A 123,223-nucleotide genomic window follows, 5' to 3' on the forward strand; every position below is an offset into this window, starting at 1 on the left:
GATGGCAAGCCAGTCTCCACCACTGTGTGTGTGTGTGTGTGTGTGTGTGTGCGTGTGCAAGAGAGACAGAGAGACAGAGAGGGAGAGGGAGAGAGGACTTATATGTCTCTGTGAGTTACTGTGTTTACATTATAAGCATTCAGTCAGCTGTGTAGGTATATGTAACAGTTATTTTAGTATGAAAATGCAAATACATTTTAGTATGCATTTTAAAATGCATTTTAGTATAAAAATGCAAATGGGAGGAGGGGTACAGGTTCTGGTTTCTGATTCAAGCCTAAAAAGAGACTGCCTTCATTATCACAGATCAGTCCTATGGATCAAACACTTGAACCGACATGTAAAACTCCTTACACATATGCTGGCGAGCCCTAGCAACTGACACTTTAAAATATTTCTAGAACCACATTCCTCCTTTGTCACCACTCTTCAGTCCCTTGTCACCTCTGTGACTGGACCCTCCTCATTGATCTAAAGATCTCAGTTCCACCGCACCTATTCATCCTCTCCTTGCAAGCCATAATAATCTTTCTAAAATAGAAATATGATCATCATTCCTGCCAAGTTGATAAAGACTTTAGTATAAAAGAAATCCTCATTGGCATCACATGCAAGATCTAGCGATTTCAGGCCCTTGACTTCCTCTGCAGTGACACCTCTTGCCACTCACCCCTCAAACACTCTAAATTCCATACTAATATATTTGGAGTCCCAAACACACATTAAATTTTTGCAAGCATCATCCCTTTACATACGGTATTCCTTCTTTCCAAAAAACCCTTCCTATTTTGGGGTGTCTGGGAGGCTCAGTCAGTTAAGCATCTGACTTCAGCTCAAGTCGTGATCTCGTGGTTCGTGGATCTCGCCCTGCCTTGGGTTCTGTGCTAACAGCTCAGAGCCTGGAGCCTGCCTCAGATTCTGTGTCTCCCTCTCTCTCTGCCCCTTTCCTGCTTGTGTTCTGTCTCTTTCTCTCTCGGAAATTAATAAACATCAAAAAATAAAAAAATAGAATACCCTTCCTATTCTTTTCTGGCTGACTCAGCCTAAAATTTAGCATCACCCATTTGGAAAATCACCCCTCACCCCATCATGCCCCCCTGACTTTATGCCTGCCTTAGCCCTAATCACACTATGTTACAATGATATGTTTAACATTTTGTTTCTGCTTCTAGAAGGCAAGTTTCTAGATGACAAGGATCTTACTCCTGATGTTTGCCATCAGATTTCTCTGGTTGTTCACAAAGTAAGCATTAACTATGTTCTCAATTATTAGTAGTTAAAGCAATATTATAGCATCTATTTTTATGACACTTATTTTATAGCATTTTATACATTGAAGTCACTATTCTAATACCAATTAGAAACTAATTTTACATTGCTCAATGCATCTGGAAAAGGTCTGAAATGTATACCTGTATTTTTACAAATATCCCCACTCCCTAATTACCCACCTCTTCACAAACTCTTCATGGTCGCTGTCTTCCTAAAGTCATAGCATAATATAGAGAAGAAAAGAGATAGGACTAATTGCTGAATCTTAAGAAACAATTAATTTACAGTGATATAAAAAACTCAGATTAAAGTAGAATATTTTCAGAACTGTACATTACAGGAAAACCTCTCTTTTATTGTAACAGTTCTATAGTCTTCTTTCAGTTCAAACCCCTACCTTTCTTTTTCAGAAAACTTTACATCCTATGACAAGTATGATTAGTAGGGAGGAAATAAAGAATTGTGGCATCTAATTGCTGTCCTCGATTTACTTTTGTTCTTGAGGAAGCGCTTGCCATGTTTTCTATGAATGCTTCATTTATTCATATAGCATATTTTGGGAAACAGTTGTTATTCTGAGTAGAATCAATGGTGCCAGACACAGTATGAGTATCATGATTTATATGTGGAGCCTAGGACATTTGAATGTTGATAGCCTGGTGTACATAGGGGCCCCCAAGGTCAGATGACAAAGCATCACGAAGACAAAGAATTCAGGTTATAAATATAAACAAGAATGGTGGTTTCATAATATGTTCATAGAGGCGCCTGGGTGGCTCAGTTGTTTAAGTGATTAAGTGTCTGAATCTTGATCTCCGCTCAGGTCATGATCTCATGGTTTATAAGTTGTAGCCCCACATCGGGCTCTGCACTGACAGCATGGAGCCTACTTGGGATTCTCTATCTCCCTCTCTCTCTCTCTCTTTCAAAATAAATAACTAAACTTAAAAAAAAGTATGTTCACAAATTTTATGATACTCCTCTCTTCAAGGGATAGAGTTTAATTCCCCTCTAGTTGTATATGGGTTGGACTTAGTGATTCATCTCTAACAAATAGCATATGGTGGATGTGTGCCTTCTGAGAGTAGGCTGTGGAAGACATTGAAAGTTCTTTTTTTGCTATCTCTCCTGAATTGCCCACTCTGGGAGAAGCCAGCCTTTGAGACAGGACACTCAAACCACCTGCCTGAGGAGGAGCTGAACCATTTTTGGGGTTTTGTTTTTGTTTTTGTTTTTGCTAACAAACAGCGCTACCTAGTGATCATCTTGGAAATAGCTCCTAGGCTTCAGCCAAGCCTTCCTATGTCTGCAACCCCAGCAACATCCGGACTGCAACCAGTAAGAGACCCAAGACAGAACCTTCTAGGCGGGCCGCTCCTGAGTTCTTGACATACAGAGACTGTGATAAAGTTTATTGTTAACTTGTGAAGTAACTTCTTACACAGTATAGATAACTGATATGAAAAGGAACATAGGTTATCCTGTATAGTCCTACCTATGGATAAGGAATTAAAGGTCAGGACATTGTAACTGCTGTTATTAGCCACTGGGCTACTTAACGACAATCCACTGTAATTCTATTTAAATCACTCCCTTTGAAACTTACCTCAACAAGAGAAGTCACCAGTATGTGTGAGATACAGTAAGCACCAGGCGTGATATCTGTAAAAGGATTGCAAGATCACTTTCTTCACACAACAAACATTTATGACGGTAAGAATAATATGTCAAGCTCAGGAAACCAGGCATTATGCTACACCCTGGATATTCAGAAATAAATATCAGTATTTCACTTGAGGACATGATCTACTAAGCTCAACAGGCTTGTAAAAATGAAATTTCAATACAGAATGTGACTCATAGGAAACCCAAAGATGTGCATGGAAACTGCATGGAGGAATAATACCACAGTCCAGGGATAAGAAAAGATCTTGAGGGGCAAGTGAACTTAATATGAGTCTTGAGGATGGAAAAAAGTAAAGGAAGACAGAAAAAAAAGACACTTCAGGCCAAGAGATCAGCATGTGCAAAAGATTAGAGGTGTAAGGGGATACGATGTGCTCTGGGACATGGGTGTCACTTAGCAGACCCGGGGACATTCTGGGTCATGTGTGTTACTTATCAGACTCAGGTACATTTACTAAAGTGCTGAGAAATGAAACTAGCCTGAGGGGCAGGCAACCAATCAAGCAGGCAGTGTATCAATACAGATATACTGAGCCCCTGCTAGGAGTAAGGCACTCTGCTAGCCACCAGAAGATATAATACCTCTCCTCATGGAGCTTTCAGTTCATGGAGGAAGAATATGTTCTTCATATAATCAACAGAGTATATGTGTAAAAATAATAACTACCTTTGATAACTGTTATGAAAATCTGTAGAATGTTATGCAAGTCAATTGACAGAGGTATCTGGTCAGACCTGGGGAAGATGAGAAAAGATTCTGTAAGAAAAGTATTTTTAAAAGGATGTCAATTTTAACTAAAAGCTAATAAAATAGGTAATATGTACTGGGTTCTTGTTTTATGTCAAATACAGGGCCAAATCCTTTAGAAACATTATCAGATTTAGTCCTTCCTCCCTCCCAGTGAGGTAGATCTCTTTATTGTTTCCATATTACAGACATGAACAATGATACACAGGAAGTTCTTCCAGTTGCTCAGCTGCTTAACAGAGAATTTCCTATCTTAGATAGTCTGGCTCCTGAACCCTACTTCAGCTTCACATTACACTACATTGTCTCCAGTAGGCCCAAGGAAAAGGGGACAACATTCCAAACACAGAGAAAAGTATATGCAAAGACCCTTAGGCAAGAAGGAGGAAGATGTGAATACAAGCTCCTTGAAGCAAGTATTTTGTTTTCAGTTGGGCTCATATACTTAAACAAAATTGAATAGGAGTATAACAAGTTATGGGCAACAGAAGCCATTTTTAGTAAGTGAATAGCCTGTTCACGGAACCATCTTGAAAGATGACATTCAGCTTAGTGGGCGCATTCCCTGCCCCAGCTTCCCATTCTCGTGTATGCATTCACGCAACCACCGTCTGTTGGTGAAGTCTATGGGACAGCATGGAGGGGGCAGTGAGGAGAAAGGCTTGAGGCCAAGCACTGACTGCTGGCTGCAATGTACAATTCCAGCAGGCCCATTGGATTAATTAAATATCCAGGCTCCAGTCTCTTTGTGTGTGTGTGGAGATCTCCCCAGCTGACAACGTTTGAAAAGCGATTTGTGATGCTGTATGTAAGGCACTTTGCACATTGTTTGGGACATTACAGGACAATCGCTTTTAAATTGTTTTATTTTATTCTAGTAACTGTGTAACAGAGGCTGTGGATGCAGATATGGCCAAGGCATTTTTTTTTTTTTTTTTTACTGTACTCAGGGAGATCACAGATTCCTGGGGAAGCAGGCAATTCCAGGACAGAGTGATGAGATAATATGACCTTAAAAGGCACTGGGAGCTGTGAGGACACAGAGGAGGGTGCTGATATAATTAAAGGAGAGAGCAAGATGGTGAAGAATTTTACGTTCGAGCTGTGTTTTCAAGGAAAACCAGGCAAATCATGGGATGAAAACCGCGCTAGTCAGAGTGAACATTGTTTCAAATGTGCAGCAGCAGGTGAGAACATGGTGAGAGTGGAGAAACAGCTGGAAGTGGGCGAGGCTTAGAGGGATCTGGGAGATCACAAGAGCTTGGAGAGGGCAGCAAGAAACTGCCCCTTATGTTCCGGAGCTTGGATCTTATTCTCAAGGCTACGGGATGAAGGGGTTCGTGGAGGGTTTTGCTTGGGAGATGACAGAATAAAATTGATACAGGAAAGTCCATGGACTTACTGGTGGACTGGAGCAAGATGCACTTGGAATGAAGCTTTAAAGGAGCAAACTTAGTCTGAGGATTTTCACTGGAGTCTAGGCAGAAATGAGGAGGAGCTAGGCGGGCTGAGAGGACACAAGAATGAATTAAATAATGCCGCCTCCAGAGCCGGGGCTCAATTGAGGCTAGGGAGGTGCCGAGGATGCAAATGTTAAGGCTGAATTCACTCTCAAGGTCTTAGGTGTTCTCTTAAATTTTCTGCCCCAGGCACTTCGATGGGGCTCAAGCTCTTCTTGCCAGTTCAGCAGGAAAGGAGTGAAGTATTTTCTTGACTCATTTGTCCCTGTCTGCAGTTTAAGGGGAGGCAGGAGCAGGAACCAAGTCCCAGCGGTCACTCCTTCGGCCTTTTCCATGAGCAATACATGATCCTAGGCTCATTCTGCCTTTTATGCAGTAGGAGTCTCCCTTCTGTTGAGGAAATGGATGGAAGTTGACCGAGCTAGGTGGCGCAGCTAACAGGTGGGCCGTTGCCGGTGAACTTGGACACAGACACGTAGCAGTTACTGTAATCACTTGCATTGCAAGAAGCCATTCCTGTGTCTGTGGACAGGCCACATGAACCAGAGGTAAAGGAAGTAAGTATTCAGAGTGTACTTTTTTGACTACCTTTCCTCAGGATCTTCATTCTCTGGATCTGCATTTCCCCTCTGCTCTCCTTGTAGCAATTTCTCCCTACCTCTAGGCTCAGCCTCCTCTTGCTCTTTCCAAGAGTAATAATTACACCTGTACCTTGCTCTCTGAGCCTCCCACAGTGATATTTTAGATGGTCTCATTCTAGTTTGTTACTCACAGGAGAGAGCACGATGAGGACACCAGCTGTCCACCCCGGAAGGAGACGGTCTCTTAACAGGATCTATTTGGAGAGACTGTTCTGATCTTTTAAGCCCTAGGTGGGACTCCAGATCTGAGCTGTGCCTGAGTAGGTGGTCTGGGGAAAGGGAGCTCTTGATAGATCAGGGAAGTAATGGATTCTATGGTTGCTCCTCAAATCTTATCCTCTGTGGGTGGCTAAACCCTGACTTTGACTTATTGGTTGCCTGTCTATGAAATCTGGGCTCACGCCCACAGCTTCTTCCATTTTAAAAGCATGAAACACCACATGGGACATGTTATTTTGTTCAGCAAGTCAATCTTTGTAAGTAAGGAAAATGGTCTGATTTTTAACATTGAATAATATTAGGAAGATATCTTTATATGAAGTAAAGAACAAGTGTATTATGTATTGCTCTATACACACCTCTTTTCTTCGGTAAATGTAATTCGCTATTCTTTTCCATGCCAATTTATGGTGCCAATGAATATTTCAAGTGATGGTAATCAAAACCAGACTTACCAGCTTATTTTAAACAGTGCAAGGGCAACTATAGATGGGTCATTGGCCTGAAGCTATCCCAACAGAATGTTAGATTACTGTGGATTAGAAGGGATTTTGGGAAAATCCTCTAAAGATGGAAGATATAGGGGTGCCTGGGTGACTCAGTCAGTTAAGCTTCCTACTTTGGCTCAGGTGATCTCACGGTAGGTGAGATCACACTCGCATCACACCCTGCACTGACAGCTCTGAGCCTGGAGCCTGCTTCGGACTCTGTCTCCCTCTCTCTCTGCCCCTACCTCTCTCTCTCTCTCTCTCTCTCTCTCTCTCAAAAATAAATAAACGTTTAAAAAATTTTAAAGGTGGAAGACGTAAATCAAATAACTTAAAAAAATTTTTTTTATGTTTATTTATTTTTGAAAGACAGTGCGAGTGGGGGAGGGGTAGACACACACACACACACACACACACACACACACACACACACAGAATCCAAAGCAGGCTCCAGGCCCCAAGCTGTTAGCACAGAGCCTGACGCGGGGCTCAAACCCATGGATCACAAGATCATGACCGGAGCCGAAGTCAGACACTTAACCGACTGAGCCACCCAGGCGCCCCCAAATCAAATAACTTTTAATGAAAGCTTGCACTTTTAGTGCTGTCTTTAATAACAACAAAACGACTTCATCAAATTATTGTCATATATTTTACAATAGTAAAACAATATACTTTTCCATATAATAGAAAATAGAAACTATCAAGACAAAACAAAAATAAAATAAAATCACCTATTAGTTTACTATGTGGATATAACAATAATTATTTCCATGTTTTATCCCTCAGAAATCCTATCTATGAAAATATGTATTTTTATGTACCATTGATATTGTTCAACAATGACATTAAGCATAAGCATTTTGTGAACTTTTTAAAATTTAATATCAAGTGGCAAATATTAAGTGTGATTCATTTTTTAAATAAAACTAATTCAGCTATCTTTGTGTATAAGCTGATCTTTCCTGATGCAGAATGAGAAGGTTTTTTTTGTTAACAAGAAAATTAATTTTTTTTTTTAATGAAAATTAACTTTCTTTTTAGTGAAGATTTTAGGCTATTCAAAATGAGGGCAGGATTGGACATTTTATTTTGACTTTCTTTAAGGAGTATAGTATATTCCATTATCTCTTACCATTTCAGTGATCAAACCCATTTAGTACGAGGTGGAGGGTTACTGAAAAATCTCTGGGAAGAGAGATTTGAGGAAAGTCAACTGCATTACAATCCCTGAAGGATAGAACTTTCTTGTTTACTAGTTTTATTCAAATTCAGTGCTTGCACCATATGAAATAAAACGTGAAGGAATTAAAAACCAACGAAGAAAGGAATGATCAAATCTATTTTTTTCTAAATTTTTTTTTAATGTTTCTTCACTTCTTGAGAGACAGAGACAGAGTGTGAGCAGGGCAGGGGAAGAGAGAGAGGGAGACACAGAATCCGAAGCAGGCTCCAGGCTCTGAGCTGTCAGCACAGAGCCTGATGCAGGGCTTGAACTCATGAACCTGAGCCGAGTTGGATGCTTAACCGACTGAGCCACCCAGGTGCCCCCCCCTTTCTTTTTATCAAATCTATTTTTAAAGGAGTTTAAATAAGAAGCGGTTGGTAGCAGCATCCAGTTACTTCTATGATTTCTGTTTTTAATTTCCTCAAGCTACTTATTTCTGATCACATTTCTTTAAAGTAATGAAGGTAGGATGTATTAACAAAGAAAACTGAGATAGAAACAATGTTTTGAATAATCTGGGTGAAAGCCTCATCCTGAGTTTCAGAAAAGTATTGTGCTGTAAAACAACTCCATCTATTCTCAAGTAGCAGCATCCCCACCTGTAATGATGGTGGTTCGTAATTTAATAAAATCGTTCACTATTGAAACTTCACACCAAAGGATATCTGTAATCAATGGTTAGTAATTTATTTAACAAACACAAAACCCCTTTACTGGCACCGTGCTTGTATAAACTATACCCTGATACACAGGATTTCTATTTTACAGGCTTTGAACTCCTTTTCCCTATTATGAACATGGAGCTATCTCTATACATATTGTAGATTATTAACAGATGTTTAGTTGATCAATAGATCAATAGGTGATTAGGTAAATATATGTGCCAGATAACAGGATTGTTGTTTAACTAGTTCAATCAGAAAAAAAAAAAACTCTTGTTTTTATTTGGTTTTTAATATTCTTTACAAAAATTTATAATTTTCTTCCATTTCTTAAAATGTTTAGTCAGAGACTACAAATTATTATTACAAGTTTTAAAATTTTGCATGACCATCATTTTTCATTTATGACCATTGTGTGAGAAAACAGTACCAGGCTCAGGATTTTCCTCGGAAGCATCTTTATGAAATTCTTTGATCCTACTTTGAATTTTTAGAACCTTTCTCCACAATGTAGAATACTACACACAATTAGGTCTGCGTCAGAGAAAACTTACTAATGGAAATTTTACATGGCAGATGTCTGAGTCCATTAACTAATAAATATATGCTAGTTGATTGTGAAGGGCTAGCTCTCAAACTTTCTTTCTCCTTATAGACAAGTGATGAAGGTCCCATACCATAATTCAGGCATGGTTGATCCCAATGACTCCACTGTCAATTATGATATGTTTGTCCTCAATGGCATCCCTGGCCTGAAGGAGCTGCACATGTGGATCTCCATCGCCTTCTGCCTGATGTACCTGGTGGCTGTGTCAGGAAATGTTATCCTGATCTGTGTGGTGGCAGTGGAGCAAAGTCTTCATGAACCTATGTACCTCTTTCTCTTTGTGTTGGCTTTTTGGGATCTGATTCTATCCACATCCACAGTACCCAAAGCCCTGAGCATCTTCTGATTTGATGATGTGGACATCTCTTTTGGTGGCTGTATAACCCAGCTCTTCTTTATGCATTTTGCCTTTGTGGTGGAATCAGGCATTCTCTTGGCCATGGCTTTTGATCACTATGTGGCCATCTGCTACCCACGGAGGTACACCATCATTCCTAGCCATGGTGTCATCGGCAAAATAGGGCGTGTTGTAGTGCTCAGGAGTTTTGCAACTGTTTGCCCCGTTATCTTTCTAATGAGGCACCTGCCCTTCTGCCAGACAAACATCATTGCCCACACGTTCTGTGAACACATGGGGCTGGCTAAGTTGGCTTATGCTGATATCACCGTCAACATTTGGTATGGAATCTCTGTGCCATTACTCAGTGTAATGCTAGATATGGTGACAATAGTCGTCTCCTATAGGCTCATTCTCCAGGCGGTCTTCAGGCTGCCATCCCATGATGTGCAGATGAAAACACTCAGCACCTGTGGTTCCCATGTCTGTGTCATCCTCATGTTCTACCTTCCTGGGATTTTCACTGTCATTGCTCAGCACTTTGGCCGAAAAATCCCTAAGCATGTCCACATCCTGTTGGCCGATCTCTATGTTCTTGTTCCCCCCGTGATGAACCCAATTATCTATGGAGTAAAGACCAAACAGATTCGTGAAAGGGTGGCCCTTGTGTTTTCTTCAAAAAGGAAGTGTTGCTAAGGATGATTGGCTCTCATTGTGATTTTTTAGAGGTGAGGAGGAAGGATCCTATTTCAAAAAGCGGACAGATAAGTTGTCATTTAGGATAGACTCTACCTGCTATGGAATTAGGTTTTTTTTTTTTCATTCAATAGAAATGACCCAAATTGTATGACTCCCTTATTTCAAAGGTAAACAGGTTCTTGAAAACCTGTGTATTCATAGGCATAAAACTACTATTTTAAATGTCTATAGGGTTCTTCACTATTTACTAGTAACATTTCTATTTCTATCAAACAAAAATAAGATTCATAGAATACATCTCTATGTGTCCTTCCCAACTGCTATATTAAATACAAATGAGAGTGAACAGGGGCGCCTGGGTCCCTCAGTTGGTTAAGCCTCTGACTTTGGCTCAGGTCATGATCTCACCGTGATTCCTAAGTTCAAGCCCTACATTGGTCTCTCTTCTGTCGATGCAGAGCCTGCTTTGGATCCTCTGTCTCCCTCTCTCTCTGCCCCTCCCTCACTCTCAATCTCCCACTGTCTCAAAATGAATAAACAGTAAAGAAAACAAACTAGAGTGCACACCTTAAATAAGGGAAATGTTGAGGTTCCCTCTTCTATCTCATTTTATTAACAAAAGAACACCTTCGCAATCTCATTACACAAATGGGAATATTTGATGATGCAATCCGCACAAAGGAAATCTTTACTGCTGTGAGTATGTGATTTAGGAAGGGAAAAAAAGGACAAGGCAATTAAGTGTTTGGAAACACGAACTGCCTTGGATGCTGGGTGTCCTGTGCAACCCTTCTAATCTGCACTGGAGTAACCCTCTTTTCAGACTCCTTAGCATCTATCTCACAGGGTTGTGGTATGAAGAGCCAAAGAGAAACTGAACACTAGAGCACTTTAGAAATTATAAAATGCTATACAAATGTGTTGTGTCACTGCCGTTAATGGCATTAAGTTCCCTGGTTTGAGCTTTCACTCTGCTTATGGCCAAAGGTTAAGAACAAAACAAAGCAAAAAACCCCCGTCCTTTGTCTGCAGCAAAGTCCTTCTATCTCCTGCCTCCCTTCTTTTCCCAGCAGGGTGAATCTAGCCACAGGGAGGTGTCCTCTCAAGGCTTGTCCCTATCAGAGGTGCGCCACCCACTTCTGATGGGGGACGACGACAGACACTATTCAGCTACTCAGGCTGCACTGTCCCTATTCCAGGCAGTGTGGGCTGGCTTCCTACTTCCTTCAGAAGCCCGTCTAGGAATTTTCAAGAAAATTCTACCTTGCTCCAGAACCACAGAACTTCCTTCTCAGCTGTCTGCTCAGATCCCTGGAGTATTGTGGGTATAGAGAAAGTATTTTTGTTTTTCCTGAGCTGGGTTTTCTGAAGAACTTTGCCAAAATCTTGGCATCCTGGGCTAAGAGCAAGTCTTAGGAAGTTAATTTACAATAGTGCGATAACTACAGATAGTGAGAAAACTCCAGAGAGATTTAGCTAATTGCAGAAGTACAAAGACGTGGCTGGGTTTAGAGCTGAAGATGAGTGTCTCATCTTTTCCCTGGAGAGATTTATTCCTCATCAGTCTCTCAGGAAACTTTCCCCCAAAAGAGGGGGGAGACAAAGAGAGGAAAAATAGTCTCTCCGGCTTCTACAAGCAGAAAAAATACATTTTTCTTTAATCTTAGATTTTGCACATATAGGACATTTGTATGTATAGGACATGTGACCTAGCCTTCATTGTAAAGCCCTACTGGTAAGAATCAAATATGGGGAACCACAGAGTTATTTGCTCTTTAAGTAAATAATGATCATCTGTCCCTGATCGAGAACACTTTGCCTGTGCATTCAGAACAAGGTTGATAACATGAGTATTTAAAAGGCAACACATGATTGGGGCACCTGGTGACTCAGTCAGTTAAGTGTCAGACTTTGGCTCAGGTCATGATCTCACAGTTCATGGGTTCAAGCCCTGTGTCAGGCTCTGTGATGACAGCTCAGAGCCGAGAGCCTGCTTCAGATTCTGTGTCTCCCTCTCTCTCTGCCCCTCCCCTGCTCATGCTCTGTCTCTCTCTCTCTCTCTCTCTCAAAAATAAATAAACATGAAAAAAAAAATCACACATGCTCAGTCCAAACTTCCAGTATAAATGGTCTTCTACTTCCACAATACTCAACCATGTAATCAACCATGTAAGTCTTGGCTGGCTGCTCTCCCTGTGCCTGTCCCTGTCCCTGTCTCTCCTCCCCATTCTATTCCTGTAGCCTGGGTGGCTCAGTTGGTTGAGCATCTGACTTTGGCTCAGGTCATGATCTTGCGGTTCCTGAGTTCAACCCCACATCAGGCTCTGTGCTGACATCTTGGAGCCTGGAGCCAGCTTCAGATTCTGTGTCTCCCTCACTCTCTGACCCTTCCCCTCTTGAGCTCTGTCTCTGTCTTTCTCTCTCTCTGTCTCTCAAAAATAAATAAACATTTAAAAAAATTAAGAAATCAGACAGATTTATTAGCTTTATACTCATTTATTATTTATATGATGCTGAGCATATTATTTAACTTTTTTATTAAGGTAAGATTCACATCACATAAAATTCTCCATCTCAACCATTTACAGTGTGTCATTTAGTGACTTTTAGTGCATTTACAATGTTTGCAAGCATCACCACCATCTAATTCCAGAACATTTTTATCACCCTGAACAGAAATCACGTTCTCACTAAGAAGTTGCTCTTTATTTCACCTTCCCTCAGTCACCTCGCCACTACTAACTGACTTTCTGTCTCTATGGATTTGGCTATTCTGGACTTTTGACATAAATGGAATCATATGATACAGAAGTAGTCTTCTGTGTCTGGCTACTTTCACTTTGCATAGTGTTTTCAAGGTTCATCTGTGTTATATTATGTATCACAACTTCATTCCCTTTTATGACTGACAAAGGCCCCATTGTTCAGATTGAATGTATTTGTTTTATCCATTCATCAGTTGATATGCATTTGATATGAGTTGTTTCCATTTTGGGGGCTAATGTAAATAATGCCACTATAACATTTATTTACAAGTTTTGGGTTGAACATCTGTTTTCAATTCTTTTTGGTTTATGCTGAAGAGTAGGAATGGTTCATTTGATAATTCTACATTTATCTTTTTGAGGAACTGCCAATCTCTATTCTACAGAGGCTACACCATTTTACATTCTCACTAGCAATGCATTAGGGTTCCAATTTCTCCGCATCCTCACCAACATGTTATTTCTCATTTTTAAGAAATTACAGTTATCCTGGTGGGTGTGAAATAGAACAATAAGAAGGAATTGAAAACTTATTTCCTTTCACTCCCTTTCCTACCCAAGTTCAAGCTCAGCTTCAGATTCCAGAGGAAATAGTATGTGTGGAAGTCCAGAAGGAAGAATAGAGTTTGAAAAAGCATAAGACACACAGGGTGATTATAGCATGAGGTGGATGTAAGGAGGAAAGGGGAGAGGAAAGGGGAGAGGAAAGGGGAGAGGTGGTCAGCGAACACCATGCAAAAACTGGTTAGCACCAACAATGCTGTAAAAGGCTTTGAAGATATATTAAGGCATCTGAGTTTTCTTCCAAGAAAAATGGGCAACCTGAATGATTTTTTTTTTGAGAGAGAGAGAGAGAAAGCGTGCGCATGCACACTAGAGCTTGGGTGGAGGGGGGCGTGAGGGGAGAAAGAGAGAGAGAAGGAGAGAGAGAGAGTCCCAAGCAGGCTCTGTGCTGACATGGGCCTTGATCTGTGAGATCATGACCTGAGCCAAAACCAAGAGTTGGTTGCTTAACCCAATGAGTTACCCAGGTGTCCCGTGAATAATTTTTAAGTAGAGGATTGACATAATCTAATTGGGGTTTAGTAAGATCATTCTAGTTTCTGAGTAAAAAATAGATGGGAAAGAGAATAATTTGTAGTTAGCAAATTCCAAATGGGGCTGTTGAAAAGATTCAGGACACACACAGAGAAAGAGGTAATCGTATTTTAATGTGAAACATGTGAGTGAATTTAAAGGATATTCAGAAGACATAATCAATAATAAGTGAATTTTGGTTCATGTTTATTGTGAAGTTTCAGTTGGATAACGAGGAGGAGCTACCAAATACAGAGTTGGCTATGTGGGATAGAGAATTGGGAGTAGAGCTTTAGATGTGGGAATTTTCAGAATGCAGATGGTTATTGAATTTATGAGCTTACTGAGTGGTAAACAACCTGTGAACAAAGTACTATTTTTTCTTTTCTTTCTTTTTCAAAATGTATTTAAAGAGGACATTGAAACAGGATAAAAGGACCAAAGGAAGTGTAAACCTATCTTGCATTTATACTTTTGATCATAGAAAATTAGGATACTTCCATCTGATGTCTGCCATTTTCTAGGGACTTGAAAAATCCTTACCTTTCTTACTGTAATTCTACCAATGATTTTCTCCAACAGAATTAAGGTCTTGAAATTCATGGGAATTGAATCCGTATTGGAGGGCTTCCTGCTACTGATTTACATAAGAAATTCTATTAAATCAATACGATTACTTGACTTTTCATAATTTTTTCTCTCCATGTTCTCAGCCCAGAGTCACTTCATCCCTTTAGGAAAGAGTAGGAGGATGACCTTGTCCCTAATCTGCTTGGTTTTTACACCATAAATGATGGGATTGAGTGCAGGAGGGATTGCCACATAGAGGTTGGCAAACATGATGTGAAAGGTGCGAGAGATATTGTGTCCAAAGCGATGAGTGAGGACAGAGAACATGGCTGGTGTGTAGAATATGAGAATGACACAGACATGGGAACCGCAGGTGCTGAGGGCTTTCTGGCGGGCATCTCTGGATGGAAGATGGAAAACAGCATGAAGGATGAGAGCATAGGAAATACCAATGAGGACCAGGTCTGAGATAATAGTCATCACAGGCACAGCAAAACCATACCAGATGTTGATGGAGATGTCAGCACAGGCGAGTCGGGCAACCCCTATATGTTCACAGTATGTGTGAGGGATGATATGTGACTTGCAGAAGGGCAAACGCTTCACCAGGAAAACAACAGGCAAAATGACACCAAAGCTCCGACCCACAATGCCCACCATGATCTTGACAATTGTCCTTGGTGTCAAAACACTTGTGTATCTCAAAGGGCAGCAAATGGCCATGTAACGGTCAAATGCCATGCCCAACAAAATGGCGGAGTCCAGAAAAAAGCTGAAGTGAAGAAAGAACAACTGGGTAAGGCAACCAGGAAAAGTGATTTTCTGAGCTTTCAACCAGAATATGCCAAGTGTTTTGGGGACACACGTGGTGCACAATACGAGGTCTGCAGAGGCCAACATGGAGAGAAAGAAGAACATGGGTTCGTGGAGGCTGTGGTCCACAGTGATGAGGTAAAGAAGGATGCCATTACCAGCAAGGGCCACCAGATAGATAGTGAAGAAAGGAATCCCAATCCAGATGTGGAATTGCTCCAGCCCTGGGATCCCCACCAAAATGAAAGAACCTGGATTGAAACTTGTCAGATTCAATGTGGCCATCGTGGTAACTGTAATTCCTTGAAGACAAAATGTAATTTTTTTTCCTAGAACTGAGTGGCCATAAATTCCCTTTAAGTCTTTTCCAGAACTAAAATCCTTTCATTCCCAACACATAACAAACACTAAGGCAAACACAACCTACTTCTTGTCACAATCTCTGTAGCATTTACCAAAGGCTGCCAAGAGACATCAACTACATCAATAATTCCCTATCGATAGACATTACCATAACGGTATTGTTACTATATTGGGACTATGTCCCACCAGATCCATGACCTGGGATCATTACTGGCCCCTTGTTGTGAACTAAAGTTCCAAGTTCAGTCTGAAATTTCTCAAAGCTGTAAGTATTGAATATCCTACCTGGCATAAGTCTCAGTAACATCTTACTGAGGTATCCATTCAAAGAAATAACAGGGGTCAGGTGCGAATTAGCAAATCTGCATTCCTTATTGCCAGTGCATCATTAGGACTCTGGCAAACCAGCCTACTACTGCCTATTTGCCCCACTTCTTCAATATCTGGAGGAAAATTTTCACCTAAATATTCTTCGGTCAATTCAACAATTCTCCACAACTCATTATTTTTTCACCTGCCAACTTCCTGACCAGCTACCTTATTCTTTCATCACATCATTCTCCCACCACTGGAGCATGGTGATCTGAGGGTTGACTGGGGCTCTTCTTTCTCTTTCAGTCCCTGTGTCTCATCTGCCAGCTCTTCTGATCCTCTTTAAAATCCCTGTTTGATCTGCCTACTCCACTTCTTCTCCACTTCCTCACCTAATCGCTTCAAATCATTAATCATTAATCGCTTATTGGAGCCATGCAATAAGACATCCATTCCATTCTTTCAGTATCTTGCAAGCCTTTTTCTTTATCTCATGCTGCCAGATTTCTCTCTTAAAATATGAAATTATTAAGACACTCACAACCTTATTTAAAAATTTGTAACTGCCATTACACCTACAGAATATATTTTATCTCCTGCTTGGGAGGCAATAGTTTCCTTTCATATTTTAGTTCTACCTATGTGAATGTGTCTCTCATTCTTCCCTACAAGGCATCCATATAGGCTTCCATAGATTTCTCCATCATTCCTACATCTCATTGCTTGGATTGCTGCCTTTTCTATCAGTGCAATATTGTCTTCTCTCAACATGTGTAAATTCTATTCCTTGCTCCTGATCCTTACAAGCACTAATGTCTCCAGGAAACCTTCTCCAGTAATCCTAAACCATGCAGTCCATTCCCCTGCTTAAAATCACAGCTCTTAATCATTTTACCAAAAAAAAAATCAGATGGCTGTATTGAATTTTACATGATTTTCCTGGATTCTCTTTCCTAGATATATGAGCATCTTCTGTTAATGATTGGGAATCCCTCTCGAAGACAAATTTTCTGTTCTCATGTTTCTCTTCCAGAGTAAAAGAAGGCAAGATTTCACATAGAATAACCATTCATACAATCTAAGGAATAAAACTGTTATTCCATTATTTATTTATTTTTTCACTGTGTCCTCTTTGGGCCAGAAAGTATTGAATATATATATCTGTGTACACACACACACACACACACACACACACACACAAATATCCTTGGCTTATTTTTGCTTCCACCATCTTCAAAGACAATAAAAGTGAATTGAGTGTTTTTTTTCAAATCTCATTCTAACCTCTGTAGTCACATCTCTGTCTCTCTCTACAAACTTTTCTGTCTCCCTCTTCTACTTATAAGACCACTGCAATTACATCAGACTCACTCAGATAATCCAGTATAATATCCCTATTTTAAAGTCAAGTGATTAGCAACCATAAATCTCCTTTGACATATAAATAACTTACGAGGAGGTTCTAGGGGTTAGGGTATGCATATCTTTGCAGGGCCATTCATTAATCTAGCTACCATAACCTTTTTCTGGATCTTCCCCATCTGTCTCCCCAAGACCCCTATCACAATTACCACATTCAGATAATACTCACAGACACCTTATTCTGATGTTAGAAAACCAATAAAGGGCTTGAAGAGGATAAGTTCAAGATGAGAACAGAAAGGTGCAGGAGGTAACACCATTGGGGAGGACATGTAAAAAGAAAGAAGCATACCTAGATGAGAGGTGAGGGATGGGAACAAAGAAATTTAATTCCACCCAGGAAAGACAGACACACCTGCACAGCATAACTTTTTATTTCTCATTGTTTTTCTCAGGGGATGGAAAGACTTCAAAGTGAGGGCTCTGAAATATAGGGAGACTCCAGGGACTCCAGTCAACAGTGAATACTATTAGGATTAGTGCGTAAATGTTTACATTAATATTTTCCTGATCTAGAAATGACATCATATATAAACATGCTTTGATTCAGAGTTTTAGATAGAGAGGAGAAACCAGGAAGTGCTAGAATTCCTGTGTAGACTAGTCATTCACAGATCATCAAAAAATAATTTTTGAAAGAAAAAACAAATTAAAGTAACTAGGCTCCTGGTTCTGACTGGGGAGAATGGTGTGATAATAACCCTTTAAATTCTGGATCCCAAATGTTTATGTGAATGTTTGGAGAAAAGACAGTAGACTGGTTAGGGATGTGGGTAAGTTCTGATCATATGCTTGTAGATATAAACATCACCTTTTAGCCCATTGGATAGGGCTTTCCGGTTTCTAGTTGTAACTGCATCGAGGTACTTCTTAGACTGAAGAAATTCTGACTTCTGAGCAAGAAGAGTTAAACTTTTGCATAAACCACTTCCTCAGGTCATTGCAGACTATTCAATGTTTACCATAGGGCTGGAGATGTATCATTAATGTTCAGAGGCTTATGGCAGAAACCTTAAAGTTCTTCTTGAAACAGCTTTCTCTCACTTCCCTTGTTTTCTTTCATTTTATTGATTCTATTAAATGCATCGCTAAAAAGAACTACTTCTAGTCTTAGTGTCTTACACCTTTCACATTTGAACTGTCTTGTGTAACAGTATAATAAACATATAGGGAAGAGCAAGCTTTGCATACTACAGAAAGAGCTGAAGTTACATTGTAATTTTGTGGTGCTAACTAAGCTCTCCATTTCACTGAATCAGATAAAAATAACAAGTTCAGAATACCTTCAGGGAAAATAGACCAGCTATTAAAGGTTGTAAAGCTGGGTGTATCAACTGTGGCACAGAAAAATGGGTAAAGTAACTTCCTGCTTCCCTAAAGATATACTCTTTTGTCTCTGCTATGTCCCCGAGTTCTTGCAGATCTCTCAGCAACTTACATGAAATTGACTTTCTCTCATCTCAACCAGTCAGAGTGGAAATTCTGTAGCAAAAAATCAAATTGAGCACACAGGGACACCAATCTGGTTCATTCCAACAATATAGAAAAAGAAATTTAACATTTTCAATTAAAAACACATGGTATACATAAAAACTCCATTTAAAAAATCAAAGTAAAATAGTAACACATTGAAACATTTTAAAACTATACTGCTGTATCCAAGAAGAGCCTAAGGGAGACATGACAACTCAATATAATGAGGTTTCCTGGACAGGACTCTGGGTCAGAAAAAGGACATCAATTAAATCTAGAGAAATCTACTATGGCTGTTTGTACTAAATTCTCCTTTGTCTCTGACCTAGGATTCCTGTGTCTTCCACCAGCCACCATGAAATGAATAACTTGTTAGTTTGCAAGTAGAAGAAAATTTCATACTCCTCACAGTTCTTGACACAGACAATTTGGGATATAAAATAAATATACTCTGAGTGGAAAAACAGGTAAACAAAATATCCCTAAGAAACAGTGACTCACAGACATAAAAACTATCTTTACTATTGTCTGTCCTCTTTATTAAGCCATCAATATTATAATTCTTTGGAACAAACAAATGTAATTATAAAATGACTTGTTGAAAATGGAGCAGATATATACCATTCTAGAATGCTATATCATGATAAGTAGTGTTGAGTTACAGCTCTTACTTTTTTTTTTAATTTTTAAAAATGTTTATTTATTTATTTTGAGAGAGAGAGAGAAAGAGCAGGGGAGGGGCAGAGAGAGAGGGAGAGAGAGAATCCCAAGCAGGCTCCACACAGTTGGCACAAGCCTGATGCGGGACTCAAACTCATGAACACTGAGATCATGACCTGAGCCAAAACCAAGAGTCTGATGCTCAACTGACTGGGCCACCCAGGTGCCCCTTGAGTTACAACTCTTTCTAATAAACATGAGTTACTTCCTGAACTTACAAAACATGTAGTAAATGCTCAAAAAATGTTTATTATTATTGGCTCTTGTATATAATAAAGAATATATATGTATGTATATACAGGATACATATACATATATGTACATACACATACGTGTACACATATGTACATACATGTGTGTACATATACATATATGTATATACAGGCTTTTGCCACTTTTATTCAACAGTGTACTGGAGGTCTTAGCCAAGGAAATTAGGCAAAAATAAAAAATAAAAGGCATCTAGATTGGAAGAGAATAAGTAAAACTATCTCAATTTATAGAGGACCTGACCTTGATATAGAAATTCCTAAGGAATCCACTAAAAATAATTATTAGAACTAGCAAATGGGTTTATCAAGGTTGCAGGTCAATATACAATATTTAAGATCAATATACAAAATTGTTTATATTTCTATTCATTTGTAATGAACAATCTAATAACAAATTAGAAAAATGATTCAATTTATAAGAACATCATAAAGAATAAAATACTTAGGAAGAAGTTTAAGAAGTATAAATTTTATACTCTGAGAGATAGAAAATATTGTTGAAAAAAATTAAAGGAGATCTAAATAAATGGGAAAATTTCCCATGTTCAGGGATGGAAAACTCAACATTGTGAAGATGACAATACTTCCTAAACTGATCTGCAGATTCAACTCAATCCCTACCAGAATCACAGCAGAATTCTTCACAGAAATTAGCAAACTAGGGGCACCTGGGTGGTTCATCAATTGGACGTCGGACTTCAGCTCAGGTCATGATCTCACGGATTGTGCATTTAAGCCCCGCATCGGGCTCCTTGCTGGCGGTGCATAGCCTGCTTGGGATTCTCTCTCCCTATCTTTCTGCCCCTCCCCAGCTTGCACTTTTTCTCTCTCTCAAAATAAATAAATAAACAAACAAACAAAAAAAGAAAATTAACAAACTGATTCTAAAATCCATATGGAGTCACAAGGGATGCAGAAGAGTCAAATCAACTCTAAAAGAGTAAAATAGGACTTGTACTTCCTGACTTTAATTTTTTTTTAATGTTTCATTTATTTTTGAGACAGAGAGAGACAGAGCATGAGCAGGGGAGGAGCAGAGAGAGAAGGAGACACAGAATGCGAAGCAGGCTCCAGGCTCTGAGCTGTCAGCACAGAGCCCCACGCTGGGCTCGAACTCTCAAACTGTGAGATCATGACCTGAGCCGGAGTCTGATGCTTAACAGACTGAGCCACCCAGGCGCCCCTCATACTTCCTGGCTTTAAAACTTGTTATAAAGCCATAGTGATCAAGAACATGTGGTGCTAGCACAAGAATAGGCAATTCAATCAATGGAAACTTCTAAAGTTCTTTCACATTCATTGTCTCAGTTGGCACTTTAAAAAGTCATAAACACACATGGACACACACATGTGTGCACACCACATCCATTTCAGTCCCAGCTGCAATCTGACACTTTGTGAAGCCTCCCCTAACTTTACCAGGCAGAATTATTCTTCTGGCCTCTGGATTCCATAGCACTTTGTATCACTACTTTATGGTAATTACTAGTACCCGCTCATGGTAAGAGGACATGATTCCCTTACCTATTTACCTGAAATGCTTACCAAAAAAGGGATCAATCTTGTCAAATTGTTGAATGAGCAAGACTAGGGACAATGATTCCTATATATCCTTTCCTTCCTGATGCCATATGAGTGCAATAGATTTTTAGGGGCAGTGAAGGAGTGAAAAGAGAGTGAAGGTTAAAAAGACACAGAGATTTGAAGACAGACACTAGGCAGATAATGAATGAAAGAAGCCCAAGAGGAAAATGCCTTAGGGAAGACAAAATGATGAGAGGAAGAGAGAAGAGAGAGGGGGGTTGAAGGCATGGAGGAGAATGAGTATTGAAGCAGGAAATGCAAAAACAGGTTCAAAGGAAACTCTCATGCTAAGAGCCTCTGAGTTGGTGCTGACCACCACTGCCCACTCCCTAAGATGCTCAGTGTCTATCAATAGATTTCTTCTCTCTGGCTCTATGCCAGAGCATATCCTTGCCTGCCTTAGATCCTTGTGTTGAACAGAAGCATATTGGCCCAGATGGCAGGGAAGGGATTTGAAACTAAGGGAGGAAAGGGGACACCAAGGGAGGAGAATCCCCATTCCCAAAGGAGAAGAGGAAATAAACACCATATGGAGCAAGGCCCAAGATTCAACTCTATATATGGAGGAAGTTGAGCTGTGTATGAAACGTTGACTTGAGAAACTGTGATTCTGAGAAGGAGGCCTCAGGGAGGTAAGTGTGGGTCACACATTTTCAGGATGGAGAAGAGGTGACTAATATGGAGGAATGGATGGGAAATGGGTACAAGATAAGTAGACAGCTTTGTAGCAACGTTCAAGGAGAAGTGATGGGTGAAGAGGAAGAATGGGCTAGGTCACTTTGTTCTCCTGTGGAGTGAGATGGGGGAAGAGCAGTTTGAAGGGTCACTTTACAGGTGAGGATGTGAGACTAATGAGCAAATAGTCCTTGGCTGGTAAGGAGGATGCAAGAATCATAAATGACACACAGCTCTATCCTCAGACATTGAGAAACAATGGGGGAAATGTTATTTTATTGCAGTTGTAGGGGGAGGGGGAGCATTTATAAAGGATAACATTCCGGGGCGCCTGGGTGGTTCAGTTGGTTGGGCATCAGATTTCAGCCCAGGTCACGATCTCGTGGTTCATGAGTTCAAGCCCCGCATCAGGCTCTGTGCTGACAGCTCACACAGCACAGATTCTGTGTCTCCCCCTCTCTCTGCCCCTCCCCTGCTCATTCTCTGTCTCTCCCTCTCTCTCAAAAATAAATAAACATTAAAAAAAATTTTTAAAAAAAGGATAACATTCCTGAATGGAGCAGTCAGGTAAAGGATTCAAAAACAAGTGGGAGTACAAATTCATTGGAATAGAAGGAACACGTTTTTTGGTGATTTCCCCAAAGCACAGAGAAGCAAGAATGAGAGGGCAAGAGAACTGGGCATACAAGCAGCGGAGGGTCTGAAAACAGGAGCTGCCGGAGAAAAAACCTAAAGTGGGGCTTTTGGGGATGCTACCCAGTTTGGGGGTGCAGGAACATCAAGGGTGCCTGAACTGGAGTGAAAACACAAGTCCTATGGATTAGCGATAGGGAGGTGCTGTCAACAAAGGCTGCCTTGGAGGCTGACTATCTAGGAGGAGAACCGGAGCTGGAGAAGCAAAGTTTGCATAGGGGCCAATGTGACCCACAGAGGTGGGAGCAGGTGGCAGAGGATGCACGTGGTGAGTGATGTGGGAAGCATGAGTGCAAAAGGCACAGGACAAGAAGAGGGTGTGAGAACAGAGGATCTGTGATTACAAACCCATGATTTTTATGGCATGAGTGTGTGTCCCTGACAGTGTGAACTTATACGGCTGTGTGGGTAGAAACCTACCTATTCTCTCATTTTTGTTAGCATTCACTACATGTCAACTCTATCCCAGACACCAGTGGATAAGACGCAGCCCCGACCCTGAAGGAGCTTCACAATATATTAGGGCTGAAAATACTTCAATGTGATAAGTGGAGAGAGAGGTAATTGCAGGGGAACATAGGTGCACAGAGGAAGCACATAGCCCAGCCTTGAGGGATGAAGAAAGTCTTCCTGAATGAGAAATATAAACTGGGTAAATAAAAGTGAGGAAGGAGATAGAGGAAGCAAATTGTAAACTCAGAGGCATGCATTTGATCCAGTATTAGAAGAGCAAGTGGGCAAGTTATTTGTGAGAATCATTCAGGCAGAAGGAAATTAGTATCTGTAATCAAGTAAGTACCATGCTCAAAATTATCTGTAGGAAACATAACTTATGCATGGAATCTGGCTTAGATACTGGAAGGACTGCAGACTAGTTGGGGCGAGGATGGGGGTAAGTGGATCTGAAGCCTGGAAAACAATATGGATGGCAGATATAGATTTGGGAAGTACTAGCATAGGTGGGCTAAATGAAGCTAAGGCAGTGGACCAGATTAGCCAGGGGAAATGGGCAGTAAGGAGAGGTTAGAGACACCTGATAGCAAATACCTGATAGCAAATCCTGCTGGGACAGAATCACCCTTAATATGGACTGGAAAGGAAGATCAGGAGACTGGAAAAGCACCAGGGGAGGGTAGAGACGTCAAAGCCCAAAGAGATGTGTATGGAAGGACTGACTTTGAATATTTATTTTTGAGAGACAGAGAGAGACAGAGCATGAGTATGGGAGGGACAGAGAGAAAGGGAAACACAGAATCCAAAGCAGGCTCCAGATTCTGAGCTGTCAGCACAGAGCCCAACGTGGGGCTCGAACTCATGAACTGCTGCGTCTTATTCACTGGTGTCTGGGATAGAGTTGATATGTAGTGAATACTAACAAAAATGAGAGAATAGGAAGGTTTCCACTCACACTCACACCTGAGCCAAAGTCAGACGCTTAACCGATTGAGCCACCCAGGCGTCGCTGGAAGGACTGACTTTGGAAAAAAGGAAGAAAGACGCAACAGCAAGTAGTGGGACAGATTAGTAGAATAAGATATTTTTATGACAGCTGTTGTTATTTTTTGTTTGTTTTCAAGGTTATAAAGATTTGAATGTTTATAAATGCAAAAGATCTAAGAAGGAAGATCCAAGAATTTAGGAGAAACTGAAGATATAGAAGAGAGGGGATACATTGGCAGAACAAAGTCCCTGAGGAGGTAGGAAAGAGGGGATTCAGAGGATAGATGGGGAAATTATCCTTTTAGACATACATACACACTTACACGCATATGCACATATGTATATATGCACATGTACAAGTATACAGGTGTGTGTATTTATCCATCTGGTTTTAAAAATAATTTAAGACCACACACACAAAAAGTAACTATGGGAGGTGCTGGATAATAAGTTAATTAACTTGATTGTGGCAATAATTTGACAATGTACACTTTGAATATATACAATTTTTACTTGCCTATTATTCAAATAAGTTAAAATTTAAAACGCAAACTATAGATTTATTTTGAGAAAGCTGATGTCTTAACAATCACTTGGGTCCTCTGACTTGTATACATGGTGTACATCTCCATCTTTTTATGTTCTAAAAAATCTCAGCAGTAGTTTGCAGCTCTCAGTGTAGGGGCTTTGCAAACTTCAGTTACATTTATTTTTAAGTATGTGGTTTGTTAACATACATTTTGTATGCTTTTATGTTTATATTGTAATGGAACTTTTAAAATTTAATTTTCCAGTTGTTTGCTGCCAGCATAGAAAGTCACAATTGATTTATATTGTCTCTAAATAAATCAGTAAAATAACTTGAAGGGGCTTTTTTATACCTAAGTGAAGTAAAATGTATTCCAGCTCTAACAAAGGAATCGTTGAAGCACAGGAAAAACAGTCACACGGCTTTCTCTAAAACTGGAGGAAATGAGAGGAGAATGGGTGCAGAGATAAGTCTGTAAGAGTGGAATAATTATATGAGGAGTTGGCTCCCGACAAAGTTGAGGTCTGGGTTATACAGGAGGAAAGTTCAGTTGATAGAAGAATAGGAATTTGGGCAGTGGTAAAAGTTGTACGTTCGTTGTGAGAACGTTGGAGAGGGCTGAGGGGTCAAGTGGCTTAATTCGTAGTACCGACTGTATGGTCCTGTCATTTTCTCCACATCCTGACCATGTGAGCTGAGGATCACACTGGTTAGATGCAGCAGAAGTCTAGGCATTTCCAGGGAGAATGCTGCAAAACCAGTCGGAACTGAGAAGCTATTGATCCCGGAAGATGGGATGGGCATCTGGACCAGACACGGAGGAAAGGGAAAAAGTCTTGTATCAGTGGCTCAGAAACTTTAGCATGAGTCAGAGTCACCTGGTGGCCTCGCTAAAAAGTAGATTGCTGCCTCGAAGCCCAGGTTCTGACTCATGAGATTTGTGGTAGGGTTCAAGAATCTGCAAGTTCCCTAATGATGCTGGTGATGCTGATCAGAGGACCTCACCTTCTGAAGCATCACACCACACCTTCCTTCTTGTTCCTGGTGAATGCATCACACTTCAGAGCCAGATGGGTGATTAAGGAGGCACCACACAGTTTAATAAGGCTTCCAAAGACAAAATCTCATGTGATATGCCAATAGGACAACAATCATGCTCATTTAAAAGATCAGAAAATTGTTTCTTAGAAACCACAGTGAAGTGTCCAAAATTACACAGTGTAATTGACAGAGCAGATCTCTGACCCAGGATTTTTTTTTGTTTGTTTTTTTGCACATAATGTCTAGTGTTCTTTCTAAATGCCACAGCTGCCTTCACCGCCTCCATACTTGTCAGAGCATCAGTGATGGGGGAAAGAGATATAGTGTCTGCAGTGCCCACAGCCCCCAATCCTACTCTTCCACATGGTCTGATAAGAAGAGGTAACTGTTGCTTGGTGGCAGACTGTGGCCCTTCTGTGCAGAGCCTGAGCTTTTGCAGAGTTCATTACAGTTCACATACCTGGAGAGATTATAGAGATTGTTTTGGTGTTCTAGCTATTCCTGTTCTTTTCAGAACCTGTGACACTGTACTGAGTCTGGCAAGGTTTTCGAGCCCCACAAAGCTCTTAAAACTATGTCGAGGGGCGCCTGGGTGGCTTGGTCGGTTGAGTGTCTGACTTCGGCTCAGGTCGAACTCACAGTCCGTGAGTTCGAGCCCCGCGTCGGGCTCTGTGCTGACAGCTCAGAGCCTGGAGCCTGTTTCAGATTCTGTGTGTCCCTCTCTCTGACCCTCCCCCGTTCATGCTCTGTCTCTCTCTGTCTCAAAAATAAATAAACGTTAAAAAAAAAAAAACTATGTTGAAAACCTCTGAATAAGAACACAGAGCCTTTCTGTGGGCAGGGTCTATAACCGTGCACATCGTGCAGAGCCCGTGTGTAATTGTCTACAGAGAATATGCCTGTGCCGACCCCATAGTGGTTGTAGGACCTGTGTGTACAGACCTTGTGGTTGTTTGCAAGAGTTTGCAACTGTTCACTCTGCTAGTGTGTACAAAGTCTGAAGTTATGTTTCCCCTCTGGCACAGGCGAGGGCTCTGAAGAAAATCATGGCCCTTTCATCTGCCAGGAGCACGGCTGCCGTGAACGACTCTGACACTCGTACGACAGGCTGCCTCCTCACTGGCATCCCTGGGCTGGAGCACCTGCACATCTGGCTCTCCATCCCCTTCTGCGCCATGTATGTAGCCGCCCTGGCAGGCAACGGCATTTTAATTGGTATCGTCCTCTCGCAGCCAAGCCTGCGCGAGCCCATGTACATATTCCTGTCCATGCTGGCCAGTGCAGATATCTTGCTCTCCACTTCCACGATGCCCAAAACACTGGCCAACTTCTGGCTAGGTTCCAGCCACATTTCCTTTGATGGCTGCCTCACCCAAATGTTCTTCATCCACTTCCTCTTTGTGGCCGACTCTGCAGTCCTGCTGGCCATGGCTTTTGACCGCTTTGTGGCCATCTGCTCCCCTCTGCGATATACCACAGCCCTCACGAGCACCGTCATTGGGAAGATCGTCGCTGCCACCCTGACCCGCAGCCTCATCATCATGTTTCCATCCATCTTTCTTCTCAAGCGCCTGCGCTATTGCCGGATCAACATCATTGCACACACTTTTTGTGAGCACATGGGCATCGCCCGTCTGTCTTGTTCTGATATCTCCATCAATGTCTGGTACGGGTTGGCAGCTGCCCTACTCTCCACAGGCCTGGACATCATCCTTATCGCTGTTTCCTACATTCACATCCTCCGAGCTGTCTTCCGCCTCCCTTCTCGAAATGCCCGGTCCAAGGCCCTGAGCACATGTGGCTCCCACGTCTGTGTCATCCTACTCTTCTACATCCCTGCCCTTTTCTCTGTCTTTGCCTACAGGTTCGGTGGGAGACGCATCCCACGCTATGTCCATATCCTCCTGGCCAACCTCTATGTGGTCATCCCGCCTATGCTCAATCCTATTATTTATGGAGCAAGGACCAAGCAGATTTGGGAAGGGGCTAAACAGATGTTTTCACATTTTGCCAAGGAATCTAAATAAGTGTTCTCAACTTGACCTTAACTTAATCCCTTTCTGTATCTATTAATTGATCCTATGTTCACCCTAACCTCGTCTCTACGTCTTCCAGTTATCGCCATGCTATTATCATCTATGTCCCAATTAATTCACATACATGCTCTACTCAAACGCACCTTTGATTTCTTTTCTTAGAAATCTACAGTAACAGCCACCCCACCTTCTTCTACCTATTATTCAATATCTTCTGGTCCTCCACCGTCTCAGGAGAAATTGATTAGGGTAAGGGTGATAAGTTATTTGGAGTTTCCCATCCAAACAGGACTTTTCTCAGTATCCACTTGCATTTTCTCCTTAATGTGTGTATGAGAGATATGTATTATATATTCTATAATATATATTTTATAATACATACAATATGTATAAATATATATTATATATATATATATATATATATATATATAGTATGAAAGTGCTTGGTATATAATAAATGCTTGACAAATGATAGCTTTATTTGTATTCTTGCTTTAATTGTTATTAATTAATAGCTCATTCAACTCAATTAATAGCTCATTATCTCATAATTAATAAAAAGTTGTCCCGAGACCCAAGCAGACTGCATAATCATACATGAATTTTATTTCTACATAGAGGAATAGGAAAGGGAAAACAAGATTTAAAAAAAAATCTAATTTTTATAATAACTGAATTCAACCAAATATAATGTTTAAATATCAAAAATAAATGCCTTTAGAAATTGTTGTAGATGTTGCTTTAATTACACCTGCTCCAGAGGCACCTGGGTGGCTCAGTCAGTTAAACACACAACTCTTGATTTTGGCTCAGGTCATGATCTCAGGATTGTGGGATTGAGTCCTGCACAAGGCTCCACATGGAGACTGCTTGAATTCTCTCTCCACCCATCCTCTCCCCCACTTGTGTGCATGCTCCCACGCTCTCTCTCTCTCTCTAAAATAAAAACAAAAATAAACAAGTACACCTACTACAAAACACATATACTTAATCACTGTTTTGCAGATACACTAAATTCATCTCCTCCTCAGATCCTGGTACCTGTTAATCTGTTGCCTGAAACATCCTCTTCCTATATCCTTTTTATTTTTTGAAAGAGAGAGAGAGACAGAGAGACAGAGAGACAGAGAGACAGAGACAGAGAGAGAGAGAGCACCCGTGCATGTACAAGTAGGGGAAGGGCATAGGGAGAGGGAGGGAGAGAATCTTCAGCAGGCTCCATGCTCATGACCTAAGGCCAAAATCAGGAGTCAAAGGCTTAACCAACTGAGCACTCTGATGATCCACTCTCTTCTTAATCTTTACATTACTCTCCTTTCCTTCAGTTTTCTGTTTATATGTCTCTTCCACAGAGACATCACTATGATCTTCCAATAAAAAATGCCTTCCCCCCCTTTTTTTTTCATGGCAAAAAAACAAAACCAAAACCAAAAAAATCACCATAAGGAAAGTCAAAAGCCAATGTCAAACTGGGAAGAAGTATTTTCAAATTATATTACAGATGAATGGTTAATTTTTCCTAATACACAAGGAGCCCATAAAGTGTAGGGGGAAAAAATGATCAAGAGTCTGATGAAAGATGACAAAGTCAGTTGGAATATGCTTAACTATTAATAAGTGAAATGAAATTAAGGCTATAGCATAGTTACCATTCCTCACCTATCAGAATGGCAATAATGAAAAGGATCAACATCATGTTGGCAAACAATTAAGAAAACAAGCTCTTTCATACATTACTCATGAATATAAAATACAACAGAATTTTTGTGGAATTTGGAAATACCTCAACCAAATTCTCATGCATTTCTCCTTTGATCCAGCAACCACAAAGGAAATTGCTTTCCAGACTTACCTTCACAGATACAAAACAACATGTGCACAAGTTTAGTAATTATGGCAAGTACAATTGCCATAGTATTATACAAACTAATGTATTTGAAAAACTTGAATGAAGTCTGAATCCCTGAGCCCCAATGCCATACCCATATGCTTACTAGGAGTGGAAACTTCCCCAAGTTCCACAAAGGCTTTAAAGCCACTCAGACTTGAGTTAGAGAAAGTCACTATGGTACATACCAGCCGTTTGTCACTAGGCAATATGGAACCTCTTTAAATTTCTTTTCCTTCTCTGTAAAAAAAGTAGCAACACCTACTGCAGAGTTGTTTTGATTATTTAAGAGATTAGCCTGACAAAACAAAATAAATAGTGTTTTAATGGATATTTTGTTGCTACCAAATTTGTCACTATTATAAATTTTTTGATGTTTATTCTTTGAGTGGGGGGGGAAGGTAGAGAGAGGACAGAAGTTCCAAAGTGGGCTCTGTGCTGACAGAGCACCTGGGTGACTCAGTTTGTTAAGCGTCCAACTTCAGCTTAGGTCTTGAATTAAAAACTCTATATTTTTTAACATTTATTCATTTTTTGAGAGACAGAGAGAAACAGTGTGAGTGAGGGAAGGACAGAGAGAGAGAGACAGACAGACAGACAGACAGACAGAATCCAAAGCAGGCTCCAGGCTCTGAGCTGTCAGCACAGAGCCCGATGTGGGGCTCGAACTCAGGAATCGTGAGATCATGACCTTAGCCAAAGTCGGATGCCTAACCAACTGAGCCACCTAGAGACCCCTAGGTCTTGAAATATCAAGAATCATGATAAGAGAATTATGGAGGGGCAGAGACAGAGACAGAAACAAAGAGTCAGGAGCAAGACCAAGAAAGGAAAGAAAATATTCCAAGAAGTTGAGTTTTTCTGACAGCTGACTATAAGTCCCAGAATGTCCAGTGAAGAATTTCAAAATTTGGAGAGGGGTGGTATGTGGAATCAAAACTAGGGATATCCAGGGCCTTATGGAGATGAGAGTCTGAGCAATGACTTCGAATCATGAGCTTCTTGTATGTGACAAAACAGAGATAAAATGCATAGTGACATTGTTTGTGAAGGTCTCAAAGCAGTGAGTGGTGGTGAGCATCCTGAGGAGGGAGGTATGATGGAAAACTCATTGTTGTCTTTTCGGTGGGGGAAGGGCTGGCCTTCTCTGAAGCAGAGGGTCGCTCACTTGATTCTGGGGCATCACTCCAACATTCTACGCCCCTTTTGGACAAAATGGACTTCAGCTATTCTCCACAAGCCAGTCGAGTTCTCCCAGGCTCCTTTCTGTCTTAAATGCATAATGATGGACTCCGGGACTTCCTAGGTGCTTACAAAAATATTTGGATCCTGGGTCGCCTGGGTGGCTCAGTCGGTTAAGCGTCCAACTTCCGCTCAGGTCATGATGTCGCAGTGCGTGAGTTCAAGCCCCGCATCGGGCTCTGTGCTGACAGCTCAGAGCCTGGAGCCTGTTTGCGATTCTGTGTCTCCCTCTCTTTCTCTGACCCTCCCCTGTTCATGCTCTGTCTCTCTCTGTCTCAAAAATAAATAAACGTTTAAAAAAAATATTTGGATCCTAAAAACAATTGGATGTATTGACTCTGTGATATGGGGGAAGGCTAAGCTGTAAAACCAAACTTAATCAATACTTGACTATTAACCATGCTGTTATGCTTCAATTCGACTCTCCTAGTTAATTATTTTGAACATATGGGATGTGGGCATGTTTTTCTTTATTTTTTTTTTTATTTTTTTATTTTAATATGAAATTTATTGTCAAATTGGTTTCCATACAACACCCAGTGCTCATCCCAACAGGTGTCCTCCTCAGTACCCATCACCCACCCTCCACTCCCTCCCACCCCCCATCAACCCTCAGATTGATCTAAGTTTTTAAGATGTTTTTCTTTGTGTTAAATCAGGAAGGAAGAATAAACATCCCTGAGGCCGAGGCCTCAATATCACCATCTACTGGCCTCTAGCAATATCCAAGCCCTTTGTATTTTCTGTTCAAGGTCCTATCACAGCTCTTCCTTGCTTGGGATACACATTCCTTCCTCTTTCAATTTTCTGATTGGTATTGCAACATTCCTGACAAAACCACAGACTGAGAACGACTGGATGTACTTTGAATTCCTCCCTATAGCAGGCTTTTCCTGCTCCTCCCATCGCTTTAAGACACTGCCCCATTCCATTCTTTTCTCTTTTACCCCTCCCCTACCCCCAGAACTTTCCCTAGCTTCTGGTCCTGATCTGTATATGCAAATATAGGTGGGTGAAGCCAGGTGTCCTTCAACCTTCCTACAGAGAGTTTCGCCTCTCTGTCAGACTTCAGCAGTGGACTGTGTCGAGTGGAGAATTGTAGAAATTTTGCAAGTTTACGATGTGATCCAAGCTTGGTGACAGAGCGCAGAAAAGCTGACCTTGGGCCATGAAGTAGCTGTGTAAAGGCTGTTGTCCAGCACACCCTGATACAGAAAACTAAATGGAATGGAAGAGGCAGGCTTGAAGCCCTGAATAAAGGCATGGAGCCACCAGATAAGAAATATTGAAAGGCCCGTGGCCCACACTTCTCTTTCTTTTTCTGCTCCAAGAAATAAGTCCAGTTTCTTCCTTCCTTCCTTCTTTCCTTCCTTCCTTCCTCCCTTCCCTCCTCACTCCCTCCCTCCTTCTTACTTTCCTTCCTCTCTTGCTTCCTTCCTTCTTTTCTTTCTTCCAATATAAGTAAGAGCTTTACTGAAATATAATTCGCATACCACACAATTCATTTATTTGGAGTGTATAATTCAGTATCTCCTATTGTATTCATAAAACTGTGCCACTGTCACCACAACCGATTTTAGAACATCCCCATTTCCCCTCCTCCCCCAACAAAACCAGTGTCCCTTTTTCTTCCATCCCACCTCCTGGCCCTAGGCAACCACTAAACTACTTTCTTTTTTTATAGATTTATCAATTCTGGACTTTTCACATACGGAATCATACAATATGTGATCCTTTCTATGGTTTCTTTCCCTTAGCAGACTGTTTCCAAAGTTCCTCCATGTTGTTGCATGTATCAGTACTTCATGCCTTTTGATAGCTGAATACCATGCCATTGTATGAATATACTACATTTGTTTACCAATTTATAAATTAATGGGTGTTTGGGTTGTCTCAACTTTTTGGTTGTTATGAATAATGCTGCTATGAACATTCAGATACACGTGTTTGTGTGGAATTATGTTTTCATTATCTTAGGTATATACCTAAAAGAATTGCAGAGTCATACGGTAGCTATATTTATCCTTTTGAGGAACTGTCAGCCTGCTTTCCAAGTGACTATGCCATATTACATTTCCTCTTGCAGTGTATGATGGTCCCAATTTCTTCACAGAATCGACAAAACTTGTTATTTGTCTTTTCAACTCTAGCCCTCTAAGTGGTGTGAAATGGTATCTTATTGTGGCTCTGAATTGTATGTCCCTAATAGCTAATGGTGGTAAGCCCTGTTTCTTATAAGTCCCCAGCTAGTTTTCATCTATACTTTTGGGAATGGGACTACAATGTTAGAAAGATTAATGAATAAAATATGTTAAAGTGAATCCAATTCATTTAGGATAGTAGATGCCTTATACTTAGACTTATGTTCTAGTTTTCCGGGAGCCATGCTTCCGTCCTCATCTCTTAAACAAGATTATAATCTCTTGCCCATTTTATTTCCCCAAGTTGTCATGAATGTTGAATAATGGCTTAGAAGTATTTGGTAAAATTAAATGTATGATACAAACATGGAGGAAGAAAAATGATGAGATTTTGCTCACAAAAGTGGCCTTTCCAGCTAGATAAGACCAGATATTTGTACAGCAAAAGCAGTATTCTAGGCATACTCAGTGTGGTGTAGAACTGTGGTATAGAAATCACCATATTCCTGTGCTTGTTCAAGTAAATTTCTAGGTCCCTGTGTAGGATGCTAAGGGACTACAGGAGAGGTCATGGTTGATTGCCCAAGAAAGAAGACAGCTCTGGCTCCCAGCCTCTTCCCTACCTAAAAGGAGATACCTCTTTCTCCACTCTCTCCCTATGTCAGACACAGAGATAACTGATAGACTCTACTAGAAGACCATTATATAAGTCTGTCCTCATTTTGCTTCTTAAAGTCTCTGGATACAAGTGTAGAACATCTTGCTGACATGGAATGCAGCAGTGTGTTCTACAGTTCAAGTTGCCCTGGGTCTTTCCCATAGTCCAGAGGAACATAGAATCTTTGGCTCCTGAACTAAAGCCAAAGCTTCATAGAGGACAAATTGCCTGGCAATTCAAGTGAGTATGGAAAGAGCTAAAAGCAGTCAGAGAAGGATCTTTTAACTCAAGTGACCTCAACCCCACAGGAGAGGCTTTTACAGTAAGCATGGAAACTAAACATGGAAAAACGCTAGAAATTCCAGCATCTAGGGTATGGGTATTGTATGGTCTGAGGGCCAGACGGGTTCTTCCCTCCACAATGATGGAAAGCACAAGTTACAATGCTACAAGTCCCAGAAGCGATTCAGAATTTGAAGAGGCAAATGAGCACCCAATGATGAGATCAACAGGTAAAGTATGGCTCAGACCAATAACCAAGTCTGCAGTAATAAAAATAATGTAAGGACACAGGAATCTGGGAGAATTACTAATCCTGAGACTCCTTTTACTCTACATTCCCCCACTGACTTTGAGATCTTGACAAATTCTCCTACCACAGACATCTGTCCATTCCTGCTGATCGTGACTCCTTGGTAGCCAGATCAGTGACCTGTATCTGCTAACTGCTCAATATCCCATCTTCCTTGCCCTGTGATTCTCACAAGGGCTCATACCAGACTTCACAAGTCAAAGTGACTAACAGTCTCTACCCCAACCCTGTCTGTGTATTCCTTTCTAGGACACTTTGCACTTCCTCCTGTGAGAGCAAAGAAAGACCGGTTAAGTCCAGAAATCACAGAACACACCCTCTTTTAGAAAGGGTTAAAATTGAGGTCAGAAAAGCAAGACCCAGGCAGACTATTCTGGAAACCCACCAGGGTACATGAAAAATGCAAAATGTGATCTCTAGTGTCTAGAGCCTGAGATACTTGTGGGAAGCAAAAAGGAGTCATGCCTTTCTTTTCTTCTCTCCTTCTTCCTTTCTACCTTCCTTCCACAAGCCAACTCTGAATAATTAATATGTTCTGTACATTGTTCGACACCCTAGATATACACATAAGAATGCAGAAATTTCCCCTTATCTTAGAGTTCAGTGTATTTTTCTTCAGCCCTTGTTTCCTATCATTCTTACATATGCCTCAGAGATCTCAGTGAATCCTCTGACTTTAACGCCCACATATTATGTTGGCTCACAAATCTATACTGAGTCTAGTGGCTAGACACTTGGAAATGAGAACGTATTAATCTCATCTGAATGATATCCACATAATGCACACTTGATTTAAAGCAAAAACAAACATGCATTTTCCCCCAGCAAATTGCTTAATCTCCATCATTCCCCACCTTGGTGTAGAGTCTCACCATCCTCCCAATTGCTTAATGTAAAAATCTACCTCAGATTCCTCCTTCTCCTCCTTCAAATATGTTGCTGTCACAGAGCCTAATCTTTCCAGCTCAGCAGCTTGTATTATCAGTTCTTTCCTATCTCAGTATATTGCCTTAATTTAGTTTTATCTGGACCAGTTCAATCATCTGGGAGTTGATCTCCCTGATTTCAGCATTGTGTACCTCCTAGCTGCCACCTACCCAGACACCCAAAAGATCTACCCAAAATACAAATAATTGCACTTTCCACTGTCTATAAGATGATAAAAATCAAACCCCATAGAAGATACTTATTGAATGGAAAGTAAACTAGCAGACACATTACAGGACAACACCTATTCAGTACCTAATATGCCAGTTAACTTTACGCAAGCATACGTAAGTTGAGTTTCTCAGAGTTTCTTTGTAAAGCGGATTTCCATCTTTCACTGTCTTTTCTGTGATAAGCTGAATTTCAGAAGCAAAAACTGAGTTTTTAAAGGCCTGTAAAGAGCGAGGGTGGTGGATTGGGCTTGCATGAAGTAGGGTTTCAACATTGCAGGGAAATAAGAGTCAATGAAATAAGAGAGATCAAGAAAACCTGGGTAAGAGAACTTGAATTGATTTGAAAGATAAAAAGACATTTTAAAAACAGCACAACAGTGTGCCACTTGGCTTGGAATTTCAGAGTGGCTAATCTCAGGAAAAACAAAAGTCAGAGAAGAAATGCAAGTTGTATTGAATGGGATCAATTATCTACTATTTGATTTACTGATTTATCCTCCTGTTTTAAAAAGCCTTTGATGAAATGAGTTTTGAGCTAATTCCTGTGCTAGATACCATCCTTCCTTTGCATCTTTTCCAGACTTAGAGCTCAGACTTTTCCTTTAAAAAATTGTTTTATTCCCGGGTGGCTCAGATGGTTAAGCGTCTGTTTTCTGCTCAAGTCATGATCTCGCAGTTTATGGGTTTGGGTCCCACACTGGGGTCTGTGCTGATGGTGTAGAGCCTGCTTGCACCTCTCTTTCCCTCTCTCTCTGTCCCTCCCCCACTTGCATGTGCACTCTTGCTCTCTCTCAAAATAAATAAATAAACCTAAGAAAATTTTTTTGATTATTGAAGTATAGTTGACATGCAGTGTCATATTAGTTTGAGATGTACAGCGTAGTTGACAATTCTATCCATTACTCGGTGCTCACCACAGTAAGCGTAGTCACCATCTGTCATCATACCAAGTTATTACATATTATTGACAATATTCGCTATACTGTACTTTCTCATCCCTGTGACATTTATTTTATAATTGGAAGTATGTATACCTCTTAATTCCCTTTATCTATTTTGTCCTACCCCAGGCCTTCTTTAACATCAGGGCTCCCTTGAGCTTTTTCCTTGGCCCTTTGCTCTGTTTCTTCAGGGTGCTTTCCCTGGAAAGATGTTCTTTCAGTGTGCTCCCTTGAATATCACTTCACATTTCTCTTCTTCTTACTTGCATTCTTCTCTTAGCTCACCTCTTCTTCTTCATGTCCTTCATTAGGATGTGAGAGTAAGAAATCTGGATATGCACCTAGAGTTACTTATCCTTAATCCCCACCTACACATTATCATCAGCTCACATGGAGAGACAACCAATTATTTCCCAGATCCATTCTCTTTCATCCAAACTCAACAGCATCTAGTTAAGCATGTTTTCCTCTGTACTAAAGGAACAGAGGAATTTGTCACCTCCAGACATCTTTACCCTGCTCACTGCAGCCAGGTGATCTTTTCTTACATGACATTTACAAGTTCAGAACATGTCATTCCCTACCTGCCCCATACCATCACTCACACACACACACACACACACACACACACACACACACCTTATTAAAACTCTTTAGTGGCTTGCCAACAATGTTAAGATAATTCAGTGGGGAAAGAATATGGTCCTGGGACAACTGGATATCGACATGCAAAAGAATAAAATTGGACCTCTATCTCACACAATAAAAATTAACTCAAAATAGATTGTAAACCTAAATATAAGAGCTAAATTACAAAAATTTTTAAATTTTTAAATTTTTTTTATTCTATATTTGAGAGAGACAGAGTGCAAGCAGGGGAGGGGCAGAGAGATGGAAATAGAATATGAAGCAGGCTTCAGGCTCTGAACTGTCTGCACAGAATCCAACGCAGGGCTCCAACTCACAAGACCTGAGCTGAAGTTGGATGCTTAACCAACTGAGCCACTCAGGCACCCCTAAATTATAAAAGTTTTTAAAAAATATATAGGAATAATTCTTCATGACCTTGGATTAGGTAATGCCTTCACAGGAATGACAATAAAAGTATAAGTGACAAAAAAGGAGTTTCATCAAAATTCAAAACTTGTTTTTCTAAAGAATGCAATCAAGAAAATGAAAAGACAATCCTTAGCATGGGAAATAATACTTACGAATCAGAATTCATAAAGGACTTGAATCTAGAATATATAAAGAACTCTTAATAATAAAATGACAACCCATTAAAAAAAATAGGCCAAGGATCTGAATAGACACTTCTCCAAAGAAGATATGCCAATGATAGTAAAGTGTATGAAAAAATGCTTACCACCATTAATCCTTAGGGAAATGCAAACTAAAATACCAATGAGATACCACTGCACACCCACTAAGATGACTATAAAAGACTAAGATGAGTATAAGAAATACTGGCAAGGATATGGAGAAATTAGAATCCTCTTACACTGCTGGTGGGAATGTAAAATGGTGCTGACAAACAATCTGGAAGGTTCTCAAAACAGTAAATGCATGATCTGGCAATTCTATTCTTAGGTATATACCCAAGAAAAACAAAAGGCCTAAGTTAAAAAAAAAATTGTACAAGAAAATTCATAGTCACATTATTCATGAAAGCCAAATAATAGAAACAGTCTAAAATGTCTAAGAACTGGGGCGCCTGGGTGGCTCAGTTGGTTCAGCATCTGACTCTAGATTTCAGCTGAGGTCATGATCTCACTGCTCCTTAATTTGAGCCTGGGTTGGGCTCTGTGCTGACAGCTCAGAGTCTGAAGCCTGCTTGGATTCTGTCTCCCTCTCTCTCTCTGCCCTTCCCCCACTCACCCTCTGTGTCTGTCTCTCTGTCTCTCTCTCAAAAAATAAATGGACATTTAAGAAAAAAATTAAACACTGATGAATGGATAAACAAAATGTGGAAAATCCATGCCATGGAATACTATTCAGCCCTCAAAGGAATAAGGTACTCATACATGGCACAACATGAATGAACATTAGAAGTAGTATGCCAAGTGAAAAAAAGCCATGTTGCCCAATCCCCTGTCCTGACTTCGATCTGGACACCCTCCTCCTTGCAGGCTCCCATCCCCCAACCCTCTTTCCCAGACCGAGTCAGGTTCCTCTCCTCAGTTCTCTTGGGGCAAAAAGTTTGCCCTTCCTTTTCTTCTTAAGAGTTGCTGTGCCATTGAAACCTTACAGCTACAGCTCTCAGTCTTCGTAAGCTTTGCATGTATTCACAAGGACCTAAATACACGTATCCATCGTCTCTCATAGTGTACATGGGTCACATAGGTTAAAATTGCAGATACAGTTTTTAAGTTAATACCTTTTAATGATGTCTTTGCAAAGCATACCATTATGGTGCGAGGCGGTTATCTTTACCTACACGTATACGTTTGGATTCTTTTATTCAGACAATTTAATTAATAGAGCGTACGGGTGTATTATCAGTGTTACTCAACACTGACGTGAGATCGGAAGACTCCGGTAAAGTGAAGACGATGCACAAATGCCCTCTCTGGCGCTCAGGTGTTCTCCCAGGCCCCAGACTCGCGGCTCCCAGGTGAGCGGAACAGCGCCCCCTCTGGCAGCTGGGGCCCCGGCCACCACACCCCTGGATTGCGGGCCCCGCGCCGCGGGACGCGCCGGCCCTATCAGCAACCTCTGGCCCTCGCCTCGCCCCGCCTCTGGGCTCGGAGTCTCTGGGCAGGGGTGGGTGGAGGCTGCCGCTCCTGCGAGTCCTCGGCTCCGATCCAGACCCAGAGTCCAGGTTAGTGAGCAAGTCCTCTTTCTGGCCAGCCACCGCTGTCCCCGCTGGCGCTGGGAGCCCCGCCCGCCCTGCAGGCTGGGGTGCGGGGGGGACTTCGCGGGTGGACCAGAGCGACGGAGACCTCTGCGGTTTCGAGTTGACTCGAGTTTGGCAAGGGAGCGCGGAAGGCCCGGCGACCCCTGGCTTGGGAGCCGGGAGTAGTCTGTGTAAAGGGTGGTGTTAGGGGGCGGTAAGGATGCGGGGGAAGGGGGGTGCAGCCCTGGAAGTTTTGGGTTCGGGAATGGGCGCAAACCGTGGGACGGCGTGGATTCTGAGGTCAGCACCCCCTCCCCCGTCTCGGCCGCTCTGCCCCAGGAAGTGACACCGCTCATCCTCCACCCGGGAGGCCTTGACCTCTCGCCAGGGGGTTGGGGGGGGGGGGGTGAGCCTTCCGCCCTCGCCAGACCTGCGGGTCCGTTCGGAGGCGGGGCTGGCCCTGGAGCCCTGCCTGTCGAGGAACCGAGCAGGCCCCGCACCCTCTGGCCCTCACAATCTCCTTAAAACTACTTGGAGAGTCTTGACCACCCGGGGCTGCTCACAGCCAGATCCTCTCCGGCTTCTCATTCTCTCGACGTGCCGGCCACCGGGAGATGTCTGCCTTTCTGTGACGCGCCACTTACTGTCACTTCTGGCCGAGGTGACAGGGCAGTCAGTATAAGACATGAAGTCCCTTCCTTTTCCGAGCTCATGATATAGATGACTTGATCGTTATTTCTTTTCATCCTCACCCCAACTCAGTGAATTCAAATTAGTGACAACGTTGATTAGTTAATCGAGGCAGAAATGTGTGCTTGAGAACCCCCTGTGTCCAAATTCTGCCTCCGACCCTGACGTTTTTGAGTTTAGGTTTCATCCATCTATAAAATGGACAGAGAAATATTTGTACCCTACAGTTTGGGTGACTATTAAGGGTTTAAACACATAGGCGACTACAAATAGTAAATTATCAAGTCATTATTCTTGACAAACTCAATGCTGAGATTTTAAAATCCACAATTAAAACGATTTTTGCAAGAATAAATAGAGTGGGGAACACAATATGTTAAAATGCACAATAATAAAGAAGAATATGGCTAACATCTAAAGTTAAAAATTTAAGAGTTTTTAAAAGTTGGGATTTCAAGTGGGATTCACAAATGCAAGGGGAAAATAAGGATTTTATGAACTATTCTTTAGAAAAAAAACCCTCAGTTAATGGATTATCTAAAACTCAGGGAGAAGAAGAAAACCTGTGCAGGACAATATTTTAAGAATTTGCAAAGTTATTACAAGTTTCTGAAACGCATGGGATAGAGATTCTTTCGATGTAAATTAAAAAAAAAAGTGAAGCAGATAATATTCCAATTCAAATATTTATCAAGTGCCACCTGTTAGATAATCCATTCCAGATAACAGGTTAAAGTAGAATAACCCTACACAAAGGTTAAAAAAAAATACCGTTATTCCCTAAGCATGAGAAACTAAACTCACTTATGAAAGCAGTTTCCACCCGATTGGGTTTTTGCTGCTTTTTCAGTAGACCTACCAGCTGGAGTGGGGGGGTGGGCAGCCCTGGCCATCTTATTTCTAATTTATTGTGAGCCCCCAGCCTGCGCTAACCTTTACTATTCCCTGCCCAGTCACTGGCTTTTTTTTTCTGCAGCCATTTTGATACTGAATTGTGAGCTTCCATTCTTTCCGATGTTTCAGATCTAAATATCAGCCCTTCTCTGATTCTTCCTCTCCCCACCCTTTTCTAGCCACTTTGCCCCCTGTGTTGCATCTGCCTGTGGAGGAAGCGCCCTTATCTAAAACAGTGCTTCTGAAGCCTTCCTGTCTGTGTATAGGCATCACCTGGGGATCTTTATTGAATTGCAGAAACTGAATTGGCCAGGGTGAGGCTGAGATTCTGCATAAAGAGTTCCATTGGATGCCAATGCTGATAGTTAGCCGACCACCTGACCTTCTTTTTCAGGCATCTGCTTCTGATTTAATAGTTCTGCCTGGTCATGAATTTGGCCTCTTTCATTTGCAAATTTGACCCACTGAACTCAGGCACCTCAGGCTCTGGGATCTGCACTCACACGGCCGGGCTGTCATCTCAGCCTGGCCACACTGCTCTTGAGACCGGCCTCCAAGGGAGGCTGAATTGACCTGTTATGTCCTCTCTGGGCTGCGCTCCGCTGCTGCGGGTGGTCAAAGGCCTGCAGGGATGTGGGCAAGGGTTACTCAAACATGCTAGCTCTGTGCTCCCCTCCTTCACAATTTCTTCTTTTCTGCAGCCTCAACTTTATACACGTTGAGAAGCGACATCAACTCTTACATCATCTTTTCTGCTCAAAAATCTTTGTCTTGAATATCTATAGTACTGCATTAGGTGAACAATAACTATAGAAATATGGGACCACATGTATAATTTTAAATTTTCTGGTGGCCTCATTAAAAAGAAACAGGTGAAACGGATTTTTTAATATATTTTATTTAACTCAATGTGTCAATTTTTAGGATGAGTAATCAATATAAAAACAGTTAATGTTGCATTTTAGATTATTTTTTCTAACAAAATCTTTGAAATCTGGTGTGTATTTTAAATTTAAAAGATCTCATTTTTGACTAGCCACACTTCAAGTGGCTACCATATTTGACAGCTCAGTTCTAATTTATGCTTAAAGATAGAAAGCCACGCCTTCAATTTTTCTCAATACATTTCTTCTTTCTGTTTTTGTCAGCTCTAATGAGTTCTAATTTACATCTATCAAGTTAACTTTAAGCACACAATTCTATGAGCTTTGATATGTAGACAATTGGTAATCACCAACATAATCCTATATAAAGGGCATTTCCATCACCCCCAAAAGTTTTTGTGTCCCGTTGCAAGTAATCCCCTTCTTACACCCCTGGACATTGGCATCCACTAGTCAGTTTTCAACTTGTATACTGTAGTTTTGTTTTTTCTAAGATTTCATATAAATGGAATCATATAGAAACTTATCTTTGGTATCTGGCTTCTTTCCCTTTATATAATGCTTTTGAAGTATATCTTGCGGTTAAGTATCCATTCCATTTTATTGTTTGGTAATATGCCATTGTATGGATATACCAAAATGTGTTCATTTACCAGTTAATGGTTTTATGGATTATTTCCAGGACTTGGCTATTATTGCATTACATTGCTTTCAGGAGGCAGAAATGCCCCGTGGCCTATCCTGTACATGAAGGTCACATTTGGGAGCCCAGGGCTAGTGTGCTTTCAGCGAGGCAGTGCATTTGTGAACTGGCTCTTTCATGTCCCAGACAAGGCTCCAGCTAGGCAAGCAGACAAATGGCTTCCAAGGAAAGTGATTAAATGCCAGAACACACACACTCACTCTATACATACATACATACATACATACATACATGCACAAGAAAGATGTCTTTAAAAAATTCTCTTTGTGATTTAAGACTAGTAATATAACAACTGAAAACTTCTAATAATGAGAATAAAATAGTGTTTTTCAATGAGAAGGACATCTGTCTTAATTCAGCACAGGCAAGAAATAAAATTAGAGTAAATTCTAGCATTTCTAGCTGTCTAGTTAGAGAAGCTTCTAGCTTTTTTAACTGACCCTTACCCCAGGCACACAGAGGCAACTGGCTCAGGCTGAGCTTTCTCATGTTGTCCTTAAATGCCATCTCATTAAATCTTGTTATGAATGGAAATAGTGGATTTTCATCGTAGGTCCAAAAGAAGTAAGAAGATATGACAAGTGGTAAGAAAGTGCCTCATGAATTCTTGTAACAGATACTTATTTAGGGCTATCTATCTACCAGACTTTGCTCTGTCCCCAGTAAAAATATCCAGAGGCCCTTTTCCTTGTGGTGAGAGGTAAGAGCACCAGAAGATCAGAGAGCAATGCCAGCTTAGGTGTAACCATAACTAGTTTTTGCATTGGCTCAGACAATTATCACAACTGTACTCCTAAGGGAGGAATGGTTTCAGCAGTGCACGAAAGATGAAGCCACATCTCAGATCAGGAATTATTCCAGTGTTCCAAAACTAGACACTGATAAATTCAGGATTTAGACCTGGGTCCATGTTACTCTAGTACCAATGCCTTCTTTTCTGCCCTATACTGCCAGGGAAAAGGAGGCAGCCTGAGTCTGCAAGATGTAATGCCAGGAATGAAGCAGAGTTGGGCTGGGGAAGGAGCCTGTAGATAATTTAGAAAGAGCTGTTGGATGCTTTTTTTTTTAATTTATTTTTTAACATTTGTTGATTTTTGAGACAGAGACAGAGCATGAGTGGGGGAGGGGCAGGAGGGAGGGAGACACAGAATCGGAAGCAGGTTCCAAGCTCTGAGCTGTCAGCCCAAAGCCCAGTGCAGGGCTCAAACCCATGCACCGTGAGATCATGACCTGAGCTGAAGTCAGACGCGTAACTGACTGAGCCACCCAGGCGCCCCTGTTGGATGCTTTTAAATGCTAGGAAGAACTGGGATTCCATCCTGAAGCAGTGTGGCCAAAAAGTGAGACCAGCGCTGGTCAGGATATGGACAGAAGCAAGCTGAGCCACTTCATGACCGGAGTGCCCTTGCAGGTGATGTGGGTAGCATGAAGAAAACATTCTCTCCCTTGAAGGACCAGGCGGGTCTCTGATTAATAACCTGAGATTTGAAGCTGCATAAAACTGGATTGTTATCTTTACTTTGTCACTTATTCACTCTGAGACTTTTGGTAGTTAAACACCTTTTTAAGAAATTCACTTTTCACATTCAGAAAATAGATGTTATTAATTGGCTCTATAGAGTCAATTAATTGGCTGATAGGATTATTGTGGGGATTGCTTATATAATATCTGTAAAGAGTTCAGCCATTGCCTAGCACATAGAAGTGATCAGAAAATGGTATTGATGATTATTTCCTTCATACACATTTCATATACACTTGTCTGCATTAATCACGGTTATCTATCTTTGTGTCTTCGAGAGTAGATTTGTTTCCTGCTGGGAGTCTAAATAGTATGTGCCCTTGGGGAGTATTTGTTTCATTCATCATTATCTCCCCACAGCAGCTATAGAACCATGCTTGACTTTCCAGTATTCTCCCATCACATGCCTTTTATACAAGCTGAGAGGCGGGGAGAACTCTGCACTGGAGGTCATGGGTAAGCCCCCTCCTCTTCTTTCTTCCTCTCATGCACTTTGTTTATTAAGATATAATTCTCATATCATGAATTTCACCCTTTTAAGGTATATTTTTTGGTATAGTCACAAATGTATTCAATAAGCACCACTATCTAATTCCAGAATTTTCATCACCTCATAAAGAAACCCTAAACCTCTGAGCAGTAACTCCCCATTCTTTCTCCCTCAGCAACTAATCTATTTTCCCTGCCTAAGATTCACCTACTCTGGACCTTTTGTGTAAATGGGATTCTATAATATGTGATCTTTTGTGTGTGGCTTCGTTCACCTGGCCTGATGTCATCAAGGGCATTCACGCTGCAGCATGTATCAGGACTTCATTCCTGCCTTCCTCCCACTTTTACACACTTCTATCCCATTAGTGATTCAGTGCTTGCCTGAAATGCTATAAGACCTCTTTGTCCCTTCATACATCTTCCTTAGGTCTTTCTCTGGGGACTAGTCCTACACTAGAAGGGCACGTGGTCTCAACAGCCCCACCTTTCCCCTCTCCTCTCTCAACACATGCATCCCTTAGTCTCCTGTCAAAATTTATGACAGGCCCTGGTGAAATTTCTTCATCAAGCAGGACATTTCTCATTTCCACATCCCTAAAGCCCCGGGTCTGTGTCTGATTTTTACCACCTTCACCACCGAACATCTGTTTAAAGTTCTGACTTTGAGGACAGAGCCTTGGACTAGGATTATGGACATGTTAAGTTCTGCCAACTCTATGACTTATAAGCTGTTTGATTTTATTATGTCACTTAATGTCTGTCTCTATTGTTTTATCAAAGAGCCAAAAATACTTATTTATTCAGGGTTTTTTCTATGAGGGTTAAAGAAATCAGGGGAATGCGATTTCTAAATCACAGCTAGGTATAAAAGTTTTATAAAAATATTACCTCATGTTATTGTGGTCATTGCTGGTGTTTTTGTTTTTTCTGGGAAGGTGACCATGAGGGATGAAAGGGCTCTGTATGGAACAGAGCTGTAAGAAGGTGGAAGTGTCTTCGCAATAAATGAATCTCACAAGAAAGCTCATGAAAAAAGGAGGTTCTGGATTTTTATTCATCAAAAGTTGAGGACCTTACACTTGAAACCAATATATCACTGTATGTTAACTATACTGGAATTAAAATGTAAAAATAAAGTTGAGGATCTATGTGTAGGCACTGCTATTTCTGAGCTACAGTAATGAACAAAAACAGTCTCCGATCTCTAGCACTTATATTCTAGTGGGAGGATTCAGGCAATTAAAGATGTACATTTAAGTGGTGATAAAAAGAACAATGAAGCAGGTTAGTATGTGAAGAGTGATTTTTATAAGAGTGGCCGTGCTTCAGTTGGTTAGACAGAGCCAACTTTTCTGATAAGAGAGCATGAAAGCAGAGTGTGGAATGAAGTCCCTGAGTCAGGCGGATATCAGGGTGAACGGTCTTCTGTGAAGCAGTAACAGCAAGTGCACACATCCCGAGGCAGCCGCGTGTTTGGTGCTTTTAACCAACTGAGCCACTCAGGAGCCCCTGTTTGGTGCTTTTAGTACCGAGGGTGTGTTTTGGTGGATGAGAACAAACAGATGGTGGCTCACACAAGGCCACTTCTCATGGGCCACAGTTGGTCCCTCCATCCAGTAGGAGTAAAGGGAAATTATAATTCTTGCTCTACTGAGAGCACAAATTGACGTCTGGTATGAGTTGGGGTAAATAACATGTCTGAAGCCAGGATAAGAAGCCCTTGTTGCCCCAGGTATCTGATCTCTTTGTTCAGAATCCTTTTAATCACCCTTCTTTCTTTCTTTCTTTCTTTCTTTCTTTTTCTTTCTTTCTTTCTTTCTTTCTTTCTTTCTTTCTTTCTTTCTTTCTTTCTTTCTTTCTTTCTTTTTTGTAAGTTTATTTCTACTTGAGAGCGAGACAGAGCATGAGTGGGTAAGGAGCAGAGAGAGAAGGAGATACAGAATCCGAAGCAGACTCCAGGCTCTGAGCTGTCAGCACAGAGCCCAACTTGGGGCTCGAATTCATGAACTGTGAGATCGCGACCTGAGCCCAAGTTGGACACTTGGCTGACTGGGCCACCCAGTATTCACCCTCATTTCTTACTCTGACCCTTTTTTGTTTGCCCATCTACCCAGGATCTGTGAGCAGGAGGTGTCTTAGAAATCTCAGCTAGGCGGGCGGGAGCCAGGAGAATAGCTACAATGACCTCAGCAGTCCTGGTGGACATACAAGAGGAGGTGACCTGCCCCATCTGCCTGGAGCTCCTGACAGAACCCCTGAGCATAGACTGTGGCCACAGCTTCTGTCAGGCCTGCATCACGGGGAACAGCACAGAATGGGTGATAGGCCAAGAAGGGGAAAGCAGCTGTCCTGTGTGCCAGACCGGCTACCGGCCCGGGGACCTGCGGCCGAATCGGCACCTGGCCAACATCGCAGAGAGACTCAGAGAGGTGGTGTTGGGCCCCGGGATGCAGCTGAAGGCGAGTCTCTGTGCACACCATGGAGAGAAACTCCAGCTCTTCTGCAAGGAAGATGGGAAGCTCATCTGCTGGCTTTGTGAGCGGTCTCAGGAGCACCGTGGTCACCACACAGTCCTCATGGAGGAGGTTGCCCATGAGTACCAGGTGGGAGCCCACATGGCAGGAAGGCAGGAGGAGCAGGGGGCCTTGGCAGGAGATTGTAACTTTTCTTCATGCTGCAACCTAATTTCTTTATAGTTTTCCTGTTTACCTAGAGGATGAACCTAGAAAAGGCCCTCACTGCCCAAGGGTAACTTTATCTCTTTCTTGCTCAAGACCTGCTCTGCATGAACAGAGGATGATGTGGGGGGAGGGGGGACGCAGCTAGGGGCCTTGGTGGATCAAGTGTGAGGAATATGGCAGCAATGAGAGGAAAGTCCTTTGGGCAGGTTTTTTCCCTGGGAGGAGAGACAATCAGCCTGCATCCACTCTACATAAAAGATCCTCAGGCCTTCTCAGTTCTTCAGCCCCAGCAGGATAGGCTTCTGAGGTCAGCATAATCACTTCCCCATTTACTCTGTTCTGGGCACGGAGACAAGCTAGCGCTTGACCCTGCTTGACCTGATGTTTCTTTAAGGAGAAGTTCCAGGAGTCTCTGAGGAAGCTGAGGCAAGAGCAGCAGGAAGCCGAGAGACTAAAAGCTGTTATCATAGGGAAGAGGACATCCTGGAAGGTAAGAGAGATTTCTTCCTGAAGGTGTCCTGAGACAGGAATCAGGGCAGGGCATAGGAACCGAGGGCAAAGGAGCCCTGGTCCTGTCTGTTCCCTCATTTGACTGGAAGAACTTCCCTTTGCCCCATCCTCACTGCGACCCTTACAAACAAGGGTATTGTTCTTGCTGTGGAGTTGGGGAAGGAGGAGTCAGAGAATGAATACATCAGAAAGGAATTCAGGTTTTTGAAGATAGTTACATAGGAGAGGAAAGGCCACTGGTGGCCCCCAATTCCTGATTCCAGACCTTGTTCTATGGTTTTAAGCTCTGAAAGCTGCTGGAAAGACAGGTCTCACACAGGCCGATCATTCCCACCTTGGTACTCCGAATTGGAAGGAGAGGCCAATGCAGATGCATGGGAGGCCATGGAGGCAGCTTGGAATCTAGACCTCACCCAGGAGCCATAGTCTATATCTAGGAGGCCTAGATAAGGTAGCCTGGGGCTCATGGTCTGGGAAGAGCTGAAAAGAGAACAGAAGGGAAGAACAGGTTCTGCAGGACTTCCTCCCCCATTTACCCTCTCCTGGTGAGACCTGGCCCCAAGAGCAGTCCTGAGCCTGACACCCCCCGCCCCGCCCCGCATCCCCGCTCCAGAGAGGAGACCCTCAGCTCAACAGACTAGCAGCCTCTTCCTCTTGCATGTTCCTAAAGAATCAGATGGAACCTGAGAGACACAGGATCCAGACACAGTTTAATAAGTTGAGAAGCATCCTGGACAAAGAAGAGCAGCGACAGTTGAAAAAGCTGGAGGAGGAAGAGAGGAAGGGGCTGAGTGTTTTAGAAGAGGCTGAGGATGAGCTGGACCAGCAGAGCCAGTCACTGAGGGAGCTCATCTCAGACCTGGAACTTCGGTGTCAGGGGTCGGCAATGGAGCTGCTGCAGGTGAGACTTGTGAAGGAGCCCCTGATCTGACGGTCCAGGCAAAGGGAGACTAACTCTCCTTCCCTTCTTACACGGGACTGATGACCTGGTGGGGGCAAGAAAACAATTCGTTTGGCCCACTTGGGCCTTTTACCTGTTAAACTGTGTAGAGGTCATGGGTAAAGAATGGAATAATTAAAGTACAAATGCTAGGGGAATGTCTCATTTTTACTTATTATGTATAAACTGAGGTCCAAAACTTTATTTGATACAGTGGAGAAGATCTGTTATATCCATTGATGTTCTACAGCAGCACTTCTGAATCTCGGCACTATTGATATTTTGAGCTGGGAATTCTTTGCTGGGAGGGGCTGCTCTGTGCATTGTAACATGTTTAGCAGGATCCCTGGCCTCCACCCACTAGATGCCAGTAGCTCCACCCCCCACCCCCCACCCCTGTCCGCTCTGACAACCAGAAATCCTCCAGATATTGCCAAATATCCCTTGTGGGGCACATAATGCCTCTTCTCCTGTTGAGAAGAGGTAGGCATTCGGCACCTGTTGTCTCTGATGCTGACTTGGGATTTGTCAGGTACTTTTCACCCAGCTTAGTCCCCGGCAAACACCTACAAAGCTCAAGTACTTAGAGGTTCTGTATGTAATCACCAACCCTTCTTTGCTTTACTGTCTTCTTAGGGCAGAATCATTTAATGTGTTGTGATAGAAGTTCGAACAGGTCCTTTTAAGGCACAGAGAAGACTGGACTCTGCGGTGTGTGTGTGTGAGCGTATGTGTGTATTGGGAGGGTGCCAGGTGTCAAATCTGGAGAGGTTTCGTGCAGGAGCTTGAATTGAAGTTGAAATCTGAGCAGGTATTTTCTACATAGTGTGAATAGGGTGACTATGAAGTGGAGACAGGATGTACTTTGTAACCTTCTGGAACCTTCAGGCTGTTCCTTACTTTCTGTTTGCCTACTTGCTTTCCTCTTCTCCCTTTGGTGGTAGAATAATCATTGCCTATTCTTGCACCCTACTACTGGGGTCATTCCTAGAATGTCACTATGACATTCTTATGCACTCCTCCTGATTTTCCATCTTCATTTTATTCTTCTTGCCCTTTTGCTTCGTCTTTGACATTGGGTTACCCTGACCTTCTCCCTGCTCCCATTCTTGCCTCTCCACAGACCCCTCAAGATGTAAAAATTGCTCCGTACATGCAAAGGGATCATCAGTGTATGTCGCTCGCCCAGGCACCTGTGTATACTCTCACACCCATTAGCATGACTTGCCCAGGGGGCGTCTTAACTTGAGTGCTGTCTCACAGTCAGTTTTTCTAGAGCTTGTCCAGCACAAACACATTCCTCTTCTCTTTTCTGTATCTATGGGGCATTGCTGCGCAGTAAGATTTGATAGCTGCTGCAAGCCCACAGCTTTCAAGTTTCAAAATATGACCCCTGAGAATAACACTAACAAAAGAAAAAGAGCCATGAAGTGGCACCCTGATTTGCCCATTTGGGTTCCTCAGTACAGCCATGCCTTAAGGCCCACACAACCTTGGGTATTTGGTATAAGTTGACATGTATCCACCACCTCCACTGCTTCCCACATGCAGGCCAGTTTAAAGATAGCCCCGACACAGAGAAAATAGATGAAACCGTTGGCCTTTTTTTCAGTCATTGTGGTAACGAGGCAGAAGTTAGGGAGACCAAGTGGGAGGCTATGAGGCATTTCTGCTCAAGTGAGGCAGGAGGTGGCAGTGATGACAGTGAAGACCAGGTGGCTAAAAGAAGTTGCCAGCATGAAATGGACTGGCTTGGCCTAAGATGGGATGTCAGGATGAATGTAAGGTAGTTTTTAGGATGATTCTTTGTCTAAATGTGGTGACTAAATGGATGCTGGTAACACTGAGGAAGATGGAAGATACGAGACCTCATGGTTGCAGAAAAGGTAAGTTTTCCTTTAAACATTTTGAGTTTGTGGTGTCGGTGGCTCATTTGCTGGTGCAGATGAGAGTGATCTGAGCAGAAGTTCCGATTTGGGAATCAACACATGTGTGTGTCAAAATCAAGAAAACTGGAAGAAGTCAGCAAGGATAGCTTAGAGGGCTAGAAGAGGCAAAGTTTGAAAAATAACCATAGTTAAGACTCTTGTATCCTTAGCAACTAGAATGTAAGCATCTCAAGGACAGAAATTATGACTTAATCATGTAAGATTCTCTAGTGCTAATAGGTGATGTGCATATATAACATTACACACACGCACGCACACACATACACTATTGTCAAAATAAAGGTGCTATTGATGAGTTGAGTCATCTCCCAACATTCCTACATAGAGGCTCAGGGACAGTCTACTTTGAGTTCTTATCTCCACTTTGTGGCCTCCATATTGGGTCCATCTTTATTTCTGTGATATCATGGGGTTGTGGGAATGGGATAAGGAATGGATGAGGCTGTGTTAGAGGACAAGACCTATAACTCCTTGCCTTAACAATTTCTCTTTCCTTCCTAGGATGTGAGTGATGTCATGAAAAGGTATGTGTAGGAGAATACAGGGTGGTTCCCTTGGATTGACAAAGGTTCCGATACCCATAGCATTATCTTGTGGTCAATGGAAAAGGAAAGAAGAAAAATCACAAGACGGGAGATTTAGGACTATGATGTCCTGAGCTGCTCATCATGAGGATTTTTGGGTTCCCTGAACTAAAGGGAATGACCTGGTTTCTATGGTAGGAGAATTTGAGTGATGGGGTGGGGATGGATGTCACAAATTGGGGACAGTGGTTCTTAAGAATAAAAGGTTACAGTATCATTTACTCTTCTAGTATCCTATGATAGAACCTTTTTGCCACAAAGCTCTACCTGCTTCCAGCCCTGATTCCAGTAGTTTATAGCTACCTCAATCTACATAGGGATTTTCTTTGTCCATGTCTTTTATCAGAGGGAAATTTCCCATCTGTGTTTCCCAAGGTCCAAGAATCAGTTCTTGGGGCATCTGCCTTCAATTTCCCTTTCTCCCTTAGCTTTAGAACAGTCCTGCCTTGCTACCTATTTCTCCTCAGACTTCCATTTTTCTCAATTCCAATAAAAACATAGATGTGAAATCTTGAGAAGAGTTGTTTTAGGCCTAGAACAAAAGCTGTTCACTTCTCTATCACATACTCTAGAATTTCATCCATCAAGATGACGGCTAAGGTTGTCCACACACCTGGTACCTTTACGCTCCTCACAGACACATGAAATATGGAGACTGTTGTCCTTTCTGAAGTCTTCACTCTCAGTTTGGAGATGTCTCCTTTCTCCAACTGGCGTAATATTCCTAGAGACAGGCCTCTTTTTGAAGGCCTTTCTCCCTAGGCCTCTGGGAGACCCTAAGGCCTAAACTCAGTCTTCAGAAGAAGCCCTTTACTCAATACTCTCAGAGCCCTGGCAGCAGGTTCCTGGCAGTCTCCCTTCAACACAGCCCCTTGTAGTAGACCCTCTGAGGTGGCACTTGTAAGCATTTTGTATCTTGTTTAGAGGAAGCGAAGGATTTCCCAGTCACTATTTTATTTAATTTTATATAATCTTAAGATGTAGAGAGAGAAGGGAAAATGATTGTATTTTACAAAAACAACAAAACCAACCAAAATGAGGCTTTGAAGGGTTAGATCGTATCATAGTTTACACAGATGCTGAGAAGCTAGTTTCTAGTCCAGGTCTTTGGTTCCCGTGCTAGGGCTCTTTGCTGAGTTATGCTAATTTTCTTCAAGAAAGAATGTTGAAGTTCTCCCAGGGACCTGGGAGATGAGGGAGACGGGTGTTGGAAGAACCCAAGGGCAGCAGTGCAGGAGATTCATAAGGTCTCTTCTCTCTAGAAGTGAGTTCTGGACCCTAAAGAAGCCAGAAGCTCTGCCCACCAAGCTGAAGAGTATGTTTCGAGTCCCAGATCTGAAAAGGATGTTGCGAGTGTTTAGAGGTGAGGAGATTCAGGGGACAGCTTTTGGATGTGGAATTATTGTAGCCCAAGCAATAAATAGAATAGAGCGAAGAGTTGATATTTGGGGAGAGTGGTTCAGAGAGAGGTCAGAGAGGGAGGGACATAGCATGCTGCAAAAGATAACTGTTCATATTTAAGGAGGAATGAGATGGCCAACTTGCATCCTTACAGAAGTCCCTGCCTCCCCCATCAATCCATGATGGGGAGACAGCAGACCTGAGACTGTCAGTTCTGTGCAACATGATTGACTCTGATTATCATTACAGAACTGACGGATGTCCAGAGCTACTGGGGTAAGTAGCCAGCATGGCATCTTTGAGCAACATGTCCTTATTCTCTTTCCCATGCTCCCCCCCTACTCTGACATACCCACATACTCTAAGGCACGAAGTGTTAATACCATCCCTCCATACCCCCATGTAGTTCCAATTCCTCCACTTCTGTGTTTCCTCTTCTCAGTGTCTTAAGACCCACGTACCTATCCTCCCCTGCTGATGTTGTATCTTTTCCCACAGTGGACGTGACTCTGAATCCACACACGGCTAACTTAAATCTTGTCATGTCTAAAAACCGGAGACAAGTGAGATTTGTGGGTGCCACGCTGCCTGGGTCTTACCTGGAAGAGCATTATGACTGTGGTATCCTGGGCTCCCAACATTTCTCCTCTGGGAAACACTACTGGGAGGTAGATGTGGCCAAGAAGACTGACTGGATCCTGGGGGTGTGCAGTAATTCAGCGGAACCCACGTACTGTTTCAACCAGTTTACGAATAATCGAAATGTTTACTCCAGATATCAACCTCAAAGTGGATACTGGGTGATTGGGCTACATCATAAACATGAATATAGAGCCTATGAGGAATCTTCCACTTCCCTGCTCCTCTCTATGATGGTGCCCCCTCGCCGGGTTGGGATTTTCTTAGACTACGAGGCTGGCACTGTCTCCTTTTATAATGTCACGAACCATGGCTTTCCCATCTACACCTTCTCTAAATATTACTTTCCTAGCACCCTTTCTCCATATTTTAATCCCTGCAACTGTGTGGTCCCGATGACCCTGCGCCGCCCAAGCTCTTGAACATTCTGCCATCTCCACTCACACCTGAGCAGTACCCTCTAGTCTGAGGTCCATCTGTACCTCAGTCTCTCTTTTCTGAACTTCTGTATTCCTGCACTCTCACGCCTTTCACTTTGAACATGTACTCAATGCTAGACTATAACCAGAGGTGATAGTGAACATCCCTGACTAGTTAATTACAGACCTTTGGATGGGTGGGGGGTAGCTGTCAACATGTTACCATTAAGCATGATATTTGATGGAGTTCTTTTTGTTGTTGTTGATTCATGGGATCAAATTTTTAGGAAGTTCTGTTCTATTTTCTATATTTTTTAAATATTGAATGGAAAATTGAATTTCAACAGATACTGTCTATAAGATGGAGATTTCTTGTGTCATTTTTATTCTGTTATTGGAGTACACTGATTTCTTTCCATTTTTAAATGCAACACAAAGTCCTGAAATAAATCACTATTATTCTTCACATGCAATACTGGATTTATTTTTGCTAATACATTGTTTAGGTTATATTCCCATCTCTGTTTATGAAAGAAATTGACCTGTAATGTTACATTCTTATAACATCATTGTCAGGTTTTATAAAATGCAACAAATGAACAAAGTATTGTATTTTTGTGTAAGTATATATAGGATTGAGTGCTAAAAACCATTATAATGTTAATTTTGATGGCTTTAAATTCAAAGAAAGAAATTTTAACTTCAGTTTTTACTACAACCTTCATGGATTTAGAATTTTAAGCGTAGTGTTTGAAAATTTAAAACAAATCTCCCAAATTCATTGAAGTAGAAAAAGGAGAGAAGAAAATGATAAATCCAAAACAAGTTTTTCTCCCAGAATGGGAGGAAACATACAAAGAAAATAATCTAAAGAATTTTAAGGAAGAGAATGATTTTTTCCAGCTTTACCCCCTTTCTTTATGCTCAAATGTGAACAGCTTTGTGAATGAGCTGCTATGACTTTGGCAGAAGTGCTATATGCTTTTGAGCCAGCTGTAAAAGAAATTATGAGGTGGATGTGAGAGTGGAAACAGAAGTTAGCTAGAGCTGTCCAATATGGTAGCCAAGAGCTACCAGTGGCTATTGAGCACTTCAAGTATTACTATTCTGAATTGAAGTCTGCTGTACATGTAAAATGCACACCTGGTTTTGAGGACTTAGTTTATTTTTTTATATTCATTTATTTAGAGAGACAGAGAGCAGGTGAGAGTCAGAAAGAGAATCCTAGCCAGGCTCTGTGCTTTCAGCTCAGAGCCCCACATGGGGCTCAATCTCATGAACTGTGAGATCATGACCTGAGCTGAAATCAAGAGTCGGATGCTTACCTGGTTGAGCCACCCATGTGCCCCAATGACTTAGTTTTAAAAAAATGTAAGGTATCTTACAACTTTTCTATTGTAGATTGCAATGATAATATTTTGCGTATACGGGATTAAATAAGTATATGTTAACTACACCGGTTTCATTCCACTTTTTTGATGTAAATGCTAGAAAATTTAAAGTTACATATGTGGCTCACGTAGCTTTTCTATTGAATAGATCTTATTGTAATGCAATTTCTATCCCTATGGGGGCCTTGTGTAGGCAGATATGTTCATCTCTACACAGACCTCCTGCCCCTCTGAAGCATTTTTGTAGAAGAAGGTAATGGCAGAGAGAAGATCTCAACATATCTAGATATTTACAATGTGGGAAATCGTAGCAAGGGATCATGGCCAGAGAATATGACTGCCTAGTCTGGTCCCTGTCTTTAGCCATCAGTCTGCTGGACTTTTGTAGTTCTTTCATGGTTTGAGGAAATCCTAACAAGTTCATCCTCAGGCTCAGCTCTGGTGTCTGGGGGGAGATGAAGTACAGGATATAATCAGAGCTCAATAATGGCTTGCTGTAGGGCAGGGTTTTACTTGAGAGATGAAATTTGCGGGAGACCAGAGGCCAAGTGCACACTCTTCATCCTGATTTCCATTTCACTTGGAAGAAATGTGAAAGGAGATAGAGCCGGCAAATGGTTGTCCACAGAGCTGGTGGGTGTTCACGGATGAGAAATGATAAAAGGGAATCGGCCTGAGTAATTGCTCCCTTCTCACTTAGTTTCCCAGGAAATAAATTTCAGGAAAAAGGAGTTAGCCCAGCTGCCGTCTGCCAGCAGAAGTGTTCCATGAATGACCGTAGACAATAAGGAAACACATAGTACTAGCTGGGATTGTGTCGGTGAGGTCTGGGGAAGGTTGTCCAATTTGAGATTTGGAGGAATGAGTTTGCAGCCCTGACTCCTGGGGAAATCTGGGCAGAGGCCTACTGGCCTTGACATTTTGGGCACAGCAGGACAAACCTGCTGTGAAAAGTAAATCCAAACACGTAACTTAGGATCAAACACTAAAGACATTTATTTCTTATAAAAATCAAACACGAGTGTAATTAGTGCTGTGTGGCACTGTTTCATGTGAGTTTCATGCACCAAGCTTTCTTCCTCCTGAGTCTCTGCCATCCCCAAGGACAGTATTGTCATAAGCATCAAGCCAGCAGAAGGGTAAAAAAGCCTGGACAGGCAGTTTGCTTCTTAAATTTTTCAGTTATATACGGGATTCGTAATTTCTGCTCACTTTCTGTTGCTGAGAATAGCCATCTGGCCATACCTGACTGCAAGGAAAAATGTAAAAATGTCTAGCCACATGCAATCGTGTACAATCAAATTTCAAGGGAAGGAGAGTGCAGATTTTTGCAGAGACCTAGTGGTCTGTTTGGTGGGACAGTCAGGAGTGCCTGGAACCTAAGGCAATTCCTCTTCCTCATTACAAAAGACTCAGGATCTTAGCTTTTTTTCTGGAACCATGTTTATTCCATCTTGTAGCCTAAAACTCATAAGGAAAAGGGGAAGAGATGAGATGTTTTGTTGTCATACGCATAGGCATAAGCTAAGTAAAAACCATCTTTTTAAATTAAAGGCCAAGCTACGATCAAAGTTAAAGGAGATAGAATAAGAGAAATAGAACTGGTAGAGAGTATTATCAGGATTTTCAGGAGGTTGGAGACAACCAGATCCGGAATGTATACTCTGATCTGATTGGATGAACTCCTGTACAGATTGTAAGTGGGTTCTGTTCAGTCTCTTATCTTGTCACTGCCAGGAAGACATCTGCAGAGATGAAGTACTAATGAGAGCTGAGGGGGTTGGGCCTATGGACATACATAAAGACACGAAATAATTCAAAAAGAACTAGAGGAAAAAATATGGATAGACAAAGTTACCTACTTAAATAAATAGATGTTCAGAGGTGGCTGAGTGGCTCAGTCGGTTAAGCCTCCAGTTTCAGCTCAGGTCATGATCCCACGGTTCCGAGAGTTTGAGCCCTGCATAATGGCTCTCTGCTAGCAGATAGTGCAGAGCCTGCTTCGGATACTCTGTCTCCCTCTCTGCCCCGCCTCAACTCCTGTGCACTCGCTCAAGGAAAAAAAGAGATGTTCATTTAGTTACTGAACAATGAAGTTAAAGGGGGAAAAATAGATGTTAAATAATTACAAGGAGCTGAATATCAATAAACTACTGAGACGATTACGGAAAGAAAATGAGAGGGCAGGCTTCCTCTGCCTTCCTTTATTATGATAATTCCATATCACAAGAAGAAGTAGAACCTCTATTCACCAATAATAATATAACGCTTGATAGGAAGACAATGTTACAACATTAGTAAAAGTACCATTGTAGAAGATAATATCAAGAGATGTTCTTGAGATTAAAATGTAATAGCACGTTTTGTTGATAAATCCTGCTAAAGAAAAGCTATACCCATACGATTTAAATATTATGGTCATTGGTTTTCTCCTATAGTCTTGGATTGATGTACTTCTCTAACAAAGTTAATGTCAGCTTCTAAATAAGGTAATTGCAATAATTGTTCTATGCTTATTACTATAGGACATTTGCACACTGACCTGCTAATGTTATCAAAGCCAAAATGAGTCATACAGAAAAAAAAGATTACTACAGTGTATTGGAGGAAACTACACAATAACTTAAGGGCTAGAGAGACTTGAGTCATTATATCATCTTTAATAACCATTGAAGAGGTTCTAAATTTTGTCAATGGACTAAGAAGAATTAACAAAATAGTTCATTGGATAGAGAACAAATTAGGACCAGTCGTACTGCATGTTTGAAGATTTGTTGATATCACAAAACAAAAGGGGTTGGTATGTTTGACTGTTTTGTTGCTGTTGTTATTGTTATTATTCGTATCAATAAAGCCAATTTGTCTTCATACACAATGTAAGTTTACAGTCTTACTCCAGGGTTACTTGGAGCCTCTTGTTTGTTATTTTAATCTACTACATAAATGTCTAATAGACTTCCCTTTTCTGTATTTCATTTTATGATGGCATTTCAATAGTAGCACTATTGGGTTACATTCCATGCAGCATATCAATATCACCTTCTCTTATATATCTTGTGCTTAATTTCAGTGGCTTCTAGAGCAACAAGGGCATCCTTGTGCTACAACAGAATGTTCAGATGGCTCTGTCCTTAGGATCATGGAATAAATCCAAATCCCTGTGACTTCCATGTCAAAGACACATTGGAAGATGGTAATTGGAATGTGTGCCAGTGGCCATGCGCTGACAGCACAAAACAATCTGTGAGCTTTTGGATCTGCTAAGGAGGATGTATAGTCTTTGAAAATTATACTTTATTAATGGCCACCAACTATTTGATCCTGTCAATCACAGTACCTAGAGACTATCCTCTTTTAGTTTGGACCAATAATGGATATTCCAAGACAAGTCAGGGAACCATTTGAAATGTAAATGGTATTACAAAAGAGTCAAAAGAAATTCATAATACTCAAAATGTAGGAAAAGACTTCAATAGCTACCTTACCTAAAAATGATACTAAGAAATACGAAAGTTGAATTGTAGTTTGTGTTGACTAAGGTAATGATAAAAAATTTAAGTTGAAAGCTTATGTTGGGAAAGAAAGTAAAATATTTCCATATGCATATTTTGACACCACAGTCGGGGATGTCAATTGGAACTTTAAAAGAAGAAGTGAGAAAATCAGCCTAGTACGATGAACTGTATACATTGTATATGGCTATTGACATATGACATGGTTATAAAACAATGGAGACAAATATAAGATTATTTTGACTCTTGGGCCTTAGTTATGGATAACATTGAATGGGTTGAACTCTGGGGAAAACAAAACAGCTTTCAGCTCCGTGTGGTGGTGGCAGTGTAAATTTGGGAAGATGGTGGCCAAAGAATATTTGCCCAGAGTATAAATTCAAGATCTTGGATTTAATCTGTGAGTAAATGGTCAGCCATGATGAGTTAAGAAACTGGAAAACATTGGGGCGCCTGGGTGGCTCAGTCAGTTGAGCAACTGACTTCGGCTCGGGTCATGATCTCATGGTTCGTGGGTTCGAGCCCCACATCGGGCTCTGTGCTGACAGCTCGGAGCCTGGAGCCTGCTTCCAATTCTGTGTCTCCCTCTCTTTCTGCCCCTCCCCCACTCATGCTCTGTCTCTCTTTCTCTCAAAAGTAAATAAAATGTAAAAAAAAAAAGAAACTGGAAAACATTAATTGGATATATTAATCTAGCAGCTGAGTTGAGGATAGATTAGAAGGGGGAAAGCTAACAAAGACTAGAATATCTGGACACTGAAGTGTTTACATTAGTAATATAAACCGAAGGATTACTAGCCCAGTGAAATAGATAAGATCTGGAAAGTGATCCTTTGTATCTCAGTGATAGGCACTGATATAAAAATACTGCCCATGGCATCTGTAATGGCTTGTAATAGTACAAGGCAATAGATATTGTCATCACCAATTTTCCCAAATAGGACTTCGAGGTTCAAGGACATTGTCACAGCTCCATGGAATATAGCTGGGAATGGAAGATTTTTTTGTAACTTACTACACATTCTTTCATCTTCTGTGAGTGGATTAAGGGGCAAAAGACCTTTCTGAACTGAATGAAATTGAGAAGGTTTTTCTGACTATGATTAGGGGGTCGGAGAAAGCAGAACAAAGGCATTCCCTGGGCAGGTAGCCATGTCCTAACCTTTCTGCTATAGAATGAAGAGTAGGGGTAATAGAACATGGGTTTGGAAATTACTTGTCTGAAATCCCACCAATATTATCCAGGCCACACTCTAGGGCTTCACTTCCATGCCCTCTCTGACTGTGTGTTGAACCTGACATCCCTATCTCCACTCTCAGGAGAGGAGCTTGGTGCTGAACTCAGATAGTGAGAAGTTCAGGATCTGAACTGAGCTATGGTGAAGTTCACAGATAAACAACCATCATCATCTCTGCATTGACTTAGTGTGTGACTCAAATATTAGCACACAGTGAGTACGTGTCAACATAGTTGTCTCCTTCTCTGGGTTCTACTCTCCTCATCTCTGCATTTTATTTCTGCAGTAGGAAAATCCCCTCCTGTTTCTGTCCCTATAACTCTCGGTAACGGTGAAACCACTGAAAATAAATCATGTGAAAGAATTGCCAGTAGAGGCTTGTGAGGACCTGCCTGCTGAGGACAACTACCACCAGGTCATTCAGTGGCCACACAACCGCTTTGAGAACACACATCCCTGAGGAAAGCTATCCTGCTGGAGGAGATGGAAGGATTGAAAATAGACATGATAATACTATTGAGGTTGGTGGCCGGCTGTTCATGCAACGCTCGTGAAAAAATAGCAGGAAAAGGAGATGAATCTGAAGCAGAATAAGAGCCTGAAGAGATTACAAACAGTGGTATTCATTGGATACTTTGGGGGGAGCAAAGAGAGTTTTTCTACTGTGAGGAAGAATATAGAGGCTAAGAGGCCCAGAATTGGGGTCTGTTGTACAGCTGAAGTTGCATTCAGCCACTAAAGTGGCTGATTGTTTAGCTCAGGGTCACTGAAGATAATTTCTCAGATGCCTCATGAATCCTTCATTAGCCTTGATCCAGGTACTTTCACAATCCTGGACAATGTACCTCTAGCTCCCTGCTTTGTCTTGCTGAGAAAAAGACCTTTTTTCAGGGAAGTTCTTATCATTTGCCCAGTATGTCAGGAATGTGCTTACTGATACATCTCCCCGTAAACCATTTCTTTTCCCTTGTTTTCACAAGGAGTTTGGTCAGTCAGTAGCCCTTTCTCAGATAGGAGCATATCTGACTACTTGGCCATGTTCCTCCAATTAATAGTGAATTTTGTGAGGGCTCGCAAAATTATCCTTTTTCTCTGTGTGTTTCCAGAACCCAGTATGCTGAAGCACGGTGTAAGTCTTCAAAATGTTTAACAAAACAACCAAGTGGCAAATATTGGATGAGTGTAATGAAGGATCAGGACAAGGAAATAATAAATAAGCCCCTTTAAATCCTTGGATGTTTATAATAAAAAGGATCGGAGGCCACCGTGGAACGTCATTGGAGGGGCTCAGAGATCTTTGGCACCCTGAGAGCTAAAGAGGGTCCTCATGCCCAGAATATTCATACTGCCCCCCAGATAATACTTTCCACTCTACTTGGACAGCCCTTATTTGTGAGTCTAGTGTCGTGGTATGTTGGTAAACCAGCTCACCAATAAACAAACAAATAGAAAAATAAAAAAATGAATAAACAAATACATTAAAAAAATGAATAGAAACAGGACCCTAATTTGTAGTATTTGCCAGTTTTCACGGTGCCTATTCTCCTACTATGGCCAATTTCGCATTGTCAGCGTAATGTCACAGAATGGTGCGTTTGAGAGACCTGCACACAGTTGACTTTGCCAGCCAGTGACTGTGGCGCTAGCATACAACTGCTCAAGTCTTTCCAACTCTGTCAACTTCACTGTCGACGACAGTCCTAATATTGCTAACCACCTGCCTTAGATCCAATAACATACACTCTGGCTAGGGTCTTCCACCCTGAAATTATACTCCACAGAAAGAAAATATCACCTATTTGCTTCAAGTGGAGTTCCTGTGGGTTAGGATGGCATGAATCACCACAGGAATTATTAGAGTGATGGGTGAGTTTATATATTTGCCTCAAGGTCTCAAGGACAGGTATCACCCCAGGGAGCCCAGAAGCAGAGCCGCCTTTTAGTATGTCTCCCTCTGACCCACATCTATAGGTCAGATATTTATGGCTTTCCAAGCCTGCGCATCCCCTCCTCCACAATACCATCCCCAAATCGGGTTTACACATGTTAGCATTGTTAGCATTAGTGCACCAAATAGTCTTGTTTCCATTTGAATGGTAGTTAGTAAAGATTCATCCCGTTTTAAATCAGCACAAATAATTTGAAAATCCGTATATGTTTAAAACACTAACTCTAAAAAAATACATTCCTTCATAATTTAGAAAAAACTTGAACTTAAATACATGCCTTAGTGAGCAAGTCATTTAAACTTTGGCATTTTTGATAACGCTTTAATATTTATGTGGGAAGATTTACATTTTTTCTTAATCTGTTTACATTACCTTTGTGAGTCAGGGTTACTAGGTTGTCTGCTATTAAAAAAAAACAAAATAAACAAACAAACAAAAAAAACAACAAAATATCTCCACAGGAAATTTTAAGTGTTGGACAAAATGTAACCCTTGTGCAGTGCTGGTAGGTGCAGGTGTTATGAAAAACAGTATGGTGGTTCTTTAAAAAAAAAATTAACAATAGAATTACCACATGATCCAGCAAATCCACTCTGGGTATATATCCGAAAGAATTAAAAGTAAGGTCTCAAAGAGATATTTGTATACCTGTGTTCATAGCAGCATTGTGGGTAATGGACGAAAGGTGGAAGCAACTTAAATCGTAACCAATGGATGAATGGACAAAAGTGATGTGGTTGCAATATTGTGATTTATTAGAAACGTATGTATTTGGTCATCCAGACAACCAAAATATATTCCTCATATGTATTTGGTCTTCTTTCCAGGTTCCTGACTCACAGCTCCTAAAACCCTTGGAATTTCCTGTGATTAAGTGCAATAAAGGTGTCTTTAGTTATGTTAATGAAGGTGACTTTTGGACACCACCCAAGAAGCTGGTAGCCAGGAAGACTAACTTGTGATTAGAGGGTAGGAACTTTCAGTCCCACCCCTGACATCCTGAGGGGCTAGAGGTTGAATCAGCCAATAGCCGATGACTTAGTCAATCATGACTTTGAATGAAGCTTCTATAAAAACCCAAAAGGACTGGGTGAACAGCAGGTGTTTGGGGCAAAGTGGTGCACTCAGAGAGCTTGGAATTTCCTCGCTTTTTCTCCATACCTCATCCTACGCATCTCTTCCATGAGGATGCTGATTCCATCCTTCAGCTGACAAATGTAAGTGTTTTCCTGAGTTTAAAAGAACCTAAGGAGGAGGTTGTGGTTGTACAAGTCAGAAGCCCAGGTAACTGCCTGGGACTTGCACCTGGTGTCTCAGATGGGGGCAGGGGTAGGTAGTCTTGTAGGACTGAACACGTAATCTGCGGAATCTGATGCTATCTCTGGGAAGGTGGTGTCAGAATGAAGTTAATTCTTGGACACCCTGGTCGTTGCCTAGAATTGCTTTGTGTTCTGTGGAGGACCTCCCCCATGTTGGAATTGGGTCTGAGAACCTGTAAATGAGTTGTTTCTACATATAATAGATTATTCAGCCTTCAAAAGGAAGGAAATTCTGACACATGCTACAAAATGGATGAAACCTGAGGACGTTTTGACAAATAAAATAAGCCAGTCATAAGACAGATGGTGTATGATCCCACTTATATGAGATATTGAGAGTACTCAAACTGATAGAGACAAAAAGAATTATGTTTGCCAGTGGCTGGGGGGAAGCAGGGAATGAGTAGTTGTTTAATGACTATAGAGTTTCAGTTTTGCAGATGGAAAGTTCTGGAGATCGATTGCACAACAGTGTGAACATGCTTAATACTACTGAACAGTACATTTAAAAATGATCAAGATGGTAACCTTTATGTTATATACATTTATCACAATGAAAATTTATTAAAAATTTAAAAACAGTTATGAAATGGATGGGTAAAATATGATCCTATCATAAATTGATGTCTTTTGCATCCATAAAATCGTATGTTTGAAATATAATAACTATTATAAATCTCTATAAAAGATATAGTATGGTTATGAATGTAAAAAGATATATATAAAAGAGCAAAGAAAAAGTAAATTAAACCTCACTAGCAACAGTAGTCCTTTTTTTTGCATTTCATTACTATTATTTTAAAGTGACAGTTTCAGGGGGCACCTGGGTGGCTCAGTCGGTTAAACATTTGGTTAAACATTTGACTTTTGGTTTCGGCTCAGGCCCGATCTCACGTTTTTGTGAGTTTGAGCCCTGCCTCAGGCTCTGTGCTGAGAGTGCAGGGTCTGCTTGGGTTTCTCTCTCCCTTTTTCTCTGCTCCTTCCCCACTCGCGCTCACTGTCTCTGTAGAAATGAATGAATAAGCTTAAAAAAAATTAAAGTAAAAATTTCATGATTTTATATGACTTAAAAAAAATCAAACAGGATATTTTTGGCAAAAAGTCAATGAGTGTAAGGATGCAGAGGTAGTAGAAGTGCATGGCATGACAAACGAGGGGTGAAGGATGAATTATGCACTGTGTCTGAGGAGCAGTTACAAAAAATGAAATGGGAAATATTGCTGTAAATGTAGCCTGCAGTGAAATGCCTCACCGCCTGAGGTACCAGGCTGAGGTGGGAATTCTTTTTTTTTTTTTTTTTTGAAGCAATTTTCATTTTTTTTAAAATTTTTTTTAATGTTTATTTATTTTTGAGACAGAGAGAGACAGAGAATGAGCAGGGAAGGGGCAGAGAGAGAGGGAGACAGAATCTGAAGCAGGCTCCAGGCTCTGAGCCGTCAGCACAGAGCCCGATGCGGGGCTCAAACTCACGAACTGCGAGATCATGACCTGAGCCGAAGTCGGATGCTTAACCGACTGAGCCACCCAGGCGCCCCGAGGTGGGAATTCTTGATAAATTCCTCGACGAATTGAATAGTGAGAGGCTCCCAAATCCCATTCCCTGGCATCATCCAACACCCATAAAACATTCTGAAACTCTGCCAAACTCTCCCTGATTGGGGAATCACCAGATTTCAGGGTATCCAAGCACCTTAAATGACACCCAGCAACTGAAGTCATGTATTTCTATTGCTCAAAGTTTATTCATTCTGTCATATTTCATTCGATAAATGTTTATCATGTGCCTACTGTATGCCAAGAACAGTTCATGTTTATGCTATAAAGAAGCAACTAGGGGCACCTGGGTGGCTCAGTTGGTTAAGTGTCCAACTCTTGGTTTCAGCTCAGATCATGATCTCCCAGTTCTGAGTTCGAGTCTCTGACTCCCTCTCTATCTTCCCCTCCCTGACTTGTGCTCTCACTCTCTCAAAAATAAATAAACATTAAAACAAATTTTTTTTTAAAGCAAAACCCTTACCTTTATGGTTGTCAGCTGGTATGCTTCTCTTGTCCTCTGTGTGATCTCTTTCCACATGTTCTCTGATTCATTTGTCTATCCTCAGCTTTTTAAATGGCTGCTGGCCTCCAAGAGGGCAAAATGGAAGTTGCCAGGTCCATATGCCTTGGAATGCACACCTCATTTCAAGTCTATTTTATTGGCCAATGCAAGTCATAAGGTGATTCCAGATTCGATGGGTCAGAGAATAGACTACACCTCATGATTGGGGGAATTGCTTTGTGTGTGCAGCCAAGGGAAGAATTATTGGCAGCCATTCTTGCAAATGGCCACACTCGATAAACAATCAGAATGACAGATGGCAATGGTACAACCACCATGAGGGAACTTTTAATACCTAACAAATCTATGAATACATTTATTCTTTGACCTTGATAGTTGTACTTCTCATAATTAACCATAAGATTTATCAGTAGAATTTTCCAACTAAAGATGTGAGAGGAAAAGAAAAAAAAAAAAAAATGAAGAGCCCCTCAGGTGCTGATGGAACAATGCCAGAAGGTCTAACATATGTAGTTGGGATCCCAAAATTGAGATGAGAGACTGAGGTAGAAAATAATTTTGGAAGTAATAATTACTGGAATTTTCCAAATTACATGAAAGTCATAAATTTACAGATTACAAAAGCTCATTGACCCTCAAAGAGAATACAAATCAATAAACTGTGTCTGTGTACACTAAAGAGATAAAGTAAAAAAGAGATAAAGTGAAAAATCTTAACAGCCGCCAAAGGGAGCAGGCAAATAAAATACAAATGTTTAAGGTAATTAAGATTCACACCTCTTCCACTAACTGTTAAGCATGTTAACAGTTTATAAATGCTCATATACTCTTGGGCAATACTTAAACATCATTATTCATGATTCTAAAATTTCCAACTTATTAAAATCCGGGGAATGAATATAACTTCAACCTAAGTCTTTTTGTGAGGAAAAAAACTACAAATAGAAATCATTGGTACATAGTAATTGTGAGTATTTAATATTCCCTTTGAAAATGAGTCAACATTCATTAAATAAGCCTCTAGCAAGACTAGATTAGGTAGAAAAGGCTTTCTTATCAGAGCATCTTGAGAGAAGCAAGAGAGTAAGAGGGTCAGGGGGAAGGGAGGGTAATGGGAAATGATTTTAGAGACTCAGCCCATTTGGGAAGAAGGTGAGGCTGGTGGAGACCTGCTCTGTCCCCGGAGCCCTGGTATAAATACTTCCCTCCAGAGTTCCACAAGAGAGGATAAACAGCCCAACTCCTGACCCACCAGCCAATTTTTATTATGGATCTCATGGCCTCTGTTCCTGGAGACTCAGCCTAAGGCTGGTGAGTGAATTAGACATCTGGGGGTGGAGAGGTTCCGAGATCCACGTAAGGACTGGGCTGGTGTTCTGTCCCCAAAAGGCCGGAGGTGACGGGCCTCTTGGAGGCTATTGATACATCTGGACAAAGAATGGTAAAGACCAGAAGCACAAATCTGATTGGTTCTAGCAGCTGTGGAAAGTGAGGTCTGGGAGGGTAGCTGAGAATGTATGGGCCAGATGGAAGTTCCTGTAGGGTGGCAAATCAGGAAAAGCAATCCAGTTAATGGCAGGTGCCTCATAGTTCTACGAGAGATGAGAAAACAGAAAACACATTTACTTAGACTATGGACCCCTACTGGAAAACCATGAAAAGAGCCTTGAGAATGGCAGCAGACTGGTCACCTGCCCCAAGCCGGATGTTGGAGGGAATTTTGGGAAAGGGGCCAGGGCATCTCGGCAGGTGTGAAAAACCAGGAGCCGATTTTCCTCCCCAGAAAGAAAAATCGCAGCACCAAAAGAGGGAGCTGGAGTGGAAGAAATACTGTTAGTGAGCATAAGATTTATCTTAGCCCCTGAGCTAGATATTTTAAGATACCTTGTCATTTAACATCTTCAGAAACCCCAGGATGAAGGTATTTTATTATTGGTTCCGTTTCTTCTTCATTCTGGTGAAAATGGGATTAGACATGGCTGTCTTCTCAGGAGGTGCCCTCTGAGCCCATTACACCTGTAACATTTTACTGATCTCATCTGCTTACCTACCCACAATTCTCTCAATCTATAAGTCCAGTTAGGACTCAAGCACAGGACATGATGTCTGAAAAACAGCCCATGCTCCAAATAAGCTTGCTGAATGATTAAGCTAATGAATGAAGGAAGGTGTATTAGGAAACAAATGGTAAAATTACATGTTAGTTTCTATCAGAAGAATCTTAGAAATGTCAAGTACTGCGACTCCCCATCCCCAGAAATAATGCCTTTCTTTTTCCACTTTCAGTCACTTCTAGGCTTAGCTCCCCAAGGTATGAACATGAGACACACAAGCCCTGTTACCTCTTGAAGTTCTCTTGATTCTCTTCACAAATGAGCAAACTGTATGCACTGAAGTCGGAGAAATTTCAAACTCATTTCTATCAATTATTGATTGGGAAATTGGACAAGAGTTTCATATTCTCTGTGAATGGAGACAATATCCACTCCCTAGAGTGGATGTCTGCTCCCTACATGAAGAGCATACAAAATGCCACATATAATGTGTATACTGCAATTCCTGGCATAAAACAATGCTTAATAAATATTAGTTTAATTCCTCTGTGGCTGTATTACATTCAGATCCATTCTATTCCTGGAACCCAACTTACCTTTTAGCATCCATTCTCTTCAATTACTATTCCAATAAACCTTCACGGGTTATCATTCAACACTAATAGCTTTAAGACATCTGATGGCTGTGTCCTGTGTGAAGGGTGAGGTCTAAGTATGAAGTTGTGATCAGGTTCTTCACTGCTTGTGCAAGTCCCTATGCACCTGTCACCCTACGCTGGAAGTGTTTCATGAATATACTGTGCATTGATTGGTATGCTCGCCTTTTCTTATGCTGCCTCTTGTCTACTAAATTAGTCAGTTTCAAGTATCTTTTTACACTCTTCCCAGTCATGAATAATGAGTTTCTCTATTTATGCATAATCCTCTTTGAAAGTGAAATACAGACAGTAATGTCTCTGACTTTGGTTAGTTGGAGGTAAGGATAATTGACTGTCACTCACTGTGGTGCAGACCATATCCTTCATTCTTGCATATTTCCTATTTGCATGTTCTGAGAAGATGAAGAGTGTGAGATATGACAAAAGTCCTAATATTCACAAGGAATATTAGAATAATTCTTTCATCTCTTTGTGAACAGAAAGTGAGATCCCAGGTCATCTGCTCCAAGCATGACAACCATAAACCACACTGCTGTTAGCCATACAATCTTCCGCTTGCTGGGCATCCCCGGGCTAGAGGACCAGCATGTGTGGATTTCCATCCCCTTCTTCGTTTCCTATGTCATCACCCTGCTTGGGAACAGCCTGCTCATCTGCATTATCCTCACAAAGCGTAGCCTCCATGAACCCATGTACCTCTTCCTCTGCATGCTGGCCGGAGCAGATGTTGTCCTCTCCACGTGCACAGTACCTCAGGCCTTGGCCATCTTCTGGTTCCGTGCTGGGGAGATATCCCTGGATCGCTGCATAACTCAGTTCTTCATCATCCACTGCACTTTCATGTCTGAGTCGGGGATCTTGCTGGTGATGGCGTTTGACCGCTACATTGCCATATGCTACCCACTGAGATACACCACTATTCTTACACGTGCACTGATTGGAAAAATTGGCGTGACTATAATTCTGAGAAGTTTCTGTACACTTTTCCCCATAGTATTTCTTTTGAAAAGATTGACTTTCTGCCAAAATAATATTGTTCCACACACCTTTTGTGAACACATTGGCTTGGCCAAATATGCTTGTAATGACATTCGTGTGAACATCTGGTATGGATTTTCCATCCTAATGTTAACAGTGGTTTTAGATGTGGTGCTAATTTTTGTTTCCTATGTGCTGATTCTCCGTGCTGTCTTCCACATCCCTTCCCGAGATGCTCGCCACAAAGCTCTTAACACATGTGGCTCCCATGTCTGCATCATTGTCCTCTTTTACAGCCCCGCGATCTTCACAACACTTACTCAGCGGTTTGGACGCCACATTCCTCCTCATACCCACATCTTGTTGGCCAACATCTGCATGCTTGCCCCACCTATGCTGAATCCCATCATTTACGGGATTAAGACCAAGCAAATCAGAGAGCAGGTGGTTCACATGTTGTTTACAAAGCAGAAATCACTTTGGTTGAAGAACTGAGTTTTCGGAATCTCTAGCCATATGTGAAGTGGTCTGTGGTAGTGGTGGGTGGGAGAGATAAGCTGAAACACCAGGAGAAAGCTCAGTGGGTTCTGTCTATGGAGCAAGACCACCAGGGAGGTTGGAGGACTCACTCCTTCATTGTCAAAACAACTGAGCTCAGCACCATGTTGGACTGAGCAAGCCCGCTCCTGCAAAGACCCTGGGACAGGATGCACTGATTTTCAGAAGTCATATGTCCTTAATGACTCTAGGATGATCTTTAGAAATGGATGAAGTGAGAGCCGTGCTCTGGCCTGGGATTTTGCTCAGCTATTTCTCACTGAGTTTCTCAAGCTCTGAGACATCTCCTGATGTTTATAGACAATCACATACAAACCTCTACTCCTTAATGGCCTTCATTCTGGCTAATGATATTCTTGGAATCAGTGATCCCTGTGTTTTGCAGTTATTCCTATTACATTATAATTTATATCCGATCAGCATGCGTGTCTGTAATAAGAGAAAATAAATGAATTGTGTCTTGTATTTGGCAGAAAAACCCCTGAGGAGACTGAGGGGATTGAAAATGGTCTCTCCTGTAGTTTCTGGGGGGTGGTGTGTGCTAGGAACAGGGACCCTCCTATCTCAATGTCAGGCTATGTTCTTCAATGATCCCCTCCTCAGCAGGGCATTCAAGGCCTTTAATGACCTGATTTCTGACTTCCTTTATAGCAGCACTGCCATGTCACCTCCAAGCAACCCGAGCATCAGACACACTGGGCCATTAATGCCTCACCTTCCCCAGATCATGCCATGCTCTCCATGTCCCTGATCTGCCTTGGGATAACCTCCATCAGCTTGTGGAAAACTCCTATTCCTCCTTCCATGCCCACCTCTCATCTCTTCTCTTCTGTGGTCCTTTCTCCAACCACATCTCCTGCCCAGTATGCTCTTTAATTGATACTTCCTTCCTGAGCAAGATAGTGTGTTGTCCATATTTCATTTTAAAATATGTATCTTTTTAAAAATCTATGTTTTTGTAGAAAATATTAGAAATTAAGAAAAAAGACAAACATGAAATGGAACTCATAAACCCATAAACTTTACAGCCCCTGAACAATTTTATTGTTAAAATTTTGTCTTCTATGGCTATCTATCCATATCTATATACTTCTATATCTGCATGTACACCTGTATGAGTCTGTGTTTGTATTTTATCTCCATCTGTATCTAAAGCTTGGTCTACTCCTTTATCTACCTGGAAAATAGTATCATACGATACATAAACAGAATATTGATTGTACTATATATGTTTCTTTTCCACTATGTATAACTAGTTTTCTAGCAGTACTTGTTGGCATTGTTTCTAATACATATGCATTTATACAATCAATTACTATGCCTATGAAGTAGTTTACTGCAGAGTGTTACTATATTTAATGAAGCATTATTTTAAGCCCTTTTTGCATAGCATTATGGCTATATATTTACAAATTTAAGGCTCACTTCTATTTGCCGCTTAAGTTTACAGACCAGATATGTTTAGATAAATTATTTGTAAGTAACAGTAAAACCTTGGATTGCGAGTAACTTGTTCTATGAGTGTTCTGCAAGACGAGTAAACATTTCTAATAAATTTTAACGGGATAAATGAGCAATGTCTTGCAATTGGAGTAGTACGTGATGCCCAATGTCACATGATCACAACTGAGCCAAGGGTTCTTGAAATTTGCTTTGGTATACAAGTGCTTTGGATTACAAGCATGTTTCCAGAACGAGTTATGCTCACAAATCAAAGTTTTACATATCGTCTTTTAATATAAGATGTAAATAATCAACGTAAGACAATTGGAAAACAACAAAAATATAAAGAAAATCCCTAGTCAGGAGGAAACCACTGGTAACAGTTTGGTGTATTGCTTTACTTTCATTGTTCTTTGCATATATATTTTCATACATTTTAAATATTATTGGACATTTGGAGCTTTCCATTTTTAACTATATAAATAAGACTTCCCTGAACATACATCTTACTCTGGGTATTTCAATTTTTTATTTTCAGGATGGAGTCCTAGATATGCTATTGCAGATTTTATAGATTTTTTTTATGAATCTTATAAAAATGTCCTCAGAAAGGATGAGGATAATTTATCTCTGCACTAATAATGGAGTTGCACAGTTTTCTTTAATTTTTTTTTTTTTTGCCATTTAAAAGGACAAAAATGTTATACTGCAATTTTTTTTATTTTAGCTTGTTTTATTTTTTTATTTTTTTACATTTACATCCAAATTAGTTAGCATGTAGTGCAACAATGATTTCAGGAGTAGATTCCTTAGTGCCCCTTACCCATTTAACCCATCCCCCCTCCCACAACCCCTCCTGTAAACCCTCAGTTTGTTCTCCATATTTATGAGTCTCTTCTGTTTTGTCCCCCTTCCTGTTTTTATATTATTGTTTCCCTTCCCTTATGTTCATCTGTTTTGTCTCTTAAAGTCCTCATATGAGTGAAGTCATATGATTTTTGTCTTTCTCTGACTAATTTCACTTAGCACAATACCCTCCAGTTCCATCCACGTAGTTGCAAATGGCAAGATTTCATTCTTTTTGATTGCCAGGGAATACTCCATTGTGTATTGTGTATACATATATGTATGTATATATATACCACATCTTCTTTATCCATTCATCCATCGATGGACATTTGGGCTCTTTCCATACTTTGGCTATTGTTGATAGTGCTGCTATAAACATGGGGTGCATGTGTCCCTTCGAAACAGCACAACTGTATCCTGTAAATAAATGCCTAGTATGCAATTGCTGCGTCGTAGAGTAGTTCTATTTTTAGTTTTTTGAGGAACCTCCATACTGTTTTCCAGAGTGGCTGCACCAGCTTGCATTCCCACCAACAATGCAAAAGAGCTCCTCTTTCTCCGCATCCTCACCAACATCTGTTGTTGCCCGATTGTTAATGTTAGCCATTCCGACAGGTGTAAGGTGGTATCTCATTGTGGTTTTGATTTGTATTTCCCTGATGAAGAGTGATGTGGAGCATTTTTTCATGTGTCGGTTGGCCATCTGGATGTCTTCCTTGAAGAAGTGTCTATTCATGTCTTTTTCCCATTTCTTCACTGGATTATTTGTTTTTTGGGTGTTGAGGTTGGTAAGTTCTTTATAGATTTTGGACACTAACCCCTTATCTGATATGTCATTTAAAAATATCTTCTCCGATTCTGTCAGTTGCCTTTTAGTTTTGCTAATTGTTTCCTTAGCTGTGCAGAAGCTTTTTATTTTGATGAGGTCCCAGTAGTTCATTTTTACTTTTTTTCCCTTGCCTCTGGAGACGTGTTGAGTAAGAAGTTGCTGTATACTGCATTTTTTACTTATATTTTTAATTGATATTGAGGTTAAACATACATTAGATGACCATATTTCATCTTATAAAGTAATAGTAACAATCATTTGTGTACTTACTTTACAGGTCCCAGGCAAAACATTTTATATACATTACCTCACATCACCTTCACTTGCACTTCATAAAATAGGTATTACAGATGGGGAAACAGAAACTCTACCAAGGAAAATGTCAGAGGCAAAGACAAATCCATTTTATTTTTATTTGTCAGGTTGTGCTCTTGACTACTAAATCCCCCAGATGATTTTAGTTATTTTTGGTTTTGCCATTTAACTCTCAAAACTCTAGTTTCTCCTTATCTGTTTTCATTAATTTTAAAATGTATTATAACAATACATGTTTTCAGTCTCATTTTTAAGTATTTATCCAATATGTCTAGATTATTTTTTTATTGTTTTTATAAACTGATTTAATTATTTAACATTTAAATACATTAATAGCTATATGTATGTCTTTTCTGTCTTTTTCCATTTCTTAATCATAGAAAATTCACTATAAGCAAGGATTTGAGTATTATTCATATTAATTTCACTACTTTCATTTTCTCATCTCTAAATTTTCCCAGTTTTTAAGTTGATAAGCCCAGTTTATTGATTTTTTTCCTTTTACGGGTTGTGCTTTTGGTGTCATCTTAAAACTCTTCATCTTGCTCCAGATTTTGGAGAGATTTTCTTCTGTTTCTTCCAAATGTTTTATGAGTATTCATTTTATATTTAAATCTATGATCAATTTTGAGTTAACTTTCTTTCCTTCCTTCCTTCCTCCCTCCCTTTCTGTCTCCATTTTTCTTCTTTCCTTCCTTTCTTCCTTCCTTCTTTCTTTTTCTTTCTTTCTTTCTTTCTTTCTTTCTTTCTTTCTTTCTTTCTTTCTCTTTCTTTCTTTCTTTCTTTCTTTCTTTCTTTCTTTCTTTCTTTCTCTTTCCCTCTTTCTTTCTTTCTTCCTCCCTTCCTCCCTTCTTCCCTACCCTTCCCTTCCTTTCCCTTCCCTCCCCTTCCCTTCCCTTCTTTCTGGCCTATGATTGTTCATTGCTCCAGCACCATTTGTTGACAAAAACTGTTCTTCCCCCATTAAATTACTTCTGTATAATTAATTGTCCAAAATCAGGTGGACATATTTATGTAGGCCTGTTTTGGGGTTTACTATTCTGTTCCAGTGATCTCTGCATTTATCCTCTGCCACTGACACACTATTGTTGATTATTATGGCTAAATAGTTAGCTTTAACTTCAAGTAGAGTGATTTCTCACACATCATTCTTCTTTAAAATTGTTCTATATATTTCAGGTCCTTTGCTTCTCCTTATAGATTTTAGAATAAGTGGGTCTATGACTACCAAAAATGTTGCTGGGATTTTGATAGGAATTTCATTAGATATATAGATAAAATTTGGAAAGATTGATATATGATCTTTTTATTATGCTGAGTCTTCTGATTCATGAACCTAGTATGCCTCTCCATTTATTTACGTCTTCTTTGGCTTATTTCTACAGCATTTTCTAATGGTCAGCATACAGATCTAATGCATATTTTGCTAACTTTATATGTAAGCACTTTTTTCTTTAGAAAATGGTACTTTTTCATTTCAATCTCCACATATTTTTTAGGATATGAGAGGAATATGCAAACTCAGAGTTTGCTGACTTGAGAAAACAGACACTACAAATAAAGATATAAATAAGCATTTGAATAACACTTGTGATAATGGACCTTGTTGGGTCCCATGGTCAAAGATACCTACCTGAAGAAGGAGACTTTAATGACAGATATGAAGGATTAGTTGGACTTGGTTAAGTAAATTAGGAGGGGCAGAGAGTTCAGGAGACAAAACCACATGACATGAGAAGGAGCTTGACTCTGGTGAGGTACTGTAAGAGGGGCAGCAGGAATGGAATACAATGATCGGCTTTAACTAAGACCAGAAGCTCTCTGTGATCCCCTCACTAAGTGCCAGGTAGACATTGTTAATAAATTAAGTTTAAGGGGCGCCAGGGTGGCTCAGTGGGTTAAACGTCCGACTTTGGCTCAGGTCATGATCTCGTGGTTCCTGAGTTGGAGCCCCACATCAGCCTCTGTGCTGACAGTGTGGAGCCTGCTTCAGATCCTTGGTCTCCCTCTTTCTGTTCCTCCCCCATCCATGTGTGTGCACAAGAGCGTGTTCTCTCTCTCTCTCAAAAATAAATATTAAAAAAATTGAATTAAATTGTAAACCTAAAAGCAATGGACACCCAAGGAAATGTTTTGTTTTCAAACATGGCGTGATCCTATTTCCATTGCAGAAGATAATTTTGGTTGTTCTGTAAAGAATGTATGTTGCGTATGTAGAGTGTGTTAATCAGGAAAATCATCAGGAGGCCATAGGGCAGAAAAGAGGTGATGTCAGTGTGGAAAATAGTGTTAGAATGAGAATGAAAAAAAGTAGATGGAGTTTTAGATATATATCTTCTGATGGCATGTGGAGGGTGGGTGGTTTCTTGTATTTGTGTGGGTTTGTGTGAGGGGCCCCAGTGGAGGGAGAGCAGTGCCCAGACATGACTGAGACCATGCATGTCTCCTTCACTGTCTTGCCTCTCCAGCCTGCCCACAGTACCCACATTCATTATTAATCCTATCTCTTCTGGAATCTCTGAACTGACCTTAAATCTAGGCTTACAGTACAGTCCTCCTGGCTATGCAGTTTGTGAGAGGGGTATTTGTCACGTGGGTGTGAAAAAAGGCATGTTGCAGTGTGAAACATAGCTCATAACTGAGGTGATCTATTTATCTAAATCTATAGCTGTTGATTGATTTTATCCTGGCTTCCTTTCTTTATGCTTTGAAATGAATCCTTTTTAGAATGCAGTTTGGTTTATTTTAAACATTGTTACCTTGGCTTTATTTCAAGAAATAGAGTAAGTTGATTAGGAAATCACAGATAATGAAAAAAAATTTTTAATGTTTATTTATTTTTGAGAGAGAGAGACAGAGTGTGAGTCGGGGAGGGGCAGTGAGAGAGGGAGACACAGAATCTGAAGCAGGCTCCAGGCTCTGAGCTGTCAGCACAGAGCCCTACATGGGGCTCAAACTCAAAAACTGTGAGATCATGACCGGAGCCGAAGTCAGCCACTTAACTGACTGAGCCACCCAGGTGCCCTAATCATAGATAATTTTAAAATTTGATCTGATTATAAAAGAATTCATCATTGTAAAAAAAAACTAAACAAACAAACTTTATTCTCAAACAAAAACTTCCTTATATCTTATTTCTTGCTGCCTTTTTAAGCAAACTGAACATAATAGTTAAAAAGTGATTTGATATTCATTTTCTAGGTGTAGAATTAACACAAAATTGTCCTGTTTGACGTTATCTCAGCTTCTTAGATCTCTTATTTGATGTTGGCTGTTTTTTTGTTTTTTGGGGTTTTTTTTGGAAAATTCTTAGCCATTTTTACTTTGAATACTTTTTGTGATCCTGGTCCATTCTCTTTTTTTTCTCTTGGTATTCCAGTTAAACATATATTACATATTAGGAAATTGACCCACAATTCTTTGGATATTTTCTTTTCTCCCCCCTTTTCATTCCTTTTTCCCTTGCATTTCATTTTATTGTGGGGAATTCTTTAGACATATTTCATAATGGTTCTTTCACCTTCCCTTTGCCAGAGAAAAGACAAGATTTTCTTTTTCCCCCTTGGCTCTTCATTAGTGGACCTGATTTGGTTTTCTTGGAAATAAATTCCCAGACTGTGTGAGGTAGTCCCCTAACTTGGTTTCTCCCAGGAATTTCTCACTCTCAAGCTATCCAGGCTTGGCCTCTAGCAATTCATTAAAATTACCATTTTAGGGGCACCTGGGTGGCTCAGTTGGTAAGTGTCCCACTCTCAGTTTCGGCTCAGGTCATGATCTCATGGTTCCAAGTTCGAGCCCCACATTGGGTTCTTGTGCTGACCTTCTCTCTCTCTCTCTCTCTCTGCCCCTCTTCCACTCATGCTGTCTCTGTCTCTTTCTAAATAAATAAACGAAAAAAATTAATAAAAAATAAAATTACCATTTTAATGCACCTATTAGTTGATGACTCATGCAACTTCTCTAGGTAAGTAGATGGAGGCTGTTATTGTCTGCATTTACCTATCTTCTGACTCTAGATTCGAGGGTGGTGGTTTATCCTATGGCCTCAGTTCTCTGTGGCACCCAGGAAAAGACATTGATGTTGTTTGTTCAGCTTTTTTCTTTCTTTCTTTCTTTCTTTCTTTCTTTCTTTCTTCTCTTTCTTTTTCTTTCTTTCTTTCTCTTCCTTCCTTCCTTTTTCTTCTTCTTCTTCTTCTTCTTTTTTTTTTAGTATAGTTGACACCCAATGTTTCTTTAGTGCCCGCTGTACAACATAGTGATTCAACTTCTCTATATGGTATATGCTATCCTCACAAGTACAGCTACCATGTGTCACCATACAAACTTATTATAACATCATTGACCATATTCCCTGTGATGTGCCTTTTATTCCCATGACTTATTCATTCCATATCGGGAGAACTGTATCTCCCCCTCCCCTTCATCATCCCTCCCCCCTTCTCTCTGGTCACCACCAGCTTATTCTATTTATAGGTCTGATTCTGCTTTTTGTTTGTTCATTTGTTTTGTTTTATTTTGCTCTTTTAGATTCCACATGTGAATGAAATCATGGTATTTGTCTTCCTCAGTCTGACTTACTTCACTTAGCATAATACCCTCTAAGTCCATCCATTTTGTTGCAAATGGCATTTTCTTATTCATTTACTTATTGATGAATACTTAGGTTGCTTCGATATCTTGGCTATTGTAAATAATGCTACGAAAAACACAGGGGTACATACATTTTTTTTTGAATTAATGTTTTCATATTGTTTGAGTAAATACCCAGTACTGGAATTATTGTATCATATGGTAGTCCTAGTTTTATTATTACTTTTTTAAGTAGGCTTCGCAGTCAGTGCAGAACCCAACATAGGGCTTGAACTCACAACTCTGAGATCAAGAGTTGGATGCCTAACTGACTGAACCATCCAGGCACCCCCTTTTTAAAAAAAATTTTTGAGGAACCACCATACTATTTTCCACAGTGGCTGTACCTCTTTGCATTCCCACCAACAGTACACGAGGGTTCCTTTTTCTCCACATCCTCACCAACACTTGTTATTTCTTGTCTTTTGGATTTTAGTCATTCTGTTCGGTTTTTTTCTTACTGTAAAGTTGGAAGTAATGGCTTTTAAATTCTTTACATGTTGGAACTAAAACTGCAAGTGTCTGATATTCTTTTCTAATTCTCAGTAATTATGTTTCACTAGAAACTTGTTCCTTTCTTTGCCCAGCCAAGTCTCCATTTTTCAGTTGGCTTGTTCACATTAGGACTTACAGTGACACAGGAAGACTCCGGAGTGCTGGGACGCACGGGTGCCCTCAGCAGTGGTGTAAGTGGGTCAGTGTTTCTCCTCTCCTGATGAGCCTCACTCTTTCCTGTCAGGAATGAAGAAAGGCCTGTTCTGAGTCTCCAGTGACAGAGAAGGTCAAATGGTGTTGCCATACTTGGTAATATCCCCAGGTCTTGGGCATTTTCATTGACAACTATCCTTTTACCGACACCTAAAATGAGACAAATAGAATTAATGGGCTGTTTGGCCAAGCAGTTTCTGCTCTGGTCCCTTCTTTGCCAGGGAGTCTTCAACCCCTCCATCTCCTGGTGACCTTTGATGAGGGAAGGGATATCAAATCAGATATATCCAGCCTTTCTGGGTGTGGACACACACCCTTATCTCCAGCACTCATCCATGGAAACTGGCAGAAATCAGCTTCTGTCTATTTCTGTTAGACCCCTGCATACCAGTCAGTATATTGCAACAATGAGGCTCTGGCTCACTAGGGACATCCTACACTCTCTTGAATTATTGACAGGCAACTCTCCAGGGATATTCAGGTCTTTCATCCTCTGAAATTCCTAGTCCCGAGTTCAAGATGAGAAAGTGGTTATGGGGGGGGGGGGAAGGGGGGGGCTTGTTAGCAAACCCCAACAAAGAAATCTCCAGGCTAAGGGCCATGATCTTTTCACAGAGCATCCTGGCCCAAGAAATGGCGCCCTCTGCTGTGAGCTGCTTCTAAAATTTCCATTTTGAAGAAAAGACCAGAGAAGCAATCTGAATTCAAAATACACAGTCCAGTGGGCATCAAGTGTGGATTCTCACCATCCAGGAATCCATCCTACGGCTTTCTCTTTCCCATCATCTCTGAAAGTATATGTGGTTATAAGGCCATCTTTTATTTCTGGGGCCTTAGGACTATGCTGGGTCATAATTAGGGATGTGGTATCCACCATGGAAAGTTTGGGTGGGCTCAGGAGAATCTCAGGGCATAAGGAACCTTCAGTCTGCAAGACTGTTCATGGACAAGGAGCAAGCAGCAGTATACAGAGCCATCACCAAATGGCGATCAGAAGTTTTTCAACCCTGGGAACCTGAGACCCTCACTGGAATAAACATAGGATCTGCACTCAATTGTGTGAGATTCTAGAGATTTTCCATTTCATCTGAAGATGATGCTGGGCAATCTCTTGATCCTGACTGCACCCCAGATCTATTTTGTTTTTGTTAATCTCAGCACCTTCAACCTTCCCCCCTCTGCAGTGCCTCTCAGGCTGTGCACCACCCGGTGCAAGTGACTCATCTAGTCCCCCTCGGGTAGGAAAGAGGAATTGTTTTTCTCCTCAGGGTTGCTTTGTAGCTGAGACCCTACAGGTGAGGTACTATCTTCTAAATGTTTTAAGTTATTCTTGAGAATATTGGAGACTTAAGAAGCATGGTCATAATTGTCTTCAAGTTGTTTGGTTGGGGGGTGGGGGGACACCTCATAGTACATAAATAAGTGTTAATTATCTTTCTACCAGAAATGCTATTGTGTCACGTGGTCATCTTGAACACACTCAGACAATTTTAGAATATTTCTATTTAATGTGGGATACGAGTACCTTTTTTTTAATGTTGATTTATTTTTGAGAGAGAGTTTGATACAGTGCCAGCAGGGGAGGGGCAGAGAGAGATGGAGACACAGAATCTGAAGCAGGCTCCAGGCTCTGAGCTGTCAGTCACCCCTGAATACCTTTCTATTGTGTTGTAAGAAAGCTGAAGCAAACATCACATTTTGCAGGTGGTATCTGTGGTCCCTCACATATTCTCAGAGACCTCGGATTTTACTCTTCATTCGGTGAATGTGCCACTTGGCACTGATGAATACAAATGTTCTGAAATGTCTTCTGGAGATGGGCTGGAGCTGCGTCCGTGGAGCTGGGGCCCAGGAGTCTGTGAGTCTGCACTGTGCTGTGCTGGTTGGTATCAGCAGTGTCCTATCTCCTGCCCCTTCCCTTCTGAATCATTCGCTCTCAAAGGACCACAACTGGAGGCAAATGCAACAGCACAGGGTGTTCTGTAAAGCTGGGCCAAGGATTCCAGTTTTAAAAAGCTTTTTTTTAATGTTTATTTACTTTTGAGAGAGAAAAAGAGAGAGAGAGAGAGAGAGAGAGACAGAGAGACAGAGCACGAGTTGGGGAGGGGGAAAGAAAGAGGGAGACACAGAATCCGAAGCAGGCTCTAGGATCGGAGCTGTCAGCACAGAGCCTGACGCAGGGCTCGAACTCATAAACCGGGGATCATGACCTGAGCTGAAGTCAGAGGCTTAACTGACTGAGTCACGAAGGCGCCCCGAGGGTTCCAGTTTTAGAGAGCTGCCCAGCCCCTTCCTGTCTGCAAACCTCCATCTTCCCTCACCCAGGGAAATTTGCTTTTGAAAGAGTATATTAACATATAAAATATATGAAACTAAATTTCAGTAGAAAGAATTAGGTGATCATTTTACACAAACTAACAAGGCAAAAGGTAGCCCAAACTAATGAAATTGTGGATGAAAGTAGTTCATTACAGATAATTAAAAATAGTAAAAAAAAAATACATAATTCTATACTAATAAGCTTTAGAATTCTGTGAACAAAGTCTATTAAAAAAACCAGAAAAGCTTTATAAGAATAAAAATTACAAGATGTACACAATTATCCTCCATGTGCATTGGGCTTCATGCATGCTGATATTTGAAGAGACCCAGGCTTCTGACTTCCTTCTGCGAGTGCAAGCTCGAAGAGCAGAGAGCCCCGCTGGGCCCTGCCGTGGGACGGTGTGGGTACTGTGGGCACGATGAGAGGGAAGTCAGGGGACCTGGCAAGCTGACACTTTACTCCCGCACTGGGATCTAGGTGGTGGCTGTCATCCTCCTTCAGATAACTCCCCATCTCTCTCCCTGCCTGTGGAAATGAGTCTTGATGACGTGACGCTTGTCCACATCTTGTGGCCTTTCTTCTGCTTACCTAGAGCTCCAAGTAGTGTCCCATGAAACTATTTGGAGATTCCCAAACACACCAAACTTGCTCCTCCTTCCATCCAAGGTGGGGATGGGTTAAATAGGTGATGGAGATTAAGGAGTGCACTTGTTGGGATGAGCACTGGGTGATGTATGGTATTGTTGAGTCACTATATTGTACATCTGAAACTAATATTACACTGTATGTTAACTAACTGGAATTAAAATAAAAATTAAAAAATCAAAAAAATAATGAAACAGAAAACATAATTTTCTTTTGTAATCAATGTTGTTGTGGTATGTGTTATGGGTATAACATACACCCTTTTAGAGTATGCAATTTGAGGGGCGCCTGGGTGGCTCAGTCGCTTAAGCTTCCGACTTCGGCTCAGGTCATGATCTCACGGCTTGTGAGTTCCAGCCCCGCGTTGGGCTCTGTGCTGACAGCTCAGAGCCTGGAGCCTCTTCGGATTCTGTCTTTCTCTCTCTCTCTGCCCCTCCCCCACTCACACTCTGTTTCTCAAAAGTAAATAAACATTTAAAAAATATATAGAGTATGCAGTTTGATTAGTTTTGACAAAGTTTTACACCTGTGTGACTACTACACAAATAGACTTCAAAGAATTTCTAATACTCCAAAAAGCTCTTCTGGTCCTTTGTAGCCAACTCTTCCAGAATCCTCCATCCCTCGTCTGCCCAAGTCCCATCTATTTCCTAGGAGGTGGTGGTGTGCTCTTTGGGGGCAAATGGAACATGGTACCTGAAGGGATCAAATTGGAAGGCCAAACTGAGGGCCTGTGCACAACCATGAAAGGAGTAGGAGACCCTTGGTTCCTAGCTGGCCCAGGAAGCAGAGAGGGTTAAAACAGCCTTTCAGCCTCACACTGCAGACATTTTGGACTGGATGTTTCTTTGCTGTGGGAGCTGTCTTGTGCATTGCAGAGTGGTTAGCAGTGCCTCTGGCCTCTACCCACTAGATGGCAGTAGCATCCCCCAGTTATGACAGCCAAATTTGTCCTCTGAGTTGGTTAAATGTCCCTTAAGGCAAACCCTCCCTCCCGCACTAGAGAACCACTGAGGTAAAACATTTCATACCCAGTGGCCCTACAGGACTGTAGCCCCTTGGGCCCAGAAGCTCCTTCCCCTTCCTTCTTCCTGCCAGCCCTGAGGTTTCACTTTCACTTCCCAGTCGGCTGGTCAGGAGCTGCTACATGCAGGCCCAGCGCCTGTTCCCTGTTCAGTCAGTAAATGCTGACCACGCCCGCCCTGGCTTTGCTTCGCCACTAAAATCAGGAATCAAGACTTCTCCGCTGGGGCCTCAAGGTGCGTGGGGAGGTTGGGGGGAGGGGCAGAGGGTGGGAGACTCCAGAAGGAAGGTGCTACGCAAAGGTGTGTGAGTTCAGTATGTGGCTCAGACTTGCTCTGAAAGGAAGAAAAGCCAGTCTTCAGGCTTCCTGCTCTGAGCGCAGACAGACGGAAGCCAAGATTCTGGAGACAGATGGCCTGGAGAGAAAGGAGTTCTCAAGAGGTGGAGGGCATTGTTTCTTTCCTGGAGGGGCCCTTCTTTCTCTGGGCTGTGTCCATCTTCACTCGTCCCTTTCCTATTCTATAATTTTAATTGTCTACCTTGCTGAGGAGAACTGGAATCCTCTCCCTTTCTCTCTCTCTTTCTCCAAGATGAATAGAAAGTGTCTTCTCCTCTGCCCACCACTACCTCCTTGAAGAAAAGCTGACAAAAGAGGTCCCTGTTTTCCAAACGTATAGCAACCCAAGCTCCTAGAGTGAGTGGGGCAGGAGACAGAATGGAGTTTTGGGGACATGGCTGGATAATATTGAAGAGGAGGATTCTCTCACTCCCTTACGGAGAACCAGCTGCGGGGTGGTCTGTGGCCTTCCTGAATCTCAGCTGTTGGCCTGCCACCTGCCTCTGTGGCCCCCTTTTATCCCGTGTCCTTTGAAGTTCAGTCTCAGGAGTCTCCTGGCTCTTCCCTGAAGAGCATACACTTCCTTCCAGTAGTCCACTGACCCCACATCCTTACCTGCCTGAGAGCTCTTTCTTCCTCATTCTTCTCTGAAGACACACCTTTGCATGCTTATCTCAATTCTCACTATTGTTCTTTACTCAGAGCTAATTAACAGGAGCTGATTATTGCTCAGAAGGGGCCCAGAGATCCAATGGTCTTGCTAAGAAATTTGCTCCATGACTGATGGTGACTGTGTCCCACCTTGAGCTCACCTGTGAGCAATTTGCACACTGATGGATTTGTTACATACCTTCTGACACACCCATTCTGTCCTGTATTCCCACTTTTCAGGAGTCATGGTTATGGTCTTCCTGGGAGCCTATGCTTTGCTCCTGAAATGGGTCCATTTTTGCCCAGACACTGATTGTCTCCCCAGGGTCCAAAACAAGGCCCAACCCATAGGATGAAATGGATTTATTTATTTATTCACTTAAACAGTTAATTCATAGGAACTAACACTGCTGTTGTAAAAAAAAAAAAAAAAAAAAAAAGTGCAATGAATATGCATTCAACTTGCAGTAAATGTTAAATACATATAAGAACTTACAGTCTGGTTGGGGAGAGATTGTAAACAAACAGATAACTGATATGTACACAAGAAGGTGACTAATATTACTGGGGAACAGTTTTTAAGTATTGAATGTAGTGACATGGTAAAGGCCTTGCAAATTTAAGTAGTTTTCATGAAGGCCTCATTGTGAGGAGATATTTGAGTAGAATCTTAAGAATGTGAGGGATTTAAAGGCTTTAGCATGGGTTTCTTCCTGCGATTGAAAGGAGGCCAGTGTGGGCTGGGGTGGAGTATGCAGGGGGAAGAGAAGGAGGTGGCTTTGGGAAAGAGTAGGACAGTAGGAGGAGGTGTCTAATGTGGCCTTACCTAGAGCATAATGATGACCAGCTGATATTGGACGACATGCATTTGAATAGACAGGACTGGTGTCTGCTTTGAAGGGCACTCTGGTCCGTGACATAAGAACAGCCATGGCAGCACACTGAAGAAGAGCAATCAGTGATAGTTTCAGGGAGAGCAATTTTCCAGAATTCAGGCAGGAGACACAGGTGGCTCCTTCCAGGATGGTGGCAGTGGAAATGATTGGAACTAACCTGAAGAAAACACTCTTAGCAACTTTTTTTTAAAAATTTTTGTTAATGTTTATTTTATTTTTGAGAGAGAGAAAGAGAGAGAGCGTGAGCAAGGGAAGGGCAGAGAGAGAGGGAGACACAGAATCCAAAGCAGGTTCCAGGCTCTGAGCTGTCAGAACAGAGCCCCACGCAGGGCTTGAACTCATGAACCGTGATACCATGATCTGAGCTGAAGCTGGACACTTAACCAACTGAGCCACCCAGGCGCCCCACTCTTAGCAACTTCTGATGAACTAATGAGGCCAGAAGCAATTTTATAAAAAGTGGTCCTATGCTACAAAAAGACTTTTTAAAAATATGATTTTTCAAAAACATATTTACCAGAGAGCTAGAGCTCTTGAAGAGAGGGTCATGAATAGTGTGGATTGGTGACATATTTAGTTTTGGATTCTAAGGAGTTCCTGAAGTAGGAACTCTGAATACAGAGGAATGGGGAGAGGAGATTGCATTATATGCAACCTGAGTTGCCCAGGTCTCTCCATGTCAAAAACAGGTCCTGCTTTGCCCACTGGCAGTTTCTGGCCTAGGAAACCAAGGGAAGTGTCTAGGATGCCATCTGGAAACTTTAAGGAACATCTTTCCCTGCACTCCACTTCTTAGAGATATTTTATTTTACTATACAACCTGCAAAGATGTACAGAGTTGCATTATCAGAGTCCAGATGTTAGAAGAATCAAGTGTAGGATACGATCATCTGACACTTGTGGCAGTCAGCTGACCTGGGACTTCCATCAGGCAGATACTACTTGTACTCCCTTCCTATCTTCCTGATTGCTGCTGGGCTCTTGGGTCACTCTTGGACATTGGAGAGGTCCCTGCCTATGCATGGGGGCTTTTCCTCCTTCTGTGGCCAGTGTGGTGGCAACTGCTTTGATATCAACTTCTTATAGCCCCACTGTGAAAAGAAGGTTTATAGCCCCATGGTAGAATGCATGGTCCACACCCCTGTAGACTCTAGGTATTTCTCAGCATTGATTGGATACTGTGAAAGATAGCAGAGAACCCCACTCCTGTTAGCCCCACTTTTGGCTAATAGCTTCAGTTGCAAGCAAGGGTGGACATTATGTTGTGTAAACCTCTGGTCTTGCCAGTCATTGAGCCTTGATCTGACCATTGTCACTGGAGCTAGGAGCTAAAAGCATATGGTTTTGGGACAATTTTCAGTGTCTGTACCATTGGCTAGATTACATTGGTCAGCCCACAGTTAGCTTTCTGTTTCACTTTATGGATGATTGGAGAAGTGAGTATATTTCTAGACCTAAATTTATCTCCACACAGCTTTCATTATGCCCTTATTCTCTCTTTTTAGAGCAAAGGGAAGATTATAGTTTGTTACAAACCTCATCATCAAACCTTTCCAAATTATTTTCCGAAGCCTGTTGTAACAAATTATGACTGGAATAATTTATTCTTTCACAGTTCAGGAGGCCAGAAGTCCAAAATCAAGGTGTTCGCAGAGTTGGTTTCTTCTGTAGGTATTGAGGGAGAACCTCTTCTATGTCTCTCACCTAGCTTCTGGTGGTTTCCAGCAATCCTTGGCATTCTTTGCCTTGTTGCTGCATTGCTCTGGTCTCTGTTGCCATTGTCAAATGGCTGTCTTCCCTGTGTGTGGTGTGCCCTCTCTTATTAAAGGACGCTGGTCATTGGATTTAGAACCTACCTTATTTAGTATTACCTCATCTTAATTTGATTACATCTGCAGAGGCCTATTTCCCAAACAAGATTACATTCACACCGGTGACATCAGCGTGGGGGATACAATTCAATCTATGAGAACAAGTATCATGACAAAAATATCCACTGAGATCTTCCTTTTTCTTTTTCTTTTTCTTTTCTTTTCTTTTCTTTTCTTTTCTTTTTTTTTTTTTTGCCTCATAGTTCCTTGTCTAGAATGAGTCCAGGTTCTAAGAATCAGCAACATCCCCATGCCACCACTCTGTGATATGCCTTCTGACCGACAACCAGCAATAGTTTTTGGCTTGGTTTGCCATTCCCACTCATGTGACTTGGCAGGACAGAAGCAGTCAGGTTCACTTAGCTTAGCTGGGGCATACAGGACAGGAGACACAGCATATCAGCATGGCTGCCTCAGGTGAGCTCTCAATGAGGGTCTGTACAGTGCTGCAGGTGGTACCGTATCCCCTTCATCAGGTCATTTGTAAGATCTGGTGGATATGTTTGAAACTAACATAACATAGGTAAGTCTTGGTCCAATAAGCGGATTGCCTTGTATGAGCCTTGAGCATAGCTTCCAGGCCCCAACCAGCACAAATTTCGTTACAAGAGTCACAACCCACTTGTGGAAGCTGAGGTCTGTGCTTACTGAAAATAAGTGAAAAATAAAACAAAACAAAGTGCTAGGAGAAGGTAATGCCAATGTCCTTTTTATGAGAAGAAAGGACTTAAGCCTGACGATGACCCTTTGTTCCCATACATTCAACCCAACCCCAGTCCTGTCCCTTTTATCTTACCTTTTCTCTTACCCTCATCTGCTTCTCTATTTCCTCTAGCAGCCTTTCCTCACTGATCCCTGATCTTTGGAAATAAGCTGTCTCTTTTGCATCATTTAGGAAGTCACATTTTTGGTCCCTGCAGGCATATTAATGCCAAAAGCCTAGAAACCCTCTGCACACCAGCCATACAGGCATTTTATTTTATTTTTATTTTTTTATTAAAATTTTTTTAATGTTTATTCATTTTTGAGAGACAGAGACAGAACATGAGCTGGGGGAGGGAAAGAAAGAAAGAGAGACATGGAATCTGAAGGAGGCTCCATGCTCTGAACTGACAGTACAGAGCCCGATGTGGGGCTTGGACCCATGAACTGTGAGATCATGACCTGAGCCGAAGTTGGATGCTTAACTGACTGAGCCACCCAGGCATCCCTATTTTTTTTGTTTTTGTTTTTTTTTGTTTACTTGTTTATTTTGAGAGAGGACCATGAGCAGGGGAAGAACAGAGAGAGGGAGGGAGGGAGAAGGAATCCCAAGCAGGCTTAATGCTGTCAGTGCAGAGCCTGATGCAGGGCTCAATCTCATGAACCTTGAGGTTACGAATTGAGCTCAAATCATGAATCAGACACGTAACTGAGCCACTCAGGCCCTAAGCCATATAAGCATTTACATTTTTTTTTTAAGTTTATTTATTTATTTTGAAAGAGACAGTGCAAGCAGGGAAGGGGCAGAGACGGAGGGAGACAGAGGATCTGAAGTGGGCTCTGTGCTGACAGCAGAGAGCCTGACGTGGGACTCGAACTCGCAAACCATGAGATCATGACCTGAGTTGAAGCCAGACGCTTAACCGACAGAGCCACCCAGGTGCCCCATAGGCATTTTAAAAGCTATAGAAGATGTATCTTCCATCAACCAGGCACTCATATAGGTGACTTCTTCTCTCTAAAATATATTTTCCCTCTTTCTCATTCCATATCCCTTCTCACACCTTTTAGGTCAACCTTTGCTTATTTAAGGGGAGATATCTTTGATATTCTCCTATTTGGGAAATTATTAGTTCCCCCAAAACATGCCCCTCTGGGTGGTAGTGTTTATCATACTTTCCAGACCTCTGAAAGAAGACCCTGAGGAATTGTATTCACCCCAAATCAACTTACTGGATGAAATAATCTTCATAAGCTACTTCATTCAATTTACACATTTCGATAAAGAAAGTACTCTGATTTCTCAAGGACTTTGGTATAAAGAATAAATAGGTCATGTGATTTACAAATTATAACTGGTTCTAAAATTCTTAGTTGTAAAATGTCTTCTCTGTCATAGCCCTTGCAGTTTCTGTAAGTGTCTCTGGGAGTGAATATGAGGGAATGGAGGGGTTCTGAATGGGACAGGTACATTTGGAGGTAAGCACTTACGTTGAAACCATATCTGTGGTCCCAAAGTTTACCCATTGGAGAACAGAGAATCAATGAAACAAAAAGACAAAGTGTGATAAAAAAAAAAAAGAAAGAAAAAGAAAAGTTCTAATCATCTATGGAGAAATGAGGAGGGTCTTTATGTATTGATCAAAGGTTACGTTCCTGTGTTCTAAGCACTAGGGATACGGCAGTGAACAAAAACAAAGTGTTGGATCTATGTGCAGATGACATTTTCGGAGTAGGATATTTAAGGAAAAGATATATATTATATAGTGATAATAAGAAAAAGATGGCAAATGTACAACAGATAATATATTGGTAATTATTCTGTAGATAAAGTAATCATATTAGGTCCTTCTGATGAGATGATATTTAAAGAGTGCGTTGAATGAAGTATTAAGAAGTCATGCAAAAATCAAGGGGAGGTCAGTTCCAGGCTGAAAGGAGAACAAATGCAGAAGCCTGAAGCATTAGCAGCTTTCCCAGGCTACTGAATTTCATTTCTGTTTTATTTTTCCTCTCTTCTTTTTTGTCCTTTAATATATTTTAGTCTTGGTTGATCCCTAGTATCTGCACAATTAGAATCTTTGCTATTCATGCCATTCTTACCTCATCCCCTTTCGATCTGCTCAGCCATCCAGGAGTCTTTTAAGCAAGAAGAGCCTCGGGAGTAAGGACAGGAAGAAGCCAGTGGACACGTACTATGGCTTTAAAAATCCTGAACATACAAGACGAGGTGTTCTGTCCCATCTGCCTGGAGCTTTTGACAGAATCCCTGAGCCTAGACTGTGGCCACAGCTTCTGTGAAGCTTGCATCACTGCAAACACCAAGGAGGCAGAGATCAGACCAGAAGGGGAAAACAGCTGTCCTGTATGTGGTGTCAGATACTCCCTTGAAAACCTATGGCCTAATCAGCATCTGGCTAACATTGTGGAGAAAATCAGAAAGGTCCAGTTGAGCCCAGAGGAGGAGCTGAAGAGAGACCTCTGTGTGCGCCATGAAGAGAAACTCCTGCTCTTCTGTAAGGAAGATAGGAAGATCATTTGTTGGCTTTGTGAGCGGTCTCAGGAGCACCATGGTCACCACACATTCCTTGTGGAGGAAGTAGTCAAGGAATGTCAGGTAGGCCCCAGGACGGAGGGAGAGAGGTAGAAGATGGTACTTGGGAAATGTCACCCTTCAGTCCTTCTTCAACGTTTTTCAACGTTTTGTTTTGTTTTGTTTTGTTTTTTTTATTTTAATTTTATTTTTGGGACAGAGAGAGACAGAGCATGAACTGGGGAGGGGCAGAGAGAGAGGGAGACACAGAATCGGAAACAGGCTCCAGGCTCCGAGCCATCAGCCCAGAGCCTGATGCGGGGCTCGAACTCACAGACCGCGAGATCGTGACCTGGCTGAAGTCGGATGCTTAACCGACTGCGCCACCCAGGCGCCCCCTTTCAGTCCTTCTTTACTCACCTTGGCACCCTGTAATCTCTTTCCATGTGTATCTCTTACACTGTGCTCAGCTTCCAATGCTTGAAGGACATTTCTGTATATTCCTTACACTTACGTAAAGAATAAGCCTAGAGTCTAGAGCCTAGACCCTTGGCCATGAGTGGGAGGTTTTCCTTTTTGCCCTTTTCTTATATGGATGGGGAATTCCTTTCGCAAGCTTGGCTCTCATTTTCCCCCTCAGCAGGATGGTTGCTATTTAACACTGTGGATTGGATGTAGAAAGAGTGCCAGTAAGTATAGGATTTTTCCTGCCGCAGCACAGTCGATCTCTTATGAAAAGAGAGTATTAGGCTACTTGTGGTGAGGAATGGTGACTTCTGTCGCCCAGGAACAAAGGATGTATTCTCCTTAGCTTTTCTCCCATATCCTAGATTCTAATCACAATTTCTGTAACCTGGTCTCTTTTGAGATCAGCCTGATTTCTTCCCCATTTATTCTTTGCTGAGAAAACTCATAGGTTGACTTTGATGTGACTTTTTCCTCATAGGAGAAGCTCCAGGCTGCTCTGGAGAGGTTGAAGACAGAGCAGCAGAAAGTTGAGAAGCTAGAAGCTGACATCAGAGAAGAGAGAACTTCCTGGAAGGTATGAGGAGACTCTTTCTGAGAGGTTTTGGACAAAAGAATCTTGGCAGGACCTTCAGTTCAAATCACAAGGAAGACCCTTCCTCTTTGTTCCCTGGCACAGAATGCATCCAGAAGCCATTTAATTAGTTCTCCTTTTTGTCCTGTCTCTGTTGCAGTTGAGGGCTGGAGAGTGGATATGTTACAAGTACATGCAGGTATTTGGAATTGAGTACAAAGACAGACTCTTTGGCAAGGAAGAGTGGAAAATTCTGTCTTCAATTCCTCTTTTCCAGTGAGGCTCCAACACTTCCAGTGGAAGACACTAGGCAAAGGACCAAGATTTTCCCCCAGGTTCAAACTTGGGAACATGGTAATGCAGGCAGGCATGAGTGTTCAGTACAGCTATCTACAACATAAACCTCATTTAGTGTTTTTGTTTTTGTTTTTTAAGTAGGCTGCATGCTCGGCACGAAGCCCGATTTGGGCCTTGAACTCACAACCCTGAGATCAATATCTGAACTTAGATCAAGAGTTGGACGCTTAACCCAGTGAGCCGCCCGGGCGCTCCTAAATGTAAAAACTCACTTGGGTTTTGCATTTCATCCCAGGGTTGGCCTAGATAAGACAGTCTGAGGCCTGTTTTGGTATGTACTGAAAGGAAAATAGCAGGAAAAATACCCAGCTTTCTCAAAATTTGCCCCTGTGCCCTTATTCTCCTATTGGTTAGAACTCAATGAAAAATATTTCTTTTACTGGCTTCTAATCCCTTCCACGGTAGGCTTTCAGGCTAATAGACTCTTTACCTCTCTTGTGTGTCCAACCTTGCAGTACCAGATACAGACTGAGAGACAAAGGATAAGAACAGAATTTAATCAGCTTAGAAGCATCCTGGACAGTGAAGAGCAGAGAGAACTGCAAAAATTGGAAGAAGAGGAGAAGAGAATACTGGATAACTTGGCTGAGGCTGAGGATGATCTGGCTCAGCAGAACCAACTGGTGAAAGAGCTTATCTCAGATCTGGAGCATCGCAGTGAATGGCCAACAGTGGACCTGCTGCAGGTAAGAAGAATCCCTCAGTCTGGAATTCTTCAAACATAGTCTAAGTTACCTTCTTTTCTGTGTCCTTGGGCTCTAATCCTGGTGTTGACACTAAAAGGTTCCTTTGGTCTCCTGGAGCCCTTCTCTATTGGAGATATATATCATGGGCAGTTGAATATAAGCATTCCAGGGGAGTGTCCTACTTTATTATTTTATGAAGTAAGGGAATACATTTGACCTTGGACAGAAGATCTATGGTATCCAGTGATATTCTCTAGGCTCCTATTATCTTTGATCTAGTGTTGGACATTTGTCTAGTTCTTTTCATTCATCTTAGCCACAGGCAAATACATGAATTTTCAGCTTTCAGAAATATATCCTTTTTTTAATTAAAAAGTGTGTATTTATTATCACAAACTTCTCTTGTTAGTTTTTTTTTAACACAAAGAGATAGAATACTGAGCCTTTTCTTGTGAGGATCGGCACACATATGCATAGAAAGTATTATACTTGAGTCGTGTGAATCTCTGTGCAAGTGTGAATGTGTCTGTGCCAGGAAAGGTTGCTGGTGTCAGGAAAGCATGCTGGTGCAAATCTTTATTATGTTTTTAATTAAAAAATTTTTTTTTAATGTTTATTTTTGAGAGAGAGAAAGAGACAGTGTGAGCAGGAGAGGGGCAGAGAGAGAGGGAGATACAGACTCTGAGGCAGGCTCCAGGTTCTGAGCTATCAGCCAGAGTCCATCACATGGCTGAACTTAAGAGCGGTGAGATCATGACCTGAGCTGAAGTGGGACACTTAACCGACTGAGCCACCCAGGCACCCCACTTTTTTTTTTAAATTAAAAAAAGTGTATTTATTTTGAGAAAGACTGAGAAAGCACAAGTGGGGGAGGGGCAGAGAGAGAGGAGAGACAGAATCCTAAGCAGGCCCTGTGCTGTCAGCTCAAAGCCCAAGGTGGTGCATGAAACCACTGTAGATCATGATCTGAGCCGAAATCAAGAGTCTGATGCTTAACAGACTGAGCCACCCAGGCATCCCCTACTATATATCTACAGACTTGAGGGAACAATTTGAACTAATGTTAAAATTTAGACAAGTTTTTTTTTTTTTTTTTAAGCATTAATAGTCTGACTATGGTCCTGAGCATGAAGCATGATGGTCATTCAGGGAATTACAGACTTTTCATATTTTTGCTTGACTTCTTGTATATCTTCTTGCCTTTCTTTGCTGGATTTCCAAACACTTCTTTTGTTTTATTCTTGATATCAAGCAGAAGGATAATTGATTTTCATGTGTTGGCTGGTTTCCTTTGTCTCTGATGCTTGCATCATACCTTTCTTTTTTTGTATCAGAATCACCTAGAGTGCTATAAATAAAAGTAAAAAAATAATAATAATAAAAATTTAAAAAATAAAAAAAAAAACCTTAGCTCCTCAGGCCCATTGTAGTAAGATAGCTTTTGCATTTTTTACCAGGTTCTCTAAGTGATTATGATACCAAACAAATTTTGGTAAAAACTGCAATAGGTCTTTTTAATAAGTTGGGCTGGGAAAATAGAATATCCACATGCAAAAAAATGAAGTTAAACTCTTACTTCACACCATATACAAAAATTAACTCAAAGCAGATCAAAAATCTAAATGTAAGGACACAAATTATAAGACTCTTAGAAGAAAACATAGGTATAAATCTTTGTGACTTTTTACCAGGCAATAGCTTCACAGATATGGCACCCAAAATAGAAACAGCCAAAGATAAAATAAATTGTAATTCATCAAAATTAAAAACTGTTGTGTTTTAAAGGACGCCATGTAGAAAGTGAAAAAACATCCCACAGAATGGGAGAAAATATTTTCAAATCATAGATCTGATAAGGCCTAGTATTCATGATGTATAAAAAACCTCTAACAGCTCAATAATCAAAAGACAACCCAATTTAAAAATGGATAAAGGGCTTGAATAGATATTTCTCCAAAAAAGATATATAAATAGTCAATAAGCACATGAAAAGATGATTGATATCATTAGCCATCAAGGAAATGTAAAATCAAAACCACAATGATAATACCACCAAAAAAAAAAAAAAAAAAAAAGAATGGACATTACCAAGGATTGACAAAGATGTGGAGAAATTGGAACTTATATACATTGCTAGTGAAGATGTAAAATAGTGAAGCTACTTTTGGAAAACTGCTTGTCAGTTCCTCAAAACGTTAAAGATAGTTACCGTATGGTTCAGCAATTCCATTCCTAGGTACATACCTATGAAATGAAAACCTATGTCCACAACTAAACGTGTATACAGAAGTTCATGGCAGTACTGTTCATAATAGCTCAAAAGTGGAAACAACCCAATTGTCCATTAAGCGAAGAATGCACAAGCAAAATGTGTTATATCCAAACAATGGAATTATTTGGCTCTAAAAAGAAATTAAGCACTAGCGGATGCTACAACATGGATGTACCTTGAAAACATAAGTGAAAGAAGGCAGACACAAAAGTTCCCTATTATAGGATTCTGTTTATATAAAGTCTGTAGTTGACAAATCCAAAGACATAAAAATTAGATTACTGGTTGTCAGGGGGCTCTGGAGAGGAGGCAATTATGAAATGGTTGCTAATGAGTGTACAGTTTCATTTTGCAATAATGAAATTGTTCTGGAATTAAATAGTGGTGATGGTAAATATACATTATAAATGTACTAAACCCTACTAAATTGTGCACTATAAAAGATGAATTATATGGTATTTTAATTACATCTGAGTAAAACAAAAAACTATGTAGGCTTATTTATTCCTTTTCCCTTGTTTATAATTCATCCACAAGCTCTTCACAACTCTTTCACTTGCCAACTTCACACAACTATTGTGTTTATGTTACTTGTCCAGGCATTTGTTTCACTTAAGCTAGCTTAAGTTGTATCTGTTTACTTGTAATAAAAACAATACTCAGTAGATAAACATTATAAGTTTTGTGGGATTAACATCCCATATTTAGATAAAATCTTCAAAGAATGACAAATGGGCCAACCAAGGAACTTACTCTTTTTTTTTTTTTCCATTTGCATTTTTTATTTTTATTTATTTATTTATTTATTTTAATATATGAAATTTATTGTCAAATTGGTTTCCATACAACACCCAGTGCTCATCCCAAAAGGTGCCCTCCTCAATACCCATCACCCACCCTCCCCTCCCTCCCACCCCCCATCAACCCTCAGTTTGTTCTCAGTTTTTAACAGTCTCTTATGCTTCGGCTCTCTCCCACTCTAACCTCTTTTTTTTTTTTTTTTTTTCCTTCCCCTCCCCCATGGATTCCTGTTAAGTTTCTCAGGATCCACATAAGAGTGAAACCATATGGTATCTGTCTTTCTCTGTATGGCTTATTTCACTTAGCATCACACTCTCTAGTTCCATCCACTTTGCTACAAAAGGCCATATTTCATTTTTTCTCATTGCCACGTAGTATTCCATTGTGTATATAAACCACAATTTCTTTATCCATTCATCAGTTGATGGACATTTAGGCTCTTTCCATACTTTGGCTATTGTTGAGAGTGCTGCTATAAACATTGGGGTACAAGTGCCCCTATGCATCAGTACTCCTGTATCCCTTGGATAAATTCCTAGCAGTGCTATTGCTGGGTCATAGGGTAGGTCTATTTTTAATTTTCTGAGGAACCTCCACACTGCTTTCCAGAGCGGCTGCACCAATTTGCATTCCCACCAACAGTGTAAGAGGGAGGAACTTACTCTTTTACTAGATTAGGGAATTTGGATGTTCTTTTCCAAAATGTTAAGATATATACTATTGATTGTGGTGCTGTCCCCTCATAACCTGTCTACTGAAAGTTCTTATAACAGCTCTTTTTATCCAAATCTTCATTGTTGTTCTTTGGACATTATATGTCTATTGTTTGCTAGAGGGGCTGTTGTTTGCATGAGGGCTACATTCAATACTGACTGGGAAGAATGAGCTAACAGAGACATGCTGTATTTGAAAATGGATGAAAAATTAGATGAGATTTTAGGTTCTTTCCCTTAGGAAAGGAAGTACTTCTTAATGTTTTTGTCATAGTTATTATATTGGGTCATTTTCGTTTTAGAAATTTTGTAGAATTACACATGTATGAATGATGATAGGCAATTAAATGATGGAGTGAAGATGGCACTTATTATTTTATCTGCTTAGTATCCTTTGGCTTTTTCTCGTAACAACACCTGGGATTTTTTTTCTGATGACACACCAATATGTCTATTTTTGTACATCTACTTGTTTGGGACTGAGAAAATCAACATTATCAAGGATGGATGGGTTAATCTTACCTAAATTAGTTTACCTAATTCCTATATTCCCACAAACCATGCAGGTGAGCATATGACCCAATTTTGGTCAGTGGCTTGGAGCATCAGAATGTATTGTCACAGTGAAGAAAGTTGTCCTTTTGCATGGGATTTATATCACTGAAACTAATGTAAACCAGGAGATTTTAAAGTTGCTATCAATTACAGTCTGAGAATAAAGTCAACAGACAGAGAAGAAAGAGAATTATGAGACACAGAAAGACTAGATACATGATAGTATTTGAGCTTCAAGATCCATCTGTGACTGAAATAGTACCTCTCTGGCCACATCTTTTTTTTGGGGGGGGTGGGGTGGGGCGAGGAGTTTAAGGCAATGTTAGTTGGCTTCTTTGTCATGTACGACCAAACTATACTGATACAGAGAAGCAAAACTATTCCTCTGATTTCGTTGTGAACCCAGCTGGTGGCATTTAAAGGTAAGGCCAAATATATTGGTATATATTGTTGAAAACAAATAAATCCATAGTGATGATGATATGGAAATGCAAATTAGTTGAAAGAAGTTAAGGATGTGGAATGGACTGGCTTGGTAGGGTGTTTTAGTGTTTGGGACAGGGACTGAATGAATATTGGTACCGTATTTGACAAATGGACATGAGAAAACAATTAGTTGGTGAATAGTAGGTTATATTTTAGATATTTTGAGATTCTAGTACCTGTTTCTTCTTCATTGTGTGATGTATTATCCTGTATACATGATTATAGACAATAGGCCATGATCAGGTTATGTAAAGTTTGGGATCCGTGACACCTGCATGTGAGCTGAAATTTAAGAAGTGGAAGAGGTTACCAATAAGCACTGTATGGAACAGAGTTTTGCTGTATATGAACTATGTATTCTGCAGATAGAGCTAGTTTTACTTCTTTCCAACATAAATGCTTTTTTTTTGTTGTTTTTATTGGCTAATTGCCTTGACTAGAACCTCTAGTACCATAGTGTTATGGGCTTTTTTTTTTTTTTTTTTTTTTTTGCTGTTTAAAAAAAAAGGGTTTTTTTTTGAGAGACAGAGTGGAGGAGGGGCAGAGAGAGAGAATCCCGTGCTGTCAGCATAGAGCCTGATGTGGGGCTCAATCCCATCAACCGTGAGATCCTGACTTGAGCTGGTCAAGATCAGCTGACTGAACCACTCAGGAGTCCCTCTAGTACCACTTTAAATAGAAGTAGTAAGAGTAGACATTCTTGTGCCTAATTTCAGGGAAAAAGCATTTAGTTCTTCATTAATTTTGAGTTTTTCATAGACTCCCTTTGTCAGGCTGAGGAAGTTCCCCCACTATTTCTAGTGGGCTGTTACTATTCTTTTTTTTTTTTTTTTCATGAAGGGATATTGAATTTTGTCAAATGTTTTTTTCCTTGTGTCTATTCATGTGGCTTTTACTTTTATTCTATTAATATAATGAATTACATTAATTGTTTTTCTTATGTGAAATCAACTTTGCATTTCTGGGATAAATCCTACTTGGCCATGGTGTATAGATAATCTTCCATATTTTGCTGGATTCAGTTTTTTAGTATTTTGGTGAAGTTTACCTCTATACTCATAAGAAATGCTGGCCTGTAGTTCACTTTAATTCTGATGTTTGTCTCATTTTAGTATCATAGTAGTACTGGCCTCATAGAATGAGTTGGGGATTGTTCCCTTTTTTTTCTATTTTTTGGAAGAATTTGTGAAGTATTTTTTTTTAATTATTTCCTCTTTAAACCATTATTACAATTCACCACTGGAACCATCTGGGCCTGACTTCTTTGTAGGAAGTTCTTGATTTCCAATCTAACCACTACATGTGTTAGGTCTATTCAGATTTTCTATTTCTTCTTGAATCAGTATTGGTAGTTTCTGTGTTTTGAGGAATTTGCCCATTTCATCTAGATTATATGAGTTGTTGGCATATAGTTGTTCATAGCCTTTATATTCTTATTAATTTTTGCAAAAGTCAGTAGTGATGTCTTCCCTTTTATTCCTGATTTTAATAATTTCTCTTCTCTTTTTTCATGGTATGTCTGTATAAAATCTGTCAAATGTGTTGATATTTTTAAATAGTTCACTTTTGATTTCCCTGATTTTCTCTAGTGTTTTTCTATTTTTTCTTTCATTAATCCTGCGTTACTCTTTATACTCCTTGACTCATGTTTTCTCTCTTCTCCCTAGGACATGAGTGGAATCATGAAATGGTGCGTATGGGTGACCAGGAGTTGTACTTTTGTGTTCTGAAGAAAGGTTTGTAGCCATAAGAGTGATCTGGTGGTCAATCAGAATGAAAAATCTTCCAAATCAGGGAAATTTGGATGTAGTATTTTTTAAATTGCTGGTCATAGACAAGGATTTAAGTGTTCCTTATCTATTGAAAATAGACGAGATTCTATGCTAGTGAATTCAGTGGCTGGAGGTCACAGAGGTAGGGCCAGTCAGGGTAATAAGGATCAGGGATTTCACTATTAGAGTCCTGTGACTTCACTTTGTCCTTGCTCTTCTTCCTGTACTCCACAGGTGCTTGTCCTATCACATGGAGGGCTTCATCAAGTCCTAAAATAGGTTATAAGGGCAGTTCCTTTATAGTTACTTTGCTTACACGGGAATATAAAAGATTAGGTCATTTGGGGAGCCTGGGTGGCTCAATTGGTTAAGCGTCCAACTTTGGCTCAGGTCACAATCTCACGGTTTGTGGTTTGAGCCCCACATTGGGCTCTGTGCTGACAGCTCAGAGCCTGGAGCCTGCTTCGGATTCTGTCTCTGTCTCTCTCTGCCCCTCCTCTGCTCATGTTCTGTCTGTCTCTCTCTCAAAAATAAATAAACATTGGGGCGCCTGGGTGGCGCAGTCGGTTAAGCGTCCGACTTCAGCCAGGTCACGATCTCGCGGTCCGTGAGTTCGAGCCCCGTGTCAGGCTCTGGGCTGATGGCTCGGAGCCTGGAGCCTGTTTCCGATTCTGTGTCTCCCTCTCTCTCTGCCCCTCCCCCGTTCATGCTCTGTCTCTCTCTGTCCCAAAAATAAATAAAAAACGTTGAAAATAAATAAATAAATAAAATAAATAAACATTAAAAAAATTTTTTAAATAAAAGATTAGGTCATTTTACAAGGTTCTCTTTAGATTTCCAAAAACAAACATGAGCCCCAGGGTTAGTGACTTTGACCTTAGTGATATAATTAATTTTTTCCCGTTCACACACATTAGAAGCTTATATGGGAAAGTGTATTTCTTGTGGCTTAAGTTGCCAACCCACCTGACAGCATTAAATTCCTTACAAACACATGAAATACTAACCTTTGTAGTTTGGTGGTCATACTTCTCCTTTACCAAGGGTTTTTAACTTTTTTCAGAACACCGGAAATCTCCAATGTTATTTGTGGGTCATACCACTGGGGTTCAGGCTTTGGACTAAGGCACAAGTTCACAGGCTCTCAAAAAGAGACCTATGGATCTCACATCATAGATAGGATCCTCAGCCTCACTACTGATCTATCTGCCTGGGAGCACACATCTATGAACTCTCCATGAAAGACCCACTGTGATGAATTTCCGACATATTGCCTACCTTTTTTAGAGGTAGCTAAGGCTTTTTCTATACATTATTTCATCAAATTTTCTATTATGTCCACGAGGTATCAAGAAAAGGGTTAATTATTCCATTTTTAGAGGAAGAAACTGTTTCTTTGAGATGAAAACCTTCCCAAGGTCACACAGATGGCAAATGGGAAGGGAGACATGAGCACATTGCTTCTGGCTCCAGCATCAGGATTCTCCCTTCCCCCCAGATCAGGCTTCTGAGGGAGGAGGGATCAAGTGCATCAGTGGCATGGAAGGAGAGAGGAAGGCAGCTGTGTTGTTAGGATACAAGGAAAGAGATACAGGAACAACATTTTTTTGTCATGCCTAGGAGTGAGATCTGGACACTAAGGAAGCCAAAAACTGTTTCAAGAAGACTGAAGAGTTCATTCCATGCTCCAGATCTGAGGGCAATGCTGCGCATACATAGAGGTGAGGAGAGCCAGGACAGGAGGGCGGGTATGGGAGCCCTGTGGTGTCAGAGACTTAACTGGGGAGCTGGTATAGTTTCAAAGAGAGGATAGAAAGGAGGGTTTTCAGAGAAGGAGGGATATTGCTTTAGGAGATGTGGTTATATCTAAGGGGGAATAGCTAGGTGTCCAGTTCATCATCTCAATTACCAGTTTATGGTCTACCAGGGCTCCCGTCTGCTGGCCCTTCTTTGGAGAAGAGATAGGTATTGGTGCTTAATCATTTGCTTCTAATCAACATCATTGAATCTTTTATCATTTCAGAGCTAACACATGTCCAGTGCTACTGGGGTAAGAAGTTACTGGTTCTTCAAATCCCTGGGTTCTGATCCCCTTTCAGAAATTTGTGATTTCAGGGCACCTGGGTGGCTCAGTCAGTTAAGCGTCCAACTCTTAATCTCAGCTCAGGTCTTGATCTCAGGGTCGTGAGTTCAAGTCCCATGTTGGGCTCTGTGCTGGGTGTGAAGCTTACTTTAAAGAATTTTTTTGTGATTTCAGAGATCTCATGATCTTAGCCCCATGTGTTTATATATATTATATATGTGTATAATATATATAATATTATATATTTCTCTATATATATTTAGTATAATATATATAATATATATTTCTCTCTCTCTCTCTCTCTATATATATATATATATATAAATATATATATATAATATATATATTATATATAAATATATATATATATATAATATATATATTATATATATATATAAATACATTTCTCCAGTGTTTTGCCCCCTTCCCCAACCCATAATACAAGCTCTACCTGGTCTCTTCCCATGGTCCCTCTTCACTAGATAAATCTATCTCATATATCTTACCTGATCTTATAATTTTTTTTTTCCCTACAGTGGACATCACACTGAATCCAATCAACCTAAATTTAAACCTTGTCCTTTCAGAAGATCAGAGACAAGTAATACCTATGCCAATTTGGCCTGTTAAATTTTATAATTATGGTATCTTGGGCTCCCAAAACTTCTCTTCAGGGAAACATTACTGGGAAATAGATGTGTCCAAGAAGACTGCTTGGATCCTAGGAGTATACTGTAGAACATGTTTCCGTAATATAAAATATGCTGTTAGACAAGGCACAGATTATCAAAATGTCTTCTCCAGATACAAACCTCAATTTGGCTACTGGGTTATTGGGTTACAGAATAAATTTGAGTATAAAGCCTTTGAGGAGTCTTACACATCTGATCCCAAGGTCTTGACTCTTTCCATGGCTGTTCCTCCCTGTCATGTTGGGGTTTTCCTAGACTATGAAGCAGGCATTGTCTCATTTTTCAATGTCACAAACCATGGATCACTCATCTACAAATTTTCTAAATGTTGCTTTTCTCAGACTGCTTATCCATATTTTAATCCTTTGAACTGTCCAGGCCCCATCACCCTGTGCCCACCGAGCTCCTGAACCTTCTTAGTCTCTCATCCACTTCTGTGTGGCACCTCTTGTCCTGGGCTCATCTACACCTGAGCTTACCCGCTTCCATCCTTTCTCCTTTTATTTTAGAATGTCTTTGTGCATGCTTTTCTGCATGTATGTAAAATGAATGTGCACTTTTTACCTTTTTGTTTCTCATTTAATTCAACTACCTTTATAGTTTTGTTATTGTTGTATTTTAGTAGTTGTTCTGTGGTTTAAGCCTATGTCAGTACCTTGATATTTTTTTTTCACAGATTATTGAGGCTCTGTTCATTGTTTTCATATTGGATAATTTGTATTAATCTACTTTGAAGTTCACTTAGTCTTTCTTTTGTGATCCTGAATTTCTCTTAAGCCAGTCCTACATTATTTTTTGAGTGATTATGGCTTTTAGTTTTAGAATTTCAACTAACAAAACTATTTTTATTTGTCTTTTGACATTTCCTATTTGCTCATTAGTACAACCATATTTTCTTTCATAACCTTAACCTTAGATTTAAGGACTGCTGTTAAGTCCTTGTCTTTTTTTGTTGTAAATCCTTGTAAATATGATATCTGGATTATCTTGGAGTTGATCTCTATTGATTGCTTTTGCTCTTGAGTATGGACCATGTTTTCTATTTTCTTTGTATGTTAAACAATTTTAACATGTACCTAAAATTCCCCCAGGGGAATTGTGAATGGGATGTAAAGACTCTGGATTCTGTTAATTTTTCTGAAGAATATTTTTTTCTTCAGGTAGTTAACTTGGTTGAACTCAAGTCCTAAATTCTGCCCTGCATTTTGCAGCAGGTGAAATCTCTAGTCAGTTCTTGTAGCTCTATTTGGGCTACTTGGTATCTGTCTCAAACATGTGTAGTTCTGATTGTTGCTGAGTGTGTACGTACAGTTTGGGATTTCCTTCTCTGGATCTCTCTTTTACAGACATTCTTTTGCCATTTTTCAGCTGCAGGTATATCCTCAAATTATTCTTCTTGCTCTTCAAGTTAATAAGTCTGTATGTTGCTGAGTTTTAATGTCCTACTTACTACTAATTGAGGTTTGCTTTCAAATAAAAACCCACAAAACCAGGAAACTCCTCCAGTAGTATTCCCTTCTTCCCATGGTCGATTACACTGTAGATTCTAGTGTTTGTCACTCTCTAGTGCCTTCATGTTTTTTGTTTTGTTCTTACAATTGTTCAAGGTTCATAGTGTTGACGCATAGGTAACAGGTACTGTTTTGTTAGAATAAATACCTCTGTTTGTGGAAACAGAACAAGTTTTGTTTGTCCTGGGTATCCTAAGCTATAAGTTCAATTGTTGAATTTTAGTATTTTTTTTCTTTTTTATACAAACTTCCAGATTTTGTTCAAAGTGGTTATACCATTTTGCATTCCCACATATTTCAGAAAGGGAATAATGGGATGGAGTAGGATGGTTAATGCAGACATAGTAGGAATAGATGTGTTTTTACGTATATCTGGTTAAAACTGGAGGGGACTGGAGAGCTCAGAGTCTCGCTGTGTGACGAGTGCAGCATAGTGGTATTGATTGCAGTGTTCACAAGAAATGAGCTTCCTCACCCAAGGACCTCTTCTCTACCCAGTACTTCTTCCTTTGCCAATCCTTGCACAGATCCAATATCCATGGTTTTACTCCTCTTCATCTGAATCTCTGAAATGACCCCACATCCATGGTCAGTATCTTGAGACATTCTTAGGAAACATTAGCTTTGCAGCTGAGAGAAATCAGTGGCGAGGTCAGGTCCTGTCAAGATACCTGAAAACTTGGGCAAGCAGAACATCTGAATTTACTATGCTTCTCCCACCAAACATATTTTCTCACCAGAGCGGAGTACGTGTCTATGTTCCACATTCCAGCTTATTATCTTCTGAGTTACCGGGAAAAAGAAATCTTTCTTAGGGCTCTGTATTTCCCCTCCAGTCATTACATCTCCTGCTTGCAGAGGAATCTAATGAAATATCTCCCCCTTTGGCCCGTGGATTTTTAATACTTTTTGCATTTGAGAAAATTTTAGGGTAAATAAAGCAAAAGTTAACGTGGTTAAAGTATATCGGTGGAAACAGATAAAACACCAATCCACGTAAACCATAGGAAGAAAAGAGGAGATGTGAAAAATTGATTAAAATTTGTCAAATGTGGAAACAAACCCAGAGCCCGTCAATGGATGAATGGATAAAAAAGATGTGAGATATATGCAATGGAATACTACTCAGCCATAAAAAAGAATGCAATCTTGACATTCAACAACACAGATGGGCCTTGAGGGTGTAATGCTAAGTGAATTTAGACAGAGAAAGACAAATACCATATGTTTTCACTTATATGTGTAATCTAAAAAACCAAACAAGCAAATAAAACAAAATTCATAGATACAGAGATCAGATTGGTGGTTGCTAGAGATGGGGGTTTGGAGGTGGGCAAAATGGATGAAGGGGATCAAGAGGTAAAGACTTCCACTTATAAAATAACTCATGTAACATACAGCCTGATGACTATAGCAAATAATACTGTGTTGCAAATTTGAAAGTTGCTACAAAAGTAAATCTTAAACGTTCTCATCACAGGAAAGAAAACATTTTCTTGATTCCCTATGGTGATAGATAGGAACTTGATTTATTGTGGTGAACATTTCACAATGTGTACAAATGTTGAAACATTATGTTGTACACCTAAACTAATATAATGCATGTCAATTATACTTCAATAAAAAATGATCAAAGGGGAATCCAATATATGTTATTGATACCAGAAGAGTAACTGAATTCTATGATGTGGCAGCAACTGTGTTCAGAGCAAGAACAGTGTATAGAAGCATGATTTATCATCAAGATGTTCCATTCAATTAAAAATATTTTTAAAATTATATATCTGTGTATCTATCTATTTATCATTCTTTATATGAAATGACTTCTAATAGATCTGAGGCAATAAGCAACAAAATAGGGAAGGTCCCTGCCTAACCTCATGAAACTTGAAGTTGGGGGTGGCCACTGATATTGCCACTGATAATATCAGTAATACAGTAGGTTTCCTGTTGCATTTCTCTCTGTTGCTTTGCACTTCTGCATATTCAATTAATTTTTTTTAATGTTTATTTATTTATTTTTTTTTTGATAGAGAAACAGAGCACAAGCCGGGGAGGGGCAGAGAGAGAAAGACAGAGAGAGAGGGAGGCACAGAATCCAAAGCAGGCTCCAGGTTTTGAGCTGTCAGCATAGAGCCTGATGCGAGGCTCAAAGTCACAGACCATGAGATCATGGCCCGAGCTGAAGTCTGATGCTTAACCGACTGAGCCACGCGGGCTCCCCTAATTTTTTAATGTTTATTTTTGAGAGACAGAGAGAGAGAGCACAAGCGGGGCAGGGGCAGAGAGAGAGAGGGAGACACAGAATCCGAAGTGGGCTCCGGGCTCCAAGCTGTCAGCACAGAGCCCAATGCCTGGCTCAAACCCATGAACCTTGAAATCAGCGCTCACCTGACTGATCCACCCAGGCGCCCTGCATATTCATTTTCTAACTCAAGGTATAGTGGCTGAGTCCTCACCTCCAGAAGTAACCCTTGTTTCAGCAAGGACTGCCAGAGAGAAATTCAACCAAAGGAAGCCCTAGATAAAGAACTTATGGCATCTCTGTGGGCCATGGCCCAGGACTCTGGACCAGTTGTGCACTGAGTGGAACAGAAGAGAGAGAGAGGCCTGGTTTTGCTCAGGGATGCAAAAGATGCTATGAGGAAGACAGTAGGGTAAAGTCAGAAAGTTCTTTGAAGCTTAACAATTTAACGCCTGTCAGTATTAATCATGTAGGATTTCTGCAGTGCTCTCCACATAAATTCCTAGCACCCTGTCCCTGGGTCTGGGAACCTTAATGGTGTGACAGTCAGTCCCTCTACAGCTTCTTTGGTGTTTTCTAGTTCTACAAGTTTTCCAAATTCAAACTCCGAGATCTCCAGCAGCTCACACACACAAAATTACTAACTTTGCTCATCCTTCTCCTTGGGTCATTGCTGCCACCCAGAAACTGAGCTCACCTGGGAGATCAGCCAGAGCACATAGGAAGGATTTCCATAAGGGGCATCTTGACGACTGTTAATAAAACAAAATGAGATGCTTGTTTGGTGTTAAATAATATGAAAGGACATCAGAAGAAGGGGCATGTTAACAATATCCTAAGACCCATGAGAAAAGCGAGAGTAGGAAAGCTTCTTTATTTTAACTACCTTTCCTCCTGTGAATGACAGCTACACTCCAGACTGACTCATTCAGACTGCAGATCCCATCAAAACTCCTTTTTTTTTTTTTTTACAGTGACTTCCTCTTATCTGACCAGGTCTTTTGGGATTAAAGTTGACTTTTTAAACATTATCAGGGGCACCTGATGGCTCAGTCAGTCAGCTAAGCGTCTGACTTCAGCTCAGGTCATGATCTCATCGTTCCTGGGTTCGAGCCTTCTGTCTGCCTCTGCCTCTGTGCTGACAGTTCAGAGCCTGGAGCCTGCTTCAGATTCTGTGTCTCCCTCTCTCTCTGCCCCTCCTCTGCTTGCACTCTGTCTCTCTCTCCTTTAAAAATAAATTTAAAAAAAATGTTAAACATTATCACCCTTACAACACCCTCCTTGTACAGTTGGCTCTCCTACATCACTGTTTGGCATGCGTTCTTTGAAACTGCACAGCTCCCCTGTTTCGTTATCATTGTCATTATCACACTTCACCACCGATGCCACTTGACATAGAATTTCAGAATTGTTAGTCAGGGTTCTCCAGAGAAACAGAACCAATATGAAGGAGATTTATTATGAGGAATTGGCTCACATGATTATTTGGGGCTGAGAAGTTCCAGGATCTGGTGGCTGCGAAGTGGAGACCTAGGAAAGCTGGTGGTGTAAGTCAGTCCGAGACCAAAGGCTCGAGATCTGGGGTGGGTAATGGTGTAAATTCCAGTCCAAGGACAGGAGAGGACCTGTATCCCAGCTCAAGCAGGCAGGCAGGCAGGAAATAAAAGGGATGAATCCCTTTTTCTTCTCAGGCCCCGCAACAAATTAAATGATGTCCAACAACACTGGTGAAGACAACCTGAGTCGACAGATTTGAATGATAATCTCATCTAGAAACAACCACTTCCCAGACAGACCCAGAAATGTTTAATCTGGGCACCTCGGGGCCAGTCAAGTTGACACATGACATTAACCTTCACGATTATTTTCCTGCTTCGTTTTTATTATGCTAGGATTTTAGAGATTATATGCTGAAAAGTATTAGATGCGTTGCCCAACGTGACACTTGAAACAGCTCCATCTTCCCAGCCTCCGTAGAAAAAGCGTCATTGTTGGCCGTCTTGAATCCACAATCTGAAGGTCAGCTTCGCTGTGCTACCACTCTGTGACAGCCCCTGACTGACCACCTGAGTGAGGTAATGCCAGATTTGCACAGTCCTGCCCTCTCACACGCCGATGAGGACACACACCGGTCAGATTCACAGACCCCAGCGGGGGGATGCGAAACTGTAGACAGCCTGCCCATGTGGCCGCCCCAGGCCAGCCTCAAGTGCGAGTCTTCCTTGTGGGAAAGGAGGAATTTTATTCCCTCCCCATGACAGCTCATTTGTAGCGGAAAAAGGAAACGCGGGTGTGTGTGAAGTTACACTGCTCGGGTAAGCCTCCTTCTCCAAAGGCCGCCTTAACCCTGATAAAGCACGGGAGCAGGAGGAGCGCAATCCCGGGCCCATCCGGCCGCGGCTCGGAAGCCTGGTCATTTTCCTGGGGGGCGAGGGGGGGGGGCGGGGGTTCCTATGCGGAGGCCTCCCATTGGTCGGTGGCCTCTCCTCCTGTCCTGCCTTCCCCCAAGAATTCAACTTCCGTTTTCACTTTGCTCCTCCGGGTCTCAGCGGAGATTAGCGCCTGGTTTGGGGACAGGATCCTGACCACGTCTGCCTCTACTCTTCTTCGGGGAGGCACGACTTCTCCCCTGGTGTCGGAAGCTGTGTGCAGTAGTTTGCGGAGGGCAGAGGTGGGGAGAAGAACCGAATTTTGGGGTGAGTCTAACGTGGGGTCTCGCAGCTGCTGTGAAGGGCGGGGCAACGCCCAGTTTGCAGCCTTCCTGCTGAGAGTGCCCGGTAGGGGTGCAAGTAGGGGAGGGGGTGTGGGGGGCAGGGAGGGTGGGGAAGGCCGGCTGGAGGAGGCGCAGTCCTCAAAGAAGGGAGCTGTGAAGACTGGAATGGAAGGGCTTTGTTCTTTCTTGGAAGGAACCTTCATTTCTCCAGGCAGAGTCTACCGTGGAGATTCTCCTTCCCATTCTGCAAGTGTGAATTGCACCTTGCTGAGGACAAGCCAGAGTCCTCCATTTTTCAGAGGTAGAAAGTTACTGCTCTCCACAGCAAGAGCGAAGGCAGAAGGATCTTTGAATCTTAACGTTTGAATGCCTATCGCCTAACAATAAAGTATTTCTGCATGACTCTAGATAAATTCTACCTTGGCCTGTCTGTGCCTAGGAGCTTGGTGGGGTGATAACCGGCAGGCCCTGCAGCCTTCATCTGTGAACTCGTCTAGAAGGTCCTTGAGAATCACCAACCTTACTCATCCTTCTCCCGGGCCATATCTGCCTCGGAAACAGGTTGCCTGAGAGATCAGGAGTGAGGGGAACATTCTCCAGATGTGGGGTCTTTTCTAACTTTTAATAAACAGAATGAGTTTGATTGGTGTTAACGATGTAAAAAGATGTGGGAAGAAGTATGTTAGAGAATCCTGAGAGCCAGGAGGGAAGGGAGTTTACAGCAGGGGAGCCTCTGTTTACTCCACCCCCTTCCCATAGGAGGTACAGCTGCATCCCCCTTACAGCGGGATGGGGGACACCCTTCACGTCAGATCTCTTCTCCCACCCTCCCTGACTTTACTTCATCTGACCAAACGTCACTTCATCAAAGCTGATTTTGGAGGTTATTACCTCTGCTGCATATTCCTTGTGCCCCTCTCAGCCACTGGTCAGTGACTGGCACCTGACTTCTGAACTCAAATAGTACACCTCTTGTCATGCCAATGATCACAGGGTTTTAGAATCGATTTGTTTACTTTTCTGCTTCCTTTTTCATTTTGCTAGTTTTATAAGGAGTTCATATTAAATAGTATTAGATGACTACCTGGCAAATGAAACAGCACAATTTTCTTTTCCCATTCTACTTAGGCAAAGTGACTCTTTCCCATATATGTCCATAACTCGTGGCTTCATCATACTTAGAGAAACAGTTTGGTTTAGTCACAAAAGAATCAAATTTTGTGTGTATCTTTACTGTTTGGACTTTTACATAGTTAATTGTCTTTTTATGTCCTTTTGCTTGTCCTTAGCTCTCGCCTCTGGAACACGTCGAGTTTGCATTCTCACGAGCTCAGATGTATGGAGAAGACCCATGAGTAGGGTCCTGACACCTGTGGCAGCCAGCTGACCCGGGAGTTCTGTCAGGCAGATACCACTCATGTTCCCGTATCTATCTCCCAGATTGCCACAGAGCCCTTGGGTCACGGCTTAAGTAGCAGTGAGCTCCTCCCCCATGTATGGCAACTCCAGCCCCTTTGCCCATTCCTCCTCCTGTGTCAGTGGTGACAGCAGCTGCTTTGTCATTAGCTCCTTATAGCCCTAGTGTGACAATAAACCCCACAGCCCTACAGCAGGATGCATTCGCTGTTACTCCTTCCCGTAGAAGGCTCTTGATGCTTCTCTGCACTGGTTGTATCTTGAATGGGATGAGAAATAATTGGAGGCCTCACTCCATGTTCATAACATAGCTTGGCTAGATATTATCATGTAATAGGGGTAGATTTTATTATGTAATAGGTACATATAATATAATATCTACCTCTGATAAGATACCTACCTCTCATCTTCCTGTTTGTCAGAGCCTCATCTGACCCATGGTCTCTCCAGCTGGGGGCTTACTTCATATGGTCTTTGAACTATTTTCGGTATCTTTACCATTAGCTGGATTATATTTGCAGGGCATGGCTGCCTTATTCTCATCAGGTTTCCTTTATGCATGATGAACGTGGCATGAGTGGACAGTTTTAGTAGATTTAAATTTATCTCCATGCTGCCTTCATAGCTTTCCCCTCCCTTGTGTGGAGCAAAGGGAAACCTTATCGGTTGTCTCATACTGGAGATCGTTCTTTACCATCAAACCTTGGCAGCCATCAGAACCTTAATCATTACTGAGATCTTCCCTTTCTCTGTTTTTTGCCACATACCCCTGTTTGCCTGGAGCTCCTGACAGAACCCCTGAATCTAGACTGTGGCCACAGAGCCATCAGAGAATGAGTGTCATTGTGCTACCACTGTGTGACACCCACCAGCTGCAGTTGTGGTGACTGACCACTGGCAGTAGTTTCCACTTTGGGTCACCATTTCCATCCATGCAACCTGACAAGACGCAAACCTCCAGGTTCATTTAGCTTATCTGGGGGCCAGAGGACAGGAGGCACAGCATGCTGGCATGGCTGCTTTAGGTGAGCCATCAGTGATGGCCCTTACAGTGATACAGGAGGTATTTTATCCCTGGTATCTCAGCTTCTTAAGAAACCAGACTAGGTAGATGTGGGTGAACCTGCCATCCATAAGCCTAGTGCTACAAAGGGCTGATTACCTGCTGAAATCCCATGAGTACAGCTTCCAGGGGCCTAAACAAGACCTATTTGGCCCTAAGAGTCACAATTCCCTTGTGAAAAGCGAGTCTTTGCTTACCAGCCGGCATTTAAGGTCTGTATAAAGTCTTCCTAGTCCCAATGCACTTTACACATCAAGCCATTTTTGCTGTTAATATTGTGGACTTGCAAGACAGCTGACCTTCCGCTTCATTGTAACCTGGTAGGTTTCCCAGAAAAACGAACAAGAAACTACCCGCCAGAAGAGTAAACCAGTGTTACCTTTACCAGAAGAAAGATCCCAAGCCTGATGTTAACCCCTGTTCCCAACTCCCAACCCTATCCTTTTACCTCATCTTATCTCTCACTCTTACTTGCTGCCCTCCATTTCCTTCATCAGCTTGTCCCTCGAGCTATCATCCTCCTTCTCCGAGTTGCTGTGTGGGCATCCCACCTGACCTTCCCAGTTCCACACTGGATCCACCTAATCTGTCACACAGCCTGAGTGCAGAGCTAAATATACTCCTACTCTTCTCTGATGAGAAAACCTTGATAATTTCTCCCTGCTCTTGGAAAAGATTCCCTAAACGTTGTGTAATTTGGGGAGTGTTCTATTTGATGGCCACTGAAGGCTCATGTGATGTCAAAGGCCCAGCAATTTTCTGCACCCCAGCCACACTGACCTTTTAAAACTCATACAAGGTGACATGTTTTCTCTGACCAGATCACTTCCTCTACCCAGTACATTGTGTCTCCTGTCTCATCCCATCTTTCCTTCATTTTCTTCAGCTTTCAATTCAACCCTTCTGTTTTCAAGTTGGAATTCTTGGATAACCCTTTATTTACCCCATTATTTGTTTTCCCAACAGTATGTGCATCTCTCTAGTAGTGTTTTCCACATCTTCTTGCACACGCTGTGTATGTGTGTGTGTGTATATGTGTGTGGTCTATTATTTAATTTATGAATGCCAAGTCCATAGTGGTTTAAACCCTCTGTTTTTAAAAATTTTAATTCCAGGGGCGCCTGGGTGGCTCAGTCGGTTAAGCGTCCGACTTCGGCTCAGGTCACGATCTCGCGGTCCGTGAGTTCGAGCCCCGCATCGGGCTCTGGGCTGATGGCTTGGAGTCTGGAGCCTGCTTCCGATTCTGTGTCTCCCTCTCTCTCTGCCCCTCCCCCGTTCATGCTCTGTCTCTCTCTGTCTCAAAAATAAATAAAACGTTAAAAAAGAAAAAAAAAATTAAAAAAAAAATTTTAATTCCAATATGGTTCACATATAGTGTTATATCAGTTTCAGGTGTACAATATAGTGATTCAGCGCTTCATACAACACATTATGCTCATCACAGCAAGTGCCCTCCTTAATCCTCCTTGCCTATTTAACCCATCCCCCACTCACATCCCCTCTGGTAACCATCAGTTTGTTCTCTATAGTTAAGAGTCTGTTTCTTGATTTTTTTCTCTCTCCCTCTCTCTCAGTCTTTCTCTCTCTCTCTCTCTCTCTCTCTCTCTCTCTCTCTCCCTCTCCCCCCCCCCCCCCTTGCTCGTTTGGGTTAAACCCTCTGTTTAGACTTGTTTTGGTGTTTATGGGTATTAGTCAGGTTGCTGGCATTTAATTCATCATTAATGATAATTAATTGAATAAACTTGCCCAATATTTTGAGACTTCTTTGTCAAGACTAACATTTCATCTGTGTTTCTATTTTTTTTTTCAGGTATTTGACTTATATGATCCTATGAGTATATACCATCTCCCCTACTTTCCCCCTACATACACACCTTTAGGTTCCTGTTAATGTCCCTGGTTTATTTCCTGGCCACGCTGAAATCTCACTGGTTATAAACACTGGACTTCCCAGAACCTCTCAGCTGGTCTGGATCTCTTCATCCCCACACCTTCCATTGTTCTGGGTGTTAATTGGGTCCTTTTGTTTGCCTTTGATGAGCTCTTTGGGATAGGGGACAGACCTCTGTAGGAGGGCTTTGAATACGTTAAGTTGATCCCAACTCTGTATTGGAGATAAATGATCTTTGTAAGTCACTTACCACCTCTGTTCACACGTCTGATGAAGGGTTTGCTTTTGCCGTGTACACAAACATACTGTCATATATTATGTCATAATAAGAGAAATCACTGCAAACTTCTCGTAAGTGATGTCAATGGTTACACTGTAAGTTAGAGCAGGATTTTTTGATAAGAGAACTTGTTGAGAGTTTACTGAAGTGTAAGAGTGAGTCATACCGATGTCAGGGGCAGTATCCATGCTGAGTGAAAGACAGGTATAAAAACCCAAAGGCATATGTGGATGGGTGCTTTTTACAGTGGGGCTGTGTTTTGGAGATGGCAAAGAAAAAGCAAGAGAGATGGTAGGTCACACAAGGGTCTTGGTAGAGGAGGCCTCAGGTCATCTTTTTGCTTAGTAAAATAAAAGGAAAATAATAGTCGTCGCAGATAAAGATGGGATTTGTCATGTCACATGAACCAGGAGTAATGCACTTGAAACAGAAAAGTCCTGTTTACCAGGTCCCCACGCTCCTTTTTTGTTTCTCCACCTTTTCTTTCTTGTCCTTCGATATGATTTCGGCCTGTCCTCGATTTCTGCGCAATTAGTGTAATTTTATTCCTACCTTTCTTATTCTGCCCCCTTTTAACCTTCCCAATCATGCAGGGATCTGTGAGCAAGAAGAGCCACAGAAGTCAGGACAGGGAGCGGCTGCTATGGCTTCTGAACTCCTGAAATGCTTACAGGAGGAAGTGACCTGCCCCATCTGCCTGGACATCCTAACACAGCCCCTGAGCCTAGACTGTGGCCACAGCTTCTGCCAGGCCTGCATCACTGCAAAGACCAAGGAGTCCACGACTAACCAAGGAGGGGAAAGCAGATGCCCTGTGTGCCGAATCAGGTACTGTACTGGGGAGCTGCGGCCTAACTGGCATGTGGCCAACATAGTGGAGAGGCTCAGAGAGGTCAAGGTGAGCCCCGAGGAGGGGCAGAAGATAAATCTCTGTGAGCGCCATGAAGAGAAACTTCTGCTTTTCTGTAAGACGGATGGGAAGGTCATTTGCTGGCTTTGCGAACGGTCTCAGGAGCACCGCGGTCACCACACGGTCCTCGTGGAGGAGATGGCCCAGGACTACCAGGTAAGAGACCAGGATGGAGGAAATACAGGGCAGAAAACGATACTTGATGAGCACTTTGTATTCAACTTGCATTCCCTTGTCACCATAGACCCGAGAGCTGTGCCCAAGCCTGTGATTTTGTCTTTCTATTCTCACCTTCCAAGACCTGAAAGACAGTTTTTTTGTTTGTTTGTTTTTGTTTTTTGCCTAAAGAACATTTTTGGCCATTCCATTCAATTACAACTTTCTGTAACCCTACCACACAGGTTTAACCAAAAGTAGATACTTTTGTATCTTGCGCTAGATGGGTGGAGATTTCGTGCCCAAGAGAGGCTCTCATCACTCCGTCGAACAGTCGAACAGTAGGGTAGATTGAGATGTAATTTCTTTCCTGGCTGCAGGATTCAGCTTGTTCTTCTGGTACAAAGAGAATCAGTCACTCTTTTGACAAGGGGATGGTGATGTCCATCACCTGAGTCTTAAAGAACACATTCACCACCACCTCCAGTTTTCTTCCAACTCATGGATTCTAATTGCTATTTTCACCGGTTCTGTAAACTCTTGTCTCTTCAGAGATCAGCCTGATTTTTCCCCTCATTTATACCCTATGCTAATGCTGAGGAATCTCATAGCTTGACTATGGTGTGATTCCTGTCTCATAGAAGAAGCTCCAGGAAGCTCTATGGAAGCTGAAGGAAGACCAGCAGGAAGCTAGGATGTTGGAAGCTGGTATCGGAGAAGAGAGAACTTCCTGGAAGGTGGGAGATGTTTCCTGAGGGAGTTTGACAAAAATCTAGACAGGACCTTGGGCCTTACTAACAAAGAGCCTCCTTCCTTTTTGTTCCCTGATAGTTTCTATGTCCAAAAGTCATTTGATTGGTCCTCTTCTTTATCCTTTCCCTGATAAGGGTTCGGGCTGAGAAGTGAACCTATTATAAATGAACACAGATGTTTAGAAGGAGGTATTCACATAGAAGATGGCTAGTGAATTCTGTGCTACATTCCTGTTGTGATTTTGAGTCTTTTCTCTTTCTAGGGGAAGACATTTAGCAATGACTCATGGTTCTGTCCGCACCGTTCAGTTTTCAGCCAAGGGTGAAGGGGTGGGGGTCAAGAATAATATGAGGAGACTTGGTTGTCCTAGACAGCTGTGTGAAAGCTAAGTCACTCCCAGGGATCCCATTGGGGCTCAGGGTTAGCCTCAATAATGCAAACTTGAGGCCATTATTTTGGAATGTGATGGAGAAAAGATGATAGGAAAAGTCAGCTTTCCCAAGAATTGCTCCCTGGCTTCTATTTCATTTCCCTGTGAGAACTTTCCAAAGAAAGGAGTTCTCTTTCTGGTTCCTAGTCTCGGCCTGATAGCCCAGGTACCTCTCTCTCTTTCTCATTCCTGAAGAAACAAATGCAAACTGAGAGACAAAGTATCCAGGCACAGTTTAAAAAACTGAAGGACATCCTGGAGTATGAGGAGCTGAGGGAGCTGCAGAATTTGGAAAACGAGGAGAAAGCTGTTCTTGGCAGCCTGGCTGAAGCTGAGGATGAACTGGCCCAGCACAGCCAGCTGTTGACCGACCTCATCTCGGATCTGGAACATCAGCTGCAGGGGTCAACAATGGACATGCTGCAGGTAAGACTCGGGAAGAAGCGCCAGCACCTGAGATTTGAGAAAAATGAAGACCAAGTTTCCTTCTCTCCCGTGTTGCTTTGCTCTTCCTGGTGGTGACTCTAAGGTTCCTTTGGCCCTGCAGAGTACCCCTTTCCTGCATCTCTGTCAGAGCTTATAGGAATAAATAGCAAGGAACAATTGCATATTTATTTATCAAGTGCAGTGCAGAAATCTGACTGTGGAGAGAATTTGCTTCGTATCCAGGGATAGTCTATGGGCCTCTGTTATCTGTGATCTAGTGCTAAGGACTTATCTGGTACCTCTTCCTGATTCAGCTTGGTCACAGACGAATGAACTTCACATCCTGAGACTTGTTCTTCCCTCATAGAATGAACTAAGATTTTTCTTCTCCCTCCTTTTCTAGTTTCTGAAAAACAAACAAACAAAAAGTAAGTGGTGAAGGACTAGTATTATTTATTCTTAAAACATTCAATAGAATTCACCCAGTGAAGCCATCTCATTCTGGGCTTTTCTTTTGTAAAAGACTTAAAATAATATTTAAAAATATGTATTAGGTTTATTTACATTTTGTTGAAGTTCTTAAGTCAGTTTTTGTAATATATGTCTTTGTAGGGATCATTCCACTCTAAGTTGCCTGATATATAGACATAAAGGTGGTCATAATAATCACTTATAATACCTCTAGCTTTTCCAACACTCACAGTAATGTCCCCTCTTTGATTCCTGATTTTGGTGGTGTGCTTTTTTCTTTTTCTTTCTTTCTTTCTTTTTTTTTTTTTTGGTCAATTTAGTTGTCTTTGGTCAATTTGTCTTTCTTGATTTTCTTCAAGAATCAACTATTATTTCATTGACTTTAGGGTTTTTTTTAACCTTTCTGTGTCATTTGTGTCTGCTTTTATCTTTATTGTTTCCTTTGTGTATGTATGTGTATGCACGCATGAATGCGAGTATGTGTGTGTTGGGTTTAGTTTGCCATCCTTTTTCTAGTTTCTTAAAGTAGAAACATTCATTTCTTATTTGAGACCATCTTTTCTGATAATAGTATTTAATGATATAAATGCATTGCATTTATTTCGTTTAGCATAATACTCTCTAGTTCCATCCATGTTGTTGCAAATGACAAGATTTCATTTTTTTTTATGGCTGAGTAATATCCCGTTATATATAGATATCACATCTTTATCCATTCATCAGTCAGTGGACACTTGTGCTGTTACAATAATTTGGCTATTGTAGATAATGCAGCTCTAATGCTACATTAGAGTGCATGTATCCCTTTGAATTTGTATTTTTGTATTCTTTGGGTAAATCCCTAGAAAGTGTGCGTTTAATTTAATAATACTTGATTTCCCACTTTTTCTTCTGCCGCAGATTTCAAATTTAATTTCTTTGCAGTCAGAAAACACATATTTTATTATTTCAGTATTTGAATGTATTGATACTTGTCTCATGGACTAAAATAGTGTATGTCCACAAACTTTTTCTATATGAATTTGAGAAGAACGTATATTCTGCGTTTGTTAGATATAATAGTCTATAGATGTCAGTTAGGTCAAGTTGGTTGATAGTATCATCCATGTCTTCTGTATCTGCAGATTTTCATACAAGTTATTCTGTCAGTTATTGAGAGTGAGCTATTGAAATCTACAACTACTAAATTGTCTATTTTTGTTTAATCCTTTCAGTTTTGCTTTGTGTATTTTGAAGCTCTGCTGTTAGGTACACATACGTTTATAATTGTTATATCCTTTCTTGACATACTGAACCTTTTATCATTCTGAAACTTCCCTCTCATTCTCTCATAATATTTATTGTCTTAAAGTCTATTTTGTCTAGTATTAATATAAATACTTGAGCTATCTTGTGATTACTGCTTGCATGGTATATATTTTTCTATCTTTTTACTGTATTTGTGTCTTTGGATCCAAAATATGGATCATGACCTGAGCCAAAGTTGGATGCTCAACCAACTGAGCCACCAAGCACCCGTATAATCATTGCTTTTTAATTGGGATGTTAAAACAATAACATTTAATGCAATTTTTGGTGGTGTTGTATTTAAATTTATCATATTGCTATTTTCTTTCCATATGTTGCCTGTAGTTTTCATTGTTCTGGTTTCCCTTGACTAGCTTTGTTTGAGTTAAACAAATATTTTAAGTTTAATTTTAAATTTTCCTATTTCTGTGGGAGTTTTGTTTTGTTTTGTTTCAGTGTTAGTTTTTTTCCCCCATAGTGGTTATTCAAGTGATTACAGCATGCCTCTTACCCTATCATCATCTACCTCAGATTAATACTAATTTTAATACCAATTTTAATTATTGGATACATGATTTAAACAATTTTTTTAACGTTTATTTATTTTTGAGACATAGAGAGACAGAGCACGAACATGGGAGGGGCAGAGAGAGGGAGGCACAGAATCTGAAGCAGGCTCCAGGCTCTGAGCTGTCAGCACAGAGCCCAACACGGGGCTTGAACCCACAAACCACAAGATCATGACCTGAGCCAAAGTCAGACGCTTAACCGACTGAGCCACCCAGGCGCCCCTACAGTGATGCTTTTAATATGGGCACCTGATCCAATGCAGGGCAGTGCCATGCAGCCATAAGAGGTTTTTTTTGTTTTAATTGGGAAGAGAAGTTCTTTTTTCTTCTGGAGTTTATATCAGGAGATTCATGTTTCCTTTATGAACTGAGAATAAAGTCAATTAAGAGGGAATAAGTAGAATTTGGAGAAAGACATAGGGTCCTGATGACAGGGTTTGAGCTTCAAAATTAAGCTTTCATTAAAGTTATAACTGCCCCCAGATCCTTTTCTCTACTTAATCTAGTTTTGATTTTTGTCATATACAACACAAAAGCCCTAATACAGAGAGCATTTATTTTTAATGGCCCTTGTAGACCCACCTGTTGGCCTAGTTTTTGGTGACATGAGAGACGTGAAGTCTGAGGTAGAGGACATCAAATATACTGGTAGATATTTGTTCAAACAAATGAAGCAATATCTGTGATGATAAAGAAAATCAGATGGCTAAAACCTTTAAGAAAGTGGACTAAACTGAACTCATACTATGTATGAGTTATGTATGTATGTATTATGAGTATGTATTATGTATGTATGTTAACCAAATGGAATTTTAAATAAAAACTTGGGGCACCTCAGTGTCTCAGTTGGTTAAATGTCCAGCTCTTGATTTCAGATCAGGTCATGATCTCAGTTTGTGAGATCGAGCCCCGTGTCAGGCTCTGCACTGACAGCATGGAGCCTCCTTGGGATTCTCTCTCTCCCTCTCTCTGCCTTTCTCCTGTACTCTCTCTCTCTCCCTCTCTCAAAAACATTTAAAAAATTAAAACTAATTAAATAAAAACTTTAAAAAATTAGACAAAGAATGTGGACTGAATTGCTTGGTGGAGACTGAAGTGCGTTGTAAATATTGTAATGTTTAGGACAGTGAATGGATATTGGCAACCTTATGAACAATGGAGTGTAAGGGAGGAGACGGTTTGGTTGGTGAATGGTAAGTTACATATTAGACATCCTAACCTACTTGTTTCTGTGGCCTGTTTACTACTGAAATCATTAACCTGCGTTTAAGAGACAAAACTGAGTAAAAACATAGGGTTGGAAATTAAGTGGACATGGGTGTGTGTTGAACTTAAGGGAGTGGACAAGGTCACTTACAGATAGCGTGTAATGAGAAGAGAGACTTGAAAAATGCCTACCTTCATATATTGCTCGTATCCTCAGCAAAGGCATGGAAACCTCTTGAGGGATATTATTTACTCATCTTTGATTCTCCAAAGCCTATCCTGTTGTTTGGCAAATAATAGCAAATCCCCTTACGTTTCTATTGAATAAATGAAAGAGCCATGCATTATTCATATCATTCATGCACTTGGGGAAAAAATTATGGAACTGTTGTTTTCCTCGTAAATATGTCTCCACTCCAGATACTAGAAGCTTCATGCTTTACTTCCACAAGGCTCAAAGCTGTTTCTACCTTTTAGGAAATCTGACAACCTCACATGAGTCTTCTGGAATGATTAGCCTGGGTCTTATCTTTACTTATTTGCTCTCACATTGGGACCATCTTTATTCCCACCGTAGGGTTGGTGGGGATGTGATGATGCTTTGTAAGTGGGGAGGACCTGTTACCTCTTGACTCATGTTTTCCCTTTTCTCCCTAGGATGTGAATCACCTCATGGAAAGGTATGTGTGGGGGATCAGAGATGGTGAAAGAGGTTTAAAGGCATTAGAGTTCTGTGGTGATCAGTTAGAATAAAATATTTCTCAGGGCCGGACAATTTGGATGTATAGTTTTATGTGAAATTTCTGTTCACAAATTGTGGTTTGAGTGTTCTGTAACTGTTGAGAATAGACCAGGCTCTGTGGTAGAGAATTTGGGTGGTGGGAAGTCACACAGTTTGGGTCAGTAGCAGTATCAAGGCTAAGGCGTGGCAGACCCTTGTGACATGATAGCTTTTATTCACCTTGCATGCCCATATCTAACTCAGGTTCTCATATTTCTTAGGCGCTTGGCTTATCCTGGGAATGTCATATCTTCTTTATCTGCCAAGCACCCAGAGTTGGAGACAGCTCCCTTATATTTAAATTTCTGCCCTTGGAATGGAAGAGACCTTCTATGCAGCTCTTAGATTTCCAAAAACAGACTCGAATCTCAAGAAATATTTTGGCCCTAGTATACACAAGTGATCCATCTTGATCTCATACATTGGAAGCCAGATTGGAAAGGTGGCATCCTTGTGTCTCAATTTTGCACACCTATGTGACAGCATCGAGTTTTTTCCTAACACAGGAAATTCAGGCCATCGTTAGTTTGGTGCTCAAGTTCCAAGTGTTTGCAGACTTTCCCAGAAAACCTGAAAGCTCAGATGTTATTCTGAGGGCTTTCCTGCTGGGAAGCAGAGTTTAAGTTTTTTTTAAAGGTACCAAAGTTTTGTTTTGTTGTATCCATTATTTCATGTAATTTTACATGACTTCTAGGATTTAGAGAGGGAGAGGTTCATGATTTAATTTTGGAAACTGTGCCTCTGAGAGGTCAAGACCTTCCTAAGGTCACACAGAAGGCAACTGAGAGAGGGTAGGTGTGAACACTTTTCCCTGACTCTAAGGTCACAAGTTTCCTGTTCTTTCTCAGGGTATTCAGGGTTCAAGCGCTTCAATGGGGTGAAGATAAAAAGTTGTGTGGAGGGACAAAAAGTCAGAAGTGTGGGGTTCAATTTTTGTCATCCCTAGGAGCAGGGTCTTGAGTCTGAAGAAACCAAAAACTTTTCTCAAGGGACAAAGGAACACATTCCGAGCTCTTGATCTGAAAGAGATAATACAAGCCTTTAAAAAAGGTGAGGAGTGTTAGAGCAAGTGGGTGGCTGTGGGAGTCTTGTGATGGCAGGGGCTAAATGGGGAAAAGGGCACAATTTCTGGGTATGGAGAGAGAAGACAAAGGATACTGGATGTCCTGTGCTGATGATATGGTCATATTTCATTGGGTGTCTGGTTCATACTCTCCTTCACCAGTTCACTATCTCACCAACATCCCCAGTCTTTCCCCTGATCTTCAGGGGAAAGAGATTTCAGGGCTGCCTCCCTTGCTTATGTTGATTATGGGGTTTTGTTTTGTTTTGTTTTTTGTTTTTTGAGAGCCGACACATGTTTAGCACTAGCAAGGTAAGGAGATATCAGTATCATCACGCCACCTTGTACTTACCATCTTTCAGAATTTTTCATTCCTAGTAGGTCTTATGTTCTGAGACCCATATTTTCCCTTGTAACACATAACATACATATTGTGCTTCTTCAGTGTTATACCTGTCCCCGAAGACAGATTTTTCATAGTTCCCACTCCAGTTATTCCCAAGATCAGATCCCTCTCACAGGGTCACAAATAAAGCTACGTCATATCCCTCACCCAACCCTGTACTTTTTTTGCAGCTCACGTGATTCCACACTGACCCCAAAATACGACGTATTTTGGCATTTCTACGGGACGAAGACCAATGAGATATATGTGCTGTTGGAAATCAAATAATGCATGTAACAGCGATTATGGTGTCCCGGGCTCCCTGGTTATCAGTTCGGGGAAACATTACTGGGAGTTTGATCTTGGGGGGTATATGATAGAACATGCCCAGAATCCAATATGAAATTTCATGTCAGACGTACTTAAAATTACCAACATGTTTACTCTGGGTATCAACCTAATATGGCTACTGCGTTAAAGGGTTACAGAATCAACTTGAATATCATGCTTTTGAGGAGTCCTCCTTCTCTGACCCCTTCATCTTAATCCTGGCCTTGCCTGTTCCTCCCATTGTGTTGGAGTTTTCCTAGACTACAAGGCTGGCACCGTCTCCTTTTTCAATGTCACAAACCATAGGTTTCTCATCTATAAATTCTCTTCATGTTCCTTTTCTCAGAAAGCTTTTCTGTATTTCAACCCTGGGAAATATACTGACCCCCATGACTCTGTGCTCGCCAAGCTCTTGAACCTTCTTACACCCCTACTTATTTCTTTGTAGTTGTGCTTGCCTTGGGTACACCTAATGCATTGAGTCTGTCTCACCATGTGTCCCTTGCTGCCTCCCTTTTCTTTACGTGAACACCTTCATTCATCAGCAGGGTGTACAGTTTGCCTTGAATAATGTTTTTCCCAGTATGATGTTTGCATTAGGAAAGAATCTCTGTTCATAATTTTCCATAGTCCCAACGGAAAAAAAAGGGCTGATGCTTCATAAAGAAAGATCATTATTGACGGAACAACTCTGCCAGATTGTTACAATCCCATTTCCTCTGTCATGACTAAAAAGATGAAGGAAATCTTTTCAACAATTTTGATGTATTATCAAAGACCTAAGTGTAGGAATTATTCACTAAAGACTGAACCCTTAGTGGTGTGTCAGTGTTCTCATGATGCCTCTTACTCATCAAAGAGTTCGGGAGAAAATGAGAAAATATCATAAATAGTAAGAACGGAAGTTTATGTTCAGCGTGTCTGAGTTCCTGTCCTCTCTCCACACATAGCAAATGCAACCTTGAATAACATACATTAATGTTGTGTTTATTTTCTTAAAATAAGCTTGGTGTGAAAACTGCACTGTACTTAGGATCATTGTGAGAAAATAAATATCATTAAAAATAAAGCATCTAGGGGCACCTGGGTGGCTCAGTTGCTTAAGCGTCCGACTTTGGCTCAGGTCATGATGTTGCAGTTTGTGGGTTTGAGCCCTTCGTCGGGCGCTGTGCTGACAGCTCAGAGCCTAGAGCCTGCTTCAGATTCTGTGTCTCCCTCTCTCTCAAAAAAAATTAAAAATAAACAAAACATTAAAAAATAAAAATAAAGCATCTAAGTGTCTCAAATTATTAATAAATATTATAAATAATTGCTGTACTAATTCCTAAAAAATATAAGCTGTGTCAGTGTCTCATGAAATTCTGTGGGATTCAGTTTTCTCATTTGTAAAAAGAAAAGAAAAAAAAAAGTACCTGATGTAGAATTGTGAAAATTAACAAACAGAATGTTTTCTAGTACATAAGCAGGATCCAATAAGGTGTCTATTCATTTTTTGGCTCCCTCTCACTGTGACCAAAATAAATGATCTTAAGAATACATATTAGCTTTCTTTCAACATTAGTACCTTCGTTTTGTTTTAAGAAATAAAATAACTTCATTAAAGAATTTCAATTTTCTTTAAATTTTAGCTGATTGTAAAATAAATTAATTTTTTTTGCATAGGTACCTAGTCTTTTTTTAAAATTTTTTCTGCAGTAATTCTGTTTCATTGAAGTTAAATATTCATTTGAGATGTTGGCCCAGCTTTAAAAGTTATTATTCACAGTGATACAGTACAAGAAGTACAATCATGGGATTTCTAAGCAATGGTGTAGGTAAGTGTTTTGCTTGCCTGGTCAACTTTCCTTTTGCAGTGACTTGAAAGTTCTCAGGAAGAGGGAAATCCTGCTTTCCTCCTTCAGTGAGATAGGAGGGGAGTTATCTCTGCAGTGGATGTCCATTTGAGGCTTGGTGGGATCCCTGTGTCTTTTAGCATTTTCATTTCCAACTCTTTCTTGACTACGTTCAGAGCTACAGAGAGAAAAAGTGGGCTGTTGGTTAAACAGGATCTGCTCTCATTTCTGCTTGTCCACAAAATCCCCATCTGCTTCATCTCTGGATGACCTTTGATAACACAAGGGATTCCAAGGTGAATATTTCTAGAACCTGTGTGTGTGTGTGTGTGTGTGTGTGTGCGTGCATTCACACATCTCTATCAGCACTCATCCATGGAAACTGGAGGAAATTGATCTTCTAAATTTTCCCTTCGACCTCTTTTCCTATCACCCTATTGCTACAATGAGTAATCTGGGGAAATACAAAAATATCTTCTAGAAGTAGCAGAAAACTCATAGGATCATAATAACGAAAGTATGTGCAAAATTATGAAATTACAAGTGTCCAAAGTGTATCAGGCAATCCTTTTGATAGCCTCATCTGGGTCACTTCTGTAGTCAGGGACAGCAGATGATGTCTCTGCCCCGCTTCAGGACAGAAAAGGAAATGAGGAGACCTCATTATCATTTTTCCAGAGGGATCTAGGAAAGCCAATCCAATTGCTTCCTCTCACTGTTCACACTTGTAAATATATAGTGTGTTTGTGATCCTCTAGAGAAATTCTCAGTGCTTTCTGATGTGGAAATGTGTTGGGGTTTAGAGCCCAAGGTCAAGGAAGAATTCTTGAGATGTCTTTGGTGCAAAAAGGGGGTTTTATTAAAGTACAGGGACGTGGGGCACCTGGGTGGCTCAGTCAGTTAAGTATCCGACTTCATCTCAGGTCATGATCTCACAGTTCATGAGTTTGAGCCCCGCATCGGGCTCTGTGCTGACAGCT

The 123,223-nt window shown here is 41.1% G+C and overlaps 6 protein-coding genes and 1 pseudogene across 9 annotated transcripts; 6 read left to right on the forward strand and 1 right to left on the reverse strand.

Moving 5' to 3' along the window:
• The first annotated feature begins 9,093 nt into the window (after positions 1-9,093).
• On the forward strand, positions 9,094-10,044 carry LOC102958572 (olfactory receptor 52B2-like). Its single transcript, XM_015542089.1, is given in 1 exon segment — positions 9,094-10,044. A coding segment is annotated over 1 exon segment (951 nt).
• Positions 10,045-14,609: 4,565 nt separating this feature from the next.
• On the reverse strand, positions 14,610-15,560 carry LOC102958295 (olfactory receptor 52H1-like). The gene has a single exon (XM_015542088.1). The coding sequence runs from the start codon at positions 15,555-15,557 to the stop codon at positions 14,610-14,612; it is 948 nt and encodes a 315-aa protein (XP_015397574.1). The 5' UTR covers positions 15,558-15,560.
• Positions 15,561-26,818: 11,258 nt separating this feature from the next.
• Positions 26,819-28,004, forward strand: LOC102958012 (olfactory receptor 52B6). Its single transcript, XM_007092236.3, has one exon. It carries the CDS (start codon positions 26,843-26,845, stop codon positions 27,821-27,823), a length of 981 nt encoding a protein of 326 aa, XP_007092298.2. The 5' UTR covers positions 26,819-26,842; the 3' UTR covers positions 27,824-28,004.
• Positions 28,005-39,015: 11,011 nt separating this feature from the next.
• On the forward strand, positions 39,016-54,064 carry TRIM6 (tripartite motif containing 6). The gene is made up of 8 exons (XM_042959564.1): positions 39,016-39,275; positions 46,590-47,078; positions 47,551-47,646; positions 48,337-48,567; positions 51,057-51,079; positions 52,402-52,502; positions 52,790-52,816; positions 53,039-54,064. Exons 2-8 carry the CDS (start codon positions 46,656-46,658, stop codon positions 53,599-53,601), a joined length of 1,464 nt encoding a protein of 487 aa, XP_042815498.1. The 5' UTR covers positions 39,016-39,275; positions 46,590-46,655; the 3' UTR covers positions 53,602-54,064.
• A 14,225-nt stretch (positions 54,065-68,289) lies between these two features.
• LOC102971637 (olfactory receptor 52B4-like) lies at positions 68,290-69,252 on the forward strand. The gene has a single exon (XM_015542087.1). It carries the CDS (start codon positions 68,290-68,292, stop codon positions 69,250-69,252), a length of 963 nt encoding a protein of 320 aa, XP_015397573.1.
• A 12,797-nt stretch (positions 69,253-82,049) lies between these two features.
• LOC102971923 (tripartite motif-containing protein 34) lies at positions 82,050-120,359 on the forward strand. 4 transcript variants are annotated; one of them, XM_015542100.2, is made up of 13 exons: positions 82,051-82,315; positions 88,664-89,153; positions 90,016-90,111; positions 90,921-91,151; positions 97,646-97,668; positions 99,371-99,471; positions 99,774-99,800; positions 112,238-112,710; positions 113,352-113,447; positions 114,089-114,319; positions 118,510-118,532; positions 119,580-119,683; positions 120,273-120,359. In XM_015542100.2, exons 2-13 carry the CDS (start codon positions 88,734-88,736, stop codon positions 120,290-120,292), a joined length of 1,845 nt encoding a protein of 614 aa, XP_015397586.1. In that variant the 5' UTR covers positions 82,051-82,315; positions 88,664-88,733; the 3' UTR covers positions 120,293-120,359. The 4 variants fall into 4 exon arrangements, with proteins under 4 accessions (XP_042815497.1, XP_042815496.1, XP_015397586.1 ...); XM_042959563.1 differs by lacking the exons at positions 112,238-112,710; positions 113,352-113,447; positions 114,089-114,319; ... (1 more) ...; positions 119,580-119,683; positions 120,273-120,359 and adding an exon at positions 106,174-106,961 and having other exon boundaries at positions 82,050-82,315; XM_042959562.1 differs by lacking the exons at positions 112,238-112,710; positions 113,352-113,447; positions 114,089-114,319; ... (1 more) ...; positions 119,580-119,683; positions 120,273-120,359 and adding an exon at positions 100,370-103,277 and having other exon boundaries at positions 82,050-82,315.
• On the forward strand, positions 120,293-120,827 carry LOC122231465 (annotated as a pseudogene).
• The last annotated feature ends 2,396 nt before the right edge of the window (positions 120,828-123,223 follow it).

Source organism: Panthera tigris, chromosome D1 (genome assembly GCF_018350195.1).
Source record: "Panthera tigris isolate Pti1 chromosome D1, P.tigris_Pti1_mat1.1, whole genome shotgun sequence".
In the NCBI taxonomy this organism is placed as follows: domain Eukaryota; kingdom Metazoa; phylum Chordata; class Mammalia; order Carnivora; family Felidae; genus Panthera; species Panthera tigris.

What these genes read in the sequence shown, in the direction of transcription:
- LOC102971637 (XM_015542087.1), top strand. Translation starts at nt 68,290, where the DNA reads ATGACAACCATAAACCACACTGCTGTTAGCCATACAATCTTCCGCTTG.
- LOC102958295 (XM_015542088.1), bottom strand. Translation starts at nt 15,557, where the DNA reads ATGGCCACATTGAATCTGACAAGTTTCAATCCAGGTTCTTTCATTTTG.
- TRIM6 (XM_042959564.1), top strand. Translation starts at nt 46,656, where the DNA reads ATGACCTCAGCAGTCCTGGTGGACATACAAGAGGAGGTGACCTGCCCC. An exon ending in CGGCAATGGAGCTGCTGCAG is followed by an intron (nt 48,568 to 51,056) that starts GTGAGACTTGTG and finishes TTTCCTTCCTAG; the next exon opens with GATGTGAGTGATGTCATGAA. An exon ending in GTGAGTGATGTCATGAAAAG is followed by an intron (nt 51,080 to 52,401) that starts GTATGTGTAGGA and finishes TCTTCTCTCTAG; the next exon opens with AAGTGAGTTCTGGACCCTAA.
- LOC102958012 (XM_007092236.3), top strand. Translation starts at nt 26,843, where the DNA reads ATGGCCCTTTCATCTGCCAGGAGCACGGCTGCCGTGAACGACTCTGAC.
- LOC102971923 (XM_015542100.2), top strand. Translation starts at nt 88,734, where the DNA reads ATGGCTTTAAAAATCCTGAACATACAAGACGAGGTGTTCTGTCCCATC. An exon ending in AATGCTGCGCATACATAGAG is followed by an intron (nt 99,472 to 99,773) that starts GTGAGGAGAGCC and finishes TTATCATTTCAG; the next exon opens with AGCTAACACATGTCCAGTGC. An exon ending in AAGAGAGAACTTCCTGGAAG is followed by an intron (nt 113,448 to 114,088) that starts GTGGGAGATGTT and finishes TCATTCCTGAAG; the next exon opens with AAACAAATGCAAACTGAGAG.